General features: G+C 35.1%; 1 protein-coding gene across 4 annotated transcripts; it reads right to left on the minus strand.

Annotated features, from left to right (window-relative positions):
- Positions 1 to 592: 592 nt before the first annotated feature.
- On the minus strand, positions 593 to 113,094 carry LOC145693446 (uncharacterized). Of its 4 annotated transcripts, none has more exons than XR_014132776.1 (2): positions 112,205 to 113,094; positions 593 to 3,598 (listed from the first exon to the last, which is right to left on the minus strand). XR_014132776.1 is itself a non-coding variant. In XM_081769447.1 (2 exons), the coding sequence occupies exon 2, from the start codon at positions 29,551 to 29,553 to the stop codon at positions 26,890 to 26,892; it is 2,664 nt and encodes an 887-aa protein (XP_081625573.1). In that variant the 5' UTR covers positions 29,554 to 29,569; positions 112,205 to 113,028; the 3' UTR covers positions 23,085 to 26,889. The 4 variants fall into 4 exon arrangements, 3 of the variants coding, with proteins under 3 accessions (XP_081625573.1, XP_081625574.1, XP_081625572.1); XM_081769447.1 differs by lacking the exon at positions 593 to 3,598 and adding an exon at positions 23,085 to 29,569 and having other exon boundaries at positions 112,205 to 113,028; XM_081769448.1 differs by lacking the exon at positions 593 to 3,598 and adding an exon at positions 23,085 to 29,569 and having other exon boundaries at positions 112,201 to 113,028.
- Between the last annotated feature and the right edge of the window lie 31,085 nt (positions 113,095 to 144,179).

Genomic DNA, 144,179 nt, shown 5'->3' on the forward strand with positions numbered 1-144,179 from the left:
GCTATCTTAATTAGTATTTACACAGCAGAGGATTAAGAAAGTGGCACACAGTGTACGTCACATTTCCAACCCTGTCTCAAAAGGGTTAAGATATACAGGGACGAAATGATAAATTTAATGTGCGCATATCCTTTTGCAGATAGACTGCGAAGAGGAAGCAAAGACAGAATTCTGGGAGCAGTTGGACTACGAACTTCACAGCATCCCGATAGGGTGGTGACTTGAATGAGGATGTCAGTAGAAACAGGGAAGGGATTGAGAGAATATGTATTTGCTGAAGCTTGGAAGAAAGGAATGATGAGGAATGTGGTAGACTTTGGGACGGCTTTCAATTGGCGATTTGCCTTTTTTTTTTTCTTCAGAAAAGGAAACAGCCCCTTTTGACTTGCAAGAGTAGTGGAAAAGAAAGTCAAGTCGATTACATTTTGTGTCAAAGACATATTTCATGGAACTGCAAGATAAATGGTAAAGACGTGACCCGTAGCACAGAATGGTGAGCGTAGACTGAAGTTCGCAACTGAATACAATGAGAGGCTGCGAAATGGAGAACCGAAAATTAATATAGTGGAGACTGAAAGAGTAGAAATTAAGATGATCGTTTATAGGAAGAGTTATGGAAGAAGTAAACCTGCAAAAAGAGAATGTGCAAAAATGGTAGTAAAGAGTAGGATCATACTGATGGCCATAGTGATTAAATAACAAAATAATAGAAAACTAGCTTTATTATAAATTGAATACTTACCACATGACTTAGATATCCTCTCTGCACCGCCTGTGTTTTTCTAAGCCATTTTATATGAAAATTATGTAAAAATACACATGTATTCACACACAAACACACGCAAAATATAAATGTACAACACGCATTATATGGAACACAGGATATAGGCCTATATACACAAATGTTCATTTTAACGTCAGAACTATTTACACATCCTTATCGTCCTCCTCGAAGAAGATGTCCTCTTCATCATCTTTTACATTTGCGTACACATTTGAACATTCCTTGTATCATTGCTTGCGAAGGAGAAAACATTGTAGCCAGTAGGTTGTACACACTGAGCAGCCAAAGGAATCCCGTTTATCGTGTCGGTAACCAGTCTGTTTCTACATTTGGTTTTTATCATGTTAATTTTCGAAAACCTCTCACATGCGACACTAGAATGAGGAAAGACGAGAGCATCTAGAAAATAATCTTCCAATTTTTTGTATTCTTGTTCTCCCAATAAGTCTCTAGAATATCTAATGGACAGCCAGAATTTACCTATCTCTAAATCTGACCATTCACGAGGAAAATTGGTCTCGGGCAACTTCCTCCACAAATCTTCCAGAACTTAGATTTCCCTGGTGTCATTTTCAACGCGCGGTAAATGAGCAGCCAAGTCTGCTATTGATGCTGGTCTCTTATATGTATTTTGAATGGTTATTCGAGGAGTCAACCAAGATAATTTTGGAATGATTGCATCTTCAAAATTGTATCGCTTCTTGATTTCCACACATGCACTTACCAAAAATTCTCTACAAGTGAATTTGAACTTGTAAACTTCCTCCCTATCCCGTATTCATGTTCCTAAGGCATTGTTCACCTCCACACTTAAATAAATACTTTCTATGGAAGAAAATAATTGTTTGTTGGTAGGATCAATATCCTAAAGATTGAGCCTTCTCAAACTTACATTGTCCATATATGCACCTAACAATGCCCAGTACAGGTCCCTCATCTTTCTATTTTCAAATGCTTTCATTGTGAAGTAGCAAGTAAGTAGCTCCCATTGCGCAATAATGCGATCAACAACCTGCAATAAAGATAGCCATCGGGTCTGAGATGGCCTCAAGATTTTGTGAGGGTCAGTATTACAAAACTCTTGATACTCCCGTAATTGTGCTTGTCGCTTATTGCTGTGTTTGAAGTAAGAATAGATGTTACGGGCAAGCTCCTCACATTCTTCAGGCAATTTCTTACATGCTTCGCTAGCACAGAGATGAAGGGAATGGCAAATGCATTTATTGGTAACGATGCCTGGTAACTCGGTTTTCATACAGGCTGCGACTGAATTTTTGGACCCGAACATGACGTTACAGCCATCGCTAGTGAAATCCACAATATTTTCAAATGGTACTTTTGCATTCCGGAAAGTATGCATCATAGCGTCGTAAAGACGCTCCGCCGTTGCACCCTGTAACGCAGCTTCGGGTTCGTTGCTACTGAAATTGCACCAGTTTCCAGAACCGTGTTACAATACTGTTGCAAGTTTTATCCAAAAACCTTACGCAAATGGCAGATGTTTTTATAGACCCAATATCCGCGGATTCGTCTATAACAACACTAAATTTCGTGTTCCTAAGTTGTTGAGCAATGTCTTCCCTATTAGTTTTTTTATTATTTCTGTTGCTTTAGTTCTGCCCAGAGTCACGGATTGTGCAATTTGTGAATCACTATAAGCTTTGGCAGCCACTTCTACTATATGTCTTCCTACCGTCATGGGGATATTGTGCTCCACTAAACATGAGCCCAAAGAATTTCTGTGCGTTTCACGCGATCTGTATCTTGCAATGGTTTAACTTCGCATTCAAACAACGTACGCTGAGCGCTTGAACCACGAATATTATTTTTGTGCTTATTTCTTTACCCTCCCACTCCGATTTGTACTTTTGTTGATATATTGTTTAACACTGGATTCACCGCGAATCTTTTTCTTCTTCTCGGGTGTTGCACAACGCGATCTCTTCATTGTGAAGAGAATCCCCACAAAACCGAAGTTGAAATACGATAACGTAAAATACGTAAAGCGCAAGAATGCGAGAGTAGAATTCAATACTTCACGCACCAAAGCTTTAACTCAACTAAACTAGTGCAGTCGATGCTAGACTCACAGCTTGGAATTATTCTGAATTATCTTTAATTTCAAGAGCAGGGAAACTTTGCTTCTGAGATGAATAAAGAAAGAAAAATATGTTGTATAAATGAATGTAAAGTGTTTGTTTACACATGTTGAAAGACAATGACCTCGCAGACAAAGGATTAGAAAACCCTGAGTGGAGCTTTAAAAAAAAAAAGCAATATGCATCTCTGGGGTAGACTGGATCAAACACATGGCGAAAGACCTTTGAGTCATCTGCATTTGTGTACTATATGTTTCATCTTAACGTCAAGAAGCTACCGTCTCCAATAAAACTCAGAAACTCATTTTCAGAAACACTAAATTGTTTTTACTCCCACACCCCTTCTCTAAAGGCGTCGGTAAAGAGATGACCTTCCACCGTTTCAAACTTGCTTCGAACAATAAGACTTGCCTGTATGGTTTACCGACTACATTTCTGACGTTCTTTTTCTTCCCACGACCAACTTCGTTCTCATCTCCAGGTTTTTCGGCTTTTCGATAAACTTGCTGAAATATGCTAGATCTGGCAACGCTGCTTCAGAAAGTACTTGATGCAGCTCTGCTCCACAGGCCGCCAGCTTCACAATACCAAGGCTGTTGCTATCGTCCATCGCCGATCTCTGAGACTCGATCTCTTCAACTGCCTGTTGCAGAAAAGTATCAGGACTACCCTAGCACAGGATGGGACACGGACGCCAAGCTGCGCACAGCAACACCTGAAAAAGAAAAATTCCTGTTATAAATTGAAATACCTCGTATATGAAGTGAAGAGGCTATACAGTTTAGCAAAAATTAGACACAAGGCAACAAAGGATATTACTCATACTAGGCAAATGTAGATGACCAAGGATTTGTGCTTAACCGATGAAGACAGAATCAGAGAGAGATGGACCAGTTCTTTCGAGAAGCTTTTAAATGAAAATTCGAGGAAAGTTTTCAGTTGTGGAACTCTAAATGTTAGAGCAACTTCAAGAATAAGGCGGGAAGAAATAGGAAAAGCGTTAAATAAAAGGACAGGAAAATAATATGTCCTGGTGGCATATAAGTAGAAGCATGGAAGAGTTTGGTGCCAGAAAGTGTAGATATCGTGGGAGCTGATTCAGAAAGTATATGAACAAGAAAACCTGACAGGTCAATGGAGGGATAGTGTTATTGTACACATTGTATTGAGATGGGAGATATAGATGGGTTTGAAAAGTACAGAGGAATAAAGCTAACGTCACATACGATAAGATTTGAGTGAAGATTGTGGATAGGCGATTACAGGAAGAAACATCAAAGAAGGACACAATTTGGATTTATGCCAAAAACAGTACAACACGCAATTTCTATAGTAAGACAAATTATGGAGAAGTATCAGGAAAAGCAAAAAGGATTGCACACGGTCTTTATTTATTCATTCGAGAAAGGCCTACGACAAAGTACCACGTCAGGAATATGGAGAAATCTGTGAAAGAAGGGAATGTCAGATAAATACATAAGGATAATCCGAGATGTGTATACAAGAGCTACGACCCAAGTAAAAAGTAGTGTGGGATTAATTCGCCAAATTCCTGTTCAGGTTGGATGACACTATGGCTCTTGAACATTGTCATGGATGCTATGACTCAAGATGTGGGTGATGAAGCTCCCTGATATATGTTATTGTTGATCAGATTTTACTGTGCAATACAAACGTTGAAGGAATTGAAAGGAAAATAGAAATTGTGGAGAAAGTCTTTGGAAGAGAGGCCTAAAAATTAGTAGAAAGAAAATCAATATCTCAAGTTCAACGGAAAAGCAAATGGAGAATAAGACTACAAGAAGAAAGAGTGAATGAAGTGGAAATTTTTAAATATTCAGGCTCCTATGTGGCTAAAAGCGATGATTCGGACGTGGAATTAACATAGAGAATGCAAGAGGAATGGCGAAATTGGAAGAAAGTATATGTCGTTTTGTGGAACCATATATTGACGGCAAAGATTAAAGGGATTATTTACAAGACAGGTGTTAGGTCAGCAGATATTTAGGAAGCAGAGACATTTCCAATCAACAAAGCACATGAAAAAAGATTGAATGTTACCGAAATTAGAATGCGACGCTGGAGGTATGGGATAAGAAGAGGCAGGGTGAGGAATTAGAAAGTAAGAGGAACAGCCAAAGTTGTAGAGAGAGATTTTAAAAAATCCAAGAAAGAAGACTACAGTGGGTGTGACTGTCTAATGAGAACAACGAACTACTATATTGGCAAAAGAGTAGATGGGAAGAGAGGTAGAGGGAGACAAAGAAGGAAATGGATGGACATGGTTAAAAATGATTTAAGGGAGAAAAGTCTAACAACGGAAGAATTCCGAAATAGAGCTTTATGGGGCAGACTCATCAGAAACGTCGAATGCACATAAGTGGAAAAACAAGGAGAGAAACGGCGACGTTTTCTACGGGCGAAAGATTTTCCTATCAAGGAAATGCTACTTACCGTACGCATCTTTGGTAGAGTTCAATTCCTGATCGAGGTCTTATTTAGCCTGATTACTAGAAGAGACGCTAAACTAAGAAACAAGCCAATACAACATTTCTGTTTGAAATCTTAATTCTTTTTTTCTTTGTTAGTCGCGTCGTGCACAACTGAGTCGAGAGATTCATCACGGGACGTGTAAAATGTAGATCTGGGCGCCAGATGGAAATTTCGACAGAAGAAATACTGCGATGAGGGCAAGCGTTTATCAGTTGTCCATATTGTATCTGAAGTTGGGTGTTCATATGAATTAGCTTACAGCATGGTGCACAAAGAGTTGAATTTCGAAAAAGTGATCTGCGCGATATCTAGACATTTGATTGACATAATACAAAACCATTTGAACGCATCTATTCTTGCTTGGAACATCTCTTCAGTAGCCAAGGAAGAAGACACCAGGATCGCTACAGGCAATGAAACATGGGAGCATTATCAGCCTAAAACCAAGCGCACATTAATTCAGTGGATACGTCCACTTTCACAACCATTTAAAAAAAAATTAAAAAGTTTTAGGATCCACAAGATGTGTTGCTTGTCCAGTCTTTGCCGTGGAGAGACTGACTGCTGCATCGTACTGTAATGTTTTGTTCCAGCTTCGGGCTGCCATTCACCGAAATGTCCGATACTGCTAAAATAAGTTAGAATCCCATTTACAGTCCCTGGCCTTATGTGACCCCAGCAGTCCAGTTTGCGGAATTCGGATGAAACAATCACCACCGTGCAGCACAAACTCACCTTCAAGTGATCCCTCAAACCTACTTTAGCGGCAACTTTTCGTGTATGGTGAAGTGAGCAGAAAGTTCGCAGATGGCTGTGACAATTATCCATTCTTATACAGTAAATAGTGGAGCGCTGATACATCTATGGATAAGTCTTAATATAGATAGAGCTTATGTGTAAAGGTAATTACCATATAAGTACTTACTGTTTTTTTTTAAACTATTTGTAACTTCCATTCTATATTTAATATGACCACTTATGTTAGTGATAACCTTTGCAATTCTCCAACCATGAAAATAAATTTGAAGTTACAGAGAAAAGCAGCTAACTACTTAAAAATGTTACGAAACTGGGCTGCTAGGAAACAGAACTTTTTAAATTTTTCTTGAAAATTTAGGAAGACTAATAAAAAATGGGCTGACAGCTTCGAGCTCATCAATAGTCTGAGGCTGTGGATAAGACAAGTAGGTTTACCCAAGTGGTTTCCAAACTTTTTTTTTTTTTTTTTTTTTTTGACTCGACACACTTCATTGAGCGCCCACATTGATTTAATGTAACTATAATTTCCTATGACTGTGCAAGACTGAACATTGGTGCTGCCGCTAGAGGCGTTGACTGTCTCAAAATTGATTTTCAACAAATTATTAAATGCTTCATGATTTTTAAATTCTAAACTTTCCCGACGGATCGGTTGGGAACCACTGGTTTACTTGACTTATTCGTTCTCTTACTTTAGTTTTCAGCACGTAGTTACAGTTTGGACCCATGTCAATTGTTCTGTTGTAGTCCTATTTATATATTGTGTTTCATGTCCATTGTGATTTCGTATCTCTTTCAAAGTTCTAACATAGTTACATTCAACATAATACGTAAGGCATATAGCTATGTTGCTATACTTAAGAATTTTACTTAATGTGTATTCCTTTGCTTTTTTTGTTTTGTTTTGTTTGTCCGTCCGTATTCCATGGTTATCGAGTTGGCTTCGTAATTAATTGTTTTATGGGATGAGGTTGTCAGCTTCCAATCCCCAATCTTCGAACCGGGCGATTTTCTTTCCTTAGCCTTTGTAGATCCCTATACCAATTGCAAGAGAGCATTGTTAGTTTTGGTCCACCCTGGACTTGTCCAGTACCCACTTTGGTGCGAACGGTCCTGGGTTCGATTCCTGATGGGAACACTCGGTCAAGCTTTACCTGAAAAACTGTACAAGCTTTTTCAGGTCAGCCGTCCTGAGTGGAGTTTTCTTCACACATACAAGGTAAATGCCGGAATGGTACCTAACATAAAGGTTCCCGGCCGCTTCCTTCCTCGAATAGTGTGATCGCCGAGGGACGTCATCCCTCATACGTAACAGGCAAACATGGTCATAGATGCAGCAAAGTCAGAAATCTATTTGCTAACCCTAATCCAATACCCACCAAATCCGATGACGTTCTCCTATCCGCAGTCTGGAGGTATCTGGTGCAAAGTAAGCAACTGTCCATGACTGGGATGGATTGGTAGGTAAAATACAGGAAAGACAAGAAATAATAAAAATCTATACACACAGCGGCAGAAAAGAAAATTGACCGTATCTTGTTTGTACAGTAACCATGTAAGCCTCTTTGTACTATTACATGTATTGTAGGAACATGATTTCTGCTTGTAGCAACTCTCGTTTATCTTTAACCCTTTCCGGCCCAGTGGTTTCAGTGTGAAACCACAGTTTTAATTTTTTTTCTCCGTGCAGCCTAGGGGATTTAGAAGGAAACTATCTTTTAATATGAACTTTGCAAGCCATCTAAGGACAGGAGTTTAAACTATTTCCAGGATTTTCATTCGCGTTTAAACTGTATAGCCAATTGGCATTGAAAGTTTGTTGTTTTCTTTCTCTTCATAAATTCATTCTTTGGGAAACAAAGGGTAACAAAGCCAACTTTCTGAAAACACTTCTAATACTAAAGATTAAGTTCAACGGTATATTGACCAGAGGACAAGACAAACAAAGCCTCATACCGCATATTCACTTGAGCACGTACTGGACAAAGGCCTCTCCGAATCCTCTCCTCCTTCCCTTTGTCTCAGCTTGGCTGGTCAACCTCTGGTCAATATGCGACCGACCTTAGATTGGCAGTTGTCTTGCTTACTTCATCCCTTGCTAGGTGTTTGCATTCATATTTTTTTCTGAATTGCTTATTACTTCGTGTGAAATAAGGTCAAGTAGGTAAAATAAATGGTGGTACCTACTTACACCAACAATACAAAGACCTATCTTTAAATAGTTCAAGAAAATTTGTTCAGAAGAATTAAGGAGACAACTTATCACATTTTCCTATAAGCACCCTATATATTTTTCACATAGTTGAAAAAAATCATTGAAAGATTAACATATTAAAATTAAAAATTAAGGTAAAGAAAATAATTGACGAAATTGAATTAACTTCAAAATAAATCAGTTAAAATTAAATATGACAGTTTTTACTAGTATACAATGAGAGTTGTCTTCAGTTGCAAAGTTAATGTACAATTTAATCGATAATAGTAGGTGTATGGGGAAATTAATTGACTGTTGCGAAAAGTTTCTCATATGCAACAAATGACCTCCTAATAATGGCGCATGATGATGGTGATTGTGAAAAGTTACTGTTTTCTAATAACTGATAATTAGTAAAAAAATAAGAAGTCAAAAATTGAGAAAAATAATGAAAATTATGTAATATTATTTTTTGTGCATCTGTTTTAGGAGAATCAGAATTTTAGAATACATGCAGAATATTCATCTCACATAGTTTTAAAAAAACTATTAATCTTTTACTCGTTACGAATTTGTTTCACGATTCACAATTAAAAATTTACTCCTCCAAAATTTGATTAAATGAAAAATTTCTGATTAACTGATTAATTTAACGATAATTTTTAACAGATTAATTACAAGTCAGGCTTTTTGATCACTGTTTGGTGTTATAACTTCCTTTTTCTACGTTTCCAGTCTCCACATTCGCTGAGCAATGTTAGTCGCATATTTTTGATGAATGTTAAAAATGTTCGCGCAATTGCATTCTTTGACACATTGTTCTGAACCAGTCTCATTTTCAATTGCCCAATATACAAGAGCAATTCGGGAAAATTAAAAAAAAAAAAAAAAAAAAAACGTTCGTGCATATGTGAGAAATGGTCGGGAAGAACAGCGTCAGTCCTGTGGTGCTGTGTCATATTACAGTAGACAGTGAGCAATAGAAGGAGAAGGTTGTGTTCCCATTCACTCGTCCGCTATAACAATAATAATAATAAAAAAGTGAAGTGAGTGCATAATACGATTTCTGAGTGCAAAAAAATCTTCCAGCAGCTGCGATTAATCGCGAACTATGTGCTGATTACGGACCGAACATGATGAGTGAAGCTGTCGCATGTTTAAAAATGGACGAATTGACGTGTATGATGCGGTAAGGAGTGGGTGCCCATCTATAACACTGTTCAACAAATTTCGATCGAAAGTATGTAAATTCTTTGAAATTGCGATTTTTACATTCATTTAAGCATAATATGAAAGGAAATGATAATAGAAGAATTTTCTTAGCTCAGATTGTGAAAAAAAACGCCCTTGTACAACAGTAGCTGTATATATACAAATGTATTAATATTTATAAAACATTTAAGCAAAATCCTTGTAAAAACCTACATTTCACTTTTTTTATCTATTTCACTGTGATATGATAAGCTGGGTAGTTAAGAAGTACCCTAACCTATAGCTTTCTATACCCTTGTACTTCCTTTTTCAAAATTGCGCCAATACCAGTTTCACAGCAATACAGAAAATAAAGTAACCGTGGTCAAGTTAAACATTAACAATTCAGTATTAACATCAAAACATGAAAAATATGTACAAATACCTTTTTGTGCAAGAACTACACTGCAATGTAGACAAAAGTTTCAAGTGATATATTGTACAGGATTATGTTTATTTTATTTTGAGCGTCTTCGCTTGGCTTGCCTTTTGTAGGTTACATCTGGAGCATCCCTTGCAATAGTCCAACAGTAGTCGGCCAATATGTTAGAACTCCACTTTCCCTCATATCTCTTCTCCATGGCTGCAATATCTTGATGGAAACGCTCACCATGTTCGTTACTTACTGCTCCACAATCTTCGGGAAAGAAGTCTAGATGTGAATGAAGAAAGTGGAGTTCCAGAGACATATTGCAACCAAGATTTTCGTAGCACAATAACAACTTTGCTACCAGTTGTTTGTAATTTGTTGCTCGGTGTCTTCCCAAGAACTGTGAACAAACACTCTTCAAGCTTTCCCACGCAGCTTTCTCCTCACCTTGGAGAATTTCGTCGAACTTGTGATCTTTGAATAGTTGCCTAATCTGTGGCCCTATGAAAACACCCTCTTTAACTTTGGCATCACTTAATCGAGAGAATTGTCCTCTTAGGTACTTATAGGCCTCATCCTCTTGGTTCATGCTCTTAACAACACTTTTCATAAGACCTAATTTAATATGTAGAGGGGGAAGCAAAATTCGGTTACGATCTACCAGTGGTTCATGCTGCACATTTTTCACTCCCGGCTGAAGAGTTTCTCTGGTACTCCAATCACTTTTGCGGTAATGAGATCCACGATCTCTTCTGTTCCATTCACATATAAAGCAACAATACTTCGTATACCCTAACTGCATACCTAGCAACAGTGCTATCACTTTAAGGTCACCATAAATGAGCCACTGAAAATCGTAATATTTAATGGCTTGAAGTAAACGTTTCAAGTTTTCATGAGATTCCTTCATATGAACTGCGTAACCTACAGGAATTGAAGGAAGTTCATTTCCAATATGTAAAAGCACTGCCTTTGAACTCACCTTGGACGAATCTATAAAGAGCCTCCACTCCGTAGGTTCGTAATTAATTTTTAAGTGCCCTCATGAGACCATTTACATCTGTACATGCCACAAGTGTGTCTTCCATAGTAAAAAAATGAAGTGAACATCTTCTCCCTATTCCGATACACTGAAATATTTACTTTTTCCTGCAATAAATTCCATTGCTTTAAGCGTGACGCTAAAATTTCGGCTTTGCTTTTCGAGAGGTCCAAGTCTGATTAGATCACTTAGTTCCTCTTGAGTAAGTCTATGTGGTTCACATGGAGGTTCTTGTACAACAAACGTAGGATCCTTCGAAGTACTTGATTCAGGAGCTTCAACTTCTCAAACATCATCAGAAAAAATATCGTATTCTTTAGGTGGGACAGGAACAGGTAGTCCTTCTCCATGTGGAACAGGGCGCATTGCAGAAGGAATGTTAGGATAGATCAAGGCCCGCTTCTTCTTCGTGGAAATTCCCTTCTTGACGGAAAGAACTATACAAAAATAACAGTCTCTGATGTGGTCGCTTGGCTCCCTCCAAATCATGGGCACTGCAAAAGACATTGAGCGCCCCTTCCCATTAATCCAATTTCTTAGATTGCTGGCACAAGTGTTACACACAATGTGGGGTGCCCAAGATTTATCTTGGTCTCCAATTTTACAACCAAAGTAATATTGATAGGCTTTTCTTATTAGTGGTGTTATAATCTGCTTTTGTGAGGAAAATGTCACTTCCCCACACACGTATCCGCACTGTTTACACAATTTCGCGGCATTTTTGATTATTGAAATCCTCAAAATGTCACTTGAAATAGTTCCGACAACTATTTAAAAATATACATTCGAAATACCAGTATTTTTGCGTACTTGAAGTTGTATTTTTGTCCTGCACTACACAAACGTCACACCCGAAACGCTGATAACTGCACTAAACCTGTCTTTTCTAACAATAGCAGAACACTACTGAGATAAGGAACACAATGAAACCAAGCGTTCATATAGTTTCTCGAGTGTTGCCGGATCAGTCTAACATTTTACCCCAAACGAAGCGAATATATTTATTTTTAAAGCGTTATTATTAGAGATGCCTGTAAAACGAAAAGTAGAGCTAATATTCAAATATAACTTTCAAATTCGTGATCAGCACCACAAAATCAATAAGAATTAGCTGATTTTGTTCAATTTACATTTTCGTTGTTGAACAGTGATAATCAGCAATGAATTACTGTAGGAAATTGACAAAAGTGTCAGTGTGGTGCCATCACTACTGTCTCTTCAGGCACGTGAAACAGTGGCTTGCGTCGTACCGCTTCAACGATGACATTGGGCTTCACAATACTCTTAGCGTTTGGCTTCATTCCTAGGCGAGATTTTTTTTTTTTTTTTTTTCAGAAGGAATTTCAAAGCTTGTAAAACGTTATGATAAGTGCCTCAGTTTGAATGGTGAATATGTTGCAAAGTAATGTAATATACTTTTCCAATGTGTATAATAAAAGTTCTGTATCTGCGAATGTATCTCATTGATACCAAACGGCGGTTTTCTCGAATTACTGTCGAATATGACGTCGAAGTATGCCTTAGACTGGGGGCAGTAGCAAAGAGAAACAAGCGAAACAAAGGAGGGAAGGGCGAGACGGAAGCAAGTAGAAATTGAATTCGCAAGTGGTATACTGCAAAATCTCCGACTTGCCACCGATGATGTTTGTTTGTAATCAATTTCTTCATCAACGTCAGGTTTCTCTTCTGTTTCTCTATTTGGCAGAGTGGGATAAGTAAATATAGTACAGGTAATAGGGTTGGAAATTACTCTTCGTAACCATTTGCTGATCATCCCTATATTCTTGAATGAGGTCAATAGCTCCCCGTCTTCAAAAATTTAAAGCAATATAATCTAACATGAATATATATGAATAAAAGTATTGACAGTCTTTACTATTGTAGTTTTTTGAAGAAATTGGCTTTACTGTGCTCACGGAAGTCAGGAAGATAAAACCAGAGTTGTTACTATATGAGTTTCATGTAGAAGTCACGGGTGTGCAAGTATACATATGATTTTTATACAGCAAACGTTAAGTGATCTTTTGTATAATCGTGCAAAAATAAGAAGAAAAGAATATAAAGACAGGATTTGAAAAATGTAAGATATGAATTAATAACATATAAAGTAAATTATGAAGAATGAAAATAATAGTGAAATAATGAGAGATATTAAAAATAACGTGTATAGAAAAGGTAACAATATAAACCGATAAAAATAGATAAATGGGGAAAAAAGTGAATGTAATAAAATAAGTTGTGTATTCTGTTAACACGGAGTATTTGCGGATAGGATGATATGTTTTCCCATCTTGTTGAGATGTTGAAGTCTGGAGAAAGTATTGAGGGTACTTACACGTAAGATGTAATCGGATGTCGTGTTTTGTGTTCTGGGATAACTAATTTGAGTGCTTCAGGAGTATCGGCGATCCCTGAAAGTAATACTGTCGCAGTGGCTTCACTAAATTAATCTCCGCTTGACTCAAGTACTAACTTCAACTTCATGTATTCTCCAGTCATATCTCACAAGTAAACCTTACGTTTGGGTGAATCGAGTTGCTGACTGAGACACATATGAGAAAGTAGTACTAAATGTGGTCAGTATTTCAGTGAAGTTGTAGGAGCGAAGCTCCAGGGGTTTAAGAAATACAGCTACCAGAACATCACATGGAAGTACAGAATAGTCTTCATACAGTTGGAGGTAAAATCTCTGTAAGACCTCTTGTAACAACAAAAGGTGAATAACAAATATATGGGTACATATTAGGACTACGGGGAAGTCACATAGTAAGGGTATACCTGACGGCGGCCATCTTGAAATCCGCCATTTTGAATTAAGGTTAAGTTTTTAAAATAGGAATAGGGTCATGTGATACATGATTTAAGGCGCAAATTTAATCAGAAGAACAATGGTGACGTTAATTTTGATTTACGCGCAATTGGTAAAAAGTTACAGGGAAATTAAATATTGTTGCAGCATATGTATTAGTCCTTTATCCCACCTTGTAAATTTTGTGTTAATGATAATAATTAAATAAAAAGCAGTTGGATAAATATTAGGTCTATGGTAAGAGTTGCCTTGATGGCGGCCATGTTCAAATCCGCCATTTTCAATCAGACAAATCAACAAAACGGATAACATTGACACCTTATTAATAGCAAATTTTACCATAAATCCAACGGTATAACCATTTTTGCTTTATCATTAACCAGCATTTGTTATCGCATAAACAAGTTGCTAATTTAAGGACAAATCACCAAAGTGGGATTGAGTCATAATTGAACTTGAGTCTTTCTTCCAGAATAGTCCTCAATTAGTACAATCAATATGTAGTTCAGAAAAGAGCGCATGACTTGCACAAATGCTCTGCTCAAAGTGAGCACACCTGACAAAGGCAATCGAGTTACACTTCACACATTTGTCATTAACAATTCCGTCAAAGCAGTAGTCGTAAGGAGCGATCCATTTAATTTTGTGCTGGTTAATAATAAAGCAAAAATGGTTATACCGTTGGATTTATGGTAAAATTTGCTATTGATAAGGTGTCAATGTTATCCGTTTTGTTTAAAACTTTTGTCTGATTCAAAATGGCGGATTTGAACATGGCCGCCATCAAGGCAACTCTTACTATAGACCTAATATTTATCCAACTGCCTTTTATTTAATTATTATCGTTAACACAAAATTTACAAGGTGGGGTAAAGGACTAATACATATGCTGCAACAATATTTAATTTGCATGTAACTTTTTACCAATTGCGCGTAAATCAAAATTAACGTCACCATTGTTCTTCTGATTAAATTTGCGCCTTAAATCATGTATCACATGACCCTATTCCTATTTTAAAAACTTAACCTTAATTCAAAATGGCGGATTTCAAGATGGCCGCTGTCAGGTATACCCTTACTATGTGACTTCCCCGTAGTCCTAATATGTACCCATATATTTGTTATTCACCTTTTGTTGTTACAAGAGGTCTTACAGAGCTTTTACCTCCAACTGTATGAAGACTATTCTGTACTTCCATGTGATGTTCTGGTAGCTGTATCTCCTAAACCCCTGGAGCTTCGCACCTACAACTTCGCTGAAACACTGACCACATTTAGTACTACTTTCTCATATGTGTCTCAGTCAGCAACTCGATTCACCCAAACGTAAGGTTTACTTGTCAGACACAAAGCGCATTCTATGTATATTCGCTTCAACTCCCACTACAATACTATTCTGGTTTGTATAGATATCACTTTATCATCACATATAACAAAACTCCATTCAGTTCTAACCGTAGAATTCTTGAGGAATTGCTACTCATGTTCTGAGCCTCGAAAGTCCAACACAGAGTTCCAAACCCTACTACCTCAATTCATCTTCAACCACGATAACTTCAACTTTAAAAAAATCTAGAAAATTATTAGGTTTAACAAAAAGAAAAGTCCAAAGGTGAACCATACCAATCAATAGACCTCATCGAGGTGAATCAAGTGGTATGAGTAGGTATAAAACATCATACGTAGTTTTAGAGAAAATCGAAAAATAATAATAATAATAATAATAATTCTTAAAAAAAGTGATGTACAACAACCGCATCATCAACACGGCAACAGTGCATCAACTTTGTCACATTTTCACCAATGAATAAATGTTGATGCATAATGCACATATACGTAGGAAAACAGTTTTCTGCAACTGAATATTGATTTTCTTCATTTCGTACATTCTTTTATTTTACACTTTCTGTACTTTCTTTCGTTACTACACAAAAACGTTACAAATTCCAACATTGATCATGATCTTAAAAATATCTATATAGAACACACTTACATTTGTTTCAAGTCAAATATAGCGTTCTTGGTTCTAAAGATATACGCAATCAAACTTCAGGTTGCACAACTGTACGGACACACTGTATTATCAAGCTCTTCATGACGACGCAAGCAAGACGACATACACACCATGATTAATGAGATATATCCCAAAACTACGATGAACTCTTAAAACTTTTAATTTCTGTTTAATTATAATACTATCTGAAGGTAACACACATATCAATCGATATATCATGACGATCTGAACGAAATCACATGCATGAGGATAAATTCGCATGTGTACTTTTCGAGAAAAACGAATTTTTATTGTGCTAAGAAAAAGCCGTTTTTTTTTTAATTAATAATTGACAGTTTTTATTCTACTGGAGCAAATTATACAAAATTATTGTTGTCTTCTCTACTACTTGTAATTATTGTTTTCAAATCAATGGCTGTACCGTAGGCATACTCATCATCTTACCTGAGTCAGAAAAGTTTTACCCTCTTTTCCAGCCCAAAATCATGTACCGAAAAGCTCCACTCTTCCTCACCTTCTTATTGCAGGATTGGACCTTGAAGCGCTCTACACCTTCGTGAAAAAAGTACCAGAAGGTTGTCTTATATTTCAACCTTCCGATAGTTCTGCATTTACATCTTTAAATTATCAGCCCACTTCACAGATTTCTATGTCGAAGAAACTATTAACTCATTTCTCGGTCCATATCAGTAATCTCTAGCACTCCTGCAATACTTAAATTTTCCACTCACCTATCCAAAAATTACATAACTTGTCGTCGCAGCACATTCCATGTAAGAACGCTCAAAAACTTTATCTCTGATTCTTCCACATTCCACAGAAAAAAAAAGTAAAATATTTTTTTTTAAATACTTCCATTACCATGCTTCGTATTTTGTGTTATAATGTCACTCTTTCAATACATTTACCCCTTTTCTTAACACCTGTTTTTATCATTTTAAAACTATTTTACTATTCCTGTTTTTCTGTTCCTTTTTGTCTTCTATTATTTTACGTAATTCAGCTGGCTTGGTATAGGGTTGCTAGATTTTGTAAACGAAAAACCGGGACACCAATCTCAAGCCATATATAAGTTCAGGGTTCCTACTCATTTGGTCAGAATTAGTTAATTACCTGTCTTTTCCAGGTTACTACTCACAATTTTCCAGTTTATTTTATACACAGTTAACACAAATGAAGCACCACAGAGGATGTATAAAGAATGTGAAAAGGTAACATAAGAAGAGCTCCCTGGCCCCCCTTATTCTGCAATCCAATTTTTTGCGTTTAACAGGTCCTAAATGTTGCGCCAATTACAACACACCCTGCCATTTATGATTGAAGATACACTTCTTTCTTTGTTGCGTCATAACCTGGGTCAGAATCTTAAAAAATACTTTAGCATTTGCCAAGAAAAAATACATTTACGCTAAATTCAGAACGATAAACAAAACGTAAATCTCTTGAAAGACTTACACAATCTCTCCAAAAGTTTCGCAGAAAAAATCCAGTGCCAAAATTAAACAAGACACATACTTTTATGTGGTGAACTGCCACTTCTTGTGCTAGAGTAAGTTGTTACGGAATTAACATGAAAATTACTGCAAATTTTATCAGATAAAGGAAAAATATTAATCCAAAATTATTGAATACGTGCACAGCATTTAAAAAAATATTTATCCACTCATTTATCCAGTATATTAAAGACAACTCAGTTCTGTAATCGTTGAAGTAAGATTTTAAATTAAATTTATATGTAAGACTACAGGTCTAAATGCGACAGATACTCAGTGAATTATTCGAAAAATGAAGCAAATTCTTCACATCAAATATATAAAACACGTAAAAGATCTTACGGACTTTTAGATTAATTTGCAAAAGTAATATGGCAAGCAAAAGCTCAAAATACCCATTTGCAAAAACACAGTTGTTCTTCTGTCCATTGCACATTAATTTGATTGACCCTTTCCACGTTAGCATTATGCCCAGGAACACTGAAGATAAATTCACACAGTCATATAATTCCGAGTACTGCTCCAAACACTCGCACTGTCCAAATAAATAGGTCCACTTCTCCTGACATTATTTACTACTCCAAATGTCCTTCTCCTTCACAAGTATTATTTGTATTTGTTCTTTTAAGTATGAGAACTGATAAAACAATATAGAATCGTCAATTGATTGACCCTTATTTTGTAGAAACGTAACCATTTGTACTTAAATCCACGCTGGTGTAGAGCAGCATCCATTTAAAGATAGAAAAGTCCTTGACTGACGTTATCTTCATCTTTAAATAAGAACATAGAACTCTTTCACTGAAAATGAAATGATTTTTTTCAGTTTTAGTCCCACGATTATGCCGCCTAGGCTAAAGGAGACGGCGGTGATGAGAAATGAAGGAAATGGTGGAGTGAAGAAAGTGGGAGAAAACGGGAGAACCCACAGAAAACCCACGAACACGGTGTTTGTCCATCACAAAGCCTACTTGGCGCGAGCTGGGATCCTACTCTCTACCACTGAGCTACCGTGCCCCCAACTCTTCTAATTCAACATAAAATTTTTATCTGTGTGAAGCTGTTCAAGTCAATAAGCCAAAGATTTCATTTCCTGAGGTAGAATTCTTTCTTCTTTTTTTTTTTTTTTCTTTTTGGTTTACCAATGTAAGTGTGTCCTCTAAAATTACAACTTTTATTACAAATATATATGCCTCTTCTATTTTAAGTATTTGTCTCTTGAATACACTCATCGGGCTCTGTACAAACTAGTGGTGGGCACAAAACCGGTTTTTCACCGAATCCGGTTTCGGTTTCCTTCAAAACTGGTTCGGTTTTCTCCGAAACCGGTTCGGTTTTTCGCATGATTCGGTTTCAGTTTTCTTCAAAACCGATTCCGTTTTTTTTCGAAATTTGTTCTATTTCTGACCAGAATGGTGTTTCGTTGTTCTCCGGAAACCGAATCCATTTCCACAGAAATAGTTTTGTGTGTTTTCGAAAATTTTCACCGAAACCAGTTTCGGTGAAAACCGAACCGGTTTCGGAGAAAACCGAAATGTCGGGTTTCGGTTTTATAGAAACCGGTTTTTATAAAAACCAGTTTTGCCCATCTTTAGTACAAACTAAAGAATTGGTTCGCTTCGAGGATTTTCAAAGCATGGGTGTCATTTAGGGGTGGCAGGAGGGGTATCCCCCAAGGGTTTGAGGAATACATATACTTTAATAGATTGTCTACTAATATAGTAGTACAAAATGTGAAAGTCTTATGTCCGTGGTGTTCTTGCCCCCCTCAAGCGAAGTCTGAAATGACGCCCCTGTTTCAAAGAGCGTTCTTAAAAATTTTGGTTCTTTTTCTTCTGAGAGGAAAAAGGTTGCAGGTTGATTTTTTTCAATCTAAAGAGCAAAAACCGGGACAAACAGGGGTCCCGAAAGCCTTTCTCGGGACAGGTAAGTCTGTCATTGAAAAACGGAACGTCTGGCAACCCTAGCTTGGTAGAATGCTTACCTTTGCTTCAAGGGGATGTGATTTGACCCCAGAGTATGAGATTTTATGATGGACATTTCTGTGGATCTTCTCAGGGTTCATCAGTTTCCTCCCACATTCTCATCATTCCCCAATTATGGCAATCATTCACTTGCATGAATCATCCATCTCGTTTGTCGTAAATGACGTAACTGGAATGTTCAAGATTCGTTTCTCTCCCCCTATACTTTTTAGCAACCAATCCACCTCACACTCTCCACTTTATCTGGCAATAACTAGTTTGCCTTCCAATATGGTACCTAACTGGATTATTGTATAGTTTTTCTTTTCTTCCTACTTCTCCTATCTGATAAAGCAGGTAACGAAAGTGCTGATGGTATTCTGTAGCAACACTTGTAGTTTATTGTATTTCATATTTACCTGGTAGTAATTTTATGTTTATCATTTTTGTATACATATACTCGCATATTCGAATTATGAACTCATTACATGTAATTTGTCAAATAGCATTCTGAAGTTATGACTTACACTAACTTTCTAATTTTGATCGTTCAGAGTTGATTTTTCCGATCATTCTCCCATTAAGCGTCAGAGGAGAATTTTTAGTGTATTCAGCGGCAGACTGCTGAAACTGTAAAATATGCTATGTGGTTAAAGGTTTGGGATTTCAGTGTTTGGACTTGCCAGCTATACATAATACATATACTTTGAAGTAGAATAAATATTCAGAAACTCGAAAAGTTCTCGTGGAGACGAAAGATATAAGAATCACCTATTTGTATTTATGCATGATAGTGCACTTCAGTATAAATGCGAAAAATGACAATGTTTTGGAAGAAAGAATAATGGAACATTCCTTAATAGTTTGCGTCAAGGCAATGCAAAATCTGCATTTCAGTTTGTGATAGTTGGCACAGAGTGTAAAAAATCATGATCTTTTTTTTATTATTTTTATTTATTTATTTAAATAAAATCTTTCTCCTCGTATAATACAAGTTTCGAACTGAAGAAAACATTAGGAATTAGTATTAGAAAGGTTCTAGAACACAGATCCTCCCATATAGATTAGTAGCTTCCTTTCTGTCTCAAAGCTTAATATTTAATTCACATAGTATTGCCAAGCGAGCGTTAGCGAGTGAAGGCAGGTTAGAGCCCCGCAGAGCATATTTTCTGTCTTTATTACAGCTCAATGGGAAAGGAGCCTGCGTTCTAGAACCTTGCCATTCCTATTAAATGTTAATTATGCCATTTAAGTAAAAGTATTGGGATTGAATTTTGAATTAATCCCCGATCGTTAACCTATTTCAATCTCAAACAATGTATCTTAAGCATTAAGGAAAAACTACAGCAACGTTTATCAACATGACAATTTTTTTCACAGTTACTGTTTTTTGGCAGGGGCATATTTTTAAAAAATCGGAACTAGCGTGCGGCACGAAATACATATAGAATACATAAATTTCGCATGTTATAAAATCTTTTTTAAAAAAGTTTCGGAGAGAAGATCGCGGACCCCTTTAAATACGCCCCTATTATCTGGAAACAAACAGACGCATACACACAAATATTTTCGTTTTAGATGTCCATGGTGATTTCCTCATTGGAATAGTTAACGATTTTAAAAACCCTATGTTACGAAGAGAAAAAAGCAGGATTCCCCCGTTACCCGTTCAAAACGGGATTTTCCCTAATCACTCGTTTTCATACTGTGCTGTACATACATTTGAGTCTCATTATATTACGATTATTATTTTCCATAATCGAAATAACAGAACAGAAACAAGATTTTACTTATTTTTACTTTAAATTAATTTATTTCGGATTTTTTTATTTTAAGAAAATCAAGTGATTTAAATCAATCCACCCTGAATCGGCATAAGTTATAATTGATTTTTGTACGCTTTGCCTTGCGTTACGCTTCGCAATATTTGCGAAGGCTTATATGGAATGAGGCTCCAGGTCCTGGACATAAATCCAGTGGAAAATCATTGATCAATCATGATTGGAAAAATATGAAAAAGGAACACAATAGAGAAATTGCAAGACATGCGTCATAATAATAATAATTTCTAGATAAAGTTATTAAGTCTATGCCTCGTCAATCAAAAAGAAGGAAATACATCGCCAAGTTAGAGCAAAAGCAACGTGTTATAAGAACTTGTATCATATTCAGAAGGCATCTAAACTTCTTCATAAGAAATGGACCACTGTAATTGCAGTTCATAATTTAAGTTCGGTCCGATGTTCAGGAACAGCTGTAGGGTCCAGAAGTTAATAAGTAGATTTTGAAATGTGCAGAAACGGACCGTATATTATATATACACCAAATTCATTCTGTACAGAATGTTACTATTCTATGTGAATACAGGATGTTCTGATCTAAAGCATCAGAAAAGAAACAGGTAACAGAATAGCCATAAACATTGTGGTATTCACAAGAATCATAGAATAAATCCACTTTTTAAAAAATCTAATTGTTTCGATTATTTTCGAACTGTTATCTCTTGTGAAATTAAATGAATTAAGTGGGATTGTTGTGCAGCCCGTTCAGTCATGTAACACTACCACCAGTCGTTGGCTACTGATTACTTCATATCGTTGAAAGCACTGGGCTGTTGTCATGTCTAGTAAACAAAGCCACACGCACATTTTCCCAACTGTTCAACTTCTGTTTGTACTGGTACAAACTAAAATAACTGTATTAGTACATCATACTAGTATTTAAGAATAAAAAGAAAGAAAAAAAAAAAACTAATTTGCTTTCAAATTCAAAGTTAACTGTAAAGGACACACATTAGTTTACCTGCAACGTCATAATTTTGTAAAGAAAAATAAAATCCACCCTCCCAATAAAATCCAAATAACCATAGCATTGCGGATTAGTGTTTAATAGAGAAAGAAAAAACAGCAACTGAACGAAAAATTAAAGAATCCTATTACATTCATAAAGAGAAACCTACACTCAATTTAGCTAAAGGTGAAATAAGTTGTGATTTGGAGCAGCCTTTTTGCTACATATTTTCAGTCTGGAAGATAGGAAAAAAACAGTGAACAATGACGAGTGAGTGACCATATGCGTGTGTGTTTCTGACAGGAGACTTGTGTTGAACTTTTTTTTTCCTATCCACATTCCCCTCCATGTTTTGAATCATCTTCGAATTGGATTTAAGCTAAAGATGGAAGAAGGATCTTCCGAAAGCGCTACTTAATCTTAGAAGATATCTTGTTTTTTATGGTGAGTACTAGCCTTTTGCTTGCATTTCTTTCTGAAATCCACTCTCCTCCTGCATGTGTAAAATTCTTTCGGCAGTGATACAAGTACTAAACGAATTGGTACGAGTCTTGCTGAAGTAGTAATCCTTATTGTGAGTTTTGCCATTTTCTGACTATTCGTTAGACTGCTTCACCCCCCATCATGTCCCAGCTGTATGCCGTTTGGTGCATACGGATAAAGAAACCAATTAAAATCCTGAAAATTAAAATGAAAATAGGTTTGTAAAGAAAGAAGATTTTTACTTATTGTAAAATTAATTTATTGAACTGTATAAGATTTCAGAAATACAGTAATCTAATTAAAGTGAATTCCCTAATTGCCCCCCCCCCCTTTCAAAATCCACTGCTATATTTTTCCCCTGAGAAGCACTTGTGTATCAAAATAACATTTTCATTTAAAAATCATACAATACATACATTATTGTATAGAAGAAAATTTCGTTCAACTAGAATATCGGTAACTAATTCTTTTTCTACCTGAGATTTTTTGCTTGGAAAAGATCACTAGTGTCTCACTCTCTGAATAAATAATAATTGTCATAAGATATAAAATTTTATTATATATATGTATATACATATATAAATCTTGTGAAATGTACAATGACCACACACGCAATTTCAAACTATAATTAGACAAAAATCACAATGTACAATAAATATAATTTGATCTAAACTCAATAATGCGTGAACGAATATGCAGTAATGTTTATAAAAAGAAAAAAATTAACATTATTGGTAGGCTATGGTTTGAGAATTTCTCGTAGATCCTAGAAAAAGTTTCACACAAAACTCTCACGGCCTCATGCAGAGTTGTTCTGACGCGTGATTAGTATCATACTAAAGAGTTCGATTAACATACGTTTCCTGCAGTAGTCAGGCCTTTAGTATGACGCTAATCATACGTCAAAACTATTCTGCATAAGGCGGTCAGTGTCTTTCAACACAGTCTTCTTTGGATCAACAATATGGAAATGAAATTAAATAATAAATCAACTCTCCAAGTACTGACCTAGAAGAGCATAATACTTCGTATAACAATGTCACTATACATCACTTCTTACAATTTTGAAGAACTAAAGAGGCAAGAATAATGAAAAAGTAATAATATTCTTTTAAAAAATTAACAGTTATACCCTTAATTTAAATTTAGCACAGTTTCATGTCTAACCAAAGATCATTGAATATTTCTATACGAGGATGGAAAACATGTCATTTTTTGCCATTTTCTGATTTTTCTCTCTGGTGGTTGGTCACACTTGAGATCTATGTGCTGGAAAAAGTGGATAATTGCTTAATTATAAATTCCATGTTTAGCAATATATATTTCATGTTCACCAGATAACTGAAAGTATTTTAAATTAAATTAATAAGGTTATCATTTGCTTGTTTGCACAAATGCACTGTACGTATCATGTTCAGCCATCCTAGTATAGATTTGTACTTTGATTTAATTTGATATGAAAAAGAAAGAAAGAAAAGATGAGTGAGATTTTTTTTTTAAATATGAAACTTTTTTTCGGAGATAGTTACACATTAAATCACACGCATATTGAATCTCTGCTTTCATAAAGACAAATTCCATGAAGTTTTATATCTGTCTGCCAATACGAAGTAGCATATCAAATTGAAATTTAAAAAAAAAAAAAAAAAATCACATACCCATGTACATCACAAGTTATTTGACTAGGGAATGTAAATCTTACAAAACGATATTAGGAATAAAAACTTTTACCCTTTCTAAGGTATCATACAATCAAAAATATATATATTTATAATATATATACAAATATACGAATTAATTAGACCTAATAGCATTCAATTAAAAGTAATTGTCGAATCGAACACATCATATTTCAGCCTTTAAAAATGGATATAAATAATTCCTGAACACGTGATAATAGATAATTAATAATGATAGTTTCCTTACAATTGTGGCAATTTGCTACAAGTTTCCTAACCTGATCTTCCATATGACTAACTTAAGCAAAGCATACAAGAAACATCTTTGGAATTGATATTTTTAAATATTTCTCAAGATCAAATGTAGCAATTTAAACATAGTAAGACATTTATAACGTCAAACTTTAGCAGTAAATGGCGATAGTTTTAAAATTAATTAATAAATAACTAAATATATTGCACAAATACGACGTATTCCAAAAGTCACAAGCTGGTGTTTCGAAAAATGAAATGCCGAAACAACGTGCTTTGAAAAATGTAATTCAGCAACATCATGCGATAAAAAAAAGAAAAAAAAAAGAAAAAAAAAAAAGAAACTCTTTGGGTGAATATTAATTAAACATATTTTGGAACATTAAGAAAGTAAATATCATCAGTTAATGACACTAGTTAACAACGAACCAAAGTTTAATAACTTTTTACCGAAGTGAAAAAGAGTACAGTTTTGTAATTGATGGTAACATTTCTCAATAGTACTGAACAGACTGCACGGTCACCCATACAGTAAGAAAATGAAACATTAGTAAATATATCATAAAATGTAAAGAGAGAAGAGTTGGTGAAAATAGGTAGTTTTTAATTAAAAATTGTGCATTTTTTCAGTCGCACTATCGTCTCGGCTTCACATTGCTAGTTCAGCAGACTGCCTATTGGTTCCTTATCATACCAACAATATAGCATTGTTGAGAAACGGATTGGAAATGTTCTAGGTTTCCTCAGGTATAATGTGTCAGTTTTGCGTACCCATGTGTTCTGTTCGAATAACTTGCTGAACTAAAACGTTGCTTTTTCATTTAACATTTGGACACTGTACCAATGGAGTCCAAACGACTGGTGCAACTGGAAAGAATCCACCATTTTCGATTGAAAATAACCTATTTCTAACAACAACTTTTGCATCTTTACTCATAACGAAGTTGGCCTTAACAACATTGTTGCTGTCAGATGTCATTAATAAATTATTTTTATTTCTGGATATCTAGTTATGGTATATTATTTTACTCAAGATGAAACAACTCCCATACATCTGACATTGCACCTTTCTATTATGTTCTTAGAAACTTTGTGCAGTTAAAGCATTGATATTTCGAAGTTTCCACCAAAATTCATCATCTAAACTGTACTTGATATTCAGGATTGTCAGATTTAAGTTATTTTTCCTGAAATAATCCTCCACTTTATCCTTTTTGTTTATATATTTACTTAGGTTGCCAGAGATGAAATTCACTTCCTAGTGATACTGTGCTTCATATTATTGAAAAACATTGATGTTCGGAGTGCATGATTTCTACTCCTATTGAAAAAACATTGATGTTCGGAGTGCATGATTTCTACTCCTATATAATTTTGCTAGGACTTTAAATTATACTTGTTTTTATTATTCTGTGGCTGATAAATAGGCTGTTCAGCAGTATTGACAAATATTGCTATGAGTTATGCATGATCTGGTAATTTTCATACTCACTTTAAAAAAAAAAAAAATCCAACTCTGGCAACTTATTTTAAAAAATTGTCATTAAATTACTAATGATATTTAACTTAGTTTTTAATGTTACAGAATTGAAAGTTTAATTACCACATACACTATTTCTCTTCTCGATTCATGTTGTTTCTGAGTTAAATACTTCAAAACGCCAGATTGTGTAAGTTTTTGGACACTGTACTTTCATAATGACGGTAACTACTTGAATGAAGTGTATAAAATCTCTAAACTAAAAGAAAAATTGCACTTTGAAAATAAAAAGAAAAGAAAACTACATAACATTTGCAAAGACAAAGAAGTATAGGAACTAGTGTTCTATAATAATAATAATAATAAAAATACAATAAAAAATGAACTATTTATAAATGTGACTAGTTTCAGGATATTTTACATTATATAATTTTTTTCAAAATCGTATGTACCAAAAGGCACTACAACAATTACTATCAGAGTTACTTTCCTCTCTTTACTTATTATCTACATGAAATGGTTTCAGTTATGTCGTAATAACATCTTTGTTTGCAAGTATTATACACAGTCTTATAAATTTTCACAAGTAGAGTCTTACTTATGTCCTTTAAGTTCACAATTAATTTACTTTAATCCAGTTAATTCGAAGTCAATAACAATTAATTTATTTTTACCTGACCATTTAAATAAATTAATATTAATGAAAAACTTGGCCTCTCAACTAATAAGTATGTGAAAACGAAAATATCACAGAAAAATGAGTGTTTGAGATCTGAAATATATGTGAAAATAGTTTATTTTCATCTTCTTTCCAAACTACTTCAAGAGACATTTTATCCAAACTGTATCACGTTAAAATTAATGCTTAAGACAAACTACTCTACTTGCGAATGTGTAGAATGCTTTGAATCACCCGAAAGAGGCATTTATCCTTTACCGATGCGAAGATCTAGCAATGTGCAGAAAGAACGATACTTTGTCTGTTGTCTCCTGACCACACATGTTACATTTAAAAGGATCTTTGAAACCATGGTAACCCATATGCATTGTGTACATTACAATATCTCTGAATGCGATATCGCAATAATCACAGTGATAAGCATCACACCAACTGTCAGATCCTTGTTCTTGTTTCTGTTCTATAGGTGACGTAGTAGATCTTTCACTGCTATTCTTTGGTGACTTCATAGCAGTTTGTTTGGACGGAGGACTATCATCCATTTCAGCTTCATCACTGTTCTCAAAACTATCCGAGTTAGGTTGTTCGTTTGGCTGGCGCTCTTGAAGTTTGAGAGCTATGCGCTCTAATTTGAACGCTTTTCCCTTTCGCCGGTTCTTTGTTGCTAATTCTGAATTGTCAGGATCTTGGTAGATAGAACCTTCTTTAGTCAAGTCCAGTGGTAATCCGTTTTTGTCTTCAGCTTTCTGCGGAGATTCAGTATCTGACGTTGTCGAATTCTTATGGTTATTTTCAGTGCTTCGTGAAGGAGACGTAGCATTTGGTGAATATTCTGATTGGTCTTTCGACTGTGATGAACCAGTGTATCCACGAGATCCGAACAAAAGAGATGTTGAGAGCATTCGAGCAAGGTATTCCTTGATTTCATCTGATGCAGGAAATTGTAAATTTCCTATAGATGGAAATTCTGGTAGACAAGTATTTCCTTGGATGTTAGATAACTCTTTTTGAGCTTGGTGATTTGTGTTGTTGGAATCATTTGTATTATTATTGTTGTTGTTGTTATGAGAATAATTCTGGATTGCTTGTAGTGGACGGTGCGTTTCCTGAGAATGTGGACGTTCTTGCGGTCTATTTTCTTCAGAGTCAGTTTTTGGTTTTGTTGAGTTAGACACATTTGAGGTATTTGAGCATGCATGTGTCATCATATGATGACTGAAGTGTTCACGGTTAAATGTAAAAAAGTCACATAAGTTGCACTTGATTGCATTGGAGTGATGAAACTGTGGTTCGTGAGGTGATTGGGGTTGAATATTACTAGGTGATTTTGTTGCCCTCTCTCTTTCGTGATTCTCTATAGATTTCACGTTAGGTTCCATCGAGTTTTCATCTTCATTCAATGGTATCTTTTCTTTGTTTACGAATTGGTTATTTTGATTGTAAGAGTTGTAGTACGGAACACTGTACGGGAGAGGAAGGTTTGTTGGCATGTGAGGTGAAGCATGATGAATTGGTGATATTCCATACGAATTGTTGTGTACAGGCATTGAAGGATTGAATTTAGGAAGTCCATTGTTATCCTTTTTCAATTTGGGTCCTCTTCGAGTACCGTATACATCAATAATTGGAAATGGGTTGGGTGAACCGTCTGGATTAAGGACCATGGCGGGCTTATGCTCGTATTTTCGAAGATGAAGTTTCAAGCTGTGACAGTATTTCGTAGCATACGTACAATCTGCACAACGATATTGGTATACATTTGAGTGAGATTTCATATGGGAATTGAGCATGGATTTATTGACACAAGAATATGAACACTTGTTGCATTTAAATGGTTTTGACCCAAAGTGATTTCTTAGGTGATACTCAAGATGATGTTTGTACTCTGTTACAAAAGGACATTTTGGACAAGTTAACAGTTTTTCAGCCTTAATATGTGAGCGAGTGTGTTCCCAGAAGTCTAATTTCGTCAGTGCCACAAACTGACACTGTTTGCATTTAAAAGTTTTGACTTTGCCCTGGGAATTTACTCGAGGCACGCGAATTGCAGTCTCATCCTGATCATCAATGCACATACTATGGACATCTCGAAGGTGATCACGTAAATGTTCTTCACTTTTACCAGTAAATTCGCACATAGTGCACTTCTGTTCATAATGATCATTTAAATGACATTCAAAACTGTGTCTTGAAGCAGCTGTGAAAGAGCACAGTGGACACTGATATGTTTTAACTCCATGTTTATCTGTATTCTCAATTGTGAAATCTCCTTCTTCGCAGTGATTGTAAACACTCGCAAACATTCCATTTTGTTCCAAAGCATATTCCATACGCCGCAAAGAATTATCATCATCATTGTCCTCACTAACACCACTACGATTTGTATTTTCGTTTTCAGGTATTTTGCTTCCACTATATCCATTATGCTCAATTGGTGATCGGGATTCACAATACTCACCCACAGAATCAGCAACAGATGAATCATCCTGCAGTTCATCTTCAGGGGATGACTTATCATAAGGCACTCTATCAGCATTCATTTCACTATTTGCTTGGTTTTCAATTTTCACAGGCAGCCTTGCTGCATTAAATTCAAGCGAATTATCTTCGGCCTTACTTTTACTGGTTTTAGAGTTGTGTTCATCTTGACTGGGAGAAACATCTTCAACGGGAACAGAGTCGGCTGATGAAGAATGCCACGCAGGTGATAAAGATGATTCCAGTTCCATAGCTGCTTTCATGGTGGCTTCAAATCCAGCTGTTGGAGTGAGAATTCGAACGTGGCCTTCAAAACTGAGAGACGAAGCAGTCAGTGATACGGGATGAGGAGATGGTGAAGATATAGTTGTGCTGCTTGCAGATACGCACGTTGAATTCATAGTTCCTGTCCACACATCTGATTGACAACTCTGCCTCATTGAGTTCTCAACTATCCTGAAAGAAATAAAATAATAATTTGAGTTATGATAAAGTGAAGAGAAGAAAAATGCAACAATATAAAAATAAATATTTCTTGTATTTTATTTAGACGGTTTCAGCTACACGGAAATAATAAACCTAACTCATTTCAGCTCAATACAGACTTGAGTCAGATTAATGACTCATGTTCAGTTCAACAGGGTTAATGTATGTATTCAGCGCACTGACCTGCAACTTTAATTCTGATTTACTTTATCTTCATATACCCTCACTATACTTGGCCAACAACAAAATTCGTGTGACTTAACTAGAAATCGAATCCCAGTTTACGGGTACTAATCATTCAGTGACACTTTGAAATTACTATTAGATATTTTATTGATAAAATTTACAAAATTCTTGAGAACAAAATAAAACTAGAATTTTCCACATAACTGAAACGTTAACAAGCAGAACTCACATATTTAGTTAATTCTATCTGTGTGCTATTTTGTGTTAAGCTTACACCGAAAATTCGTCAAGAACACAAAGATAAGCATGCTTACTATTTGAGAAATTAAAGACGCGAATAATTTCGCTGTGAATGAAAAAAAAATCAAAAATAGTACAAGATTTAAAAAAAAAAAAGCCAGTTACTTGACTGATTTGAAAATACTAATACAAAACTTTTATGATTATTGTGGAACTGGAAGAAGGATTAAATCATTGATATACTGTCCGCGTATGTAATTATATACAGGATGTTTCAAAACAACGCCGACAACGTTTGGGAGGTGATTCCTGACACCAAGATAAGACAAATAGTATAGACCTACCTGGGTGCACAAATGCTTCCTTTCGAAGTTATAGGCCGCCGAAAATATTTAAAAAAAAAAAAAAAATGAACTTTAAAGGTTCATTGATCCAAAACTATGAGACCTACCGTAATCGGGTCAAGACCACTTAGGAACTAGTATGACCGCTATCCAAAAATGCATCTTTCAGAATGCTAACGTACTCACGCAACAATTTTTATACAGTGAGTTCGGTTACGGGCAGATAATTGCAAGTACTCAGCAACTACCTTTATAAAAATTGTAGCGGAAGTACAGCAGGATTCTGAAACTTGGATATTTGGATAGAACACATACTAGTTGCTAAGTGAAGTCTTCACCCGATTACGGTAGGTCCCATGGTTTTGGTGCTATGGGCCTTTAAAGTTCATTTTTTCATGTTTTTGGCAGCCTGTAACTCCGAAAGGAAGCATTTGTACACCCAGGTTGGTCTATACTTTTTGTCTTATCTTGGTGTCAGAAATCACCTCCCCAATGTTGTCGTTGTTGTTTTGAAACACCCTGTATAATTTTTAAATCACAAATAATGGGTTTAGTAGTAGAACAGTAATCCTGCAAAAAAAATTTCAAAATCAAGATTTTAGAACATTCGGATAAGCTTTGATATCGTTACCAGAAATACGGAAACTCATGGATAAATGCATACCCCAAGAAAAGCATATGAACATTGTTAATACCAGGACAAAATATTTCTCCCAGAAACTTTAGCACATATATTCTACATAATGCACTTCGGCTGCAATATCGCTAAAACTCAAACTAAGTAAAATAGTAATCATAAAATGTTTTAATAAAGACACATAAGTGGTATGCTTTTATTATCCGAAGACACCCAAACTCTTCCTCAATATTTTGAGGTCATATTTGATATATGTCTTTCTTCTAGCTCTGATTTTCAATAAAGCTTTGAAACATTTAACCGCTAATATATAATTATCACAACTTCCAACGCACTTCGGAAGTAGCAAAATTTGAGTTGTAGCAAAATTGCACCCGAGGTGCGATATTGTATATACACTAGTGTTTCGGTTGAACGAAACTTCTATTAAACCGGATTTATTTTAATATACAACTGTATATTTAATATATTTTAATATATTTTAGTGTGAAGATACGTTGTCATGAAGGATAAAAATAAACTCTCTCTGAGGCTCGGTTCACGATAGCCCACCCAGAATATTTTATTTTTTGACGTTTGTGTAAAAGTACAAATTTTTTAAACATTGTAAGTTGACAGCACTAATTGGGCTCTAATTTTTGACATGTTTTAAAATTAATGTAGTTGTGGGTAGAGGCAGGTTCACGTGAAGATAGCCTAACCTACTTTGAATAATGCAGCGATAACTTTGTAAACCATGACAAAAAAAAAAAAAAAAAAAAAGTGTTGCCAATACTACATGGAAAAAAATAGTGCTATTGGTTTCACCATAAAAAATAAGGGGTCAATTGTTTACTTTGATGATGCCACCATTAAAAATTTTCGTATAGCTTTTGGCTTTGTGATAAGAGCACTAATTTTCTTTCTATGCGGCATCCTTAGCACTAATTTAACACTAACTCTGTGTATGAGTTTCATCTCAATCGAGTTAGTGGGTGGATCTAGTGTTTTTGTTATTATTGTTTGTTTCTTGACGTTTGTATAAAAGCGTTAAATTTTGTTAACATTATAGGTCGTCGGCACTAATTTTTGGTATATGTTTTAAGATTAGTGCGGGTATGGGTGGGGCCAGGTTTACGGACGTTCACATCTCTCCAATTACAAAATACTGGATAAAGTAAATGCTTCATTTCCTATTACATAACCATCTAATCGTACCCTCTATTCGATAGCTTCATTATACTCTACCACACAATCAGCGTATAGAATTTAAATACAATTAAAAAGAAGTGGCAGTGTCACATGTATATCACGTAAAGGAGTTTGGTTAGTACGGCGTAAATTTTTTTTCAATATTGAAACTGAAAATTGTAAGAGATTTCTACCACTTAACGATTTTAGTGGTAGAAATATTTTCTTGGGATACTTAATTGCAGAAAACCGCTTCTCGTTATTTATTATCGTTTTTACTCTACAGTAACCAATGTTAAAACCGGAAATGGAGTTATGCAACTTCCAACTGAACAGAGTGTTAAAAGATGGTACTTGTTCTTAAAAAGCTAAATCGATTCCAAACAAATGCTTCACTCTCTTTCTGGTTTTTGCAAATAGTTCTTGGGAGATGATTTGTCTCCCGAACGGACGGACGGACAGACACACGGACAGTGTAAATATGTAAAGGAGATACAATATTGCTAAACAGAATTTGTTAATAAAACTAGAGTTAGAATTTGTCTTTCGTTCTCTGTTGTCCAAATAGTGTTTTGAAAAACCCGCTAGCCTCACTGAGCTTCCTTTCTCTTGTGTCATTTATGTAATGGATAGTGTTTTTAGCTGCCGTTGGAAACCATAGATTGTAACAAATAGTAACAACGCTATTTAAAAGAGGAAAGAAAACAAATCATCTAGGTACGATAGCTCAGTGTAGAGCGCTTACCTCTGGTGCGGAAGTCAGATGCGTCATTTAGGGGGGAGGCAGGAGGGGGCAATGCCCCCCCAAGATTTTGAGGAATACCTATACTTTAATAGATTGCCTACTAATATACTAGTAGAAAACATGAAAGTCTTTTGTCGGTGGTGCTCTTGCCCCCCCCCCTCAAGCGAAGTCTGAAAAGACGCCCCTGGCGGAGGTCCCTGGTTCGAACTCCGGCCAAGTAAGATTGTGATGGACGACATCGTGACCGTGGTTTTTCTCTGGATACTCCCGTATCCTCCCAGATTCTCATTCCATCAATTATTCTACCATCATTCATTTGCTTTCATCATCCGTCTCTTAGCCTAACGGGCATAATCATCAACGTTAAACTTAAGGGTTTCGTTTCATTTTCATTTCAATAAACCATCTAAGGTTACCATGTGAACTTCAATAAGTGTGAGGAAACTATGTACAGGAGATCTGCGCCTATATATTTTTTTTCCTCTACCGTGCCAATGACTGTCATGTTAACGACCGACGGGGGGGGGGGATATGTAAGAATAACAGGCATTTCTAGAAGAAGGTGAAATGAGAGAAAATATTTTATCTTCTCTCCTAATTATTTGGTTAAAAATATCACACAACCATAAGAATGAATTCTACAGAAAACATAAATCGTAGAATAATATTAATAAAAGAATCATTATCTGTTTAATTTATTTTTGGGAAGTTAAAATCCTCCGAAAGTTTGAAGCAACAACTTAAATGTTGACAATTTTCTTTTTACTAATCAACATTTTGTTTTCTGGTATTTTTAATGAATTATAAATTTTCTTTAGGAGATAAATGTCTCCGAAAAAAAAAAATCAAAATTAGCTAATGCAGCAAATATTAACATTTTGCTTTCTTTAAAATTTTGAAACAACTAGTTTAATATTAAATTAGAGGATACTACAGAAAAATAGTTTTTAAATGCTAACAGCTAAATGTCTGATATAACACTTAGTGTTTTACGCTCAATTTCAAAATTCACGAGAAGAGAATTCAGTTTCATATTTTAAAAGTGAAATAAACATTCAAGGTGTTTGGGTCCAATATCGAAAACCGGAAGTTGTGTAGTACTTCTGGTTTGGATAAGGAGATAAAGTACTTGATCTTAGAAGACTGATTTCATTAAAAATAGGTTTCTTCCTACTTCTTACTGTTCTGTGGGGATTCAATATTGAAACCGAAAAGTTTTTAAATCTACCGATTACGATTGGTTTCAATAGAGGGATATGGGCAGATAGGTGATTGTCTATATATTAAACTAAACTGATCAAAGCACTAAATATATTAATACCTTGTCGAAACTCTTACACAGGTATTAATATATTTAGTGCTTTGATCTGCTTTTATATTATTATTATTATTATTATTATTATTATTATTATTATTATTATTATTATTATTATTATTATTATTATTATACATTTTGAATGTATCCAAAGCTGTAATGCATAATATAAGATTCTCTAGATTAAACTTACTATTGTGATGCTGAATCCGCATCGTTTAAATATTTCGTCCTATATATGCATTACTATATTTCTCTTTGGGAATTCAATATTGAGACCAGAAGATACTCAAATCTACCACTTTCAGTTTAAACAAAGAATATGGAATCTATTCTCGGAGTACTTAATTCTATCTAAAACTCATTTTTAGCTATTTCTTACAGATTTTTTCCCTTTGATACCTGTCGACAGGTGTTCACATAATCTTCTGTCTCTCTTCCCATACTCCTCTTTGATATACATTGTCTCTCTCAATAAATGAAATCTAAAATTAGACTTTGAACATTTTATATTAAAAACCTTTTAATTTTACCGCGTATTGCCAGGTCATGTTACAGTTATTTTGAAATTTGTAAAAAAAAATAAATAAATAAATGAAATCTTTGAGTTTTACGTCCCACGGTTATGCCGGTTAGGCTAAAGGAGACGGTGATAGTGAGTAATGAATGAAATGGTGGAATGAAGAAAGTGGGAGGAAATGGGAGAACCCCGAGGAAACCCACGCACACGGTGTTTGTCCTTTGAAATTTGTAATAATTGGGCCAAGTTTACTTAGAAATAAATCTTAATTTTTCATTGTTTTTTTTAAGAAAAAAGATTTTCGAATAGGGTCCTGAAATATTTTACAATATGAAAAGGTTTCGTAAACAATTATTATATTACTACATTTCATAGTTGTAAGTATTCAATGATGATTTTGGCTACTTCTTAACCTGTCATACGGTTCTTTATTCAGTTCTTAATCGAAGTTCAGAAAAAAATACTGGAATGTTTAAAACTGTACAAGCGAATAATGGAAAAAGAAATTTCTAAAGATGCTTCTACGTCAATTGATAAAGATTTCTAGATAATGTTGACAGCTCAGAAATAATCATAACATGATTATGAGTTATGTCTTTTAGGTGTTAACACAGATATCGTCGCTACTGCGTCTAACGCTCGGATGCAGCTTTAAAACGCCTGGATCATAGGCAACCCAAATAACACGGAAGGCTAATACCAGTTACATCATATAAAAAGAAGTGTTTGCGAAGTTGCATGATTTTTTTAAAAGAAATAGATTTCGCTCGAAATATAAGTTCCCAAAAACATTACAGAGCAGCTTTTTTCAAACTGTGATTCACGTACAATTTGTCCTCGAGACATTCCCTTATGATCGCCTCTTACGTTGAATGTTAAAAAAAAATCAGACGAATTGGATATCACGTACTAAAATTGGAAATCTCAAACAGGTATATACTACATAAATTTAATAGTTTATAGCAGGTCACAAAATTTCCGGTCGCCAGCTGCCCACTGGCGACTAGAAATTTCGAGCTGGAGACCAATGTTCAGTTGGAATTCAGTACTCCTTAGGAATTCACTATCTTCACAAAGTTGTAATTTGCCCCTCCTTTCCCACCTTCAATCGAAAACTTCATTGCGAGATTCCCAAATTCGCTTCCAATTGTCACATTTTGTGCAGTTTTACCTGTGAGTACTGGTTCATGTGAGAGGGTTCAGCATTCCCAACAGAGTTAAGACTGCCTACAGGAATTCACTGAAGACCGACACACTGGATGATTTGCTGACAATTTCCATCAATGGCCCTTCACTTAAGGACTTTGATCCGAAAACTGCAATCGACAACTGATACATACTTCAGTGCAGAGAGAGAGCGTTACACAAACGTGAAATCTTAAGGTAAGATATTTTTTAACGTGTACCGACCGGTATATGAATTGTCCAATTCAAACTTGATTATCCTGAATCTAATTGTCTGGTTTTGAAAGTATGCCCTGATATAATCTATTTCTTTGTCAAACCAAAGGCCGTGGGGGAAGGAGCTTTCATAATTTGTAAGTGAGAGATAGTGGCAACCAACATTTTTGGATTGGCTAGTGGGTCTGACTTCGAAATTTTGCCCCTGGTTTATATTATTATTATTATTATTATTATTATTATTATTATTATTATTATTATTATTATTATTATTATTATACTTTCTTGAAAGCCCTCAATTATTTAAAAAAAAAACTAGTTGTATTTTCTTCTATTAATACCAATAGGACCAGATTTAGGAGTACACCGGTGCAAGTGCACCCACCTTCGTTGTAAATATACACTATCTAAAATTAGAAGCTAGCAATAAGAATAACAATACTTTCTGAAACTTTCTGCCATCATGTTTCCGTTCGGGGCTTGAAAGAAAGTTAGGTTTTGCAAAAGCAATAGGTTATATCGATTTTCTGGATGTTGAAGGAAAAAGATCCACCAAGGAAAACAATTCCTCAATCATACCATAGATAAATAAAGGCATTTAAAAATTCAAATTTAATTCAAATGTAGTGGTAACTATTGGTATACTCATCAGAAAATCCTGGATTCGCTCCTGAATACTAATATGGATCTAAGAGAGTTTAAGATTATTATAAATATCCTAAGTATAATGATGTATGCTCAACACATCATAAAAATGCTTTCAAAGGAAACAAGAATAGTGTGGTACATAGAACATTCTGACCAAGAAAAGTGGTCCCCACTTCAAAAAAGTTTGAGAAACACTGCTATAAGATGTAGTAAAAACATAGACAGTAAATACGGTCATAAGTCATTCTATGAGACAATTTATCAGAATCAAGCATGATCTTAATGGATGATCTTAAACTCTACGAATGAATGAAGTAATATCGTGCGGTCTAAGCTAAAGTGCACGGTTCCTAACAAAATTGCTACTGAGCAAAGAAACTATTTGCCTGCGTCAGTGGCGTATACAAAAGGAGTGTTTGAGGTTTAGCCCCGAAAGATGTGGAAAAATAAAACATTTACATGGTATATTAAGAGGTGTAATCAAAACTCACGCTTCTCCTAAAAGTTAATGGAATTGAGTGCTTAAGGACCCCCCTTCCTCCTCCCTTGAAGTTCTGCGTATGCTACTAGTCTGCACACATTTCATGCAGATACGTTGCCTTACCTGACTTATTCATCAGTATATATTCTTTGAAGACCCCCACCCCTCCTTTGGAAGTTTAAGTAAAAATTATCGCTTTCTCTTTCATTATAATGTTTATAGATTATGGCTAAATATTACTATTGTATGTTATATGTTATGCATTCGTCTGAAGCACATCGGAAACAAATGATGCAAGAAATACTGGCAAAAGTGTGTCATACTTGACCCATCCACTGAATTAAATAAATGGATTTCCAGAATTTAGCGAATTACTCAATATGTTCCCTGGTAAGGTTTGTAGTTGTTTGCATTAGGAACTTAAAATTACATGAAACCCTCAATAAAATAAAATAAAATAAAATAATAGGGCTCATTTGCTACTTTGCCATTTGGATATTAATGCAAAACTACATACATATGGACCGCTTAGAAATCATATCTTAGGCAACATAGCAACATTGGTGATGATGAGGCTGGGATAAATCTATTTTTGCATGTCTTAAAACTGAAGATCCTGCATTGATTTCGAACAAACTAATATTGATAGCAGGAAGAGTTCATATATCAATATTGCGTTAGTTTATCAAGTTCCCCTGGGCCGCGGTGGTTCAGTGGTAGAGCATTCACCTCTGGTGCTTGGGATCCTGGGTTCGATCCCAGCCCCCGGTAAGTGAACTTTGTGGTTGACAAACACCGTGTGCGTGGATTTCCTCGGGTTCTCCCGTTTCCTTCCACTTTCTTCATTCCACCATTTCATTCATTTCTCGTTATCACTGTCTCCTTTAGCCTTGCCGGCATAACCGTGGGACGTAAAACAAAGATTTCATTTTCTATCAAGTTTCCTAATCTTATTTGTATGAACAAACTTCCAGGTACTATCGAAAGGCAATTCCACATTGAAACGTTGGCAGCACAAGAGTAAGTTTGGAAGGAAGTCAGTCAAATCCTATAAAATAAAGGTACTATCTCAGCATTCACCTCATGAGACTGAAGAAACTTTCTAGTACTGACCTCGAAAAAGGTTAGTGGAGAAAGCCTAAATCTGAATGACTATAGCCTCGAAATTCGATACTAGGATCCGCGTTGCGAAGCATCAATGCTAATTATTTAAATACACGGACTCGGAAAATCTTGAAACTAAATAATTAATTAACATGTAATTTTTCATTGCCTCATTAATTTATACTTTACTTTTTTATATATATATAGCTATAAAAAGTTTGTTGTGCAATATCATTTTCTTGTTAATGCCAATCTTCTGCCTGAGCCACGACACACTGACCACATATGTCACATGCTTGTTGACTTGGGAAGGAGCTTCCGGTAATCCTTTTTTGATGAACCGCAGCAACATTTTTTTTTCTCTGTCTCCTTCTCACTTCCTTCCTCTCGGAGACAACAAGGAAACAATCGTGAACATAACCTCAACGAGTCAGTCAGCGAGATCATAGCCCAGGAAGAGAAATGCACACGTGCTCCTTCGGTTGACAACTGGAGCTCATTACTTTGAAGCTCGCAGCGATGGACCTAGAGATTTTGCTAGAGAAGGTCAGGGCAGGGGGTTATTCACCCCATCTTTTCCGCTTTCGTCCTAACTTCACTTTTAGAACAAAGATAGAATTTCAGAAGGGCTCACCAGGGCCTTCAGCTAAAAAGGTGCGGGAATGCAGTAGAAAACTACTTGCAGGCGAGAAGAGCAGCACTAAAGCTAACTGACCCTTAACCTACATAACATCGTTTTGCCATAAATAAATGTGACCGCAGAAAGCACTGTTACGGGAAGAATGAAATGAGGATATACTGTATGTTAAAAAAAAGAAAGAAAACTTCGAGGCATGTTTGCAATACATTAGTGGATATATCTTTCTGTTAGACGTTGCAACAGTACAGTAATTATAGATGTTCTAAATTTAAAAGGATTTCTCTAAAAATACTTTTCTTGATAAAATGTCTCGATAAGGTAGTTTTTTTTTTTTTTTTTTCATTCTTTAAAGAGGAAAATTGAATTTCAACGCTTTCGTAATTAAAGACCAAAATAAATATTTTTATAATTTTGTTCCTTTTTTCACGCTTCTCAAAAGGAAATTTACATGACAAATCTACCTTTATAGCACCCATTCTGTATCTCCAGTATCAGATTTGACATTAAAAGATAAAACTGTGATGTAAAAGCTCCCTTGTGGCTATATTGTTAGCATACGCGTGTTCGACGCGGGAAGTCTGGGTTCGATTCCTGATGGGGGGGGGGCTCTTGTGGTTCGAATCTCACGCTGGTTAAGCTGTAAGGTTACGTCTTAGTCTCTGTGTTTGAAAGGAACTTCAAACTAACCAACCAATCAAATCTGATGTAGTACATTGTAAGAAAAATAGTATACAGCAAATTTAAATTTTCATATGAAACTATACTTTGAAAATAGTTCCGTTGTGCAAGTTACCGTAAAAAGTAAGAAAAAATACTATTCTAAGAAAAAAATAGTATTTTCTTTTATTTAGCCAGTTTTAATTGCGAAAACGTTTCGCAGACATGCCTGTCTAATTATCCTGAAATCGTCCTTCTGATACCAAGATCACCCATTGATTTCATGGGACACCCCAGACAAATTTCAATGAAGGAATCAGTCTCAGAAACTTAAAAAGAATCACAACTCAATGAAGGAAACTTTAAAAAGATTTCTCATGAATCCTCAAAGGGTCGGGACCCCCGACATTTATCGCGATTGCTTCGCTTATGGGCAACCCTGCTGATACTTTAACATCGCTGGCTAAGGAAAAGGTTTAAACTTATCGTACTCAGATTTTGGGGAATGAAATCACTGTTTTAAAAAGTAGTTGCTAGTTTTCTCTGTCAACTAACTCTGTGTCCTATGGAACCCGAAGGTTCAACCCCGTTCATAAAAGCTCTCCATTTTCTGCAGTCCTTAGCCAACTGGATCCAGTTTCTACTTTGTATTCCTATTTCTGCGAGACCCATCTTAATATTGTCCTCTCATCTGCTCCTAAGTCTTCCTAATGGTCGTTTTCCGATTGGTCTTCCAGTCAAGGTTTTGAAAGCGTTTCTACTTTCTTCCATTCTAGCTACATGACCTGCCCATCTAAGCCTCCTAGACTTGACGACCCTAATAATGTTGGGTAAACCATATAAATTATGTAGTTCCTCGCTATGAAGTTTCCGCCATTCCCCATTCCCGTTTCTCTTGCGTCCGAATATTCGTCTCAGAATCTTGTTCTCAAATACCTTCAGTCTACGTTCTTCCCTCAGAATAAGCGACCATGTTTCACAACCATACAGAACAATAGGCAGGATTATCGTTTTTATATATTTTAAGCTTCAAATTCCTCGACAGAATTCACGACAACAAAAGATTTTGAGCTGAATAATAACACAAATTCCGTGTTTTGTTTGCTAGTTACTTTAAATTCATCCTGGAACTTTCGGTTGTTCTCCGTTAAATACTTGTTCTAAGAACAATAGATAAAAGAGAAAAAATATAATGAACAAGATTGGGTCTGTTATGGGTATTAAGTTGCTGTGCTATCCTTGTTTCAAGTTCAGTGATTTGTATGGGGGCGTATTCTTTCTTTCTTTCTTTAGTTCTGCTTTGTCAAAAGGAATTTCAGAGATTCAAACGACTTTTAATGGTAAAACAAGTGACTTGTTTCACATCGCGAAACTATGGTAAACTTATAACTATGCGAATTCAATACTGAAATCGAATTTGATTAAGCGTCCCAAGAGTACGTCTCATCTCCATCCTTAACTTTCTACTAAAATCGGAAGTCATAGAAATCCAGTACAAGTTCCGGTCTCAATATTGATCTGCATAGAGGAAAAATGATCGTTCTAAGAATCGGTACCACCTTCCATTACAACCCTCTGTTCAAATTCGAAGTGGCAGACATCAACCGCTTTTGATTTTTTAACATTGATTGATATAGAGCAAAAACGGTATTAGATAGCAACAACGATTTCCTGTAATCAATTACGCGTGTCAAGAACATATTCCATCTCTAATCTCTCTACTAAAATCGGAAGTTGTAGATATTACTACCGCTTCCGGTTTCAATATTAATTGGAAATATATTATGTCATATAAACCAAACTCCTTCACGTGGTGTACACGTAACACTGCTATTTTTTTAATGTTTTACATACATATAATACTACTTTGCATAACATTATGTAACATTTCTAATTTAATATACATTTAAATATGTAATGTATTACCAGATACCAACTTACAAGTTCATCAACAGTATCCAACTTCACGACTTGCATATCCATTGCAACAAATTGTTTCATGTTTGAATATACAGCTTAGTACCTCGATTATTTGTAATTCTATTCCTCACAGTTGGAAATTATCCCCGAATAATCCATAGCGAACAAATCCCAGCATTATTTCTGCTATATCTATCATACGTGTACTAACGAAAATAAAATACGTTTCTAGATTAGTGAATTTTCGTTATCGAAATGTTTCCATGGATTTATTTTTGTATTTATTGTTTATTTACGAATCTTCAGTGTTTATCGTTTATTTACGAATCTTTAAGTCAAAACAGGTACAAGTAAAGAGCACCTCTTCCAAATTCGGGAGATCCCATAGAAGGACCAAGAACTGGATGAAAGTACATAAAGCTCTACCTTTATTATATAGATTTCGGTATGTACACTCATGTCCAAAATGATTGTCGCATATCTATATCTAACTGTCTTCTTATAAGAAAATAATTTGATATTGATTTTGCAAGCTACTTTTAATACTGATATTGTGTGTATAATCGGGAAATGTATATTTGTGGTAAATTTCATAGGAAAAGAATTATAAATACGAAAATTAGAATGAGTAAAACAAACTGTTGCTAAATGAACAAGAAAATTTTATTTTCGTTTTATTGTTCTTATTAACTGCTCTTTTGACATGAAATTTGCCACATGCATGTCTTTGCGGATTATACACATAATAACATTTTAAGAAATACCGGGCAAATTCGTTATCATTATATTCCTACAACAACATATTTATAGACATGCGAAAATAATTTTGGACATGAGTGTACATGTTGTGATGTAGTTGGCCGCCTTTGTTTTCCCACAAGTTTCCCCAAGTAACAATTCTACGAAGACTGGATGAATCTCTAAATAGCGATTAAACGAAAAGAAGTTTCCGATCTCCAGCGAGAATTGAACCCGAGCTGCCCAGTTGAAAGATAAAGTTTAAATTCAACACCAAACCTCATTTATCACACATTTTTCTACTATTATTATTTCCACATAAAACCTTACGTTGTTTTAGTACACCACACGTTAGTAGGCAATGCAACTATTAACAAAATAGTACTAGCGGCTAGATTTGTACAAAAAAATGTGATTTTTGATTTCTAGTTGTAGTATTAATGTAGCAACCAATCCATTCATTACTATATACATTAAAAATGTTATGATTACAACTTAAGAAAAAGAGATCCTGAACAAATATTCATCAAAATTGTAAATAATTGCGTAAAAAGCCATACATACATACGTCAAGTCAAATAGAGAACCTTTTCCAAATGTACTGATATGAATTCCGAAACATAAATCTAATAACTTGGAAGAAAAAAAAAACCTGTAATAATTGTTAACGTTTAACGAAAAAGGAAATTTGCCCAAAGAGAAGACATGTACAAATTGATAAATCTCATTAAGCTGAATAAAATGATTTGAGTGCGTGCAAATTCTTATGCGTAGTTTTCGAGAAAATTGAGAAAAACTAATTTTTATGACGCTAAAAAAGTGTGTCGTTTGTTGCTAATGGTAATAAATAGTCGTCATTCTGCTGCAATATAGTATTTATTTATTTATGAACTGTATATGAAAAATAGACATTGTTAAGAGCGAACTGTGTCTATTGTTATGGAAATGAAATATTTGAGTTTAACGTCCCACGTTTATGTCCTTTAGGCTAAGGAAGACAATGATTAAGGCAAATGAATGATGATGAAAGAATTGGTAGAATGAGAAAGTGGGAGGAAATGGAATTACACCGAGAAAACCCACGGATAGGATGTTGTCCACAGCAAACTTTTTCTTGGCCGGGAGTCGAACCAGGGACCCCACACACCAGAGGGGAGCGCTCTACCATTGAGCCACCGTGCCCTCCCTGTCTATTGTTATGTTTGATGCATATCCTAATAGAAACATACACATTACTTGCAATTTTGAATGTAAGTTTACGCATATGTCCAAGCGCTTTCACTAAGAGTTTACAACAACGTGTTAACTTAAGAGCTTAGAAACTCACTTTTGAGAGTTATTCAGTTTTAGCATTTTAGAATCTTTCTAAACAAAATTTGTTACTCTCGTATCTACTTTATATTAAAAAAAAATGCGTTCTCATTCCCAAATGTAATCCGTACACTTTAGCGTTTGTCTGACACAAACAAAAACAGCATAAACCCCAACTCATTGCCATTATATTTCGCCTAGGTTTAATACAGATACTGCATTGTGATCCAAATATAGCTTTTAAAATATGAAATTCAAACCAATAAACTAGAAAGTTTACCAAATTGATATTATAGAATCTACGGGTACTCTTAAAAAACAAAAAATCGTATAATCTTTGAGAGCAAAGGAAAAAATATCAGGGGTGGATAACTTAACGTAACTGTAACGTAACGAAAATAGCTCTCTGTAACAAAATTATTGGTTATTTAATGTAGGTAGGTACAAGGTATACCACCAATTTTTGTTACGACCCCGTAACGTTATTCGAGCATGTAACGTTATTGTACCGTAACTAATTGAAGGAACAAATCTGTTTCTGGTATGCTTTATAACTCCTCTGGGCAAAAAATCCAGCTTTCGTACCACCAGAATGAGATTCTTTCCTATGCGGGTATCTAATGGAACGAAAATGTGCGGAACAGAAGCTATTTCGTTACAAAGACTATTTGCCACATGAGTAACACAGTTGATCAGATAGGTTTGGTAAAGGTATTGTGTTCATCAGTTACAGATCTTATCAGATCTTTGGAGAGTTCCTTGGCCATGGTTTCAATTGTATTGTTCTTCAGAGGGTCACATTGAACTTCGTTCTTCAGGTGGTGAAGCAGAAAGAAATTTCACTTTCATATGTTGTTATTGCAAGTCTAAAGCAGTAAGGAGAAAAAGGAACTTGATCGATTTCTGTGAATATCACAGGGGAAAGTCAGTCACAAGGCAGGTGGAACCGTGGAAGGGGCAGCAGGGTCAGGGGGAAGCATAGAGTGAGCCAAAAGTGGCAAAGGGGAGGGAAAAATAGACAATGTCTTTCATTCTTCATCTTGCTTTGTTTTCATAGCGCTCTTCGCTGTCCACAAGAGTAGGATTATTTGATGTGAAACCTGCTCCATGAATGGGGGCGCAAGCCTGTGAAAATCATATTATTATTATTATTACTAAAACAAAATTTTACAGTTCTATACAACCCACAAAATAGCTAGAAAATTGTGTGATGCATGGCCACGGGGTATTTCAGCGGAGTTTGCTGATTCTTAATCCCGACAGATCCCCAATTGGTTCACTATATTGAGTAAAGATTTATTATTATGATTATGATTATGATTATTATTATTATTATTATTTCTAACGAGCGTAGGCTAGTGGTTAGCGTTCTTCCTTCGCAAAAGGGAGATCCTAGGTGCAAAGCTTGTGGCTTGCTACCCTGACTAGTTACACCAGTTTTTTCGCGGTTCCACAAGGTGAATGTCGGGATGTTATCTTTAAGCATAAATCCTGCCTGATTTTCTTCTTTCCTTTTTCCACTATTGATGTTAAAATATTCTGTTGTAAATTGGCCTTAGAGGCTGTATTTGAAATATTGTTACATAATTAAATGAATGTTTAGAGCACACCAGGCACGCGTCCAATTATTATTATTATTATTATTATTATTATTATTATTTTCTGGATCCAAAGATTTTTGGAGGGTCTTATACATATATTGTAGTATTTAACCTGTGTTATTCAACATCTGAAAAGACTAAGTAATTGTCAATTAGTGCCTCCTATTTCTCAGAAAAAATGATAGTGCTAGAGATATAAAATACAATTTTTAGGCCATATCATTCATTTCGATATGAAACAAATATACTTGTGTTAAGAAAGTTCACAAACATTCGTCGACCTACGAAGTTTAGTGAGGGCGGGGAATCTGAATTCAGTAGACCTCACGTAGCTCCTGGTTTCAATTCTCAGTAGGAGCTAAAGTGTTACCCAGCATCTTGAGACAATGGGAAAACTTCCTAAGTTAAGACTACGGTAGACTAGCGGAATCTGGTTACGTGCTATGTGTCTTCCTTTCACTTACAGCAATAATGCTATTGTTTAGAGTTAAAATTCATAAAGTATACTGCGGGGGGAAGGGGGAGTAAATTCAATCCCATGTTGCAAGTTTACACATGTACATGGAAAACAATATTTCAATTTAAACTATGTAAAATATTTTTATGACAAAAGTTGGTATATACTATATTTTCTTTATGACATCGTGTATATCTCTCAATTTTAGGTTAAAATCTGCCAAGAATAAAAGTTTAAGTTCACCTTTCTCCATATTTTTTTTAAAAAAATATATGTATGGTCAACGATAATTTTCGTTAGAAAGTATTCGATTTTGGGGTAATTTGGCGTACTTTTATTTGAGGCTTCCCGATTTTTATTCCCTCTGCTCTGAGTTAAAAGCAATAAGAAATAAATTAGTGGGTTTACCTTCCTAGCCCCCGTGCATTTCTTTTAGAGTTCAATGGTAAATTTTCTATAATTCATTCGGTTTTGATACAATATAATGTTTTTTTTCACTCTTTCCATAATCCCCAGTGCTTGGAATTAAAATCACTCAAGAATGAGCGGTGAATTCAACCCTCTTCCCCCTGAACTTAAAAAACATTTTTCTCGATAATTTCCGTTACAACTACAGCGAGAAAAAATGAGTGATACGTAAAATTGTATGTTACATTTGTATTATCCTGTAGTTTTTGGACTTAACGTACAGCAAACGTATAACTGAAAACGCATGTTTTATAATACTTTCTGCATAAGTATTCCAATTCCATCTGTACGTACTTTCCGTATGAAACAATATAGGCTATCAGGATCTCACATGCAAATGGACGTATATAACATATAGTTGACGAAGGTAACATACATATATATTGTATATTATAAGGAAGACTATTAGATATCCCACATCGTGCAACGACATGATGTAACATCTAAGGGCAGGGCCTATGTAGCATACGGATAACGTTTGTTCCCTACTGATTTCTGTAGTAAGCAAGTGGATTCCGTATATTTGTACAATATACCGCTGTCCGGAGAACGAATTTTTCTCAGTGTATGGGTAGTGGATCTGAAAAGGAAGGGGGGCCGCGGTGGCTCAGTGGTAGAGCGTTCACCCCTGGCGCTTGGGGTCCCGGGTTCGATCCCAGCCCCCGCCAAGTGAACCTTGTATTGCACAAACACCGCGTGTGTGGGGTTTCTCGGGATGCTCCCGTTTCCTCCCACTTTCTTCATTCCACCATTTCATTCATTACTCATCATCACCGTCTCCTTTAGCCTAACCGCCATAACCGTGGGACGTAAAACTCAAAGATTTCATTTCATTTTTTTTCTGAAAAGGAAGGGGGGTTGCATGACGTCATGCCGTTCTCCGAGCCTATCTTTGCCCATTTTATTTTTTTTTTTTTAGGAAGTGGGGAATGCCATAGATATTTTTTTGTGTGTGGGGTAAGGCGTTTAGTCGCCTTCCCCGGTTATAACTGTTCGATTTTAGTGTAATATGCCGTATATTTTCCTTAAGGCTTCCTAATCATTCACTCTACATGGAACCGAAATCAGTAAAAAAATAGCTTAGTGGTTTTACCCTCTCCCCGATTATTTATAGTTTCACAATAACTTATATAAATCTCATTCGGTTTGATGCAGTATTATATATATATTTTCTTTCACTTTTTCCGTAATCTGCTGTTCTTGTAATTAAAATCAGTCATAAATGAGTGATGAATCACTCCCTCGCCCCTTTCTTTATATTAAGAAATATGTCCAAGATATATTTCGTAAAAATATTAGATTTTCATGGAATATACTTTTTGAAGCTTTAAATTCATTTCCACTACTTCGATTTAAACTAGGTAGTGAACTTATTTTTTAACTAATAAATAATATAGAAAACCATATCCAATTTACTTGAAACTTAGTGCAAACATAGCAACAATAAATAAGGGATAATGTTTATTTTCCTGTTCTGTGAAAACTAGTATAAAGAGTTAATGGCCCCTCTCGAAATATTTTGCAGCTAAATTTGAAAGTAGTAGAAGAATATGACTAATTCAGTTATAGCTCCGTTCATACATACATTACAATAGTAAAATAATATATTATGAACTTTATCTTTTACATGAAAAGCCCGTTCAAGGGAAATATTTTCGACCCTTCGGAAATATTTTAATGCCAGTGAGAGAAACGCTAGAACACGTCCAGTTACCTTGAATTTGTATATATGTACATACTAACGATAAAATATGAGCACTTTTTTCTTTTCTGCGGAAACCCACGAAAGGGACAACACATCTCTAAACATTTTGCGGCTGACTCCGAAAATGACAAGATATGTCTAGTTCACTTAAAATTACGTGCATTATGCTGATTGTCCTATATCTATGAATATAAAGTCTGGTGACTAGGTGTGTCTGTTTTTTTATATATATTTATTATTTGTTTTGGATATACTATTGGAAAATATAATTTGTTTTGATAAATTGTGTTATATAATGCTTAAAAAGTTATCTTAATTATATATATATATGAATAATATGATGACAAGCCTATCTTCTTTAACATATGTCCGGTGTATGTATGTATGTGTGTGTTTTAAATACTCGATTTGTACTGAGCAGACTATTATAAAATTAATTTATTTTATTGAGGTAGATAGACGTCGTCATTCCAATTTTAGAATTTATTTCGGTTGGAATCAAATTTTAAGAATATAACTTTTAGATTTTGTTGTTTAATACTTAAGAAACAACCTTAATTGTATTTATGTATTTTACACTTTCTTCACTTTTTAAATGAATTTTCTGTAAAATATTTTGTATAATTATTAAACCCTATTTCTATTTTTTTTTAAATAAAACATAAATAATTTGGTCTTATAGAAAATTTTTCTTAGATTAATTAAAATTGAATTCGGTCATAGCGATACTGGTTACTGTGAATTGTCTGTTAGTACCGCTAATTAGGAAGACAGTTATTTACAATCTCCATTATTATTTACTTTTTTAGTTATCGGTTATAATGATACTCAAATATTTCTGCATATTGCTATTATCCCTTTGAAGCAACTATAACTAGTTTCCATCATATTATATATAAACAATGGGAGCGCGGTGGCTCAGTGGTAGAGCGTTCACCTCCGGTGCTTGGGGTCTCTGGTTCAATCCCAGCTCGCGCCGTGGGATCTTATATATGACTTATGTTACGGTACTAACTTATGTTACGTTAAGTAGGTCCCACGGCGATATTTTGCAGCTAAATCCGAAAATAGATCAATATTACTAATTCAGATGTAGCTTCTTTTATATGTACATTACAACGATAAAATAAGATAATATGAAGTTTGTCTTTTAATGACAGTGCGAGAAAAGGTAGAACACGTCCAACTCATTTGAACTTGTATATACGTACACTCATGTCCAAAATGATTGTCGCATATCTATAACTGTCTTCTTGTAAGAATATAATTTGATAAAGATTTTTCAGGGCACTTTTAATATTGATACTATTTGTATGATCGGGAAATGTATATTTGTGGTAAATTTCATAGGGAAAGGATTATAAATACGAAAATTAGAATGAATAAAACAAAATCTTGCTAAATGGAGAAGAAAGTTTTATTTTCGTTTTATTATTATTATTTACTGCTCTTTTGACATGAAATTTGCCACATACATGTCTTTGCCGATTATACACATACAAACATTATAAGAAGTACCGGGCAATTTCGTTATCAAATTATATTCCTAAAACAACATATTTATAGACATGCGACAATAATTTTGGACATGAGTGTACATACTAACGATAAAATATGAACGCTTTTTCCTTTTCTGCGGAAACCCGCGAAAGGAACAACACATCTAAACATTTTGTAGCTAACTCCGTAACTGGCAATATCCCCTTGGAATTATTAAGCAGAGATTGTCGAATATGTCATATCAATATGTATCATTAACTTGCAACTTTGTACAACAGCTGAACAGGAATGAATCCAGAGGTTAGGCTGATGGAAAATAGCCCAGAAGTTCAGAATTCTCTCGGGAAAACCATGAAACAATTTTATATTATTTAGGTTTCAGTTTTAGTATTTTTACACCGAATGAAGCAAAAATGTAAAAAAAATAAAATTTTTGTGTTACTCTATGTACAGTATAGTAGAATCTTAACAGATACGGAGCCAATTTATAGCCACTATTATTATACTAGGGTATCTCCGAGATTTTACTTTATGCCCGTTGTTTCTAGAAAAATGAAATTCTGTATTATTTTCTAAGGTTGCTAAACACATAGATTTATACAGAACACGCACTCCTTGCAATAATATTCTTGGCCTGGACTGGGTTGATATCGTCTCGAATTATAAATTTATCTCTGTCTCGTCTCGACACATCGAATCTCAGTCGCATCTCGAGACAGTATTGTTCGTCTCAGTATAGGTGCCATCTTTGCTTTGAAGAAAGTTGTTTTACGACTCGTGTTTATTAGAAAGTTTCTCCTTTGCTATAATGAAGTACATTGCATACTTGTGTATTTTTCTTCCGCAGGCTGTATATAATCGCTGAGTGTATGGCTACCAACAGTATATAGCTATGAAGATGACAGCGCCGTAACTAGGAAGTTTCCCTGGAAGGGCAAGAACTAATATTTGGGTCCGCAGAATTAAAATCTCAATAAAGATTTGTATTACTTCTAGAAGCGCCAGTTGGTGTTTAGTGGAAGTAGAGCACGAATTACATTTATTTTATACTTCATTTTTTTTAAAGATAATGTTGGTCTAGCAGCAGTATTTTAAATTATTTTCAGTTCTTTTAGAAATGGCATAGTGGTTCCAGATAAGATCATTGAAAATATTCTCTACAAAGTGCTGGAGGCAGAACGAGAATGAATTAGAAAAGTCTTGAGAGGGGGGAGGAAATCCCTGCCCGTGAGCAGCACATCTGTTCGCAAAGATCAAATTGGAGCCGACAACCTTCAATGTTACCAAAAAATGTTCGTTACTCTTGATCTAAAATTAAGTGTAAAATTGAAACAATCGGGTCTAGGAAAATTCGGTGTAAGAAAATTCGGTGTAGGAAAATTCGGTGTAAGAAAACTCGGTGTAGGAAAATTCGGTGTACAGAAAATTCGGTGTACGGAAAACTCGGTGTGGGGAAATTTAGATGTAAGGTAGATTCGGTGTAATACATATTGAATATTACCACTTACGATAATTTACGACACTTCATATTGTGAAAACGAAAACTATAAAATGTAACGAATAAAATGTTATTACCTATTTCTAAAAAAGCATATTATTATTATTATTATTATTATTATTATTATTATTATTATTATTATTATTATTATTATTATTATTATTATTATTATTGCCTTGAGTCCAATACCTCTTACATGTCTTTTGCGGGGTATTACTATAAACTACTTTTCATCACACAATAAAGCTGACACTTTTTGTCAGAAATAAAACAATTACAACTATAAGTTCAGAGAATAGTTATAGAAACAACTAAAAACACCTTTCCTATATAGTACATCACAGAACATATACAAGGTGATTCTTTTAAAACTCACGGATTTCATTTCGGTCTAGAATTTCTAACTGAACTCCGATTTTCATGCGGTTTGTGGCAAATGATCAAGGAACGTTGGGAGATTTATGGAACTATGTTTACTGGTTTAAATTCATTTGGGATAATATCGGCCACGCCTCTAGAAAAGCAGCAAATATTCGCCACTGTACCGAATTGGAATTATATGAGGTTCGGTGTGGAGATTTGAGTTTCTTCGTTAGATGGCAACCTCGCGGCGGTCAATAAGAAACAGGAAACTGGGCCGTTGTATTGAGAATTATGCTATGCTACTGTACCAATATCATCAGGACACAGTTACAATAATGTACTCTTTGGAGCAGCGTGATTTTATCGTTAAAAATATTTTGGAGACCGGGATCTGTTGTTGCTACGCAAAGGGCAACTTTGCCTCACGTTCTGCCCCAGACAGGAACATAATATGGTCGTTAGTGAATAAATTGCAGGAAACAGGATCCTTCTGAGTAAGACAGGGAATCATCGGATTCCGCTGGCGGATGTTGTGGAAGATATCAGTTACCGACTCTTTAAGTCACCCAAGAAATCTCTCTGTCGTTTGTAGCGAGAAACCGGCTATTCAACATGTGATTTATGTGTGTTACCACTAACACTTAATTTGTATTCTCACTAACACTTAATTTGTATTCTTCAATTTCGCTTCAAATATCCAATAGCTCATTCGAACTGTAACGTATAATGGCGAATATTTGCTGTTTTTCTTGCGGCCTGCTCGATATTACCCCGGATGAATTTAAACCAGTAAACATAGTTCCATAAATTTCCCCTCCTCTTTTGATGATTTGCAACAAACCCCATGAAAACCGGACTTCAGTTAGAAATTCTAGAGCCAAATGAAATCCGTGAGTTTTGAAAGAATCACTCTGCATATACATACCTAAGATGCAAATATATATTGATCAAAAAAGTCTTAGTGGAAAGGGAAATATAAAGCAGGATGGTTTTATCAGATAATATTTGTACAAATAGTTGACTTCTCCTCCAATCAGACACTTTAGTTTGTTTGCCTTAAGTTAAGGTAAACAAGCACTGCAACCCTATTGACTCCTTATTGACTTCTCCTCCAATCAGGTGTAGGTACTTTAGTTGAGGCATTTATTTTTACACCTTTGAGTAACATAAATAAACTATGTCGTTTTTGAAGAATTTAGATTTAAATATTTATTTATAAAATAGACATAAATTCGTCAGAATATTTTTGAAAAATCTACAATTTTCAACTTTACCCGTTCTGTAACCTACTTTTTTTTCTTTCTGAAGTAGAAAATTCTAGGAGACATCCTCCAAAACAACATAAAAACTTAAGTTTTAAATTAAATGTCGATTGGTAGCGATGGTCGCTTCGCTAAATCACACGAACGGACATCATAAAACAAATTTCTCGTCATGTAAGCTCCATGAAATGTTAAAATCCGTCGAAATCTAGAATTCAAATTATTTCACGATCACAATTTTTTAAAATTTGGTATAGTAGACAGTAAAAGTACGTTCTACGCAAAGTTTGAACTTAAAACTAATACGCTCATTTATCCTCAGTTGAGTTTTTAATAAATCCTATGCTCTACTACAACGGATCTTTCTTTACACCTAACATTCCCCACACCGAGTTTTCCGTACACCGAATTTTCTGTACACCGAATTTTCCTACACCGAGTTTTCTTACACCGAGTTTTCCGTACACCGAATTTTCTGTACACCGAATTTTCCTACACCGAGTTTTCTTACACCGAATTTTCCTACACCGAAATTTCTTACACCGAATTTTCCTGCTCCCGAAACAATCATCCAACTTCTATTGCTTTTCTGGGGAGCAGGAAAATTCGGTGTAGGAAATTTCGGTGTAGGAAAATTCGGTGTAAGAAAACTCGGTGTAGGAAAATTGGGTGTACAGAAAATTCGGTGTACGGAAAACTCGGTGTGGGGAATGTTCGGCGTAAAGAAAGATTCGTTGTAGTAGACAGTAGTATTTATTAAAAACTTAACTTTGAGCATAAATGAGCGTATTAGTTTTAAGTTCAAACTTTGTGTAGAACGTACTTTTACTGTCTGCTATACCAAATTTTGAAAAATTGTGATCGTGAAATAATTTGAATTCTAGATTTCGACGGATTTTAGCATTTCATGGCCCTTACATGACGAGAAATTTGTTTATTGATGTCCGTTTGTGTGATTTACCGAAGCGATCATCGATACCAATCGACATTTCATTTAAAACTTAAGTTTTTATGCTGTTTTGGAGGATGTCTCCTAGAATTTTATATTTAAAAAAAAAAAATAGTAGGTTACTAGACGGGTAAAGTTGAAAATTGTAGATTTTTCAAAAATGTTCTGACGATTTTATGTATATTTTATAAATAAATATTTAAATTTAAATTCTTCAAAAACGACATATTTTATTTATGTTACTCAAAGGTGTAAAAATAAATGCCTCAACTAAAGTATCTACGCCTGATTGGAGGAGAAGTCAATAAGGAGTCAATAGGGTTTCAGTACTTGTTTACCTTAAGGCAAACAAACTAAAGTGTCTGATTGGAGGAGAATTAAACTATTTGTACAAATATTATATGATAAAACCATCCTGCTTTATATTGCCCTTTTCACTAAGACTTTTTTGATCAATATATTTTTGCATCTTACATATGTATATGCAGAGTGATACTCCCGGATTCATTGGGCTCTAGAATTTCCAACTAAAGTCCGGTTTTCATGCGGTTTGTTGCAAATTATAAAGGGAGAATGGGAGGTTTATGGGACTATGTTTACTGGTTTAAATTCATCCGGGGTAATATCGAGCAGGCCGCAAGAAAAACAGCAAATATTCGTCATTGTACGTTACAGTTCGAATGAGATATTGGATATTTGAAGCGAAATTGAAGAATACAAATTAAGTGTTAGTGAGAATACAAATTAAGTGTTAGTGAAATGAAATGAAATCTTTAAGTTTTATGTCCAACAACATCCGCCAGCGGTGTCCGATGCTTCCCTGCCTTACTCAGAAGAGATCCTGTTTCCTGCAATTTATTCACTAGCGACCATATTATGTTCCTGTTTGGGGCAGAACGTGAGGCAAAGTTGCGTGTAGCTGCCCTTTGCGTAGCAACAACAGATCCTGGCCTCTAAAATCTTTTTAACGATAAAATCACGTTGCTCCAAAGAGTACATTATTGTAACTGCGTCCTGATCATATTGGTACAGTAGCACAGCATAATTCTCAATACGAAGGCCCAGTTTCCTGTTTCTTATTGACCGTCGCGAGGTTACCATCTAACGAAGAAACTCAAATCTCCATACCGCACCTCACCTAATTCCAATTCGGTACAGTGGCGAATATTTGCTGCTTTTCTAGAGGCGCGGCCTATATTACCCCAAATGAATGTAAACCAGTAAGCATAGTTCCATAAATCTTCCAACGTTTCTTGATCATTTGCCACAAACCGCATGAAAATCGGACTTCAGTTAGAAAATCTAGACCCCCAAATGAAATCCGTGAGTTTTATAAGAATCACCTTGTATATGTTCTATGACGTACTATATAGGAAAGGTGTTTTTAGTTGTTCCTATAACTATTCTCTGAACTTATAGTTGTAATTGTTTTATTTCTGACAAAAAGTGTCAGCTTCATTGTGTGATGAAAAGTAGTTTATAGTAATACCCCGCAAAAGACATGCAAGAGGTATTGGACTCAAGGCAGAAAAATAAATTTGCTTTTCTTGAAATAAGTAATAACATTTTATTCGTTACATTATATGCTTTTCGTTTTCACAATATGAAATGTCGTAAATTATTGTAAGTAGTAATATTCAATATGTATTACACCGAATCTACCGTACACCAAAATTTCCCCACACCGAGTTTTCCGTACACCGAATTTTCTGTACACCGAATTTTCCTACACCGAGTTTTCTTACACCGAATTTTCTTACACCGAATTTTCCTACACCGAATTTTCCTAGACCCGCTTTTCTGTGTACATTTGGAGCATTTGTAGTTGTTGAGTACCTTATTTCATTAGATATTCATGAAGTAAAATTTACGTTATCTTAGGAGGACTGAGAAACCAATGGTAAAAGGTATAAGATCCTCGATATTTATTAGCCGAAGCGCCTTCCGTGATGCACTTTCACAATTTTGTTCAATGACAGGGGGTTGCGGTGGCTCAGTGATGGAGCATTTGCCCCTGGTTCGTGTGATCTTCAGTTCAATCCAAGCTCGCTCCAAGTGGGCTTTTGTGGTGAACAAACCTTGCGTGCGTGAATTGTTCTGTTTCTTTCCACTTTCTTGCCGTTGAACGATCCGCAGTGATAATTTCTCATCGACACAGAAAGACCTGATCTATCACCTCCACCATAAAACATTATCATATCAGCACCTTCTGTAGGTGGGTGGTGGTATTGGAAAATATGTTCCTGAAGTGATCACGATCCAACTACTGTCCTGACCGTTTTCGATTGTTGTCTAAAGTCCTGATTGTTTACAATTGCAGATCTATTTTTCACAATCTAATGCAGGAAAACTTCTTGGTTATTCCATACACTCAAAGAATGGCATACGTTTTAACGGCGATATTAGCCGATGTAACTTATGTAGCAATTAATCCAACTTTTTCTACTTGCTGATTGTGTGGAACCTCAAACAATAGTGTCATGATCTGTATCAAATTCGTTTACAATTTTAGGAATACTTTTCCGAAGATCTGCTTTCACAGTCATCCTAAGGAGCTCATCAGAAAATGTTGTTAGTCGGTGGACGCGGGGTTTAGTTTTCAATGTTTTCACTGGCACGAAAGTTTACAAACCAATACCATATAGTGTGTTCATTCACCACTTCTGGAGCAAATGCACTTTGTATTTCGCGGCTAGATATGAAGAATATTTTAACTTGAACTCTTGAACAAAATACCAATCGCATTTATGCGTTCTCCATTATGTATTTTCACACGATCCTGTTCAACGACAAAGGACCGCGTGGCTCAGTGATACAGCATTCACTTTTGGGCGTGGGCGAAGGTAACATGAAGTTATACCAGAATGACAACGCATTTTGGGAGTATTTGGGAACTGCGTCGGACATCTTAGCTCTTGTAGACTGGGCTCCTTTGTTGCTAATCGCCTATTTCAGCGTTCTTTATAACTGGCACACAGTGACACACTAACGGGGTCCAACAGGTCTGGCCCCCTCAAAACATCCTAACTCTATATATATTTGTACACTTTCTCAATAAAACTGTATTTGTTCGACATGGAAATGATTGATATAGCACAAAAATTTGATTTTACACTTCATCTGTACTCTTTCTCTTCTAAGAGGCCGCGGTGGTTCAGTTGCAGAGCGTTCACTTCTAGTGCATGGGGTCTGTGGTTCGATTTTCGCTCACGCCAAGTGAACTTTGTGGTGGAGAAACACCTTGTACGTGGGTCTTCTCGGGGTTCTCCCGTTTCCTCCCACTTCTTCATTCCACCATTTCATTCATTTCTCACCATCATCATCGTCTCCTTTAGCCTAACCAGTATAATCGTGTGAGGTAAAACTGAAAAATGTCATTTCATTTCTTTTTCTTCATCCTCTTTATTATTATTATTATTATTATTATTATTATTATTATTATTATTATTATTATTATTATTATTATTATTATTTGCTTGTTTGTTCGAAAGCAGTGTTCCCAGAGCTACACTGACATCCTTCCGGTGTAGCACTGAGGCTACAGGAGATGCAGACCAACAGTCTAAGGTAGGATCTAAACCATCATAATGCCTTCAACCTTTTCCACCAAAAATCGTCCCGGGACCACGTCCATCAAAGGAGCGGGCTCTAGGTTTTTAGACCAGCAGGAAGAGCATAGGCGTTACTAAAGAGAAACTACTCCCGACTAGCAACTGCTCATTACTCCAAAGAAGAAGAGCTATTATTATTATTATTATTATTATTATTATTATTATTATTATTATTATTATTATTATTATTATTATTAATAATAATAATAATAATAATAATAATAATAATAATAATAATAATAATAATAATGTACAGGTGTCATAAAGGTTAGTGGTAGCCCAAGCCATGAAACCAGTATACGGCACTGTTATATATTAGTTTCCCTAATTCATAATCCTTTGTTCAGACGCGCTACTCCGTTTGACTTAGTCAAGCTTAGACAGTACTGAATGAGCAGAGTGGTAAATAATTTGTGCTCTACTGGTAAATCATTTGTAAAACTAGTTTACGTATGACCTCGAGTTTGACTTATTTCATTTTTTAAAAGAAAATACACGTTAGGGCTACTCAACAAAGTAAAAAAAAAAAGTTCATAAAACAAAGTAGGTTTTTGTAGTGCAATATTTTTATTTTCACAATTAATATTGAAACCCCAAAAGATAGTAGATTTCTACCACTTCCGATTTTAGTAGAGAGATTAGAATACAGACGAAATGTATATTTTTTGGACGCTTAACTGATTGCAGAAAACAGCTTCTTGTTATCTATTATAGATTTATTCTATAACTCTCAACGTTAAAACAAGAAGTTTCTGATTTTCGACCACTTCCGGTTTGAATAGAGGCCTACGACAGAAGATGGCAGCTATTTTTAGAACGCTGAATAGAATGCAGAAAACCGCTTCTTACTGTTACAATTCCTGTTCTATGGATATGACTATTGAAACCGGAAGTGGTTCATTCCTACGACTTCCCGTTTCAATTGAAGATCAATAGAGGACATGAAAGGCATTATTGCAGTTGCGTAGCGAGAAACTCATCAAGGGGGCGTTCACACACAAGCATTTCATATATATATATATATATATATATATATATATATATATATATATATACAGGCATGGGCGCCGATCCTGGGAGACCAAGGTGACCCGGGACGCCCCAAAGCACTGGGCCCCCTTATTGTAATTAAGAAGATATAATATTTGGAATAATTTGAATGCAATTTGTTTTAAAATCCTCATATATGCCTTCTGCATCTATATGAGGCCCCTCCCCCTCATTTTACAGAGAAATCGGCGCCCTTGTATACAGGCGCGGATCCGAGGGAAGGCTATAGGAGCTAGTCCCCCGCCGGATTTAGGGACTGCAAAGGTGCACTTCCCCCGTTTGTTGTAAATATACACTATCTAAAATGAGAAGCGAGCAGTGAAAATAGCAACACATTCCGAAACCTTTTGCCATCATGTTTCTGTTTGGGGCTTAAAAGAAAGCAGAGCTTTGCAAAAGCATGATTTTCTGAAGGTTGAAGGAAAAGAATTCACCAAGCAAAATAATATAACTTTTGTCAAGTAAGTAAGAAAACATAAGGCAAGAGGAGAGAAGGATATTTTTGTCCTGCATTCCACTTGCGTCCCTATTTAAAATATTTCGGCCAGTAGTTACTGAAAAAGAAGATACAACGTACAAGACAAGTAGAGACGAGACTGTCGGCGACCGAGCCCAGACATAATATATAATGATCTTTATTCTTTAAGCGATACTTGGAAACCAAATTTGATTTAAATCTGACCAATAGTTACCGAGAAATAAAGTACCACATACAAACAGAGCCGAACCGAGCCTATCCTTTGCCGAATCGGCCACCAAGTATAGAGATGTTTATTCTTTGGATAATGGGCTATCTCCACACCAAATTTCGATTATATTTGGCCAGTAGTTAAGGAGAAATAAAATAGAACATACAAGGCAAGCCGAGCCGAGCCTATCGCCGACCAAGCTCGGTCATCACATGTAGTGATCTTTATTCCTTAGATGATTGGGTACTTGAGCATCTAATTTGGTTTAAATTTACCTGGTAGTTACCGAGGAATAAAGTACTACATACACACATACTTAATTACATCTGGAGTAAAACTACAAGCCCCCTTATGCTTACTAAGGAAACTAAAAAGAAAAGTTCTAACATTACAAATGGAACATACTTCATGTAAGCAGAATCCACTTTCAACATTACAACACTAATGGGGAGAGCTTGAGGCGGGTGAGCCCCCCTGACTACGCCACTGCACTTTTGAGACACTTGGGAGCTATTCGATTGGAGAATACTGCTTTCATCTATCTTTTACCGCTCTTGCTCTATGTAGACCAATATTTATTGAAACGAAAAATTATAGTTGAATGAACCACTTCCGGTTTTAGTAGAGTTAATAATAGAGATTAAATATATTCTTACGAAACAGAAACCCGGATCTTAATACGTATTACGTTTTTCGCTATATGATGATCAATGATCAAACCGGAAATGGTTTATTTAAAACACTTTCGGTTTGAGAAGACTATTTTAATAACAAACTCACTTCCTAATTCTTGACCCTTTTTATTTTTACCAAATTTGGTAATGATCCATGAAATACTTTATTTATTTATTTATTTATTTACTTTTTGTCACACACGGATACACGCGAATATGGTAAATATATAATGGAGTTTTGATAAACCAAACTCTAGTTATTAAAAAAAAAAAAAAAAAAAAAAAACAACGAAAACTTGATTTTTGCCATCCCTGCACACAATTAATCCGTTCTAACCACAGAAACATTGTACTATGTGTTTTTGTGATAAATATTATAAAATGAAAAGAAATCTATCCTTCCAGAAAACAAAAGAAATAGGCAAATATATAAGAAACATTTAGACTTTTTTTGGTTGTACATTTGTGAGTGGAAGAGATTAAAGCTACTGCTTCGAAGGAGAATCCATCCGTTTCAACCAACAAAAGATGTAGAAAAGCAATTGGAAAGACATTCCGTACTGAGGTTTCAAAGATCATTATCTTTGTTCTACGAACTATTTTGTTGACACGTGAATCATACCAACTTACGCCGAAGAAGCACATTCAGATAGTTGCGTCGTAAAGTTGTGGGAAATCAGTAGGAAGTGGGAGTGGGAAGGGAGACTGCTCAAGGCATAAATGATTATGAAACTGGAGGGGTAGACACGGGTTTCACTTTTCAAATTATCATAGTACATCCCTCCTCAGCATTTGTTCTTCAAAGAATGTCATCCATAGTAATTCATGAGGTTTGCAAGTGGTCTTTTGACTCTTTACCTGCAGTAACTCAATACGGAAGAATGCATTACAATTAATCTAAGTAATTAGGTGCAAAATTGTGACAGCCATCTGAATTGTATTACTCATTGGCAACAAAATTACCAGTTCCTAAATGCAGTATTTTCTAAGATATTTATGAATTAAATTTTACATGTTATCTTATGAAGATTCTGAAGCCTCTGATGATGGGAAGACATCCCCTTAAGCTGTAGGTCATGTCTGACAGTGGCGTAGTCAGGGAGGATCACCCGGCTCAAGCCCCCCCCCCCATTAGTATTGCGATGTTGAAAGTGGATTCCGCTTACATATAGTATGTTCTAATTGTGATCCTGGTGTTAGAACTTTTCTTTTTAGTTCCCGGCGTAAGCTGACCGGATGTTGTACTTTTACTCCAGATGTACTGTAATTATGTGTGTGTGTGTATGTACTACTTTATTCCTCGGTAACTATCAGCTAAATTTAAACCAAACTTGATGCGAAAATACCCAATCATCTAAGAAATAAAGATCACTACATGTGATGGCCGAGCTCGGCCGGCGATAGGCTCGGCTCGGCTTGCCTTATATGTTCTATTTTATTTCTCCGTAACTACTGGCTGAATATAATCGAAATATGGTGCGCAGATAGCCCATTGTCCAAAGAATAAAGATCGCTATATTTTACAAAGCGACAGGGCAAAGGACAGGTTCGCCTTTACAACAACAAAAGAACTACGAATATATTTTGTTTGACGGAAGGTGAAGGGGCTGAAATATAATTTTGGGTGTGAGAATGTGTTCATTTGGCCCTGTACATTGTCAGTTATTCGTTTCAAACGCCATATTTCTTACCTTTTCATGCCGGCATATGTAATGACTTCTATATATTGATTTGCTATATATTACAGGCACGCCACGAAACCTCAAGTCTGAATCCAGCAACAAGATCATATAGTTTTTTTTTTTTTTTTTTTTTTTTTTTTGCAAGATATAATTTATGCAAATGTCTATCGCCAAACTGGAATATTCAGTCATCATTGGCGATCTGGCGATCGAAAATTCCAACCTGGCGACCAATTTCGTACATGGTTTTGTTTTATATTACTTAAGCGCCAGACAAGAGTTGGAAAAATAGTTTTATTTTTTTTAAAAAAAGAACAAAACATGTGTTTAAACATAAAAAAAGATGTTCAAAACGTTTTAAACATGATTTAAAACACAGACGAAAAAAACACATGTTTTAAACATTTTTAACAGTTTAAAACACGATCTTTAACATGTTTCAAAATCATGTAATAACTTATTTCTTAGGACTTTTTGCTCTTTACTAGCAACCGACCTTTTCATTTATTTTATCCTGATTTATAACACTGTGCTGGGTACAGAATATTTCAGTATAGATTAGTAATTCTCAACTTATTTCATATTCCAACCCCTTTTTATTACACCCTCTTGCCAGTGATTCTCATAAGTACTTTCTTGGTTGTAAGTAGCTTTTTAGGTAGATTTTAAAATCTACCTACTGTGGAGATTTCACACAATCTATCAATATGCATGGTGAAACAAAAGTCCTCACCACCTTTGTGCGTTGAGAACGGATTGAGGGAGAAAGGTGAAACTTTTAAGTGGTCTGACACATCAGATAGTGCTATCAAGTATCATGGCTGCCATCTTTGATTGGAATTCAAAATTTCAAATACAAATGGAGTCATGTTACGTGTTTTAAGGCTAGAACTTTACCAGAAATACGCTTGTGCGGTTACTTTAGGCTTAAAACAAGTCTTTCGGAGTTACTGCTTCTGAAAATTTCCTAATTATGCTCTTAGGGGCTAAGATCGCGTTTCATGGAGGCGGGTGTGAATTTTAATTGCAAAAATTTGATTACTATTTCAGAACACTCATGCTAATAAAATTATCTTAAAATAATAAATTTTCGAAAAGTAATGATAGTTTGAAGCACACTTCATGTTGTGCTAACTTTAGAATATTTTCTGCAAGCCTATGTAATTGGTTGTTTTTTAAGTCAATAATTAATTGAAGAAAAGTAATATTTGAGGCGTTCAGAGCACTATGGATCCAAGTCCATTTTCAATAAGGTTCAGGTTTGCTCAGCAAATGAATTTTATTTCCAAACGTAATATTTTCGCAGTCAAGAGTCCGCAATAAGTATAACTGAAACCACGTTAAAGGCCGTGGGATAGTTTCATATGACAGCCGCTAGATAGGGGCGTCAATGGAGCAGGAGGGCATCCGCCCCCACCCCACCCTGAATTTCAGACTTTGGGGGCAGTAAGGCAGTTTTAAAAACCTTTCGATAAGCAAGATCCAACAAAATAAGTTTGAGGTCCTTACACCGAATAAATAAGGAGGAAATACAGATGATCGAAACTGGAAAGTTGTTCCAAATGATGTCGTTTTTTCTTCCCGTAAAACTAATGTTAAGCGATTCCAAGTTGTACGGAGACTGACAAGGTACATTCGCGAAGTGTCCCCTCGGGATTCGTGTAACATTGATTCAAATGCAAAGTTCTCCGTGGCCCAATGTGTATTGTACTAATTTAAGCGGCCCATACCGGTAATTTCCATATTTATGGGCCTTCATATATCCAGAATTCAATCATACACTACTATAACACTCGGACACAAAGTTGATTTTAGTTTCTTTAGATTTCACTGGACATGAATATGGGCATATGCAGAACAAATTGAATCAAGTACTCCTTCTCTGACATATGTTACCCACCTTGGCCGCCATCTTGGATTTAACTTTCGGTTTTTCAAATGGCAATAGGTTCAAATGATACATCAAATTAATGTAAACTTTTCTCGGAATTTCATTGGTGTACTGAGTTTTATCGTAGCTTGTAAATGTTAAGCACTTCATATTGAACCAAATAGAAAGTTGTGCAGGGCCCCGTGTGTATATGCAATCTTTTATGTGTTATCGTTGATGAAATATTCTCTGAACTTATATACATGCAGACACACAGATGTCAATACGGAAATGGTAGGTCTTTACCCAAATTTGGCCGTATCTGGATCTACATTAGGCATTTTGACAGTAATACAATACTTCCTTATTATAGTATAACATGGAAGTAATAACAATCACTCATGGAAATGTAATAAGATTGTTTCAAGGAGTTTACCAATTAGAAATTGTTTTGATTTGTCAACATCAAAAACGTAAGCGTAACTAATATTAACCTGCAATGTCTATTCGCAAAGTGGCTGGAGGGAATGAACATGTAATACCTTCCAAATGGTACAAGCTACGGTAAAATATATTACACCAGTGAATGTAAACGTAAATGTCCGATGTAACACTTGCACCTATTTCCATTTGAAAAACCAAAAGTAAAATCTAATATGGCGGATCTAAGATGGCGGCCGGGATGGGTAACATGTGTCAGAAGCAGTACTTGATCCAATTTGTTTTTCATATGCCCATATTCATGTCCAGTGAGTAACATCTAAAGAAACTAAAATAAATTTTGTGTCCGAGCGTTATGGTAGTGTATGATAGAATTCCGGATATATGAAGGCCCATAAATATGCCAATTACCGGCATGGGCAGCTAAATTTAGTACAATACACATTAGACAGCAGAGAACTTTGTATTTAAATCAATTTTACACGAATCTCGACTCGAGGAGACACTTCACGAATGTACCTGGTGAGAACCAACATGTTGGCTACTATATCAACAAATGCCTGCGATATATTAATTTCAGAACCGCAATTTAGAACCGCAAGAACCCTATGTTTGTTTTCTGAATACAACATGGAAAATTTGTTTCCATGATAATTCTTTTATTTACTTTTTAATATCAGTTCTACAAGTAGTACAACCTTCGACTATGACACTTTCTTGCAAGTTAACTTATAAGCATTTAAACAATACAATGAACATTAAAAATCAAAGAGAGAAAATGAGACAAAATAAACTGTAGATTACCACATTGCCACGAGAAGTCAAAACATTCACATGAGAAGAAAATAGTCTTCTGAATGGGTAGCACTTTTTGACAATTTTCTTTCTCTGGCAGATTTTTTTTTTTTTTTTTTTTTTTTTTTACAAAAATAAGATAAAATAGAAATATGTTTAAAGGTGCAAAGGTGCACGTGCACCCCCTCCCTTGTAAATATACACTACCTAAAGTGAGAAGCTAGAAGTGAAAATAGCAACACTTTCCGAAATTTTCCTCTGTCATGTTTCGATTTGGGCTTAAATCAAAGGGAAGTTTTGCAAAATTGATAGTTTAAGTCAATTTTCTAAACGTTCAACAAAAGGATTCACCGAGAACAGATGCTTAGGATTTCCAGGGCATTTCCTCATTCACACCACAGGTGCTAAAGGCATTTAAAAAAATTCAATTCAATTCAAATGTAGGCCTACTGGTAGTTATTGGTGCACCCCCTCAGAAGATCCTTTCTACCAAATCTTGTGTGTTGGTCCCCCTTGATGAGTTTCTCGCTACGCCACTGATGTCTGATATGTATTTGATTTATAAACTAAATTGCTTGCAAGCAAATGAAATGGCCTTCCTGCTTCCCTGGGGGCCAGTATATGTGTAACTTTGGTGTATGTAGCTCCGGGTTCGATCCTTGTTGGGAAGTGAGCTCGAGCTTCAACCACATTGGTCAGTGCAAGACTGTTGTAAAATAAACATATATGGTGACTACCGGCAGTGAGCTCCTTCATGCCTAAGCGCTTAGCGTACGCGCCTTTCGCCTGGAAGAAACGGGTTCGATTCCCTGCGTGAGCACATATGGTTTCGATTCCATGTTAATCAGTAGGTCCCGTCTCATAAAGCCTCGCTGCCGAAAAGGACGTTAAACTCCAAATCAACTCAACTATCGGCAGTGTCATCACAAGAAGTAAAAATCTTATCAATAAGCTTACATTAAAAACTTCACTCTTTCCTCTTTTTAAACACAGAACAATCAAAGTAATGCTATTCTCAAAGGACATGTGCCTGGGGGGCCTAAGGTGTTTACTGAATCTTAAGTATGAGGAAAAAGAAATCAGACTGAAAAACGTGGAATTTATTTACTACTATAATGGAGATTATTTTAAAGCCAACCTTAGACTCCCTGTCGCCAAGGATGTTTAAACGTTACTCAAGCGTAACTCCAAGACCATCAGAATTGAAGAAGATGAAATACAGGTCCAAAAGGTAACCGATAAAGAAAAGAGAAACATAGAAATGGTACTCATCATAACAAAAATATGTCTACTTACACAAAAATGTTCTGCAGAATTTCAATACGTTTCATATCGCTAAAATCAAGGAACAAAACCCATTGGGTTCGAGAGAGAACTGGTATTCAGTGGAACCAGTTTTATCTTAACAATCTCAAGCAGGTACGACCTACGTGGGTATTTCGAGTAACGCTAATCCCTTGGTGACCGTAACTACAATACCAAAATGCAGAATGTTCCATTGAGTAACGTTACTCAGCGTAACATAATTCAGAGCGTACCATTTTAAAAGTTACACTGGCTAATAACGTTATTAACTAGGTGCAGAAATGGGTTACAAAATAGTAACCGTAACAGATAACAAAATGTAAATATTGCACATTTCGTTAAGTTATCCACCCTTGAAAAATATTTTAATATTTTATAAGGAATTCTGTCCGAGTTGCTGACCTCCCATGATGGACCAGAAAAGAAGGAAATTCGGTGGACAGTTTCCCCCTTTGACCACTCTCCCGCAACAATAGATGCCCCCATATATAGATTTCCCTCCTCCCCCTCAGACTCCCAAAATCTTCCATTTTGAGCTGACCGCCACCCACCACATTCATTGTGCCTTACGAAGCTCCACTAAGGGTCGTTTCATTAGAAGAGGAGCGGGAAGTACATTGCTCACAATTGGAAACGAGAAAAAAGAGGGGGGAATCAGAATTGGAAGAAAGAGAAGAAAAAAAGGATTTAGTTCTACTGTCCAGCAGCAAATGAAGGAGTGATTCAATCAGTGATTTTTTCACACACTGATTTAACCGTTCCGGTTCCAACTACATTGGGTGTAATAGTCATTTTGGTATTCTTTTCTTAAGTAATAGTATATTTTCCTTTGTACTGCCTTTCAATTTATGGCAGTATGTCCATATTTCTTGGTTTGAACTTCGGAATAGTTTGCCATAAATTACTAGCGTGATACCTGTGCTCGATATGACATTGTATTAATGCTTAGCTGTCCTTTGCACACAAAAATAGGCAACTAAACCATAGCACACACGACGTACGTTGTTTCAAAGAATATATTGCTGACGTGTTAACTGTAAGCTGTATACTGCGCATATTTAATTAAATGTTTTAAGTGCTTTCGCTGCAGTTGCTGGTATGATTGACTTACCTAGATTGACTTTTTTTCTATGATGCCTCACATTATATAATTTAGCTTATAAGAAATTAAGCTATACCTAAGTATTTATAGATGAAAATTGCTTTTCTTAATATGTATATTTTTACTACTACAAATTTTGTCTGTTCTACTTTATACGAGAAGCAGAATGAATTTTAGCTTTAAGCGCTTTCTAACGTCCTTGGACGTTTTTATTGAGCTCTCACGTGGGTTCGATTCCCTACAGGAGCTCATATGATTTGGATCCGACGTTAAGCTGTAGGCCACGTCTCATATAGCCTCGCTGCTGAAAGGGGTGCTATACTTAAAATTAAATCGAGTTTTTTTAAAAATTCATAACTCTCTTCTTTTTGCCGTTTCAGTTTCTTAGAGGAAGAAGTTCTTAAAATATCTTCGAAACAAATGCCTCAGAATTAAAAATAACAACTTCGCCAAGTTTCATCTTATTAGGTCAAACAATTATGAGGATATAGTGAGTGATCAGTCAGTCACTGTGTTTTGGCATTTACATGTATTTAATAAATGGATTTACTGAAACTAAAGATTTAATGTCTTCTAAATAATAATTACAACTTGAAATTAAGCTCTCTCTTCCCTATTTGCTTCCAATTTCAATTGAATGTTGGTTTGTTTCATTATTTAAATACATACACGTTTTATGTAAACTATACTGAGTTATGGTAATTCAGAAATAGTTAAATACGCTCCATTTTATAGTTACAATCATATACTAGTAATTTATTTTCATGTTTTGTGGTTTCCACACGTGAAAAACAATGAAAAAAGGATGGGGCGAAACCAAGTCTTTAGTTGCGCCACTGCACAGTACATAGATCTACAAAATGCTACTTGATTGCGTAAACATGACTTAATTATATTGGGAATTTGATAAAAACTTCTTCCAAAATTTCAAAAACCAGTAAGTAAAGTCACTCCAATATTAGCTATACAACTTTAAAAATCTATTCAATATTGTATACAACACTATGTAATATCTATTTTTTCCCTTTGTTGTATTGCCATTGAGAAAAAGAAGCCAAAGTACAAATTCAGTATTGGCTGTTCTGTTCAAAACATTTCCGATTCATAAGTACGATTCTCATTGTCTACCAAATATCGCTTTCTGTATAAAGTTCCATGTCATACCACATATATTAGTGATCGGACAAACTGATTCTGATCAGTGATGAGATGGCACCTTCTAGTCACAATCAGTGACAGCTTCAACCCATCCTACTTGCCTATCACGAAATGACCACTGTCCACTCCAGATGGCTACTTCCTATCTTTTAGGGGGGCGAGCGTGCGATTTAGAATAAGCGAGAGAAATGGATAAGAACAGACTGACACACGACACAGAAGAAAAACTCGACGGAATAAAATTTCCCCGATGCGGAAACCTTCTTCTTCCTCTTTTTATTGTTTTTCTTTATAACGCCCCACCCCCCAAAAAGAATACGACCCAAACAACAACTAACGAATGGACATCGCTACTATTACAACGGCTTTTGCAGCAAAATAAATTTTGGAAATAATGAAGAATTGTAAGTGGGGTGGAACGTTTGCCAATCGCGAAATATATGAGTTAAAACTTGTCATTTACAACGGGAAGGCTATCGAGGAAAGAACCAGCACAAGGCCCCCCGTTTCATTCCTAAAATGACCACTTTCTTTCTTCACGCTGCTAATGACGGTAAAACCAATTCTGACCGCTTGCACCATTGTTCCCCTAAAATCCAATTCATCTAAGGTTTAATTTTCTGAAGTTTCAATATTTCTGGCAGCTGCTGCAAGAAGTGTGCCAATGAAGGAAATAAGACTGAAGAAAAGAATTTGTCGAAATGAAAAACGCATGGGTCTCTTCTCATCCCTTTAGTTTAGAATAGAGCACGTGCCTTGCTGATAACAGGCATATAGTGTGGAAGAAAGAAAAAAAAACTAACGAACTACATACACAGCTTTCACTCAAAGAGTTGAAATACGACACATGATTGTCATAAATCGTGGAAATTAACAGAACATCATTACATGCATATTCTGAGCATCTGTTAAAAGGCATGAATGTTGCTGCAGTCAGCCCTTTAACAAAATGAATTTCAGACTTATTTAAACTTATTTCTGTATCGTTTCAAGTTTAGTACGTATTTAAAAATTACTTTCATTTTGATCATCATCAGTGCTTTTATCTGGCGATACGTAGTACCGGTACCTTTTTTTTCTGAAGTTTTTAAAAACTCTTATTTCTCTATTACAGAATGAAGATATATAGACTAGAGAAGAGAAAATATTGAGCGCAGAAGCTTTCAAAATGTTGAAAGTTAAAGGTGTTGCCAGTTTCCAGAACGTCTCTTGTGCATTTTACACACCTTTCGGGAAATCTTTTTTTCTTGGTTGTCATCTTAATTAGTACATCTGAGAACGAGTAAAATAAGATTTATAAACTCTAAAATAAATACCTGAACCATTAAATGGAATAAATCAGCTGAAATTAAGTATTAACAAAACAAAAACCACGGAAAAAAATACATTCCAGAAAAATGGACAAGAGACTTTTTGGTATTGGGCGACTCAAATGATCAAATAAGGTATCAAATGAAAAGAGTACACATATGACATAACATTTATCAGTGGCGTATTTACGATTTTCTTTCGGGGAGGGCTTTGCTAACTTTCGGGGGGGGGCTTTGCCTGAAAATCTAAAAAATTGTGCAAGGTATTTCATATACTATACTATAGTAAGATTTCGGGGGGGCTTAAGCCCGGAAGCCCCCCCTAAATACGCCACTGACATTTATCATTAATTGATTGATTCGTATTTACGTTCATTATATACAATGCCACAGACCAGACTTACAGTTTAAAATGGGATTTGAAGCTCTGTAATGCGTTTGATAACTCTCCCACCGGGAATCAAACCAAAAGACTTCGCTCACAATAGGCAAGCCCACTAGCCACTCGAATACTGTATTTACTGGTCACTGTAAATGAGTTTTAATTAATTAAAAGTGGAGTATATATTTAAATGTTTAAAATAATTCATTAGTTCAAATACTTTTACACTAATTATTCCAATACCTATGAAGCACCTATCTTAATTAAATAGCTTCTTATTTAAGCTAATTTGACCCAATACAGAATAGTTTTTAGTATTGGGTTAAAATTTTGAATAGAGCGTGATAATAACTTCAGTATTTACAAATCAAGGTAAGAGTAATTTTCTTATCTTGATTTCTCCTAATGTACTTGAATAACGCCTATTAACTCTGTACCCAATATATACATATCCTGGTGTCAATTGAATCACTGATCATGCCCATTTTGGGTGATTATTTCCTTATTTATATATTCCTAAAACTAAAAATACCAGTACGTTGGTGTTTATATCTTGATAAAGGAATTTTAATGCCCGTGTAAGCCTGTATCAAGAGAGGGGAGGAATTTGGGCGAGTATTGAATCACCTTTATAGGTCTAATAAAAGTATAATCTGAAGGATGTATATTTTTTTTTATTTTAATTATTTTTCATGAAATTAGAGTACATACTAGTCCAGTGGTTCTCAACCTAATTCCTATCACGACCTCCATTTTATCATACGCTCTTGCCAGAGACCCCCTTATAATTTCCGGTTTCTAATAAGCTGTATAGGAGTTTTAATATATCTATTGCGAAGATCTCACTATATCCATCTATGATATTAAAATCCATTTCATGTATATAGTGTATACAGTAACTTCCCTAAAAACGGATGGATTAACACCAAATTTGGTCAGTTCATTCATATTATAAATATCAAATCCGATCCGTCATATTGTTTCAAAATTGAGGCCCTTTGAAAATTTTAAAATTTCATAACTCCCTTAATTTTGGGTCATATGATAAAAAAAAATTAAGTGATTGCTAATTTTGGTTTTTAAAAACTTGGACAGTTGATTAAACAAAAGTTATTGAGTATTTTAAATAACTTAATAATTTGTGTCACGAAGATTGAACCGGACATTGCCGCACTAGTGAAATCACAACATGCTCAGGTATCTCATTATAGCTTTCAATTTTAATTCAAAATATGCAGGTTTTGTTGCATTTGGATTTGTTTCTGGTGGAATGAGGAATGAAATTGTGGGAGGAAACAGGAATACCTCGAGAAAATCCACGACCACGATGTTGTCCACCATATGTCCCGCTCTTGTGCTGAAAGTATATTCGAGAGATGCATTTCGCCTATCACATTAACTGCATTCTTCATTAACTTTATATTGCTGTCATCCCTTATAATCCAGAACCAATATTAACAGTAACAAATTAAACAACATTAACTGTTTATTCGAAGTTGACGGACTTTGGTGTTGATCACAACAAAAATTTGAGAAGAATCATCAGTTAAAATAATAATAATAATAATAATAATAATAATAATAATAATAATAATAATAATAATAATAATAATAATAATAATAAAAGACAACAAAATTAGGGGAAGGTGTTCGATAAGATTTTGATTTACAGTTTTGTTTCTGTAAAGCTACTACTGTAACATCAAATAAAATGTATTCTCCAGGTTTTCGAACATCATCTGCGTAGTATAAGAAAAATGAAAGCTAGAATGTTATATGGGATTGAGAATAAAATATTTTCACTTAAAATGGCACAGCTTGCTTTTAAAGTTTTTTTTTTCTTTTTGACTTTTTCTTTACACTATTCGTTTTTATCGTTATTCACAGAACTGAGAAAACTATGGTAACAGTGTACTCATACGTAGAATCCTCTCACGCAACAGAAGATAATAAATCAACAGTATTACCACCATAGCTAACAATCGAAGACATCAATTGAATTGAGAACACTACGCAATGTGCATCTTTCCCATCGGACCACTGCAGAAGTTTTCAGATTGTAGTGTTGACAATAATCAAATAAAAATGAGTAAATGACCTGAACACCCTGCCCTTAGGCCATCACCTTATGCGCCCTTTTCGGCCACAGCATTGTGCTCGAGGGCAAAGATCCAACCCAGAGCTATTGACTTATAAAACCTCATACACGAACTTCTAAAGAAATGATAATTCAAACATTTTTCTGGTGTGACCGCTGGTCGTGGCCTTTTCACCCGTTGCTGAATAAAAATCACATAAAACAGAAGCATTTTGACCAAGGATCACAGTAGAAGGGTCACAGACGCTTTGACGCTAGCACTGACCAGCTGCTCGGCCTTTTGGCCCCTGTGCCCTCTCGATAATTTTGAGTTTTTCTTTCACTACACCTGCTCTGAGCTTGGGGTAACGCTAACAGAACTACCCAACCCAACCCTCGCTACTCTACAAACAGTTCAACTGACCACCGTGAGGTATAAGTTACAAAAAGTCGCTGATTCTTGCGTCACGACCAGCAAATAAAATCATGTACGATTTGTAGGAAATAGTATTTAAGGATACACTAATTACCTTACTTGATTTCTTGAGCATTCTTTGTTCTCAAGAAATCTCTTGTGGTTTTCTGTTTCGCTTTAGAACAATCTTTGCCTCACAAACATAAGAAGTGTCTGAAGAAATGTTTCGTGTGTGTTCGTATGTGTGTGAAGAAAGAAAGAAAAAAATAATCTGGAAATTTTGCTTCTTCTTACACACAAACTCTACTTCAATATTTAAATTTTTATTTACTTAAACAAATAATATCTCAAATCTAGTCGTTAAGTAATTTGACACTGGGTGTACTCACAATGGAAGATTCAAAGAAATGCTTGCAACGAAGACTATTAAAACCCAGCCATTAAATGTATCAATATGGTTTCAACCTTCTAGAGCTAAAGAGAAACCCTGCAAGAAACCCACCAGGAGTAGGGAGGGCGTTCATGAAATTTGGTTTCCAACATAATTGCGAAGTAGGAAGGTTGGCTGTTTGCTCTATTGAAAGGGGGGAAATGGGAACAGTGTTAATTGAACTGATTAACAATAGTATTAGGCAGGCAGCTCTGAAATTATTCTTTCACCAACAAGGAAAAAGTAAGAAAAATATATAAAAGAGCGGAAACAATAATGAGAATTCTTACTCCTTTTTGGTCTCAAGAGACATGGTTTGAGGAAAACTGAACAATAACGCACCTACAAGGAAATAAGAGACATAAGCAGAAGCAATGACGTAGCGTTCACGTCTAATTTTTTTCTTTCTTTCTTTCTTATTTTTGCAAATAGACATTATCTTTACTTAAGGGGTCAGTTGCAGTGAAACAGGATCTTGGCAAAAAGGAGGAACCAAGTTCTTGAGTTTTTCAAAATGGTTTTCAAAGGGTGTCACAAGGCAGCTGAGGCTGAATGGGGAGATTGTATATTTTTAGCAGCAGTCGGAGGTAAGAATGAAACTAAAAAGGAAGGAGGCGATGTAATGGATTAAAGTGCAGAAGTAGAACGAACATAGGTTGAACAGTTAGCCCTTAAGGGATTTTTCCATCGACAATCAAAAGGATTTCATAGAAATCTTAAAATACTGCAACACACAAAAAGAATAAATGTGGTTGGTATTTCTTTGTTTAAAGACTTAAGTACTTTACCATTTTTCTCGGAAGAACGCCTTAAAAGTGGTAACGAAAGAGTCAGGGAGGTCGGTAGCTGGAGGAGGAGCTACATAAGGTTATCGCCCTTCAACATTAAAAGGACCAAACATGTCTTTTCTACAACATTTAACAAAACAACAACGAAATAAGTTGGCAGGTGCTGTCAAACTTATTAAAAAGAAAATAATCAGTGTCAGAAAAAAAAAATATCTTTCTTTGCATTGGAAAATTTTCTTGCACCACCTCCTGTGCTTACTGTCCACGTGCATACACTCACCAATAAATGACACATCCGCTTTTTTTTTTTTTTTTTTTTTCAAAATGGGTGGCAAGAAAACGCGAATTTCTTTTTCTGGAATGTACGAATACACTTAGTAAGGAATTCAAGAAATGGCTTCTCGATTGTATTAGTACTGATGTTCTGTTATGTTTCCGTTATTGTGAGGAGGTTACCATTTTCATTAGCACAACCAAAAAATTCTAAAAATTCATGTCACCGGAACTGTTACTAAATAAGTTATCTAATTATTATAGAGACTAAACAAGAGTGCATTTTCGTAATTGAAATATCAGAAAGTTTAAAATCCGTATTAAAACGATAAAGGTCTATATACACAACAGAGTTTCATTGTGAAATTTCCAAACCGAAGATGTTATACTTTCGGATTCAATGAAGGGATAAGATGGGAGAGGAAACCTATTCTTAGAACGCTGAATTCATATATATATATATATATATATATATATATATATATATTGCTTTTACTGGTTTGCGGTGATATCTGTCAGACATTGCAGTTAAATAAGACTTTCCATAGTTTGAAAATGCAACATATTGGAAAGTGAGTTTGATATGCCTCTTCTAGACGACTATGTCATATATATATATATTGTATTACTAATATTTAGGGAGATATTTGATATTTTAAGTTATGTAAGTTCTTTCATTATAACAAGTAGTAACAGTGCACATCACGTGAAAAAGTTTGGTTTGGTTTTTGGTAAACCAAACTCCTTAGCAATCTAAATTTTATCCATCCTAGGATTAAATATACTAGCATCTTACCTCGAATCAATTTAGTACACTTTGAGATGAATGAACATTATTTATAAATAGAAAACATTTAAGGTTTTAAATTTGTCGAGTGGGAAAAGTCAATTTAGTTTCACTTAAAGCATTGTATTCCACGGACAGATTAGTATTTTATATCCTGAGCCTTATACTATCGCGCTAATCTCAATAGTACTGCGGCTAGTCTATCCAGCAAGGATGATATCCAATAATTATACGCACAGAACCTATTTTTGATTGACCCTATCCTGGCATCAACTGGTTGGATTACCTCTATTGAGGAACTTGATTTCTAACTTTAGACTCTCTACATTCTGGCCAAATTGGATAGTGATCTATCCAGTTTATTATTATTATTATTATTATTATTATTATTATTATTATTATTATTATTATTATTATTATTACTATTATTACTAAGTTGCTTCTTATAATTTTGTCTCTCCCATCACACACGGACAAAAAGAATAAATATATGAATTAGATTTTGGTAAACCCAACTCTTAAAATATAAAAGCGGATTAGGTGATTTGAAGTCTTTAGAATCCTTCTGAACATCTGCTAAAACAAGTTACAATTTTATATAGTCATTCGCATACATAATGGTTATATATCACCATGCATTAACTATACCTATGTTCTTCCCACTTTTTTTTTTTTTTTTTTTTTTTTAATTAATGATGGTTTTAGTGTACCATGATTTTTCGACTGGACCCAAGTCAGAACATAGGCCTATCTAAGACACAATGTATACTATACATTCTGTACATTTTTTAAATTCACGAACAAGTTTTCGTGTAAAGCCTTTCATTTTTGGAGTAAACCCACACTTCCATAATTGTCATCATTGTCTAAGGCTAAATGTCATTTCAGTGAGACGTTCCAGATATTTAATGACTTTTAAATTCTGGCTCCATGCTGTTGTTCAGCCATTTGAAGCAATCGAATAATTTCATCTGCATGACTTAGTAGTTTTCCTAAGTAGCTCTTGCAAGTTGGTCAAGTTCTTCATCGTTTCCCGTTTGCCGCTTAGACAAGTTTGCCACACTATTAAAATGCGGAAGACAGAAAGAAACCTATGTCGGCCTGACATTATTATTATTATTATTATTATTATTATTATTATTATTATTATTATTATTATTATTATTATTATTATTATTATTATTATTGAATACATGAAATGCGATAAGAATATGTAAGGAGAATTTAGGAACTAGAAAAGTTCCTTCTCAAGGAGTTTGAATGAAGAATTGGGAAAATTAGCAGTTCCGAACGCGAAACAAATGAAGTGCTAAGAATAGTAGGAATGGAAAAGAGCAATATTGGACATACAATAAAAAGAGCAAGTGACACTGCTGAAAAAGAGGAAGCGAAACTGGCTGGGATATAGTCCTTAGGAAGCATAATAGTGGACGGCATGTTGAAAAGAAAGGGAAGAAAAGACAAAAAGGAGCTACAATTAATGCACGATTCTCAAACGGATACTTGCTATAAGATAAAGGTGTAAGTTGAGAATAGTAAGACATGGAAGTTTCAGCCAATGATGATGGTGATGAATATTTAACGTAGAAACAAAAGAGTTTGCGAAAAGCAATGGTGCGTAGTCTCTTTATTGGGCTAGCGTCTTTGTTGTGTAGGGTTTCGGGTTCGATTCCCGTTCGGAAAGCTTTGAAAATTGAACGCATTACGGTGGATCGGATTTCACTTTAATTTGTAGGTCCATGTGTTTCATAGCCTCAATGTTGAAAAGGGACTAAACTCCAACCAACTAACAGTGCATGGAAGTGTCCAACTTCTTGCAAGTGAACACTTACCAATAATGTCAAATGCTTATAATGACGTATTCATCTTAAGGGGGCAGACTACTAAATATTTTTCAAAAGCTGACAATTTTTCTTTTGTCAGTTTTTCGTAAGTGAAAACAGATAATGAAATGTAACGTACCTCAGTAATAGATAATGTTATTCTACACCCGAAAATACGATTCGGAAGAATTTTCAGTGTTCCCATCCATAGAAATTACAGTGTGACCAGAATTTGAATTACCCAAAGATCTAGGTTAAGGCAGCGACTAGAAAAATGAACTCAACGGCAATTGATGACTTATCATGCTGTCTGTGTTACTTGTTAATTACCTTTTTTTAACAAGATTTGTATTTTAATTCTACTAATAATTAAAATTTATTTATTTTGTACTCTTTGTTACAAAATAAATACAAATATTATTTAAAAAGTAGTTAACAAAGGAACACAGACAGCATGATATGTCAATTCCCGTTGAGTTCATTTTTCTAGTCGCTGCCATAACCTAGATTTTTGAGTAATTCAAATTCTGGTCACACTGTAATTTCTATGGATGGCAACACTGAAAATTCTTCCGATTCGTATTTTCGGGTGTAGAATAACATTATCTATTACTGAGGTACGTTACATTTCATTATCTCTTTCCACTTACGAAAAACTGACAAAAGAAAAATTGTTAGCTTTTGAAGAATATTTAGTAGTCTGCCCCCTTAAGACCTTTCCTAGAATATAAATGCAACTGCTGTCAGGCTTTTCGATGAGACTACGAACATCAAAATAATCATCATAGGCATTCTGCCATCATAGGTAGAGCATTTGCCGCAACTGACAAGTAAAGGGTCCAAATGGATGAATCGAGTTGCGGGATGAGACATAGTGCGCCTGATATATTAAAATATGTGCATGTGCAAAGTTATAGCGGCTGAGCGCCATAAGAAACGGAGGGGAAGGGAGTCAAAGTTAGTGGGAAAAGGGCTATGCTGTGTTATTGAAATACATCAAATAAACTGTTGAATCGTGAAAATAGTGAAAGATAGACAATGAAAGCTGTGGTAGTATCACATATTGGCAAAAGAACAATAGCCAGAGTAGATCATGAACCTCCGCCGCCATTTTGAAATCTGTGATATTTTTTGAAATGGAAAAGTAGTCATACGATATATCAATTAGAGCCAGCATGTTCTCAAAAGGTCACTTATGAACTTTAGTGATCGTTATCTATACTCATTTGGGAGATTTAGGATCATCTTTAGTTATTTACGAAAATCTAGGAGACTAATACTCGTATATTAAAAGTTTGGATTATCACGAAAAAAACATGTAAGTTAAACATATTTACAAGCCAAAACATATCCAGTTCAACATATCTAACAGTGAAATTTGATATTCAACAATGAAAAGTTATAATAATAATGTAATAATATACAACTTGAATATCAAACATCACGGTTATTTTCTTGGCTTGTAGGTATGTTTAACTTACATGTGTTTTCGAGATAAACCAAACTTGCAACATACGAGTATCAGTCTCCTAGCTTTTCGTAAATAACTATAAAGAAGATCCTAAATCTCACAAATAAGTACAGATAACGATCACTAAAGTTCATAAGTGACTTTTTGAGAACATGCTGGCCCTAGTTGATACATCACATGACTACTTTTCCATTTCAAAAAATATCACAGATTTCAAAATGGCGGCGGAGGTTCGTGATCGCAGTAGGTTGAGAGAGATTAATCACAATGAATGATAAAAAGAATTGACGAAAATGAAGTTTGGAAGGAAATGGGAGAATACTGAGATGATATCTAAAACAATAAAATCACATGGATTGAAATCAATCCTTCGTAACAAAATCTACCACTGAGCCATTTTGCACGCAATGTTGAACTCAAAGTGACACTGAATTGTATACAGTGTTGTTTCGACACATCTCTGACACAACATCCTAGAGAACACGAGAAATAAACGGTTCATATTAAAATAATAGTGATTTACGACGCCACGTAAATGAAAAAGAACGATTTGTGTTATTTCTCATATCAAGAGGCGCGGCGGAGTAGCGGTAGTGTTGCCCACGAGATGAGACGAGACATGAGGTTTCTTCGTCTCGTCTCTATTTTCCAAAAAGTCTTTCTCGCCTCGTCTCGTTTTGTTTCATATACAATATAAAATTTGTTCTGATTTTCTTCTTAATTAATGTAGAAGTTATCAGTATCCTTCCGTGTCACGAAAGGTCCACCGAGAATGTGATATAACAACATTTAAACCATATTTATTATTGCAGTATGTTTTGTAATGACCTATGTTTCTTTAAACGTTAAGAGTCTTCATCCCGGCGAAATTAAAATCCCGCTTATTTTACAGTAATTATGTGATATCTTCAAATAGATAAAAGATAATTGAAATATGGAACAAGAGCGCCCTAGACAATATTATTTTGCCTGAGGTACCGTTATCACAAGTCACCTAGTGGCTTTATGTTTTCAGCTGTTTAGAAACGCGAAAATAAATGCCGATTTTCAAAATGGCTCGAAATCGAAAACAGATAAGTGAGTCGTGATAACGGTTTCTCATGGAAAATGATATTGTCTAGAGCACTCTTGTTCCACATTTCGATTATCTTTTATCTATTTGAAGATATCACAAAATTAATGTAAAATTAGCGGTATTTTAATTTCGCCGGGATAAAGACTCTTAATAAACGCTCTTCATTCTGTTTATACAATCACTATCAATTTATAAACTACGAATCATGTAAAAGTACAACCGTGTTTAAAGATCTAAGACTTAGTTAAACTAGTGTTATCGTTGAGTATCTTGAAATTTTCATGTTTCTCGTCTCGTCTCGAATTAAAAAATATAATCTCGTCTCGTTTTCGAGAGGAGACGAGACATTTCTCGTCTCGTGGGCAGTTACTACTGGTAAGACGTCAATCTACTAAAACGATGGTCTAGGGTAGATCTTCAGTGTGGAAAGCATTGTTTCTAGTTCTAGATCCAAAAACAGATCAGGTTCTGTAAAATGGGTACCTGGGGAAACCTATGGGGAAAAGGGGGCCAAAGTGGGGTGCTATCACCTCCTGTACGCACCGAAGCCCAGTCTTGTCTTCACTTCACTCATAGGCAATGGCGTAACTTGAAGCTTCAGTGTCTCCCGTAACCCTTAGTTATGCGTCTCTACTTTCTATATACAGTGAAACCTGTCTTTAGCGGAATCGTGCGGGACTTGTAAAAATTTCCGTTAAAGTCAGGTTTCCGCTTAGTGGAGGTAGACCTTTCCTTTCTTTCTTTTTTTTCTTAAATACATGCTTATAAAGTGGCATACTTAGAAAATATATTGCTGTATGTACATTGTTCGATTACAGTACTTCTTTCTTCTACGAATAAATACACAAAAAATTAAAATGAATACAAAATATACTATGCACACGTTTTCTTAATTTTTCTAATAGCCAAGCAGGGTTTTCTGTGTACGTTGCTGCTTGGCTGCTTGACTTTCCGCATACACTTTAGCCTGAGAAATTATACTAAGTAAATCAGAATCATTTTTCCGTAAGGCAAAATTTTTGCAGTTCCTTTAAAATTCTGAGAGCATCTTGATATGTATTTATTCTATACTCTTCTTCGAACTCGGTATCGTATTACTTTTCTTCCTCTATCTCGTTTTCTTCTTTCCGACATTCCGTATGATTCTTGATTAAGTTGCGGGGATTAAGAACAATTTGTGGGGGTGAATATGAGTAGTGGTTGGGGAAGGTCAACGCTGTCCAGAAATATTTAACAAAAGAACGAACATCTTATCGCAGACAGTGTAATGTATATGTCTCACAGAATGTCTAAACGCTGTAGTCCGGAACTCAGAATTTTCCGTTAAATGTTTATTTTTCTTTCCGTTGTCCGCGTAACACATTTTCCGCTTAATGAAGGGACTTTTTTACGTTTTGTTCTCCAAAATTCATGGGACCGTAAAATATTTCCGTTTAAGACAGTTTTCCGTTTAATAAAGGGTCCGTTGAAGACAGGTTTTACTGTATTTTGTGCGCCGCGGGGATTGCGGGGATGCTATTTACGCCAATGCTCATAGGCCACCTCGGAATGTGCGTATAAAGATACGGAAGAAGCATCTTTTACCTTTATATTTTTCTTGCATTACGCTGGCATGAATTTTAAAACTATCTTATAGCAACATATATTTAGTTACGCTTTCAGTAGCGGCTCTTGAGGGAAGTCATATTGGTTAATGTTTAAATTTTAAGGTTACAAACTTAAAAAAAAAAAAAAAGTTTTATAAAGCTGTATACAGAATTAATGCATTAGGTAAACTTCCTTCACTTCGCTTCCCTCAAGAGCGACGAGCACTGAACGCTTTGTGACTCTGCTTGAAAATTTTACAAGCTAGAATTAGTTTTCAGAAGTTAGTGATATATTCACCAGCCCTGCAGCCAGAACACTAAAAACAGGGGCAGAGACTATGTTGGGGGCTATTAACTTGAATTATATCAAAAAAGGAATTGAAAGTTTCAAGGAGGCTGAAGGTGGTCGGTCGCAGGGTGGACTCACCTCTTCCTCCCTGGCCACCTCGCTCTCCAATTTTCTTTCTTCGTACACTATGTGTATTTTTTAATGTTCTTTAACACCTTACTTGCACTAGAGATATTCATAACTTGATCGTAGTTTATTCGTAGGTCCTGTATACGTGAGGCATCGTCGAAGCTTTTCAACTGCTTTTGACTTTACCATACGAATATTTCTTATTTTTCAGTGCAACATAATTTCATGTACTTCTCTTGTGCTGTAAACATAAATATGGTTGAAAAATTCGGTGAAAAGATTGACAATATATATGATAGTTTTATTGTATTTTTTTTTTTAGAAAAAAAAGAAAGAATAGAAGAAAGAAAGAAAAGTCCTATTTATAGAAACGGGTAAAAAGGGGTTCTGGTTACTGTACTCAATTCTTTTTGGAATCTGTCCTGTTATTTAATACCTGAAAAATTGTGTCCGTAAAAAAATCCTCTTCCATGGGAGTTATTTTTCGTTGTGCACAGGAAAGGGTTAGTTTTAGAAGCAAACAAAGGAACTGATGAAAAAGCCTGAGAAACAGGATGGGAAAAGAGAAAAATTCTACCATAAAGAAGAGAATAAAAGGTAGAGAAAAACAACCAACAAAAAAAATAGAAGGGGAATAAGCAGAGAAAGTGGGACACTTTTTATTTGAAGACAGCAAAAACCCTTTCTGTCAAGATCGTTTTTGTCAATAGTGATGTTTTCTTACAGCCCTTCCATTCCAAAGGTCATTGCTTAAAGTGCTACAAGCTAACAAAGGAAGGTAGCGTATGCTTGCTTCAATTGATTTGCTGTATGGAAAAGTAACACGAGAAACAAATTTCTATGAAATCAGAGGAAAAATATAACCATTGAAAACATAGAAAACCTTGGGCAATGGCCTCAAAATGAACAAAATAATAAAAAAGAGGGGTTGTAAAATGTATATACCTAAGCATAGTTTCAGTAATATTTTAACCAACTTTATTCAGGATCCGGATTTCGTTGACCTAAAAAAAAAATACAGGAAACTGCGTTTATCATGTCAAAATCGACATGTTTGAAGATCATTATAATGTTACACCAATCGATAGTGCTACGTTGGTGCCATAAGCACAACATTTAGTGCCCCTACGTACGTCAAGAGAGAATCTCCACTTTAATTTGATAACTTTTCGTACCTAGGAGCAGTAACGTTTTACCTGTGGCACTAACGTTTAGCATAATTTTTATTATAATTCTCAGATCTGGTTATTTTGACTTGATAAACGTCAGAAAGCGGATTCATAAACGGGCATTTGAAAAGTTTTAGAATACATCTTGAAATTGCTACAGGATTTTTTTTATTATTACTAAAGTTTCTTTGGTTTCATTAATTATTAAATATGATTTTTAGAAATTACGAAACATTGCAAAAAAAATAGTTTTTAACGGTCATTTGCATATCCACATATAATTAGTCTGAAATCTACACCCCAGCATTTGTATTTAGAGATTCAACTGATCATACATCCCGATTATTCGGACACAAAAAAAGACCCACTTTTCTCAAATAATATCTCGGCACAAATTTTGTGTCACTACAGAATACCGTAATAAAGTTTTATTGAAATATTTTTTTAAAGTGCAATTTCATTCCAATTTGAAGATAGGCGAGGCGCAGAAGGTGACGCATTCTATTGCGCCATGAGTATTTTATTTGTGGTTACATTTGGAGATGGATATCAGGATTTACTTTTATTTATTAATGTGTTTGGTTGGATATAAAACCAGGCTCGTATGTACGGGGGTACGGCCCCCCTAAATTTTTACTGGATCCCTAAAATTTTCACGATAGACTTGCAAATGAACTACAATATGGTGATAAACCATAATATGGTTGGATCGGTCCCCTAATTTTTACTAGGACCCCTACATTATTGGGCTGGCTACGGGCCCGTATATAACTAAGTTCGTTATATAACATACTAGTATATGATGTTTCCAATTACACAATAAACACATTTGTGTTTCAAATTCTCATTGTGTAGAACTCTTTTATTGTGGCATTAATTTATTTCAAAATAAGCTTTTGATGCTTTCTAAGTATTCCACTTTTAACTGTTGAAATTTTCGTTACCCTAACTGTGAGGATGAATCTCACAGAAAAGAATCGTCACAAAGAAAGTGCTTTAATCTGGTTTTGTTGGGTTATTTGGAGTTTAAAGTCTCTTTTCAGCACCGAGGCTATATGAGACGTGGACCTACAATCTAAGGTGAAATTTGAACCCGGAATCCCATACACCAAAGGCACATGTTCGACCCACCTAAACTAGCGGGGAGGGCTCAACCTTTTGTTCTCCATTACAGTAGAGATGCAAGGGTAAAAAGTAAAAAGAAAATATTCTAAGTAAATTTGCATACAACGTGTTGGTCTTTCATCAAGCCTATAATAATGTGAGCTGAAATCGAAGTCACTTTCTTACATGCAAAAAAAAAAAAAAAAAAAAAAAAAAAAAAGTGCTACTAACAGCAACAGACCTGACAGTTTTTAGAGGAAATCCGGTGGACGTTACCAAAGACATTCCATCAATCATTGCAACACGATAGAAATTAGGACAAAAGAGAAAGCATTTGTTTAAATGTGTAAAAACATTTTCTCTGCTAACTATGAAAAAGTTAAAATAATCTAACAAATAAACCTAAAATACAAGAAATAGAAAGTCACATGAAAGCTTAGCCTTTGTACAGTTCTCACCAACACTAGAATATGTAAATAATGGTCTGCTCTTTAAACAAGGAAAATATGCACTATTCCTCTAGCAAGTAGGAAAGATAAAAATTAAATAAACAAAATCTCAAGAGTTATTCTTTGTTTGTAGCTTAATAAACGCTAAAGATAAATACAAATAAATGAGGGTGGAGTAATTAAAATAAGAAAATACAAAGACACGAATGTACACATGTCCAAAATGATTGTCGCATATCTACAACTGTCTTCTTGTAAGAATATAATTTGATAATGATTTTGCAGAGTACTTTTAATATTAATACTATGTGTATAATCAAGAAATGTATATTTGTGGTAAATTTCATAGGAAAAGAATTAAAAATACAAAAATTAGAATGAGTAAAACAAAATGTTGCTAAATGGAAAAGGAAGTTTTATTTTCGTTTTATTGTTCTTATTTACTGTTCTTTTAACATGAAATTTTCCACATACATGTCTTTGCCGATTATACACATACTAACATTATAAGAAATACCGGGCGAATTAGTTATTAAATTATATTCCTACAACAACATATTTATAGACATGCGACAATAATTTTGGACATGAGTGTACCTGCAACAACATGGACTAACACAGATTCGCATATTAGTGGAAGCGGAAAACAACTCTACACACGAGTTATTCCACACAAAAAGAAGTTCAATATAAATAAAATTGTTTAATAAGACTTCTTTCTTTTCTTTTCTTTCTTTCTTTTTTTTTAATTTATCGGACATTCTTCCCCTTTTTTCCTAATGTGCACTACTATGACAACGCGTCAAAACTACTAATCTGAAATTTTGAAACGTACAAATCTCAAATATAAATAAATATGTAAATAACAGGGTAAATTGAGTCTCGGTACGTTGCACCGCCGATCGTTAAAGCTCTGTCATTTAATTATATAAGTGCCAATAACATTAGAATGTGCATATGAAAAATCTGACCTATTAGAATAAGGTCATAATATCTTTATACTACTGTCAATGACAGAACAAACCTAGAAAATATCATTTCTACTAGTAGGCAACGCGAGCCACACTGCTGCTGCAATGAAATGTAAAACGTCAATCGACACTGATGCTATAGAAAGAATGGGGATATTTAAAATATGCCATTATTTGCATTGTGAATTATGCAAATTATGACAATTTGTATACAGGCAAACAGGCAAAAAAAAAAAAAAAAAATCAACAATGCAATCTTGCATAGCCAACCTATGCCATAGCCATACATAGCCATACATAGCCATAGCCATACCTAGCCATACAGACCTACGTATTCCTACCTTGGGTAATATTCGATTTGATTTCCGAAGGGAGTGGAAATTTTTCAGTATTAGCCAATATTGTTATGCAACTCAGGTATTACTCCAATTAAATTCCGGTTTCCAAAGCAGACGTGTACGAACTTCAATCTAAAAATCTAGGACAACTGCGTTGAGAATTGATGTGCTAATCTCGCGTTATCCAATAATAATAATAATAATAATAATAATAATAATAATAATAATAATAATAATAATAATAATAATAATAATAATAATAATCTGTCCGGCTATGGTTTATTCTGTAAGCTGTAATAAAGGGAAGTAAAGGCTACAGAACAGGTAATTGAAAACGTCAAAACATACCAGAGCTCAACAGTAATGTTTGCAAGAATATAGACAGCAATGTCCCATCGTGGTTATATGGTTAGAGTACGCGTCTTGTGGCGCGGGAAACCAGGTTCGATTCCCGAAGCGAGCTAATATGGATTCTACGTTAAGATTTAGATTTACGACTCATATAGCCTCAGAGCCGAAAATACGTAATCTCGAAAAGATCTGATTAAGTTTCCTGTACACAGTTTACGCCCTCTTTTCCGTACGGATTTTTATAGTAATTGGAAGATGTGTAAAGCCTATTAGAGGGCAGGCTGGGCTCCAACTTAGGCAGTGTAAAGCCTATTAGAGGGCAGTCTGGGCTCCAACTTAGGCAGGATCAAAGACCAAAAAATTTTAGTACTGTATTAGTATTATTTCTGAAAGAATATAGATGTAATTTGTGTGAAAAGCAGCATAAATTTATAATTTTTCATGGCATTTAAAGTCTCATTCCTGAATCATTATTTTTTTTACATATTTTTATATATTTTTTTTAAAAAAATAAAAACCTTTTTTTTTTTAAAAAAATGTGTACTCAAATAATCGTTATTATTTGCTTCTTTAGAAGTTTCTTGTCCAATCAGAGATGACATCTGGCCCGCACGTGTGCAAACGGTCTTTTTTTTCGTCCTTGTCGAAGTAGTGATTTAGCAGTAGCAGCTGACCTGAGTTATGACCACGCTGGACAATGCCGTGAGGTCTTCGGTGACGAGGATGGTGTGGGTGGCTGACTGCAGATCAGCTGGAAGACAGAAAACCACACCACCGGAAACAAATCGACAGCTTCCTGGATGGATTTTGTTCGTTAAAAAGAATGTTCGCCACTAAGTTCCAAAAATAAACAACAAATTCTTCAGTTTGGCTATAATGAACAAATGCGACTTCTGTTAGTCATTATTAGAAAATGGGCTAAAACAAGATACCCCATATCAATGGTAGTCAGTACTGGTGACAAAACAGCGGAATCTTTCACTAACGCAGACAATAAAATTATAAGTACTGCTTTCAAATTAATTATAAAAGTAAAGCTAATTTTACCCAAAAGGAAACCATCTTTCTGTTAATTTCATCTCTGTATAAATATACTTTTCACTCTTGAGTTAACAACAAATTCTTTTTAAAAAAATCTCTATTCTTACTTTATTTTCATTTATTTACTTAAAACTAGCTACACTAACTCTATGGCCTATGGAATCTGGAGGTTCAATGTCGCGTTCATAAATGCTCTCCATTGACTTCTCTCCTTAGCCAACTGGATCCATTTTCTTCTCGTACCTTGTATTCCCATTTCTGCGAGATCCAACTTAATATTGTCCTCCTATATGCGCCTGGGTCTTCCTAATAGTCGTTTTCTGATTGCACTTCCAGTTAAAACTTTAAAGGCGTTTCTACTTTTGTTTTTTTTTCATTTTGGTTGCATGACCTGCCTATTTAAGCCCTCTGGACTTGATAACCCTAATAATGTTTGATAAACGGTGTAAATTATGCAGTTCCTAGTTGTGAAGTTTCCGCCATTGCCGTTCAATTTTGGGTTCGAATATTTATTTCAGGATCTTGTTCTTAAATATTTTTAGTCTACGTCCTTCCCTCAGAGTAAGAGACCATGTTTGGTAACCATACATGACAACAGACATAATTATCGATTTATATATTTTAAGCTTTAAATTCCTCGACAAAAGATTTTCAACTGAATAATAACACGAATTCCCTGCTTTTAATCGACATTTAATTTATTATTTTTTTTACATAGTCGAAACCGATGGCACGGTCCGTAATCAGGTATCTTGAAGGCTAGGTTGTGTGATATATACCCGCCAACTACACCCTACACAGTATTCAAGCCTCAGTTGTGGTTCGGGAGTCCATGTTAATAGTGGGTACCGCCCTTCATAATCTGTGTTATATGTTTCAGTTTAAAATGGCCAGGATGTGCCTTTGGTCCATCATATCCTGGGTTAGTTTTCAGAAGGAAATTCTTTAATTATTCAACCCTCCTGCTATGAGTCAGTCTCAAACTGATTAACTCTTGGCTCTATCTGAATCAAACAATTTTTTAAAAAATGAAATATCTCAGTTTAATGACCCGCAATTATGCTTTCAGTTTAAAATGGTCAGGATACGGATGATTAAGGCGAGTTAATAATAATGTAAGAATTGATAAAATGAAATTGAGGGAGGAAACGGAAGTACCTGAGAAAACCCCAGACACGATGTTGTCCACCACAAACTTGCTTGACCGGGGATCGAATCAGGGACACCACACACCGAAAATACGCACTCTACCGCTGAGCCACCATGCCCCCCCCAAAAAAAAATAATGATTGGAATGACAATCTATAAACATTCCATAGTGTCATGATTATGGGGACTTCTAGAATAGAAATGACACATTTTATGACGTCAAGCTGCCAAGTTTTCATTGAAGTGAGGAAAAAATGTACACTTTTAAAGAGATTCCCAGCCTAAGCCATATATCAGTATCGGAAGTCTAGTAGAACAAGTAGAAAAACAAAGGCAAGAGATGGAGAATACTCTTGATATGGATATGTAGTGCCCAAAGAAAATGAAATGAAATGTTTGAGTTTTACGTCCCACGTTTATGCCGGCTAGACTAAGGGAGACGGTTATGATGAGTAATGAATGAAATGGTGAAATGAAGAAAGTGGGAGCACACTGTGTTTGTCCACCACGAAGTTCACTAGGCGGAAGCTGGGATCGAACCCGGGACCCCAAGCACCAGAGGTGAACGCTCTACCACTGAAGTGCCCAAAGAATAGGTGCAATCTTCGCCCTTATCCCTGTATTCAAACCGGAAGTAGTAGAAATCTGTCCTTTTCTGTTTCGACAGTGTTCCCTGTACAACAAAACAAAGCAGTAATAGATAACTAGACGTGGGTTTTCAATGTGGATTTAGCGTCTCAGGAATAAATCCCAGCGCTTATGGATTTGCTAGAACCAGAAGTAAAAATTGCTAACATTCCACGTTTCAGTATTTATATCCACAGAGCAAGAACCGTATTAAAATAAGATACTGGTTTTGGTATTGATTTAACGTGCCAAGAATATATTTAATTGCCGCCCTTAACTTTGAATTTAAACCGTAAGTGGTAGAAATCTACTAGCACTACTTCCTGTTTCAATAGTGATTTCCATAGAACAAAAAACTGTAAGAGATAGACGGAAACTGTTTTTGATACAGATTCAGCGTTCCTGAAAAGTTTCATTTCCGATCTTATTCTACTGAAACCGGAAGTAATACATTGACACTTCCGGCTCCGATTGGATCGTCATTATTTTGAAAGTCTATCGTAGTTTTATAACGTGAAATGAAATTGTGTTATGTGTATGAGTAAATTCTTTTATAAGATATAACATCATATTTTATGATGGCAAGTTGTAGTTTTCATTAAAAAAAACACGAAAAAAAAAATAATAAAGGCTTCAGTATTTGTTAATACCTAGACTTTTTTCTTCCGTTTTTAAATTCATTCCAAGACATTTTAGTATGTATGGTACGTCTAAACAATGCTCAAACAATCTTATTATAATTCCGTATCGTTAAGATATTGCCGCTTTTAAACTCGTGATGTCATTATGATGAAATGTGTTGATAGTTTTATCATATATTTCGAACTAAAAGTAACACAAAATTAAGAAGAAAAATTTAAGACTGCATAAATATAAGCTCGCCAGCAAAGTGTGTTTCGCCAATGAATTGACCAAACAAAAAAAAAAAAAAAAAAATGACCTAATAACAAAAGGGAATTCGTAGTTACATTATTTGACAAGCAGCGGTAGGTGAGTGAGGAAAATAAAAATAACTGTTAAAAATTAAAAACAATACTTTTATATAAAAAACAGAAAAAAAGTTTTTAATTTTTAACAGTTATTTTTATTTTCCTCACTCACCTACCGCTGCTTGTCAAATAATGTAACTACGAATTCCCTTTTGTTATTAGGTCAACATTTTTTTTTTTTTTTTTTTTTTTTGTTTGGTCAATTCATTACACTCTGCTATATTTCCCAAAAACAATAGTTTTTTCCCTTCTTTTTCAGTCATATTCCGAAACACACTTTGCTGGCGAGCTTATATTTATGCAGTCTTAAATTTTTCTTCTTAATTTTGTGTTACTTTTAGTTCGAAATATATTATAAAACTATCAACACATTTCATCATAATGACATCACGAGTTTAAAAGCAGCAATATCTTAACGATACGGAATTATAATAAGATTACTTTTATACTAAACAATACTTTTTAGATTACTTTTATTACGTATACTTTTATACTAAACAATACTTTTATATAAAAAACAGAAAAAAGTTTGATAGGAGTAACATAAGGAAATGAAACTAAGGTTATAAAATGAGTACTGGGTACTGTCAGGGCACGAAATTTAAAGTCTGAATCCAGTACAAAAAATCCATTCATTCAAAGGGAAACAAACTAAAGACCAAATACCCATCGCCAAACTAAAATATTTGGTCGCCAATTTCTACCAGAAATTTTGCCTCCTCTAGATGGTTCCCTATAGTCCAGTATAATCAGTCTCACTTTTTAAGTTATGCTTTTATAGCCCCTTTTTAACCCACCCAAAAATCCTTTTGTGCATTTTTATATATACACACTGCATTTGTATTTCTTACGGTTATTATTCCTTACTTTTTGCTGTAAGATATTTTCGCAAGCAAACAGTTCTTGAAATCCGTCGTACTTTCACAATCCAGAACGTAATTCACGAACATCTCCTGGACGTTATACTATACATGTCAACTCCAGAGCATTTTTGGTTGCGTCACTCCTCGGAGCATTTTTGGTAGCTAGTAAAATAGAGAATTTTTCAGTAAAACAATAAGCTAGAGTGAAATTTATGTGAAAAATACCGTAGTGTCATCGGTTAACATAATTTTATTGTCCTGGTTAGTATGAAAGTGATATAGTTGGAAGATTTCACTCATAGGAAAGTAGCCTAAATAAAATGAATATAATTGAGGTGTTGAGAATTGATACCTCGACCTCCAAGGCTCGCCTGGTCACGTGCATCATATAACCTTCCAGAGATTAAAGTATCACGGATTATTATTATTATTATTATTATTATTATTATTATTATTATTATTATTATTATTATTATTATTATAGGATGTCTACTAAAATTCCAAAATGAAATTTCGTGATTTTTTCGTGATCTTTGCTTTCCCAAACCATAAAATTTAGTAAAATTTTCAAGAGCAAATTTGGGTACGAATTGAGCCGAATTTTCATGCGTGCAATAGACGTATGCTTTGCTTGCGATTGGATAGTCACTACAGCCACCCATAGACATTTTTGGTGGTGAATTTTGACGTTGTATAGAACAAAATTTTCCAGTCTATACTTATATTTGAACAGATGGGAAAAAAATCGTGATCTAAAAGCTAAATATTTCGCGACTTTTTCTTGACTTTCATGACCATTTTCTGATTTCGTGACCGATAGACACCATGTATTATTATTATTATTATTATTATTATTAAACATGGTAGGATTCTAAGAAATCTGATCGATGCAACTCTAGAAAAGTTTATACTGAACCTAAATATGCTTAGGAGTCTTCATCCCGGCGAAATTAAAATACCGCTAATTTTACAGTAATTATGTGATATCGTCAAATAGATAAAAGATAATTGAAATATGGAACAAGAGCGCCCTAGACAATATTATTTTGCATGAGGTACCGTTATCACACGTCACCTAGTGGCTTTCCGTTTTCAGTTGTTTAGAAACGCGAAAATAAATGCCGATTTTCAAAATGGCTCGAAATCGAAAGCAGATAAGTGATTCGTGATAACGGTTTCTCATGTAAAATAATATTGTCTAGGGCGCTCTTGTTCCACATTTCGATTATCTTTTATCTATTTGAAGATATCACATAATTACTGTAAAATTAGCGATATTTTAATTTCGCCGGGATGAAGACTTAAAGAAACACCCATATATTGGATAAAAAATAAATCCAAAATTGGAAGCGGATAACGAAATCTTTAAAGAAATTACAATTATAAAAAAATAAATAACTTTGAGGCTTATTTCCTATTGTAGTAAAACTGAAAGATCTATTCGGATTCGCAGCAAAAGAAATCTTGAAAAACAATACGTTTATTCTATAAATATTATTAACGTGTAACAGTTTCGCGAACTATCCACTTGTATCTGATCATGCTAGGTGGATAGTTCGCGAAACTGTTACACGTTAATAATTTTCATAAAAAAAATGTCATGTTTTGCTCAGCGAGTAGTTGAAATCGGACTTGAAAAACAGGAGAGAGAGAGAGACGAAGAGTCATTTATCCACTGTGTCTACTAATACTTTCTCACGAGCGAAACTTTTTTTTTTTTATATATAATAATAATAAACTAGCTGAACCTGCGCTCTCTACACAGCGCATCATTCACATATGAGCATGAATCTCCTTGTCATTCCTCACAACATCTGTACATGCCCTTTACAGACATAAGTGAAAGACGTCTTGGTAAAAAATCGGCAAGCGGTACCATAAATCGGATATCTTTTCAATTATTTTTTTTCAATATGTCGCACCGCTTGCAATATTTGAGCCTACAGCCGGTTGGAGTTTCTAATTCATGTATTATCAGTGTTTTCTTTCTTCTTGCATGCGGTATGTAATAAGCAAATATATTACACACACAACTATAATGTCAGTGTTATATGGTGTTCATTAGGCAAAACACTCCAAATAATAAAGCGTCATCTTAGCCTGGAGAAAAAGTTATCCTGTTCTTTATTATAATTTGGCCATGAAACAAACGCCTGAGAGATATACAACCCCTGCATACAAATATGTAGTGTTGGAATGTATAACTCGTAGGATGTTTTACGTTTTTAAAATTTCAACACTTCCAGTGTACCTCTAAAAAATGTAATAAAGAAATAACGGCCATATTTATATATATATATATATATATATATATATATATATATATATATATATATATATATATATATATATATATATATTCAATTAGAACTGGACAATCTATGCAAAATCTGGAATCGACCAGTGAAACGGCACATTTCTAGCATTTGTGGTTTTTCGAGATCTCATCATTGTCGAAAGGATTGGAGACAAACATATAAACCTAGCATTTTAATAGATAGATATTTTAACATAATTATGAATATTTAAAATTGAAATATAAAAAAGCAGTTGAAGAATAGGAGTTTGAAAAATTACATATCAAGTAAGATATATACGTTTAGGTTTCTGAAAAGAAGAAAGAGACACTTCGCTACTACTGTGAAGTGTAAGTCTAAACCTAAACATGTTAACAACGGGCACAAGCCACATGTCAAATTATTTAAACAGCGAAGCATCATTCTTCTCTAAACCAGAAAGAAAAAGAAGATATGGTGCATCATCTGATCCCAGATAGTTTTGTGTTCACGTAACGAATTGTAAAATTCACTCATTAGGATTCTCTCTCGTGGCGGAGGAGAGAGAGAGACGACGTAAAAGCTATTATTATTTTGATCCCTCGTTTTATGATTCGTCCAGAGATGAATCGTAGTGGGCGGTTTCTAATCGTGTTGCCGACGAATGGGAGAATCGCATTCATCCACGGTGTTGTTATCCCCTGCTGAATCATCTTTCGCTCCTCGCCTTTCCAAATGGCTTTGGCGAGGGGGGAGCATACAGACACCGCCACTTAAGTTTTTTTTTTTTTCTATTTCGTTCTATTGAAGAGGGGGAGTTCTTTTTCTTTCTCCCTTTTTTTATTATCGCATCGAATTATGGAGTTTTTCTATCATGGCTTCCAAACTAATAGTAACCAACGTATTTCGTTTCAGGCAGAGAGATGACGATGTTTATCTCATAGAGGGATGTTAAATTAAGCGCTGAAGCACGATAAATACTGACACAATTATAAAAAAGATATATCACAGGAAAACTAAACGAAACGCTTTGTGGTATATTTTTTTGGGAGTTCTCCATGATGGATAAAAAGAACTAAAGATTCTGCTCTAAATAAGCAGCCATTTTTATTTAGTTGAGAATGAATCCTAGGTCAGGTCTATTGGCAACTTTTGCAGAAAAAAAGAAATCTGAAATTCATTTAATTTATAAAATCTACTTTCACGAGCAAATCAATGATTCTTTATGGTAAAATTCAACCACAAACACAGTTAAAGTTCAAAAATCTAGAAAATAAACATTAGATATGACAGATAAAGAACTACTTTTACAGTAGCTAAAAACTCATCTATTCTCTCTATCTTTTCATAGTATTTTGCGTTTAATATTCAGAAGTAAATAAAAACAATACTCAACCTATCAGTTGATAATCTATAAATGCATTTTTTTTTCACTTTTGAAAAATTTTAACGTAAGTTTATTATGCGATTTTAATAAAATTTCAGATTTTTTTTTCAACGGAAAATGTCAAATAACTAAGAAATTAATAACTACGTATAAGTTGTTATTTCTTTTTTGCAGAACTGTCCGTAACATATTCACTAAATATGTTGAACAGTTTTTTTTTTTTTTTTTTTTATTGTAGTAAGCATAAATATGATCAATCTTATACAGAATGGCTATATTCGTCCGCCTATCAACAGGTTATCAGAAACAAACGGTAAGAGCTAATGAGAAATGTCTTTTCTTATATGAATTCTGTCCCAAGGTCTTATATTGAAGTGTTCCAAGGATAAGTTTCTCTATCCCCTTAACCATATCCAAACTGAAAATGATAGGATCCTGCCATTTCCGGTTTCAACATTCATCTGCAGAGCAAAACAGAAATCAAATAATGAAATTAGTATTATTTTTCTTTAATATTTATTTTCTTATATGGACTCAGCATTTTGCAACAATAGGTTTAATCTTAGATTTTATCTTTCCACTAAAATCGAAAGTGGTGGAAATCTGTTACAACTTCCACCACAAGCTTACTTGGGGGGATCGAACCAATGACCCCACACACACGAGTGGTAAACCCTCTACCACTGACCCACCGTGTCCCCCAGTCTTAACCGTGTGACCCAGAGATGGCAGAAGCTGAATTCGAAATCGGAACCCTCTCAATTGATAGGCGAGAGTATTTGCCGTTCATCGGTCCTGGTTCACTTTTTTACATAAAAAAAAGTTTCAAACATATTTTTTTAAAAAACTGGGTGAATTGGTTTTTATAAGAACTTCTAACATTTTGCTTTAAGAAATAGCTCACGAAAATACTAATCATGTTATTAAAAAAATACGTACCTAATATTTCTTCAAGATCTCATTTCAAACATTGTTACTGTTGTTTCATGCCAGCAATGTCTTATATGATTAAATGCGAAAGAACAATGTTCCTTACCGGTTTTTTTCTTTTTTCTTGGGGGTGGGGGGGGGTTCAAATTCCTTTTACGCTTCAGAAGAAAATCTAAAAATAAATAATTGCGTTTTTATATGAATTCTGAAATAGAAGCTTGTGTGCTATAAATGCCAGAAAACATTGGTATTCCATTCATGGATAAGATATTTATCTGTTTCCTCATTGGTCACTGTATTATTTTTAGAAGAGAAGTTCCTGATTTTCAAGAGTTAAAAAAGACAAAGATAAAATCTCTTGCCAGTGCAAGTAAAGAATGCATGCATGCATGAAAGGAAAAATGATTCATTGTATTTTATCTTTGCTAAATAAAAGCTTTCTTTATCAAAAGTTCAACATGCCATCGAGCAAACTTTTTTTTTTTTTTTTTTGTTTCACAAGCAAAAATTTTGGGGAATTTTGTACACAACTGTATAAATATAAAGGAAAGAAAAGAAAGTACCTAAAAACAAAGAAAGAATAAAGAGAAAATATTTGCACACGGTACATTTTCAACCATTCTATGACTCCACTTCCTAAACAGTACACGTCCTTTTTTCTTCATTCAGGATAGTGACAGTATATTTTAGATAAAAACTTAGATAATACTAGTCTCGTAGAAGTCAGCAGCAGTTATTTATCAATAGTATATTTTCTGTTGAAATAAGCACGTCTGAATAATTTCAAAATACTTATTTTTCCCACTGCCATTACAGATTTTTCGTTCTTTCCTAAGAGTTTTTTTCGTTTTTTCTTTTTAATTAAAAAAAATAATTTAAGACGAATCAAACTTTATTTTTTAAAAACTAGTGTCTAATAAATTGTCTAATCCGTAAGTAACTAAAAACTTAGCTTACCCGTATCTTAAGCTCACTGCAAATTCTTATCTCAGAATTATCCACCAGGTCGTTCCTGAGAGATTAGAAATTTCTGAACACATCACTCATGCACAGCACAAAAAAGAAAAAAGAAAGAAAAGGAAAAAGTGAAATAAAATTAAATATTTCAGTTTAACACCCATGATTATGCCTTTTGGGCTAAAGGAGATGATGATTAAGGCAAATGAATTATGAAATAATTAGGGGAATGAGAAAGCGAGAGGAAACGGAAGTACCCTGAGAAATCCCGCGGACACAATGTTGTCCACCACAAACTTACTTCGCCGGGGATCAAACCAGGAACTCCACGCATCAGAAGTTAGCGCTCTACAACTCAGTCACCGTGCCTCCCAAATCCCCAGAAAGAAAAAGTATATTCGCAGAAATGTAGGAATAGAGAAGTCTAGAGAAGGTACAACATAAGGCTCGATGAACGGTGGGATCTCAGCATTATAAAGAAATAGCTATAACCAGTAATTAGTTTTGCCCTACAGCTGCAATTCAAAATACAGCTTCTTCGGTTTTTGTCTTATTTTGAAACGATTGAATAGAAACCATATATTTTTTAAACTTGCAATTAAATCGTCACAAGTTTTAAATCAGTAAATTCCTTGCATAATTTAACACCACCAATATATATATATATATATATATATATATATATATATATATATATATATATATATATATATATATATATATATATATATATATATGATTGATCCATTTGAGTTCTGGACAGTAAGAGCAAATTGTTTCCTGAAAGTGACTCTGATTGGTCAAAAAACTGTTCATTTCTTTTGAAACTGAATTTCCTAAAGGAAAGAGGAATAACTTCTATAAGCTATTCATATAGGCACGAGAATTGGCTGCCAAAGAGAAGTTTTCTATAACTTCTTGATCATCTCAAATGTAATTTCCGTTTTTTCAGACGTTTGTTGAGCCGACCATTCACGTTGCTCTTAACTTTTGTTGAGTTAATCCTTACTATCCAAAATGTCTCATATTAATAATTATCTTGCCAATAGGACTCGTTTCATATCCACGTGATCCGGGCTTCAATCCTCAATGAGGGTACATGTGACTCAAATCACACATGAAAAATATGTATTGTCTCACACAATATCGATACTGAAATTTAACTCAAAAAAAAAAAAAAAAAATTAACTTATATGATCATTCTCCAAACAATAAATATTAACTTCAGATACTTGCGTTACAGTGTTTGAAATGATCAAACCCGTGTTTGTAATAAAATACAAGCAACTTCGATTGATAACATTAGAGAAAGATGCTTTAACAATAAGTAAATAAATAAAAATTGCAGATTCAGGATTAAAGAAGAAAGTTCCGAGTGATTTTATTATTATTTTATGAACAAATATTTCACTAATAAAATAACATATTGCATAAAATACTTCTTATGGAAAAATTTACTTTTGGGATGGATTTTCTTCCGGCGAAGTTTTTCGAAAACATTTTTCGTATAATTTTGTACGTATTTCTAAAGAAAAATATTTCATTAATAACTGCAGCACAATATTATTTATTTAAATAAGGAATTGAGTGAGAATGTTTAAATAAGGAATCGAAGTTGCGATGGACCCTGTCTATATTTTTTTAATGCTCTCGGATATTGTAAATTTTGATGCCTATGGTGGCGAAAAAGAGTTGAAAAAGATTACGAATGCACTATATAACTAATCTGCTGAAATCTTATGTAGGGTTAAGAATAAAGCTTATGGGAAGTAAGTTTTTGTTTAAATATGACTATGTAAAGTTTGTTTTTCGTGACAAATTATCTATATAAAAGAGTCGTACCATGTCCATATTAAAAAAAAAAAAAGTTACACATAGAACATACCACATGAAAGCAGAATTCATTTTGGTATCATTATACTAAAGAGGAGAGTACTTGAACCGAATCAATCTCCTGTATGCGCCATTGATACTGATTTGATTAATCATCAACTTTGTTACTCTCATTTACCTTATTGGGTGCACACAGTAGCTATTTTATTAGCCTGGTATATTATTGTAGAACTATCTGAGAATAAACTTATTTTTCAGCGATTTTTTATTTTTATTTATTTATTTTTTTTATTTTTACTATTTTGACTTACGAGCGACAATAGGATAGAAGAAAGTATGACAATTTCGAAAAAAAAAATGAATTCGTGATTTCAATTGGTCCACATACTATTTCATGGCCTGTTAATTTCGAAAAACTATTTTTTTCTATATGTCGGTTCGTTTATGTCCCAATGCAAAATTGTTCACTCGCCTCGTGGTCATACTGTTCAATATATCGAAATCAAATTTAAAACTTTAAGTTTTCGTAAGATTTCCTTCGGGCGTTCTTCTTCTTCTTTTTAATTTTTTGAAAAACGTCAATAACGATTTCATTCTTATTTCATAAACCAACTCCAGCCGTTTTTCTAGGAAGAATCCAGAAGGTTATTCTTGAAAGTGAATTTTCCGGACAATTTTCTCAAAAACAACACAGGCGATTTTGTTCAGATTTCTTAAATAAATAATTCATTTATAATTTAATAATATAGCGTAACTCATTTATTTCACAAAAAAAAGGATAGTTTCTATTGAGACAGGTTTTCCCGGAAAATTTTCTCAAAAACAGCTATAAGGCGATTTTGTACATATTTCACTAACAGAGAAAAAATAATATAGGCAATTTGTTATTGGATGTGTTTTCTTCTATAAAAAAAAAACACTCAGGATTTTGTTCATATGTCGTCATTAATAGTTCTACAAGGTCACCTAAATTTGTCACTATAACTTTTATAAGGATAGGTAGTTTCATTTTTATTCTAAATAATATTTACTATATCCCCAAATACGATACGGTTGATATCTCATAAACAAATGTTTAATAAATAATCCTAATACGTATTGATCTTTTGGTATTAAAAAGTCCACAAACGATAGTTTATTTTTGGGGCTGAGTTTTCTTGGGACGAAGTTAATCGGAAACAATTTCGTTCGTATTCATAAATAAATGTCTCAGTAATAACAGCAGCACAAAATGATTTAGTTTAAGAAATTAGAGTGAGGAAGTTCAGTACGGGACTCCGTACCTTTTTATTTACACCTATAAAGGCTTCCTAATAATTTTTCTATTCCTGTGAACAGTTTATTCGCTATATTCGTACGACTTGTAGTTTCTAATCATGCCCAGTGTCAAAACCCATGTTTTAACTAATATATATGTACTCTATGCATGGTGAGTTATTAATGCTTTCACATTGTGAAACAGAACTTACAGTTCGCTTGCCGTATATGTAAAAGCAGGTATAAAAGTACACATTAAATCTCGTAGTCTCGTTGTATTATTGAATTATTATATTTTATTAACTCTCCCTCAGAATTAAAAAATACATATATCAGTACATTATGGCTACCAACTTCCTAGGGTGCAGTTCATTGTCTCTTAACACAAGTAGCTGCTCAAATGCGATTTGATTGAGAATCAGTAGCTGTAATTGAGTGTCAACACTATGACGGGGCAATATCTTAAAGAAATACGCCCTCCCTTCTAGTCTAATGGGTAATGTTTTTACCCTTGGTGCACGGGATCCCGGGTTCGATTCGTGGTGGGAGAGCACAACACATTACAGTGATTCAGATTCCATGTAGACTCGGTGCTCGGATCTTCAACAAATTATTATTATGGTCACATATTTGCCGCTTGCATAAATGAGTTCTTTAAACATGACTCTGCGAAGGAGTATATTTCATACGTAAAACTTGCATTTCTATACTTGATTATTCTCAATTTGTTCTTCCAAATGGACCACTTGGATACCAAATGGCTTTACAGTTAGTCCAAAGTTAAAATTTTCAAGAAGACGCAATACATATAATGAAAAATTCATATTTTTATTATATTGGCGATCAAAACAATAATTATGTAGTTTATGGTCCAGTAACGATGCCAGCTTTAATTTCTTAGGGGAAGGGGAAAGTAAAGTGGAAAAACTCAGGAAAATTTTTCTTGGAAGGGCAGCTTTTTTTTTTTTTTTTTTTTTTTTTTTTTTGTACACCGAGAACAAGAAGTTTTATGTTGCTTGCCCTACGTTAGAATAACATATCTAGGAGGCATGATAAGGGCGAACAATGCCATCAGGAAACATCCGCCCCTTGTCCCCCTTCTAGCGTCGTCACTGTTATGGTCTAGTAATTTATAGTTTACAAAATTATTTTAAAACAAGTGAATGATAGCATTAGTCTATTTTTCCATTTTAAGACATAGGCCACTTACCATCTAAGTGGCTCAAATATGTCACGATTCCGAATTTAAAAAAAAGAAAAAGAAAGAAAGAAAAAAGAAAAGAAGAGGGATGTCTTCATCCCGATGGCAGAACTTTGTCTTTCTGTGATGAGCTTTTCTAAGTCAAAAATTTTCTGCACGAATTCTGCAGAAAAAAAAACACTTGTGATTCTTAAAAAGACGCTTTACATGATGTAAAAAATAGTTCAAACTATATATATATATATATATATATATATATATATATATATATATATATATATATATATATATATATATATATATATATATATATATATATATATATATAATATATATATGCGAGTAGTTCGTGCATTTAAGGCATCTACACATAGCAGGCATGTTTTTTATACTTTTCTATTGGCTATTTTTTCTCCTCTGCAATTTTTCTGCACAGGCGCGGCAAATTTTCTGCTATCACATCGCAGATCGCGGCATGTTCTGGTATGGGGGTCTTCATCCTGTACTATGTCTACAAAAGTAATATCGCTAATGATTGGGCTAGAAAATAAAATTAATATTTTCTTTTTCTAAAATCAAATTTTTCTTCACTGATATGACCAATTTTATAGCAATCATCATGTATGGAAGAAAAAGGGAAAAAAGAATTTGAAGGATTTATTGGCTTATTTTTCGAACAACTTCTCCAATTGTTACCACTAGTAGGATTACACAAAATAAATCTTTGACTTTTTGGTGGGCCATTTCAGTACAAACAACCACCCTTGCAAAAACATTTCCTTGAACCTATATACGCGTAGACTACATACAAGGAGAATTGAGTGGCAAATGTCTAAAATATGCACCATGGATAATGCAACTATAGGCCAGCTACCAATTAAACAACAAAGGATGTATTTGTAGTTAAAAGTTGGTACCCCTGACATCGACTCTTGGTTATTTTTTCCTTCTTTTCCGTATGGAAAGATAGGGTGGGGTGTGTTAACAGTTTTGTTTATCTGAAAAAGTTGGAAGCAAACCAGGACGGACAGGACAAGGGTTGGATTTAGAGGTGGTGGAAACGATGAGAAAAAGGAAACAAGCATAGAATATTTTGTATGTACCAAGCAGGGGCCAGGGGAAGAAGGGGGGCAAAAAGGACTTCCCTTTTTGTTCAGAGTTGAAAAAAAAGATATATCTGAAAAACAGGATTCTTGATGGTCAAATGTCGTATTTTATTTTTTTCCTATTGGTATCTTTTTGCACTTATACTTTACTTGCTTGGCCAGATTCTATAACGCGCGCACACAACAAAACTGGGACAAAAATACGAATAAAGAGGAATTGGAAGAATAAAGAACAGCGTGGGAGGATTCAGGCGTGTTGTTTTCCAGAGTTGTGTTTTCTTACTCTATGTTCCAAAAAACCGCCTACGCTCCTCAAAGTATGTAACAAAATATGAACTTAAAAAGGCTTAAAAAAAAGAAAAAGAAAGAAAGAAAAAAAAAGGACTCTTAGCATCTGCCGCTTTGTCATACCTGAGCTCAGTGTGTGGTGTTTCGGAGGAATGACTGTGCATCTTCACAAACAGCCTGTCAATAATAAGACATTCCCTTATTTAAAAAAAAAAAAAAAAAAAAAAAGTGTACGGAGAACTTTGATATTACGATACGCTTAAGATACGTTTTCGCACCCTTTTCAATTTATTGAATTATTAAAATGCAAATGTAGCTTTAAAAGGGAATAATTTTCTTTAACAATTATCGATAGTTCAGTTTTAATAATAAACCAGATGTACCGGTATTTCACCTGAGCCTTCAACCCGCTGTACACTATGCGCTAAAATAATGTTTAATTAAAAGCCTTAATTGATTAAAGTTTAACAAATTTACTTTTTTAGTATGTCTACAGACAACCTCAAACTCCGTATCATATTAATCCTTTCGGAGCCAGGTCATTTTTGGCGTTTTCCTACATTTTCAGTTAGTGACTTATTGCTCAAAAACTATTTACTCTATTGATATTGTTAAGGCTTTTTTTTTTTTTTTTTTTTTTTTTTTTTTTTTTTTTTTTTTTTTTTTTTAGAAGAGGGATGTGGCAACTTTTGGTGCAAGTACATTGCAGTGTTGTCAACGGGAGGAAAATTATTGAGGGAAATGTAGGGAATAAAATTTACAAAAAATTCCCTAACCGAATTTTAAGATTATTTTGCAGCTGGCACCACTGTTGCCACATGGGTCCAAGTCACCTAAAAATTCTTTGATGTGTTGACAGGTACAGTGAAAACCTGAAGTCGCTGCCTGCCATACAAAGAAAGAAAAAAATTCTCTGTCGTCATACACATTAAATTTTCACACATTTTACGCCTCAGAAGCAAAAGTCAATAGATCATAGGGGCTACAGCTTCCCTAATTACCCAATTGAAACTTCTTATGGTGCGTTCTGCAGACCAAAGAGGAGGTTTTCAGATAGTGGTATGTTTGTTTCAATGTAGACAGCAAGAAAGAAATAATAGAGGTAAAAGGGAAATTTTTCGAATTTTTCACCTGAAATCGGGAATAAAAATTTTCTGTAGCTAGCAACACTGCTACCAGACATACGCAAACTATCTTAAACTTTGGCACCCTCTAATAGAAGTATCATGGCGATATGCAACTAACCTTGAAATTTAAAAGAAATATCTCATTCTTCCTCAAAAATTTACCATTTTCTTACCACTTACAGAACAAGGTTTACTGTAAACCTCAACTGTACTCCTAATTTTCCAAGTGAAACTTTTTATGATGCTTTGTGTAGGCCAAAAAGAATGCTTTCAGATAGTGGTGAGTTTGTTCAAATGTAGCCAACAAGAGGGAAATAATAGAGACAAAAAGGGAATTTTTCCAGAATTTCTTCCTAAAATCTGGAATTAAAATTATCTGTAGCTCGTAACACTGCTACCAGACAGACATAAACTTAATAAACATTGGTACGCCACTAATATATCCTACAAGTATCATGGCGATGTTTGAGGAACAAAGCTTCTAAATACAAAAAAAAAAAAAAAAAAAAAAAAATGATTACGGTAAACAAAATTAGGGAAAAATTAGAAAATCAAGAGTTAGAACCTAAACACGAATTTTTCGTGCGCCCTCTAATTACCCCATTGTAGAGATCTGTATCCACTTTTGTTCAGTAAGAACCAATGTTCGACTGGCGTAAGTTGATTTATACTCGAACATATGCAGTAAGTACGATTAAAAAAAAAAAATCCCTAATTTCTTGCCGAAATTTAAGAAAATTTTAATTTCTCTAGTTGGCAATGCTCAGCGCAGGCCCGTCCAATTGATGTCAACAATTAGGTATCCATCCGAGGTATCTACCTGACAAAAATCTTAAAGAGATCTCTACAATAAAGGAAGCTACAGGGAAAAAGACAAAAAGAAAATTCGAAAATTCTCTCTTTTTTTTTTTTTTTTTTTTTACTTTGGGCTGAAATTTGATAAGGAAATTCGACATCCAGAAGAAAAAGAAACTAATATGATAAACTATGGTTCAACCATATTTGGCTAAAAAAAAATCCCGATATTTTAATTAGTGTCCACACAGGAGCGGAATTAAAAAAGTGACACCCGTGTGTGCCACTTTGGCCACCTGGGTCCAATAGGGTTAATGCACAATTCTAAATATGCCTTCGGTTCTTGTCCTATTTTGAAATAATTGAATAGAAACAATGTAGTTAAAAAAAAATGCAATTAAATAGTCACAAGTTTTAAACCAGCAAATTCCTTCCACAATTTAACACCTGATAGCGCAGGGTGCGCTCATTATTAGAATTAGTATGAGACGTTAAGTTTAAAATCAAGATCATTTTCTATTGTTTATTTCAATGATTCGGCAATATAAATTATTCAATATAATAATAATAATAATAATAATAATAATAATAATAATAATAATAATAATAATAATAATAATAATAATAATAATACGGTAACAATATAACAACCTTCCTCTTTAATCCACGGAGACTTAACTGAGAGGCTATTACCAACTGTTCTAGCTTGTTTAGGAAGAAACCAATGAGCATGTGTATAATTGCCGAATATTGAGCGCAAAATATTTAAGAACTTAATCAACTGAAAATCTCGCTCACTGAAACAACTAGGCATACTCTATCTGTAAAACATTTTCCTTCAGAGAATATGAATGGTAACTGAATCATAGTTTACATCCTATTAGTTTGAAACTAGTTCCCATTAATTTGAAACTTACGGGAAGACAACGCATTATCCTTGCTATTTCCACCCATATCTGAAAGGATACATTATATTCGATTAAAATCCGACGTTTGTTATTCCTAGTTTACGTTCATTATTTATGACATAATGATACAAGCCATTAATGTGCCTTCCCCATTGGACTTGTGGCTAGCGTGTGATGTATTGGTGCTCAGTCAGGAATTTGATTCCCGATGGGAGAGCCTTGAAAAAATTAAACATATTATGTCAATCCCGATTCCGCCTTTAACTGTAAGGCCCCGTCACATATAGTCTCGGTGCTAAACTTCAATCCAACCAAATCATTAATGGCATCAACTATCCAAGAAGTTGAAACTTATTCCCCCTCTTTAAGTCTGTTATCTTGTATTCTAAGTGAATTGTCAGGTAAAAATCTATAAAACTTCTTCCTGATCCCTGGCGTTAAAACCTACGAAGGTTATTTCAGGCGTAAAGATTTTTAAGTGAAAGTATTAGCTCTTCTCCTTCCCAAACACAGACAAATGGAGTGTCTTATAAAATAAAATCACAGACCCCCCCCCCAAAAAAAAAAAAAAAAATCTGGCATATTTCTGTAAATTTTCTAATATACAAAACTATAGGAAAAAACAACTATCTTTATATATATATATCCATTTATGTATATTTATATATCGATTTTCTGATCAGGTGTAGTAAGTTATATTGATATACTCAATGAGCAATCAAGAAGTTAAAATCACTGGCATAGTTAAAAAAAAAAAAAAAAAAAAAAACTCATTCTTAGTTGAATATTTGGCTTTTTTTTTTTAAGTAAGTCAAACAACCGAAGTTTTATTAGCCCTTTCGAGATAGGGTCACTTTTGGGGTTTTCGGAGACTTTCAGTTAATGAATTATAACTCAAACACTATTTACCGGATTGATATGGTTGACTTTTTTTTTTTTTTTTTTTAAGAAGGATTTAGCAAATTTATGACGTAAAGTTTGATTGCAGTGTTGGCAAGGAAGGGAAATGTAGGGACAAAAATTCACAGAAAGTTCCCTTGCTGAATTTAAAATTTTTTTGGAGCTGGCACCACTATTGTGTCACATAGATCCAAGTCACACCAAAAAAATTCTTTGGTGTGTCGACAACGCTCAGTGAAAGCGTGAAGTCGTTGGCTATCATACAAAGACAGAAAGAAAAAAATTCTCTCATCGTAAACACGAAATTTCGACACTTTTGTCGTTTAAGAAGCAAAATTCAACAGCTATGCAGGTGCTGCAGCTTCCCTAATTACCTTGTTGAAACTTTCTACAGTGCATTGTGTTGACCAAACACGAGGTTTTCAAATACTGGTAACGTTTGTTCCAATGTAGCCAAAAGAGGGAAATTATAGAGGGAAAACGGGACATTTTCCGAATTTTCCCGCTAAAATAGAGAATTAAAATTTTCTATGCCTGGAAACACTGCTACCAGACAGACGCGAACTATCTTATAATAAACTACACCACTAATATACGCTACAAGTATCATATCGATATCTAGGAAATGAAGCTTGTAATTAAAAATAATAGATTATGGTAAACAGAAAAATAATAATAATAAAAAAAGAAATCAAGATTTAGAACCAAAATTCGAATTTTTCGCGCGTTCCTTATTACCCAATGGTAACGATCTGTACTTGCTTTTGTTCAGCAAGGACTGATGTTTGACTGGCGTAAGTTGATTTGCGTTCCTACTTATAGGTACAGATTCATAAACAAATTTAGATTTTTTTTTTACCGAAAAATAGGAAAATTTTAATCTCCCTAGTTGGCAACACTGATTTTGAGCTCAAATTGGTCTAAAAGAAATTAGGTGTCCATATGAGGTATATGCCTGACAAGTCCTAAGTAGATCTCTCTAAAACGATTGAAGTTATAGGTCAACTGAAAAAACTAAAACAGAAAATTCGAAATTTCTCTAATTTTGACTTAGGGCTCAAATTTGAGAGGGAAATTCGACACTCAGGAAAAAAACTACAGTCAGGATAAACCATGGTCCAACATATTTAGCATAGAAAAAAAAAATATCCCTATATCTTAATTAGTGTTCACACAGCAGAGGATTAAGAAAATGACACACCGTGTGCGTCACTTTCCCGATCCTGTCTCGAAAAGGTTAGAGCTGGACCTACAGTTTACGGTAGAATTCGAACCAATGCAACACGTTAAAGACTTTTAATGCTCTCTCACTGGAAATCGAACCCGAGATTACGTGCACCCAAAGGCGCACACCACGTGCTGTTTTAGGTGGGATTTTTTTTTTTTTTTTTTTCAAGACTCGCTATGGAAGCAAATAATTGTCTCACTGTCGAAAATATAGAAAAATAACTAACTCTATAGCCCAAAAGGAACCCATAGGTTCAACGCTGCATTCATAAAAAGTTCTCCATTGACTTCTGACCTTAGCCAACTGGATCCAGTTTCTACTTCGTATATAAAAAAAGTAGATAGAAAATTATCTCCATTATGTTGTGACATCAATATTCTAAATGTACAACCCTCTCAAAAGTAACATTAGATTAGATTTTAACCCACTTTACGAAGAATCATAAATTAAACAAAAGTTTACAATAGAACTCGAGAATTATTTAGTTTAATAAATAAAGTATGTAGTAACTTCATGTGGAGTGCAGGAATGGCTGCTGAAAAATAAAAATTATTTTATTTCCTAGTTCAACTTTGCGAATACCTAAAACCTGAAGGAAGAAAAAAAAAATCACACAAAAACCGACTTTGTTTCTGAGTTACAAGCCTCTTACGCGTAATAGATTGAAAAGTAAGCTTTGAGACAGTGTTAAAAAAAAAAAAAAAAAAAAAAAAGCTTAAACCAATCATTCAAAACTAGAATGCTACAGAGCAACTTCTCATTTTCTCATTTTAGTGTATCTTTGAATTCAGTATACGACCTTGTGCAACACTGAAGTTACTAAGAACAGGGGGCAACAATTGAGTCATCACGACTAAAATTTAAATCTGGCGCAGTTAGCTGATGCACAGACCGTCATGAAAGACCAATCTCCATAGCCTAGGCCATTCCCCACCATATGCCTCGCCTCGAAGACAGTTGGATTGCACTACCACGCCACCGGTCCCGGCATTGGGGGAGATTTTTTACATTCTATGGAAAATTTCTTACACCTTATCTCCGGATCATAAACTGGATACTCATGTATTACCTCCTCTAAAATCATTCGCTTGGCTTAAAGCAACAAATGCTTTGTGCTATGTTGTTTCAAAACTTATTACAATGATTTTTTTTTTTTTTTTTTTTTTTTTTAAGGTTACTTTTCTGGTTGGATGAGACAAATCTTATAAAACGTAAATTTCACGCTCTATAAACTAGAGCTTTGAAATTTTGCACAGATAACCCAATGATAATACAATATTCTCACAATTTTCGGTCTAGCTTATGATTTTACTACAGAACTAATTAGATAATTAAAACAATGCATTTACAGTGTATCCGCAGACATAAGCTAATTAAGCATTACTACAATAGATGAAAATATAGTTGAGTGCTGGTTCGACTCTTATGTGTTTTCCTTAACGGAAATGTTAGGAACCATCTTGAATAAAGACTGTCCCTAATATTTAAAGGTTTTAACCCTCAACATTAGGAAGAGTACCCCAATGCTTTTAGTGTTAGTCCCATTTCTTTACTTTAAGCCACAAAAAATAATTTTTACGTTTTTTTTTTTTTTTTAAAGCAATTATTATTTACTTCTCCCTGAGATTCTGTAAAGTTTCTAAAGTTGATTTCGACATTCCTTCACACAGAATTTGTTTGAAAATGAAATGAAATCTTTCAGTTTAACGTCCCACGATTATGCTCTTTAGGCTAAGGGAAGCGATGTTTAAGGCAAGTGAATGATAATGGAATGTTTAAGGCAAGTGAATGATAATGGAATGTTTAAGGCAAGTGAATGATAATGGAATAATTAGTGAGATGAGAATGTAGGAGGAAACTGTAGAACCTCGAGAAAAAGCAAGGACACGATGTTGTCCCGCCGGGGATCGAACCAGAGACCCTACACACCAGAGGTAAGCGCTCTACCACTGAATCGCCGTGCCCCCTTCCCCCCCGAGTTCATTTGAGCAGCAATCCCCCCGATTTTATCCGAAACACCATAACATGAATTCTGGAAAACTCTATATTATATAACTCTTCCTATCTCATGTTGCATAAATAGTGGAATAGTACTTCGAATCAAAGGATCCTAATAATATCGCACTTGCATGATGCGATCATCAGCAAATATAGCTAAGAATGAAACCTTATACTAGGTTCAGTGCTTGCTTCTGATTAAGTTGAGGTTATTATAAATTATTACTTCGGAAACCAAAGTTATATAGAAAATATCCCAGAAAAATTGAAATTCCAGCCATACCTTGAGCTCCTATGTGGCTAAGCGGTCAGCGTACACGCCTTTGGTGTGGGAGACCCTGGTTCGATTCCCAGCAGGAGCTCATGTGGTTCGGATTTCACGTTAATCAGTAGATCCCATCTCATATACGATCGCTGCTGAAAAGAACCTTAAACTCAAAATGAACAACTTCAGCCATACCTTCCTAGGTATCGAATTATAGTTGCATGAATTGAGAAATTATTGATTGTTCGGGATTTAAAGTCACTGGTTAGGAGTTGGCTCATGCCCCGTCCTGAAGGTGAACCGGAACCTCTCCACAAAAGGCGAGAATAATACTCTTATAATATTAATCACCCAACCACGAAATATTTTTAGAGTTACTATTAAACTTCTATATAGTAAATATACACATACAAAATTAAATAAATAATACTATGAAAACTAACCTCCAAAACAACAACATCAAAGCTTCAAATCTTGACCTACACACGGCAAAAACCGTCTTTGAATGCGCACTGATTTAATTTCTGTTGCACGTGACGTTAAGAGAATTCAAATTGACCGAGATCTTCAATAATTCTTATCAAAAGAACGAAAAGATTTACTTACCAAGAAAGAAGGAAAAAAAAAGTTTGAATATAAATGGCAGTTAAAATGGTAGCATTAAGAGAAATTCTTATCTGTGATCATGAAGAGCATCCCATTGTTGAAAAATTTTAAGATGCTTATCACTTAAAAATCTGTAACGAACTTCCCGCATCATTCATTTAGAAATTAAATTATTTTTTGGAGAATATTATATACTAAAATATATATAAGGCAAGAGTAATACACTCAGTAAGGCATATCTCCTTATGGTCCATGGTGTAACACCTAAATTCTCCTCAAATGTTCCCTATTTACCTGCTTTTGAACTTACATATCATGGTTTTGATCTCCAATGCCCACACACGCCTATGTATCTCTTTGATTAAAACATACTGTTTCTTGTAAACTACTCTATTTCAGTTGCTAATGTCCCAAATATTTTTTCTGGATTTAATTAAATTAAATACTTCGTAGATTAAAATATATGAGTTAATTTAGAAAGTAATACGGAAAAATTAATTCTAAAAAAATCAACAAAATATCAGGAAGTCTATTTGAATGATTATACATTAGTTTATTATTGAAAATTTATTATTATTTATTTATTTATTTAAAGCAGTACTTTTCAGAATAAGTATGACCAAGGATTTCCAATTAAGTAAAACGCTCGTCTACAAAATTAGGTGGAACATTGCGTGGAAAGTTATTAAAAATTGCATATCCAAAGAATGTCTTCCAAATATTAAAATTTTAATAACAGAAAACCGCCGGTCGCCTTAAACCCTGTTGTGGTTCGTGCCGGGGAAATGCTACAGTATCTACTGTACATGAAAAACAAATTTTAAACTCTATAAATAAATAAAAATTTATGAAAATATAGCAACATCATATCCTCTTTCTTAGAAATTATTTAATATGAAATTAGTTTAATTTAATTGGAATCTAGATTCTTGTAAAGAGGAGACTATTTGTCCATGCTACCATTTTTCGCGTCCAAAATATTGGTTTCAAGATTAAAGCTCGAATTCAGCATCGCGACATAAACCTTTAATCTATATGGTTTTATCCTCAAAATTTTGAATACTCGAAAAAAAAATCACCTATTTGAATAAATGTTGATGCAATTAGGTGTACTTCTTGTAAGTGGTAGCAAAGGATAACAATTTTTTTTTTTTTTTTAACACCCTACGATCATGTCATTTAAGTTTAAAGAGACGCGATCCTGGTGGAAATAGTGAGATGAGAAAGTGGAGGAAAAGGAACAACCTCAAGGAAATATATTGACATACTTCCTCTATTTCTTGTTTGTGGGTAATATTGGTAATTCTTAAAAAATACTTTTTAAAAAAAATCAAATATTCTAAAACATCTTTTTTTTCGCATTACAAGAATTCTTCATTTAAAATATTCCTGCAAATACGTACTTAAATGAGTCCAAATTATTTCGTGATAATCGTTAAAAAAAAAAAGTCCAAATTTGGAATATTTTCGCTTCCTGCTCGTAAAAAGTGATTAATAAAAGCAAGTATTCTCAGATACCACTTACTGTTAAAGGAAATTTTTTTCCTGGATTAATCTATGATGTCATTGACTTACGTCACGTAGTTGCAAAACACAAGACATCTTTAGGCACTTATTGAATTAATTAGGTTTTAAAACTAAAGCAGAAACCGTTTCGAATATTACTGATTTTTATTTATTTATTTAAGTTTCCAATAGACTACTGGAACTTACAAATTCTGATATTCTTTTTACAAAATACACCTAACACAATTACATTTTGAGGATGCTTTGAAATGAAGTTCCTTCTTATAAACGTTGCTAATGGACCATATCCCATAAAATATTTGTATTAGTGGAATGGAATCTCGACTTAACATTTTTCTATGTATAGAGACTGTGTCACTGAAATATTAAAGGGGGTGAGATATTTAAAACTATTAAATAACAACTTAAAATTTGCATAATCTGTACAAGTGGTGGTGATTTGGAGTTTAGCGTTCCTTTCAGCAGCGAAGCCATATGAGACGTGGATCTACAGCTTAAACGGGGAATCCAAACCACATGAGCTCCCAATGAGATTCGAACCCGGGACCCTCGCGCCAAAGGCACGTACGCTAACCATATAGGCACGAGCGAGCTCTAATCTATACAGGATTAACATTTTTAATCAAGTAACGGTGGAGGAGAAAATGAAACCAGAACCATCGACAGAGTTTAAAAGCAGATATTTCTCTTCTAGGAGTATACTTATGTTAGAAGAAAATATGGGTGATCAGACTTTGGGAAATAGGAACGACTGCAGTATTGGATACAAGCATAAAATACCTGTAAAATGTATTCAACAGCACAAGTAAAGCATATTATAGTACAAAGATATTCAGACAACAAAATTTATTAATGAAAGAATTTACATCTAAAAGCCTTGCCAGTAATAGCTAATTTTCTTACTCTAGTAGAACAAAACTAAGCGTATATTGCTACCTGAAAATAATCTTTAAAAAAATAGGATCCTATCCATCGGGTGATACGCCTATAATAATAATAATAATAATAATAATAATAATAATAATAATACAATCATTATCATCATGCATGATCTTAAAATCAGACGAATAAAAAGGCAATTTAGAAGGAACGTTTGCTAAACATTAGGAAATATTTAAATAGTCTAAAATACTCAATTTTATTTTTTTTTAAATTTACTAAGCAATATCCAGTGGCGTATTTAGGGGGGCTTCCGGGCTTAAGTCCCCCCCGGAAATCTTACTACAGTAAAGTATATGAAATATCTTGCAGAATTTTCACATTTTCAGGCAAAGTTCCCCCGAAAGTTTGCAATCCTCTCCCTCTCTCCGTAAATACGCCACTGGTAATGTCTATGCTCAAACAAGAAAGAAACATCTTTAAAAAATCAATTTTATAAGCATATAGAAAATGAATTTAAGAATAAATATGGTTTAAGCAATGGGACAGTTATATTTTCTGTTTAAAAAAAAAACTATTAAAAATTCACCTGTATGTTGTATTATACAATAAATCTATTTTATTGCGAAAAGATCGTGTTTTATTACTATTAAACTTGTGAGAGGTCTTTTTCTCCCTACCTTGACCCTGAAAATAAGCCCCCCTTTAATGTTAACAAGTTTATACTTTAATACGTGAACAATTTGTTTTATATAAAAAAACACACAAAAAAAGAAGGGGAGATTACTTTTATAAACTCACACACACATATACATGGAACAAAAAACTCCGGAGGGAAAAAAAGTTGCTGGCATCCCTCCCCTCGCGACTGAAAGAAATGATATCTAGCCCATTCATTTTTTATACACACCTTCCTTTTTAAACAGAAAAAAAGTCTTCCCCACTTTACATGCCTCCTATCAGGTAGCAAAAAACAGACAAGAAAAAAAAAAGGTCAAACGATCACTTACTTACCCTAGCTCCCTCGTGCTATTCGGCAAAAAAATTGACCTCCGGGGTTCGTAGTCGTGTGCGAGGGAATTCTTTCTTCCAATCCAAGTCGCTCACTGCACAACCGCAAGCATATTCTATTCTCTACAGCTGATTCCGCAAAGAAAGAGGAAGAACAATCTTCAAATAACAAGCAAAAAAAACTGAACTGGCAAATGACTGTAAAAATGAGGGGATGAAAAAAAAGTCAAATACTTGATCTTTTTGTAAAGCTGATTTGCTTGCTAAAAACAGCCCCTCGTGTCAAACCGGAAAGAAGAGAGCGTGAGGACACTTTACACTTAGTTTATTGATGAAGACTATCGAACACGTGCACTTCCACATGTCAACTACTTTTCATTATGTTCCAAAAGTTAAAAAACACCATCACAATCTCCGATAGTCATTTGTTTATGCACGGTTTATTTCTTCCTTTTTTTCAATAAAATTGTTATAAATTATCTTTTGTACACAAACACACACAACTTTTTCGTCCAATGTTTATATTTTTTGAAGAAATAAAATAAATGTTTGTCACACACACTCCTGTTTTCTCTCTTTTTGCACAAAAACAAAATACTATCTGACCAGTAGTTGTATTGACGTTATGTGATGAAGAGTCCGATGATTCACTATTATTTGGAATGTCCTCTGTTCTAATGTTACAATCTTTTGGCTATTGCCCCATTGGCTTGCGCGCGCGCACGTTCTTTATACCAACCCCTTATTGGAGTCTTTCTTTCCCTGTAGCCATCTATCTCTCCAGCACACCAAGTACACGGCGTAGTGGTTGATTCGTTTCTGAAGTTAGGGAAGGTCAGGCTAGAATCTTCGGTCAGCCGATGAGATGGGACGGGCAGAGAGAGGAAAAAAGAAAAAAACTGGTAGTGAACCCTAGCTGGAGGCGAACTGACCTCGTGGGTGTATTTTTTTTCTTTTCTTCCTTTTGAAAAATCCATAGCACGTGAGGAAGATGTAAGTATTATAGGATGGTCAGACCGATAGGTTTTCATTGGAAGAAAAGTCTGCTCAATTCGAGGTACTGTCAAGCGTGTGAAAAGATAGATCTAAAAATTCCCTACTATAGTGCCTAGCTTGGATATCTTTTTATTATTATTATTCAATATTTTTTTTCTTTTTATTTAGAATCTCTTTTAAGCACTGGCGCGCATCTAGAATTTTTTGTTGGAGGCGAGGGTCCAATAGGCTACTACAAGCCACTACATCTACATAGTATTGAAATGAAAATGAAATCTTTGAGTTTTACGTCCCACGGTTATGCCGGTTAGGCTAAAGGAGACGGTGATGATGAGTAATGAATGAAATGAAGAAAGTGGGAGGAAACGGGAGAACACCGAAATGAAATGAAATCTTTAAGTTTTACGTCCCACGGTTATGCCGGTTAGGCTAAAGGAGACGGTGATAATGAGAGATGAGTGAAATGGTGGAATGAAGAAAGTGGCAGGAAACGGGAGAACCCCGAGAAAACCCACGAGCACGGTGTTTGTCCACCACAAAGTTCACTTGGCGGGGGCTGGGATCGAACCCGAGACCCCAAGCACCAGAGGTGAACGCTCTACCACTGAGCCACCGCGCCCCCCAGGAGAACACCGATAAAACCCATGCACACGGTGTTTGTCCACCACAAAGTTCACTTGGCGGGAGCTGGGATCGAACCCGGGACATCAAGCACCAGAGATGAACGCTCTACCACTGAGCCACCGCGGCCCCTCTACATAGTATTGAACGGATATTATTCTGCAACCAAAAGGACAATGTAAAATACTTTAACATATACTATTTTCCAAAAAAAAAAGTTTTTTTTGATTGAGTTAAACGTCCCGTTCAGCAGCGAGGCTATATGAGACGTGGAAATACTGATTAACGTGGAATCCGAACCACATGAGCTCCCGCCGAGAATCGAACCCGGGACTCCCACGCCAAAAGAAGAAAAGAAAAAGAACTATAGAACTACATAGTTTTTATAAGAGAAAGAGTACAAATGAAGTGTAAGATCAAATTTTCATGTTATATCAATCATATCCCTGTTAAACAAGCATAATTTTATTGATAAAATATACAAATGTATGTTAAGTTGTGAAGTTTTTTTAAGGGGGCTAGGTCCGGTGGATTCCCCATGGGTGCGGCCCTGTTTGAAGTGAAATACAAACCACTATAATTCGTTCAAATTTCAACAATGTCCCATTAGAGTCAAACATAGGACCTCTGTACCGAAGGCTAGCATCATAACCACTAGACCTTAAGAATATTTTAGAAAAATGTAGGTTATGATGATGATTACTGACTTCTAATTGAAATGTGGTACTATAGATCGTTTATCTCTTCCGCAGGTGGTTCCTGGGCCAACCTCAGGCTGTGTGAGTTTGTGGTAGACAACATCGTATTCCTGTATTTTCTCGGGGTTCTCTCATTTTCTCCCACATTCTAATTTTACCAATTCCTTTCTAACTATTCACTCTCAGTAAACACCTGCCTCCTCTAGACTGCAGGTCATAACTATGAGATAAAACTATATATTTCACTTGTAGTCACTAAATAGAAGTAAACTATAAAGAGGTCGCACTGCTTGCTAGTCAGGGGAGGCTTTAGAGTTTCAATTTTGGGTAGGCTCGCTCCCTCGCCTATGGATACATATACACATTTGATTGGTTAATGACAGTAAGAAATTACTTTTACAGTAGTGGTTTATGATATTTGTTAAATAATTATCTACCATTAATATAGATAGTGGAAAATATATTTACTCTTTATTGTATCTTTTAGCATTTATATATTTTTCAAAATTTTTGGGTAGGCCCGTGTGTACCCGGTCTACACGCTAACGGCGCCACTGTTGCTAGTTGAGTGAACTTTAGTCAGTACAGCGAAGTTATTTTTGTTATTTCTTTTCTTTTCTTTTTTTTTTTTTTTTTACCGGGTTTCACTATTAAATTTAAATAGATCCCTAATTGACACACTAGCCGGATCTGAAGCAAGATCTTGCAATCCAGCTGTCTTAAAGGCGGGGTGTGATGGGGAATAGTCTGCTGTCTTGCGCCCACCAACTTAACCGGTTTCAAGTCCTGGCGTTGTTCAAAGCCCGCTTAAATAGTAGGCAACTAATTCACAACCTCGTCGCTGAATAAGGACGGAATGCAAAAATCAATTAAATATAATTCCTACAAAATGTTGTCAAAATTTGTTGTACTCTCACAGAGTATCGAACGCGAGATCATATGCGGAAATATAACTCTTCAACATACTTCTCTTGAATTACACTAAGTAAAAAAAAAAAAAAAAAATGGAAGCAAGCAGAGCCAAAATCATGGTTTTCTTCTTTGCCATGTGTATATGTTGTAGGCTTCCTGTCTTTAATTCTTTTCCTCTATTCTCCATCTCCTCTCTCTCAGAACATTATCGTATGTATCTTGTCCTTCCATCTCATCTTGGGTCTTCTACTCTTCTTTTTATTTGATACTTCCAGTTCTCCAATTCTCTATCCCACTGAGTCAAAATCATGAAGTCTCAAACTTAATTTTCATACTCAAGTCATTCTAAGTGGAAGTTATCCAAGATTCTTCTTCAGTCTCGTTAAACGAATGATATCTGAATAATAGGTATAAGTATATTCCTAATAGTAGGAAGAAAGCTTTCAGCCAATTGGCGCGTTCTTGGATTTTGGCTTTCTACGCTTGCACTTGAAAACCATGCTTTCATACAATGTGCCTTTCGTTGTACTTGCAAGCGATTATTTGGGCCCTTCGCAGAGCGTCATAGCATCACTGGCCGTTCATTGGCTATTGACTTGACTTGACTTGCAAAACGCTTGCATCAAGCTTGAATGAAACACTGAATGCAAGGTTGTCCCGATATAACTTTGTTAATCCAGCTTGCGGCATGCTGCACGTTTTTCAATCAAGCTGGGTGTAAGCTTGGACGACTTGCAATTCAAGCTTACAACAAGCGGTTTGTAAATTATCTCTGCTGCTGGCGAAATAAATGATGTCTAACTTTCTTCCGAATATCGCAGAAGACCTGAGTTCAGATTCCAATGGGAGCTCATGTGTTTCGGATTCCACGTTAAGCTGTAGGTCCACGTCTCATGTAACCTCGCTGCTGACAGGGATGTTAATTTCAATCAAATTTAATTTGTTTCGATGTTGACTTTCCTTCTACATGGTACTAAAGTGTGTTTTTTTTTTTTAAGTTTCTAATAATGATTAATATTATTATTAGTAACGATTAATATGTTATTGCAAAACCAGGGATTCTCTTTCAGTGTTTTAGAATTTTCTTTAATTAAGATGAAGTTGCTTTGTTCAGAAATTCTACTTTTACATAATTTTTATAAAACCGATTTTTTTCCCCTCCGAAATTAGCAATATCATATTTTGAGAAATAACGAAAAGTTCTTTCATACCAGAAAAAGAAAGGTAATAAAATACCACATATTATATTAAGATATTTTGTAAACTTTTTCCGTGTATATTATGGGATGTTAAACTGAAATACTTTATTTTGCCAGTGTAAAAAGACCCAGTAGGCAGTATAGGCCCTATAAGCAGTATTTGATGTTTTTGTATCTAATTGCTGATTGAATGAAAAGTGTAGCATAGTGAATAAAATTGCAAATATTACTGCTTTTTTTTTTTTTTTTTTTTTTTTTTTTTGAGAAAGCTATGCTATATATATTAAGCAGGCTTTCTTCCAGAAAATTTTGTGCACGGGGAAGGCAATGACAATAGGTGAGGGGGCTGCACTGAGACGCTATTTGCTAAAGAACGTGCCCCGTACACGGATCATGTGTTCAATGTTCTGCCTTGAGAGTCGAACCCGGTACCGCGCGCAGCAAAAGAGGATGGGATAGCCACTAGACTACCGGAGAAAACCTATTTAACAGGTTTGTTCCATGTTCTTGTTCTAAATAGATACTGGTGATTTTCTTTTAAGTTTAAAAGCAAACCGTAATATTGGTTGTCCTGGGTGGGGCACGGTGCTCAGTGGTAGATCGTTTATATCTGGTGTGTGGGGTCCCTGGTTCTATCCCCGGCCAAATAAGCTTGTGGTGGACAACATCGTGTCCGTGAATTTTTCAGAGTACTCCCGTTTCCTCCCACGCCCTCATTTCACCAATTCTTCCATTATCATTCACTTATCTTAACTATTCATCGCCCTTAGCATAAACGTGAGACGTTAAACTGAAAGTTTTATTTTCCTAACCTTGGTGCCCAATAAATTTTTAGCAAAATGTCAGTATTTCACATGCATACTAAGCAAAGCAAGACTTACATTGATGCCAAGTTTAGTCAAGATCGTATAAGTTCAGTTACTTTACGTGCGATATACAGTTTGGCCCAAAAGTAGGTATACGGTACTGTACTGTACTCATTCCATTTTATATAATTTCTTATTGTTATTCATCAGGTAGACTTAGTTTCTTTATTATTTGTTCTTAATGTGTTTTTATTTATATCTTAAGCTCGGAAGAGCCGAAGAAAATAAACCCATAAACTACAATGTTATGCTCGATCAATGCAGGGTTGTATACCTAGTTTTGGGCATGTAAGTACTGTCCAAGTGAAGGACTAACAGTTCAGTGGAGGAGTTGCGTTAGACGGGACCTCACGTGCGTGTTACAATTTGAACAAAAGGTTAGATCCAGACATTTTAAAATGAGTGGGATATGTCTTTTGTATGGCAAATTCTCGCGGGATCTAGTTGAGAAATTTAGTTTGTAAAAGGCCTCTAAAATGAAAAAAAAAAAAAAAAAGCTTAGAATAAGTTGGCAATTTAATATAGGATAAAATAATGACGAAGTAGGGTGCACCACTCTCTCAACTGGATATGGCACGGAATTAGTACCGTTCACGAGACGAGAAATAAGGTTTTCCCGTCTCGATTCTTGAAGAATTCTTCTTCGTCTTGCCTCTATTCTTGAAATAGTAGTTTTAGTCTCGTCTCCAAATTTCCCGCGTCTCGTTGTATAAATTTATGCCCTAATTTGTTTTTCGTCATTTTACACAGAAAAAAAATCAGAGACGAGAATCAGGCCAAGCACAAGACGGGATGAGACAGAATTTTCGTGACGAGAATCGAGACGAGACGAAGCTCTTTCAATAGAAATCAATACATTTTTGAGACGAGATGTCATTTTCAAGATGGTTTCATCTCTACTTATAGTACCGGTGTATCATTCGTATCTTATTTTAAGTAGATATTGATTTAGCTCATTTCTTCATGAAAGTAAAATTAAATCCTTCACTTTGACGTTCCACAATTATGGCTATTACGGTAGACGGCTTGGTGGTGGACGAACTCCATCTCCGTGAGTTTTCTCGGAGTTTTTCCATTTCCTCCCACTTTTTTATTCCACCATTTCATTCATTTCTCATCGTCACCGTCCCCTTTAGCCTACACGGCATAATCGTCTTACATAAAACTGAAAAATTTGATATCATTTCATAAATTATTATATGAAGACATTCAGATATATTCATATTACAATTTGTTGTAATGAAGCTTGTTAGACGTAGGACTAATTGCTCTTTCTTCGTTTGGGAGACATTTTTCATACTATATTTATTATTATTATTATTATTATTATTATTATTATTATTATTATTATTATTATTATTATTATTATTATTATTATTATTATTATTATTATTATTATTTGTAAAACTACAACAATAACAAACGGGAATTTTGCGTGCGTGTTCTAAATGAGTATTCTCAACATCAGTCTGCCATTTCCCTATTCGGCTTATTTTCTTCATCTTTGTTAGGCAAATACAATAATCATAACAACAAAAACTTGATAATTCTTATTATAATTGCTTCCTTTGTCAGACACTTTTCTACATTTTAACAAAATAAAAAATATATAAAGACGATAAAGGTGCTTTTTAAGTATGCTTTTTTTCCCGTCGCGACAGTTATAAAAGAGATACAAGCAGATGATTTTTAAGGAACTTTTCATTGCGGGACCGGACCGTGTGACAGCTCGTCATCGTCACTTGGCATGTAAAGATCACGATGAATATTGAAAGAAATGTTTCTTAAGGAGCTCCCTATCATGTAGAAAATCGCCATAAAAAGCGGAACATAGACTGGAACGAAACCGCACATCTTTTTCCTACCTTACCACCCGCCCCATATTATTCTACAAGAGGATGTCGAGAGAACTTCAAAAATTCATTGCAAGTTACACACATATATATATACATATAAAAAATTGTGTTACACATCCAATAGACGAAAAATAAAAAAAAAGGAACAGAAGGAAAAGGGAGGGGAAAAAACGGAAAAGTAGCAGGAGGCGTGATGAACGAAGCGTGCTTGCGGTTCACTGCCCTTTTTGTTATCTTGTTTATACGAGATTCTGCCTTGTTTCCCGTTCCCTTTTTCTACACTTTCTTCCCTCTCCCCAAATGAGATTTCGTTTTGTCAAAAATGATAACAACTCCAACACAGAGTTGCCAAGAACCAATGATTTTAAAATCATTCCTTGCTAGTGCTTTACCTCTTAAGGACAATCGAAAAATAAAATAAATAATAATGAAATGTTAAAAAAAACGTCCAACTCAATAATAATAATAATAATAATAATAATAATAATAATAATAATAATAATAATAATAATATGTTGATTTTCATCTTTGTAAATTGAGGGGTTCCTGAGACTCTATTTTGCCATAAATCTTGAATCTCCTCAATAACAATGAATAATACAGCTCATTTCAAAGTGAATACTAACTTACCTTCCAAAATTCATTTCAGACGGTTCATCTCTGTGATGATGAGACAGACAGCGTCTTTTCCATTTTATAATAAATATACATATATTTATTTAATTTAATTGAAACATGTAGAATGTTGCAATTTACCAGATTAAATGGAAATCCCTTTTCGCCCTTAGAACAGCTCAGAGGTGACGTTATATGTAGTTATAGAGATCGTGAATAGTTACAGAGAGCAATACTACATCATTCTGCGTACAGTGTATCACTTACAGACGATGGAAGCGGACATATGCGCCGGATTCGTCCAAAACGGACCAGAAATATTCAGTTATGTTCAAGTGTGGGAACCAAAGAAAGTGTTCGACTTCATCCCTATGTTTCTCAAACTATGCCAGAATAACTCCAGCTGTATGAATCGGCACATTATATTGCTGGAATATAATGTCAATATCCGGAAACAACATCTGGATCATCGGATGCATACAGTTCCCTAAAATGGCAATATTATCATGGGCAGTGATGCCTCTGGCAAGCATCATCACAGAACTCGCTAAAAACAAGTAGTATATTGCAGCCCACAACTATTGGGTCGAGACACTGCGGATCATACGATTCTTTGAGCATAGGCCATATATAAACACAGGCTATCGTTTGAAATGTGGTGAACGATGAGTCATCCGATCATATGACAAGTTTCCAGTCATCGGTGGTCCGTGTTGTACGTTCGCGGCGATCTTCTTTAATGATCGGCGAAATCTGTTCCTGAGGGTTTTCTTCCGATCATTATTTCTGTTGGCCACTGTATAGGTCATATAACCTTAGACATTGTTCTTTACGACCCGCTCAACACATTGGCAACTTTCATCATTCTCGCATCACATAACCGAGTGCAAACAATTTGCTTTCTTTAGAAATCAGAAAGTGACCAATTTTACGCTATCATCTTCTGCTCAGTTCACTGCACACTGTCGTTCTACTGCTCCTTACGTAGTGCAGAGTTTGCCCAACTCATCATCACCACTAACGGCCCGGTTCCGCGGTCGCCACCTGATCGTTTCTCATCGAGACATCTGACATGTTTGCAACTCCAAGTGTTTACATTAAATTGATAAATATCTATAGACAAGGTCGGATGCAGGATTTTCTGAAGGGGGTGCACCATAACTACCAAGACAACCAGTCTCATTGAAACTCTTCAAAGTGACGTGTGACAATATTCTTTACACCTAATACATAGAACGGGGGGAGGGGGGATTATTTTAAACAGGATCGCAAGTGATATGCAGGAAAAATTGTTTTCTCTTTCTGGCTTCTGTTTTCTTTCCTAGTTGACAAATGTTATATTGCTTTGCTTGGTGAATCCTTTTCCTTCAACCTTCAGAAAATCGACTTAAACCATTGCTTTTGCAAAACCCTCTTTCTTTTAAGCCGCCAAAACGAAACATGACAGCAGAAAGTTTCGGAAAGTGTTGATATTTTTAGTGCTAGTTTCTCATTTTGGGTAGAGTATATTTGCAACGGAGGGGGCGTGCACGTGCACCGGTGAACCCCCCTAAACCCGGCCCTGTCTATAGATACAGATAGAAGAAAATATATGCTGTACACATTGTTTTTTAAAACTTATTGATGACCATTAAGAATAATAATACATCTATATAAGGCATTAGAATGTGTGTAGTCTATACCTTAATAAATTGTATAATATTTACTCTTTTTAAAAAAAAAAAAATAAAAAATAAACTACAGTACTATATGTGATACAAAATGTACTTAAGTATTATTATTATTATTATTATTTTATCTTTTTTGGAGTAATGTTTAATCGAAGAGAAGCACAGTATGAGAAACGATGTCTCAAGCCATAAGAATTATTATTATTATTATGGTACTATAGCTAATGAAAATACTCAAATATACCATCCTTCAAGGTACTTCAAGACAAAAAAATCTTCGCCATTAACTGAAACGTAGATAAAACATACTATTTTACAGTAAGAATACTAGAGAGCACGGTGGGTCAGTGGTAAAGCGCTCACCTCAGACGGAAAAGGGGTTGCGATGACTCAGTGGTAGAGAGTTCGCTTCTGGTACTTGGTGTTCTTGGTTCGATTCACAGCTCGCACCAAGTAAACTTTGTGGTGAACAAACACCGTGTGCGTGGGTTTTCTCGGGTTTTTCGTTTTCTCCCACTTTCTTCATTCCACCATTTCATTCATTTCTCATCATCACCGTCTCCTTTAGCTTAGCCGGCATAATCGTAGGACATAAAAGTTAAAAAAAAAAAATCATTTCTCAGATGGAATTTCATTTCTCTCCCTAGTTCGATCCAGGGACGTAACTTGTGGGGGCTAGGGGGAGCAAGTGCCCCTCCAGGGAAGCTCCCCGCCGTTCGAGTGGGGCCCATTTTAAGATAAAATTTTCTTACTCCATATATAATACGAACATGAAATTATAAATGAAACATCAAACAGGTTCACTACATTACATAAACAAAACAGCACACAAAAGGTAAATAAAACAAAAATGAGTCCTGGGCAAATTTCAGTAAAAAATAAAAAAAAAATGTCTACTATTAGGAGGCCCTATAAATAATATTATTCGTATGGCTTTGAGATTTGTTAATATTGTCCCCTTAATTAATTTGTCATGTATGGAGCGGGACCAGAGGCGTAATTAACGACCCCGCAGATCTTGCCGTGCGAGAGGGCCCACAGGCTCCGGGAGGCCCATAAAGAGTAAGAGAAAGATGGAAACAGGGAGCCCAAGAAACAGAAAAACAACTTTTCGTAGGAGGCCCAAATACGAGTATTAATGATTGCCCCCCAGAAAAAATCTAAGTTACGGCGCTGGTTCGATCCTAGGCATTTCAGTTGGTGCTGAACTCTCCCGCTTGTATAATGTCTAGCGAATGTGTCTTTGGTGCACGTGGTCCGGAATTTGATTCCAGGTGGGAGATCACAAAAATTTAATTTCAGAATCATTCACTTTCACAAATCATCTGTCTCCTTTAGCCTAAAGGGCATAACCGTGAAATGTTAAACTTCAAAGCCCTAGTGTCTAAGTTACTAAGAATAATAACAATTTTATTAACGCTAATATATATAGCAACACAAGTCACAGCAACAATTCTAACCAATTTATTATGTCTTAGGTGTGACCCAACCATACATATTGATTTCATGATAATTTACTCCATGAGAGAGAACAATTTATGGTACCTGGCAACCCTAGTTAAGTGACTTCCTTTCCACCCTGACCTGCACCAACAACGAGTGTGTTATCTCTGTTCCGGTGCTGGTCTCCGTTGTTTGTGTTTGTTAGCAGCTTCCTTCCTTCTGGGTCAGGGTGCAATCTGTTCTTCACTCAAAAAAATAACTAGGGAGCTTAGGCGTGTTTTTCGTTCGGCAAAACAATACACTGTGGTCCAACTGTTAAAATAGTCATCTCCCTTTTTCATAGGGGATTCCATACAAAAACTATGACCTTTCCCACATTTAACATCTTCCAGTTCTTAGAAAGGTAGATAAATCAGGTTTTAAACGAGAATTACTTTTGTTTTATTCACAAAACATAAAATAAAGACCTTTTTTGATAATTCAGTATAAACTTTAAAAATTATTCGTGATTTAAATATTAATTTCGATAGTAATTCCAGTAAATTGCTCAAACAATTAATTATTAAAATAATAATTGTGTTCAATAACTGGAATTTCAAGAGCCTTATTAAAAACTAAGTCACTATAGATAGAATCACAAAAGAAATAGAAAAATCAAGTAATTTGATCATAGTATTGTTCGGTTCCAATGACAACGAAAGTCAATGTCCCGAAAGTTGCAAATGGCTGCAAGCTCAAAATATAGACTGGTATACAATCTACTCTTACTGCATTTATTTTTCTGTAGTATCTTTCCTTGCCTTCTTCACGTTTGGTTTATTTATTGTTTTAATAGTACTTGTTTCGGAAGTTACACAAAAATTATAATTCTCTTTCCATTATGTTGAAGGTCAACGCGAAACATAAACATTGTCCGCCTTATGCAGAGTCATTTTGTCGTATGCTTAGCGTCATACTAAAGGCTTGACTACTGCAGGAAACATATGTTAGTCGAACTCTTTAGTATGGCACTAATCACGCGTCAGAACAACTCTGCATAAGGCCCCGTGAGTTTGGAAAGCATTGGAAATAAGTAATGCTGGAACTAGTAGAAGTACGATATGCTTGACCCATCCATTGACTATATGGTTTAGCAAATAAAACTATACAGTGTTGTTAATTACCTTACATTTATATTGTTAATTAATTAATTTATTTATTGTAAGTAATGATCGGAAACTTAAGTGAAGATCAAAGGAAGTGGATTTTGATAGGGATGCGCACGAGACGAGTCGAGACAGGATTTTCCTGACAAAATTCGAGTCGAGACACGGCTCTTCCAATAGGAAAATATATATTTTTCGAGTCGAGACATCACTTTTACAGCACATTTTCGAGTCGAGACAGCCACAAATCTTGTCTCGTGCGCATCCCTAGATTTTGAAGCAATAATTAAAAACTGAAAATGCCGAGAGGGCAGTGGCGTATTTACGATTTTGTTTCGGGGAGGGGTTTGCTAACTTTCGGGGAGAAGCTTTGCCTGAAAATGTGAAAATTCTGCAAGATATTTCATATACTTTACTATAATAAGTAAGATTTCGGGAGGGCTTAAGCTCGGAAGCCCCCCCCCCTAAATACGCCACTGCGAGAGGGTATGCACGGTTTGGAATAGAGGCATTTAATTCTCCACCACTGACACGTCTGATCATTTATTGCATCAGAGATTTAGTGGTAAGAGGTTTAATGGCAAATACAATCAATTCTGGATTCCTAAGTCACCTATAGCCTAACATTGAAAAATGAAACGAGAGATGCTATATGACATTTGTTTACAGTCTACACTACATACACCATACTACTCTTGCCAAGAACATCACTGCAACGATTACTGTGTGAGAAGATTTAAAGCAGTTCTGCCCAAGACTGCTACATGGTTTGCTGGAGGACAATGCAGACCGGTGACTGCAATTCTATAAAAATATGCGTATCTAATCTTTGAGAAACGAGACCTACTTGAAAATATTATCTGGTCAGACGAGGCTTGTTTCAAGTTGTCAGCCCACTTGAACAGATATTGTGCTTATTGAACTGACGAAAATCCATATTTGACTATCGAAACACAATTAAACTAGCCAAGTATCACATTATGGGGTGAAATCTACAGTAAAAGTGTTTTAGGGTTAGTTTTTCTTGATAGTACTCTCAGGCACGTAGCCAGGATTTCGTGAAAGGGGGGGGGGGATCCGTGACATGAGATACTTTGGTCATCACACCAGGGGCTAGATCATTCTAAACTATTTTACTGTAACATATATTGGTTCGTTTAGTCAGTATTTCATAACGGGGGGGGGGGGGGGAGGAGGAGGGAGGCGACACATGAAATTCTGAAGGCCCAAGAGCTCGCTCAATCTAAACTACTTTACTATTAACAAATATTGTTAGTTAGTATAATAAATGAGGATATGTTGGTAAGTATTTTAATAACAAACTATGAAGAAATCTCGAGTAAAATAATAAAAAACTTATTGAAAAAGATTTTACAATATTTACGTCCTTCCTCTCTTTATTCAAATATAACAATTTTCCGTTCATTATGACCTCAACTATTATAAAAAGTACATACTCAATAATGTCTTGTAAAATATTTTACAATATCTGCGTTCCTTTCTCTGTTGAATCAATAGTTAACATTTTTCCACATAAATTTTTGTTTTTATTATTCCGCCAACTACTGTCTGTTCCAAATGACAGGTTAAAGGAGCAGTAGAAAATTGTTTTTGAAATAACATGTTTGATACTGCAAGGATGCGATTACGAAAAAATATGATAAAAAATGTCCACGCTGTTACACAACGGCACTATGCTTTCGCAAGCTTGAAATCTTCCTGACTAGTGGCAGCAGAAATTCTGAAAATTCTGTAACTTTTGTAGAAATTTCAAATTCCCTGACTCTTCCAGGTTATCTCGTTCACCTCGCCACCATGTATTGCAAGTAATACAAATCTCCTCAAAAGAAAGAGTAACCAAAAGCTTCCTGTAGTTTTTTTTTTTTTTAACACTGATCCTTCTTTTTCTCATTTCACTTTGTTTAATCCTTCCTTAATTTTTTTTCATTTCTAGTCTCGAAGGGGGGGGTCCGGACCCCCCTTGGCTACGTGCCTGGTACTCTTGACAGTAACGATTACCTATAGATATCGTGCGACGCGGTAGTGATACAACTCAGAACTAGAATTAAATTCAATGAAGTATATTTCCAAGAACATGGTGCAACTTCTCATTATGAATTGGTGTTAAAAAAAAAAAAAAAAAAAAACTTTGACTATGCCTTCCTATCATGGATAGGACTACGAGGCAGCAGTGACTAGCTGCCACACTCACCTGGCCTTCGTCATTTTTTTAAATAGCGTAGTGAAAAGTATTGTTTATGAGAGAAATCGTAAGAGTGGATAAAATGGAGTTCGTAATTGAAGAATTTGTGGACATTGATGAAGACTGACTGCAATTTGTGTCAAAGGCGCATATTGTTGGATGCATATTCTGAGTCGATGGATGACATTTTCAACATTTAAATGATTAAACAGGGTTTAACATGTCGAGTTTAATGTTGAACTACTTAATGTCAATATCTATAATTTTTCACTAATCCATTCTGTACGTATCTGCCTACTGTATACCTACTATATATATAATTTGTGTTTGCAAACTACCATTAAAACCCATTTAAAAACATCTTTTGCGATATGAAGAAGAGACAATGTCGAGCAATCTTAAGAAATGTGTTAGGCTATATAAGGTTATAAGATACGCCAAAGAGCAATATGTATAATATTGTAAAGCGAGAACATTATTATTATTGTTATTACCTTTCATTTTTCATTTTTTTAATTTTTTTTATTTGATATCTAGAGACAGGAAGAACACGAATACAGAAAGACCAAAACCGGACACAAAACTAACGACAATTTCACCTCGGTTATCATTTTAATTTCATGAGACAGCTCAGTTACTACCACCAATTCCGTTTACCTCTCCTTTTAAAGTAATTGATTACCTGAGAAGTGGGGATGTTAATGCTTCTTTTCACTTCCGTAGTTCTATCAGACATGGACCTATGTGAAGGAATCCACCATATAAGTTTGAGTGGGAAATCGAACCAGGGTACCTCACTCGGAAAAAGAAAAGGATTATTATTTAGTTACGTAAGAGCCTTGATCAATTGTGATTTTCAAGGACAGTACTGTTTCTTACAGGTATTTTAATACTTTTTTTTTTTTAGTTGGGTATTTCAAGAGTTTTTTCAACATCAATTTACAGGAAGTACACTATCTTTTCACACAACAAAAACTGTCTTCTGACGCTTACAAAAAAAAAAAAAAAAAAAAAAAATACAGGAATCTTTTTTCACATTTATAGTTGATGTATTTCCACGTTTTTTATATTATTAAAAAAATGCATTCCTACCTCCAAGACAAGATTCTTGGACCTTTTTTTGTTACTCTAATCTCATTGTTAACAATTGTGGGTATTTATTCATGTTCAGGAAAGTCTTCCGAGAAAGAGAGAAACTTGAACAATTTCCTTTCCGAGACAAATTTCTTGTCTGGTACGAAAGAATAGTTTTCTGCTCCCCCTCCCCCTTTTTTTTAAATATAGTTTAGAATCGCAGTTAAGATTTTATTTTTTTAACAAAAATTTATTGCTTGAAAAAAAATGTTAACCTTTTATATTTACGTAGTCATTGGAAAAGATAAGATATATTGCTGTAGATCTTCTGTCGTTAAGGTAACCTGAATGGAACAAATAGGTGGCTTTTCTTTACCCCAATAGTGGTCATTTTACTGATTTTTTTCCCCACTCCCCTTCCTGTCCGACCTATCTAACACACGTTGGATGGTGTAAAGTAGACCTCTTTGCGTTCCATGTCCTTCTGGTGCTAATGAACACAATAGCCAGGAGCTGCCGTCTTTTTTATATATATATAATGTAACTAAGATCTTTCGATAGCCTTCTGCAGCCAAACTGGGACGGACCACGAAAAAAGGAGGGTCTCTCTCTTCTTTTTTAAAAAAGTAATCCTAAAATTTTTAGACCAAAACGAAACTATTTCTACGGCTGTTGCACTACATATGTCAATGTCAAAAAAGAACTAAGCACTAACAGTAGACCTCCAGGATAGCAGTATGTGAAATAACCTAAAAAAGATTTTCCCGCTTCGCGTGTGGAATTTCCAGGCAAATTATTGCAGCTGTTTTTTGTAGAGCAAGTGGTTATATCCCCCCGTTTTCATTCAATGAGAGAAAGAAAAGAAAAGAAACAAGTTTCGAAGCATTCGAAGTATTTGATATTTCTTGATTATTTATACGGAAGTAATTTTTGTGTGTTGTGGTAATATTGGACTTGATGTTAAAAATTGACTTTTTTCTTCTACAACTTTCTCCGAAGTATGCTGCTTACTCCGAATTAAGAGTCTTCATCCCGGCGAAATTCAAATACCTATAATTTTACGGTAATTATGTGATATCTTCAAATAGATAAAAGATAATCGAAATGTGGAACAAGAGCGCCCTAGACAATATTATTTTACATGAGAAACCGTTATCACGACTCACTTATCTGCTTTCGATTTCGAGCCATTTTGAAAATCGGCATTTATTTCCGCGTTTCTAAACAGCTGAAAACGGAAAGCCACTAGGTGACTTGTGATAACGGTACCTCACGCAAAATAATATTGTCTAGGGCGCTCTTGTTCCATATTTCAATTATCTTGTATCTATTTGAAGATATCACATAATTACTGTAAAATTAGCGGTATTTTAACTTCGCCGGGATGAAGACTCTTAAGTAAAATTATTCTTTTCTGTTTTGTTTGGCTACTGTGATGTTAAAAGAAATGAACTAAAGAAAGAAATATTTAAGTTCTACGTCCCACGTTTATAGCGGCTAGGCTAAAGGAGACGATGATGATGATGAGAATCGAAGGAAATGGTGGAATGAAGAAAGTGGGAGGAAACCGGAAAACCCCCGAGAAAACTCACGCGTACGATATTTGCCCATGACAGAGTTCACTTGGTGCGAGCTGGGATCGAACCAGGGACCCCATGCACTGGAGGTGAACGCTCTACCACTGAGCCCCCGCGTCTGCAGTAAATTGACTTGGAACCACTAGTATTGCTCTACGAATCTTTCAAGCAGTTACACCGATTGTTACGCTAAGGAGTGGTGCTAGAATCAACATCCATTGTCTTTAAGAGTCTTCATCCCGGCGAAATTAAAATACCGCTAATTTTACAGTAATTATGTGATATCTTCAAATAAATAAAAGATAATTGAAATATGGAACAAGAGCGCCCTAGACAATATTATTTTGCGTGAGGTACCGTTATCACGAGTCACCTAGTGGCTTTCCGTTTTCAGCTGTTTAGAAACGCGAAAATAAATGCCGATTTTCAAAATGGCTCGAAATCGAAAGCAGATAAGTGAGTCGTGATAACAATTTCTCATGTAAAATAATATTGTCTAGGGCGCTCTTGTTCCACATTTCGATTATCTTTTATCTATTTGAAGATATCACATAATTACTGTAAAATTAGCGGTATTTTAATTTCGCCGGGATGAAGACTCTTAACTGTCACCTGGAAAATCGATGTAACTATTTGATGGATTGGTAAATCTATTCTGAGGTTCTTTATCTGCGATGTTGCCACATAGTGTAATTTGCATCTCCAGACGAGGACTCGAAAGGTGTACAATTATTTATATTTTTCGCTTTATTTAGACTTAAAAAATCTTTCTTTTATTTTAATATCCCATGCTATGCCTTTTAGGCTAAGGGGGACGATGATTAAAGCAAACGAATGATGATGGAAAAATTGGTGGAATGAGAAAGTAGGAGGAAAACGAGAGTACCCCGAAAATACCCACGGACACGATGTCCACCATAAACTTGCTTTTGCCGGAGATCGAACCCGGACTCCAAGCACCAGAGGTAAACGCATAACTACTGAGCCAACATACCGTCTATTTTGACTTCAGAATAATGCTCTGAGGTCGTGGGCTCCATTTTTAGAAAATGTCTTACATTTGCTAAGCAACATAACTCTAAAGTTAGATAAGATGATCAGCATTCAAACTTGACTATTTTACAAAATTTATTTTATAAAAATAAATAAATAAAATTTGAATTCGTGCTTTATTGGGATATATGGCTTGAAAAATGTATAATACTGTTTGTGAATTGTGTGATTGTGAATAACTCTGAAATGGATTAGCAAAAACTTGATATGTTTGATAGTTATAGTTTTTTAATGTTTGATTTAATGTTATCACATTGCAGCCCGATAATGGTTTCATTTTCTTCTTGTGTGTATATGGCTTGAGTTCAGGAACACTGCTGCAAGGCTCACATTTGAAGAAAGGCTGCCGGTCTTGGGGTGACACATGGGAATACGAAATCGTCAGTGAGGTGCAACGACAATGGAGGAATAAATTTGGAACATAACTACCGAGACGTTTAACAACCGCTCGATTTCATAATAAATTTAAAGCCGACAATTTTGTTACAGATTGTGCCCATAAACTGTATTGGCGAACTGTCGTAGTAACAAGTACTACTAAGTCCCGTTCTATTAGACCGGTCGTTGCGGACCGGGATACGGCTGTTTCGTTGTAGGATGTTTCGGTGTAGGACGTTTTGGTGTAGGGCGTTTCGGTGTACGGGTGTCTCGGTGTAAGGATGTTTAGGTGTGAGGCTGGTTCGGTGTAAAAGTTCCAATGTTTACACCGAAACGTCCACTCTTCAAAATGAAAATTATTCGTTAGGGAGAAATAAATTCAGGAAATAGAAAATATAATTTAATAAATAAAATAAAAATTAAATGCTGCTATAATTGGAAGGGGTTACTGCGAGAGGGTTGCAGACCGATTTGAAACCCCTTTCTATACTTATTTTAATGGGATGCTTGATTAAAGTAAGTCTCTACATCCCACTATTCGAGGTGCTTATTTATAGTGAGTCCCCTCGCCTCACTCTATGTCAGAACTTCATATATCCTCAAATGTTATAATTATGAATTGATTGAGAAAATGTTTTACGGTAATGATATTCCGTAAAAAAGCGTGTGATGCATAAACATTGTTTACACCACACACACACTTTATTACGGCAATAACTGTGCACGAATCGCAAAATGCTGCACAATCTTTGAAATGAAATTTTCAAACACAGGTGGATTTTCTTCCAAATAACCGCTTTTATATCATGCATACCCAATAAGATTACAAAACTAGGAGAAGAAAACTGATTATGAATTAGTGATAGGATCTTCACATTCGCGACAAATGCATTGGGTCTGGCTTCTAAATAATTTGGCTATAGATTTGCTTTAATCAAGCGTCCTGTTAAAATAAGTACAGAAAGGGGTTTCATATCAGTCTGCACCTTCTCGCAGTAGCTCCTGCCAATTATAATTGTTCTTGGCTAATTGCAGAGCATTTCAAACCAGAGGACTATTTGTAATTGTAATCATCATATTGGATCCGCCAATTTGAATCTTGTAATTTTAACGTCTGGTTCTGAATCGAATCCGTGCCAGTTGCGGACGTCCCAGTTGCGGACGCTGCTCTTATCTGTTAAAATCATTCCCAGTTGCGGACGCACAGGTGTTGTTTGGAATTTCCATGCCTCGATTACGATGCAACCAGACTTGTTAGTCCCAATTGCGGATGCGTGTAGGAGAAGAGTTAAGATCTATTGATAACAAGCAGCAACGTTGCCACATTTTTCTTTTCATTACATTTACTACCCTGCCTCGATATAAAGAATTCAAATCTGTCAGTATTCGAGCATCTATAATTATAAAGCTATGTAATATTAGAGGTACTGCTAGCCACTAGTTTATCCATTAATTACATATGAAATACATGTATACATCAGAATTCCTGTAATTATTTTGCAGATTTGTGCATTATTTAATTTCATTTATCCCAGCAAATTTTTAGTGAGGGAAATTTTCGTAGATGCTAGCTCAAAATAACACTTCCATTTTTATTTCTCCTGTCGAAAGAGAAGTTATTTAAATTTATTAGTTTTGCATGATAATTTACTTAATTATTTGTTTTGAAAGTACTTAATTCCTTGTTTTAAAAGTCATTAACAAAAGCTTGTAGTTTGCAGAATATTAGTTGATTAAATATTTAATCATAATCGACCGTTTCGCACACGCTCATCGACAAGGAATATTTGGCGTCCGAGGAAAATTTCTTACAAAGATTCATTAAGAAGATCCATTTCTCAACGTAATTGCACGCAAACTCCTAGCCTAAACTTTTGTACGAAACTATATGAGACATAATTATGCATGTTAATGTAGAATCAAAATATTATGATGAATAATAAAATGAGAGTAATAAAATGAAATTTAGTGGAAAGGTTGATTTCCATGAAAAACTGAACAACAACACACAACGTAATAACTTCAACTATAGGCTCATTCTACATGTAAAGTAAAAAAAGAAGAAGAAGAATAAAAATAGTGCCTCCGGAAATGTGACGTTAAAAAAAAATTCCCTAACGCGAATAGGAGAACCTCTGAAATATGTTTCCTTTTGAACAAAACGTAACCCAAAGCGCAGGTTAAAGGATGCAATTTTCATTTCAACCAGTGCCTATGGAGAAAAGTGCAAGAAGTAGGGCTTGTACAAGAATACACAAATGATGATGAGGTTAGGTTGTGCATTAGAATGTGTGCTGCTTTGGCACACTTGCCAATAGATAAAGTCGTTGATGGTTGGCTGTGTATTCAAGACACACCACGCAACAATAAATTGCAGCAATTTTATGATTATTTAGTCGTCCAGTGGTTGGAGAACTCGACTTTTACTACAGAGATTTGGAACTGCCATAACACATGGCACAGGACGAATAACGCACTGGAAGGCTAGCACGACAGACTGCGTTCTATTACAAATAAAGCACACCCAAACGTATCAGAGTTAGTCCGAGTTCTCAAGGATGAAGCTCGGCACAGCAACTTTCTGTACGATCGTTTGGATTTGAAAATTGGCGGGAAAAGAAGAAAGAAATCGGCAATATTATTAGACAAAAGAATGCATAAAATTCTTGCAGAATTTCAGGGTACTGGTAACATCAAGAAGAGTTTGCGATGCATAGCATATGTTCAGAGACTTGAGTAGCTTTGTGTAAATACTGTATATAAGTGGTTTGTGTAAATATTGTATATAATCCACTACCTGACAAAGGAGAACTGCAAGCTCATTCTCATATAGGCATAATATTTGACAGTGGCTATTCTCCTGCAACTTGTAAACACGCCAGTGCCAATAGTTTCAACATTGACACTGCCAGTAGTAAACCTGGTTAAGTGTGAAGGGAAGTTGCATAGAGGGTACGAAATCCTTGTGTGGGTGGGGGGCGGTTCCCATCTTATTTTTTGAAATAAAATTCTTCTCACTAAAAATTTGTGAGAAAAATTTTATTTCGACATTGTAAAAAGGCTAAGGCCCTTGGAAAAGTCATGCCCCTATAAGAACTTACTAGTTACACCCCTGAATGAATCTCTTTTCAGCAAATTGTATTCTTGCAACAAAGAGTCCTTCTCGTTGCTGAGGGCAGGGTAGTAATGTAATGAAATGAAAAATGTGGCAACGTTTCTGCTTGTTATCAATAGATCTTACCTCTTCTCACGCACGCATCCGCAATTGGGACTAACAATTCTAGTTGCTTCGTAATCGAGTTATGGAAATTCCAAGCAACACCTATGCGTCCGCAACTGGGAAAGATTTTAACATATAAGAGCAGCGTCCGCAATTGAGACGTCCGCAACTGGGAAGAACCCTTCTGAATCATCTGTCCTAAAACCCCCTTGGCAATAAGCTGGCCGTATCATTTAATCTTCTAATTTAATGATTATTTTCTGTTTATGCTTGGAAGTCACCCCTAACATTCAAAGGGTGGTTCCTAGCCTTAAACCCGCACCATTGCCGAAATAAAGAAAAAATACGTGTCGATTATTTTTTTGATATTCCACAAGTAGCCTATACAAAGTTCATTCAAATCATTATATTACACTTTTGTAAGTCTCCTTGGTAGTGCTGTTCAAATGGAACAAATAATTGGCGGACATAAAGTTAGAACAAAGAAAAAATACGCCGATGTTACGAAGAGATTGAGCAACGTTTGTGAAAATTACAAATCTGATGTAATTTCATTCTTAAAAGGAATTGCGTACAATTTTAGATTCTGAGTTGAGTGATTCTATGTATCTTTATTTTTTTCAACAAAATTCCTTTGGGGTATTATTCAGTTTGTATATATTATTACTGTATCTCAGGAACTTTGTGCAATATATTTATTTCTATTCAGAAATTACGCTGAATATTTTGCAGTAAATTTGATTTTTGAATTAGATTTTATTATTCTATAAAACTCTCCTATGGATACCTCTGTATGGAAATTATTGTTACGAATGGATTGGTGTTGTATTATCATCCTGTCTCAATAACAATGAGACTTAATAACAATGTTAATCAGTTTAAACTATTGCAGAGTAGCTACACTGTGACACTTCATGACTGTTCATTACAACCATATGATTAATAGAATCAAATATTAGGCTATACACCGAAACGTCCTTTACAGCTAAGCGTCCTTACACCGAAACGCCCGAACACCGTAACATCCGTACACCGAAACATCCTACACCGAAACGCCCTACACCGAAACATCCTACACCGAAACGTCCTACACCGAAACATCCTAGACCCTTGCGGACCGGTTTGTCGAATTTTGAGGGCTGCAAAGTGGAAGGTTTACATTCCAAGATTCCTGGATTCAATGAACCAGGACGAACAAACATGGTGACAGTAAGGACAAAATGTTTGCAGAAATGAGCATGTGGTCTGATGAGGTCACATTCACATTCAATGATAAAGTAAACCGACATAATCTACTGGTCCGCCGTAAATCCGGAAATCCAAGTGGAAAATGCTGTGAATTGAGCGGAGTGGGTTGTCTTATTGTGGTTTTGATTGGGCCATTCTAGTCTGACAGCATGATTACCGATGAGAAGTACCTACAGATACTAGAGACGTCTATTTTGCCTGCCATCTGAGACCTTAATATGGACGAGAGGTTTCATCTCCAACAAGATGGTGCCCTACTCCACTACCATGATCTTGTCAGGCAGTTTCGCAATAAAAATCTTTCCGAACGCTGGATAGGCCAAAGAAGATTCGTCGAGTATCCCTCACTTATCCCAGACCTCACTCCTGAAGACTTTAAGGTATGGGGAACTGTCAAAAACGTTGTTTATAGACAAAAAGCCTCGTGCATTGTATGAGCTACGAGCAGCCTTCGAAAGTCCCTGTGCAGATATCGAACTTCGCACGTTGCAGTCTGTAGTTCGTGCAGCAGTTCGGCGGCTTCGACAGTGTATTGATTCCAAATGGCCAACTTTCAACAGATAAACTGACATCAGTTCTTTATCATGAATTGCAATGTAATACCTCTTTCAAACCCTAGAACATTAAACTTTAGCATTATCAAAAATGAGACATTATCGTCAATCCTCCACAGGAGCGGATCCAGGGGGTGGGGCGATCGGGGCAATTGCCCCCCCAGAAGAGGAAACTTTCTTATTTTATATATAAATAAAACCCATCCCAGAGTTTGGAGTTCTTAAAAGAAGTTCTAAGTAGCAGTATTACAACCACCCTCCTTCAGAAGTCCGTCCTGGATCCGTCCCTGATTCTCTATTTGAGTTATTCACGATTAAGCAATAGTTTACATTTTTCGAGCTATATATAAGAATTGATGTTTCGAAATCAGTCTACTTCGAACAAATTACAGTACAGTACTCTCTCTCATTGTTGATAACAATTGATTTTAATCTGTTTCGGGGTTAGGTAAAGCTCACAAATCTGTGAACTATCTCAAAAGAAGAAGAAGAAAAGGCTTGAGTTTCAACGTAAAATCACTTTATTATCGCGTTCGCTCTAGGAATTATCTCTATTGAAACGAAATGTTAATACCATTATTTGAAATATTATGCTTAATTTAATTGAATGAAAAAAAAAAAAAAAGAGTCATTTAATGTTACGATCTGTAAGTGGCATTCCTTGATTATCAACGTAACTTCAATAAAAATCAAAACAAAGAAATGCAACCTAGCATTAGTAACTTACGTACGATTTAATAGCCTATGAATAAAATAAAAAAAACGTAAAATTTCTCGATTATATAATAATAATAATAATAATAATAATAATAATAATAATAATAATAATAATAATAATAATAATAATAATAATAATAATAATAATAATAATAATGAAGGTTTGAAAATTGAATGCTGCTCAGACGAAAGGACGTAAGACTGACGAGTTGGACTGAAGGAGGGGGGGAGGGAGCGTAAAGTCTGCAGGGTTTATATAGGGGGTACTAGAAAAAAAAACAAGATTGGAAATAAGTGCTCTTGGTAGATGGGTTTTTGCCTTGAGTTTATAGGCCTTTACCACCTTGGACATTGATACCTCGCAACACACCCAACATATTTCCCACTTTTGTCATGCTCACAATCAGCGGCGCAAATCTGTCTTCAACATTAGGGGGAGGGGTAATACTGTTCCCATATATATATATTTTTTTAAGACATGTTCAAAAGCCATTTATGAAGTTGAAAAACAATACTGTGGAGGATCAGGTGTGCAAAGGTGTCTTCAACATTGGGAGGCGGTCAGATTTAAGGCTTATTTTAGGGTGGGCATCAATTTCATCTCACATTCCTTTGTTGGCAATTGGACACAAATACATTTCTCCGTAAAAAAAAAAAGAAAAAGAAAGAAACAAAGAAAAAAGAAAATCGCATAATTGAGGGAACAGTCCGTCCAGTTCCAATATTGGAGGGGATATGTCCCCCCTCATTCCTTCCGAGATTTGCGGCAGTGTTCACAATACATAACCGAGCGCGAATAATTTCTGTCTCTGGAAATCAGAGATATCATCTATTTTACACTTTTTACCATCTGCTCAGTTTACTTGCCACTCTATTGCTTCTCAGAACGAAATTTACCGCAATATACCACCACCATCAACAGTCTGGTTCAGTGGTTGCCGCCTGATAGTTGCCAACTCCATCTAACGCGTTTCCATTAATTTGATAAAGACCTGTATATTGCAATGTGTTGGGTGTACTTGAGGAGACGAGAGTAGATTACATTCCAGCATGGAGACCCCTTAGACGCGATGCCTTATTGGCTTAAGGTCGGTCGTATCTCCGAAAAATTCTGCGGTAAGTCTCTGCAAGCAAATAACCAAACCAACAAATGTATTCTGATATTTTAACTTGAGATGGAAAATTAAAAAGAAAAAGAAAGGTATTTCATATTTTAAAATTAAAAGTTTTATTATTTTTCTTATAAATGTTCAAGTCTATACTAACTTTTCGAAACATAGATATAAATCAGTTAGCGATTTTTAAACTGAAGTCCGCAGAACACTGCGTGCCCCTGTGTGGACAGGCGCGTACACAAGGATTTATTTGGGGCAGGAGGATAATTTATATTAAAATTTGTAAATTAATCCCTAAAATTAGACTAAATTTACGGAAAAGTCGAGATTCCGGAGAGTCCAGACCTGCATAACCCACCCCTTACGTACGTCTCTGTAGCCAGAGGTCCGCAATTCAAATTAAATTCTAACCGTAAACATGAAAATAGTTTCTTACACTCTATTAAAGAAATGGTTAGGGATCCGGCAAAATGCACATCATATTAAACAGTTCTCGAAATCACAAATTTAACGAAGAGTTGGGTAATTATATCGAGCATTTCATCCTAGAAGCTAATATAAGGTATATGTTGAAGGCTATTCCGAGAAATAGATTCGGATTGTGTGTGAGTTTTCTGAGGAATACAAATTCTCAATAGAGAGTTTTTTTAACGTCTTCAAAAATAATTTTGTAATGTAAATTTAATAATTGTATGGTACGGTCTTGTACAGTATTACACTTCATGGTACAGTCAGCAGCAAAAAACCTGCAACATGAGCAAGTAAGTTTATTGTGAAACGACGATGTCTTTTGCTCCAAAATAAGTGTGCAGGGGAAGGACGCCGAGGTTTTTCCTGGCGTGATTCGTGCCACTTAGACGTTATGTTGATTCTTTGCGCTGTTAGGTGTAGTTTTTACAATAAACTTACATGTTCATGTTGCAGGTTTTTTGCTGCGGTTTGTATACAAGGTTAGGACTGATACTTGAAATATTTTCTATTCTCACTCTTTAACGTATATGAACATACACCAAATCAGGTGAAGTTAATTTTTACAATATTCTGGTTCAGGCGCGCATCCAGACATTTTTATTGGGATGTGTCCAAGCTTTGGGTGGAGAAAATACTAGATACAAGCCACTACAACTATGTTATATTGCACCCGAAAAGACAATAAGCAGTTGTAAAATACTCCCACCTAAATTAAAAAAAAAAGATTGCTTTTATAAGAGAAAGATTTACAATTTATATTTCTGAGCTTTTAGTATTTATGGCCATGTTAGCCCGTCACGTATGAGGAATAACGTCCCTCGACGAGCTCACACTATTCGGGGAAAAAGAAGCGGCCTGGGACCTGTGTTAGGTACCAGCCCGGCATTTGCCTGGTGTGAATGAGGAAAACCCAGGAAATCCTCATTCAGGATGTCTGGCCTGAAAAAGCTTCTTACACTTTTTTTGACCGAGTGCCCCCACTGGAAATCGAACCCGGGACCATTCGCACCGAAGGTGAGAACATTAGCGACTACGCTACGCGGGGCCCCTGTAAGAAAAAGAGTACAGACGAAGTGTTAGATAAAATTTTCATGCTACATTTATTGAGAAAGTCTACGAATTTATGTTGAGTTAGACAGTTTTTGGGGGAGGGGAGGTAGACCCGGTCCCGGTGGAACCCCCCGTGAGTGCATCCCTGTTGTAGTTTATTATAAAATAACTGTATTAAATAATATTTACATACATCCAGATCAAAGGGTCTCTGTAGTCTGGTTAAAAAAAGAAAAAAAAACTGAACACTTGTAAGTTCTTGCGGAGGCAATTTTTGTATGTATTGTGTAACATGTGACTTTCTATAACAACACCATGGTAAAAAATAACTTTTAAATTACACATTTTCTACTACAGTGAATGTTTTTTGGTGTGTTTTTTGTAAACGCGAAGACTTTTAGGTATTGTCCCTGCACTTTAATAATAATAAAGTGAACATTTTGATACTTTGTTGAAAAAGTGAGGACTGCATAGGATTTTTTAAAAGCATTCAGAACATCTTAACTAAGGTGAGAAAAAGATAACAAAATAAAAAAAGATAAAATATTCATAGATGTAGATTATCAAGGCGTCAGGTCAAATCTTTCCGTTCCCCCATTCCATGTATTATGTGAGACGAATATTTATAAACGGTTCGTTATGTTTGAACCTGATATCGCGTCTCCATCACTGACGTGATATAAAAGAGCGAGCGGCTGCCAGAAGCGTGGCACTGAATTAGTGTGAGTTTAAGGTTGAAAAAGTATTAAAAGATTCGTGATAAGAGGGAGGCTCCACTACATTTTTTTTTCCTTTCCATGTTTTAGGGGATGAAGGAGGAGAAGTGGGGGGATTTCTGGTTACTATACCATTGGGTTCTTTTGTTCGGCGCATGCGTGCCACACACTTTTGGGTGTGTAAAAAGAGTGTGAATAAAAAAAAGTTGGTAGGTGGGAGGGGTCATGGGGAGAAATATTTGTCATGGGAGGGATTTGATGGTGGTTCAACATGAATTCTATAAACTTTTTTTTTCATTATATAGCAGAAGAAGCATGATGTCCAGCGAATGAGGGATGGGAGACAGAATAAATATTAAAGAAAAAAGGAAAGAAAGAACAGTTAGGAAATTGAAAAAAATGGACCGAGAAGAGAAACTATTGATAGTAAGTGTTGCCAGAGACTTGTTATTTCATTAGGAAACGTTAAAAGAAAAATGTAGAGTATATGTGGTTAAAGTAAAGATTAAATTAAGCGAGAATCAGTCTAACCCAGGGGTTCTCAACCTTTTTGACTGACGACTAGGGCTGCACATGAGACGAGTCGAGACAGGATTTTCCTGACAAAATTCCGAGTCGAGACACGGCTCTTCCAATAGAAAAATTTACATTTTTTTCGAGTCGAGACATCACTTTTACAGCACATTTTCGAGACGAGACAGCCACAAATCTCGTCTCGTGCGCATCCCTACTGACGACACACTTTACTGAACGTCCAGGACATCGCGGGACTCTTAAATATCATATTATTTCATATTATTATTATTATTATTATTATTATTATTATTATTATTATTATTATTATTATTATTATTATTATTATTATTATTAATAATAATAATAAATCTAAACCACATGAGATCTCGCCGGGAATCGAACTCGGGTCTCCATCATACTCTAATCATATAGCTAAGATAAAACTTTCTTTTTAATGGAGAATTTAGAGATTTTCGTCCCCTGTAAGGATGCTCACGAGACAAGATTTGTGTCTGTCTCGTCTCGAAAATGTGCTGTAAAAGTGATGTCTCGACTCGAAAAATGTATATTTCTCTATTGGAAAAGCCGTGTCTCGACTCGTCTCGTGCGCATCCCTAGTCCCCTGTTACGAACCTCTTTGGAGAGATTGAGCTATCTTATTCAAAAATTAAAAAAAAAAAAAAAAAAAGGCCTGTTTTCCCAACGAAATTCCATCTAGGCTCCCTTCTGTGTCCACTCCTGTTTACTCCTCGTAATTCGATCAATAGGAAAGTTTTAAAAATTGTTAAAAATTTCATTTAACATTTAAACAACCTGAACTTTATATACATAAAAGTACGATATGTATCTATAGTACAGTAATCTACATATCTTAGAGCCAGATCGGAAATTACTGCTTTATCACTTAAATAAGAAGCCCATGAGATCATATTACAATTTGAAACAGCATTTCAAATATTTACTTTACCCGTAACTTGGAACTTTTTTTCCCCCTTATACAACCTTGGATGTGATGCATTTCCTACCTCCTGTACTAAAAACATGCAGTGTTTTGAAATGTAAATGATCTACTTTTATAAAATTTGCTATGAACAAATATGTGATGTCATTCTAATGCTAAAAGCATAACGAAATAATTTTCTTGGGGGGAAAAGTTTTCTACAAGCAGCAACAGATCGGAATTACAGCAGAGGCTGGAGTAGTATCTAGTCCATGTTCTTGGAAACGGATTAATCTATATTATTATTATTATTATTATTATTACTATTATTATTATTATTATTATTATTATTATTATTATTATTATTATTATTATTATTATTATTATTATTATTATTATTATTATTATTATTATTATAACTGTTGAGGGAGCTAATTTGAGTTCACCTGTAGTGCCGCAAATTCGCAAACTATTTTTTTGCGAATAATTATTTCTTTTCTTTTTATTTTTTTTAAAACTGCAACAGAATTCGTATTTCATTTACTTCTTTTAAAATACAAATTCGTGTTGAGTGTTCTTTTTTTTTTCTCCTCGCTGGAAACCAGACATCCTGTCTGCCTTCACCGAGTTCCCCCTTTCTGACCTGTAGGTCAACCGCAGTTAAGATAAACATTCTCCCCTTCTGGTTCGATACAGAAGCTTAGTTTTTTTTCTATATTGATGTAGTCTTTTAACAAGTTAGATTATTATTATTAGTGGTAGAATACTGTTAAGAAAACCCATATAGTTTGTGTATCTTTAAAATGTCATTTTTGCTTCTGAAAGAAGATTCTTTTTCGTTCTTCAGAACATTAAATATATATGTGTGTCTTTGGTCGAAAAACAAGTAAGATAAACTGTTGAAGGGTCTTGAGTTCATTATGTATAAAACCTTTCAAGTTTATTACTTGAAATCTTTTATGTTTAGTATATGTTTATAGTTTAAGATACTATTTGTACAATTCTCTGTAATATCTCGATGTAATATCATTCTTCCAGAGAAAGGGGCTCACACACCTAAACTCAAGGACTACACATCACACGCACACGCATGCGCACACACAAAATCTTATCTTTTGCCTGGCTCCGCCCAAGGCACCTTGTACTAGCCAATCTAGATGTTAATGGCATGGCTCGTTCCAATAGTTAGTCGCTCCACCCCTCAGAGTGGAACTCTTCCGAGGTCATCTGCACCCGAAATCGTGTGCAAAGCCAATAATCTTTCTTTTCAGGATACTGGTCCCCCTCGGGCTCCGCCCTAGGTACTTTTTAGATCTCCACGCATGCTCAACCTCTGACCTTACGGTCCTCGTGCAACGTTTGCTCACGTTACTATTTTGCACACAGACCGTAAATTGGTGCCGCTTGCACCTCCGACCGAGGCCCTTAAAAACGCATGTTTTGGCCTCTCTCGTCGGACAACGTCCCTCTCCTGAACCCCTCAGAGACGTGCAGACTACGAGGAGTACGCAATTCGTTAGGTACGTCTCAGTTCAGGAACTTATCACGAAGAAGTCTCTAGTTGTCCATCCCTCTGCCTTCAAACCTCTCTGCCTCTACGGAGGCCTGCCTACTCAATCTCTTGGTTACCTACCTCACTACCTTGGTTTACCCAGTACTTGGCAATCTGTTTCTGAAAGCTCGATGGCTCAGCCAGGGTTCTCCCATAATTGCTGGTCGGCTTAGGAAACTGACGGTCAAAGTACTACCCTACCTAATCCTCACAGTAACTTGGCAATCTGTTTCTGAAAGCAAGACGGTTCAGCCAGGGTTCTCCCATAATTGCTGGTCTGCTTAGGAAACTGACGGCTAAAGTTATCTCCTTCCGAACTTGGCAATCTACTTCCGCAAGTTTCGCTTCAGCCCGGACTCGCTCCAGAAACTGCTGGCAAGCTTAGGAAGTTGACGGCTAAAGTTCTGTCGCACCCCTATTTGATGTGTGTTTTGACAGACTCTAAGTTTATTGCTTAGCTGGCCTAAAACGCACCGGTAATCAAATAGTGACTCCCTGTTTGATGTCTGTTCGCAGACCGGTAGATCAAACGGTAAACCCTTACACCTTCCTTGTTTGATGTCTGTTCGCAGACCGGTAGATCAAACGGTAACCTTAATTCCTTCTGGTAACCAACTTTGTTTGATGTCTGCCTAGCAGACCGGTAGATCAAACGGTAACCTTTACACCTACCCTGTTTGATGTCTGTTCGCAGACCGGTAGATCAAACGGTAACCTGTTCCTAACCTCTGGTAGCCTACCCTATTTGATGTCTGTTCGCAGACCGGTAGATCAAATAGTATACCTCTTACCTACCTACCCACTAGGACTGATTCGTGCCCTCCCAGTCTAGTGCAGTTTTGTTTTATTTGTGAAAAGTGCTACAGTTAGTTTGTTTTATTCAGTGACATTCAGTGAGTTATTTTTACTACCTATTGGAACGTCGCCACGTAAGTTAAACTCTCTTATATATAGACACAGTACTTACACTATCGCCCTGGCTCTGGTTCTTGTAATTTGTTTAGAGCCAATAAACTGCAGGCTTACTGCAAGGAACACATTTCTCGAGTTTTGTTTCAAGAGATATCCCAAAGGATTGTTTGGTTATCAAACCTTAATCAGGATAACGATTCCATTGTTTCCATTAGAAGTTAAGTCTTGGCCACGGCCAACGCTACCGTGTAATACTAAGATTCTTCAGACTGTTTTGTTAGCTGAGTTCCTGTTTCCAGTATAACTTTACCGCTCGAGTTATAGTTGGTGTTTTGCAGAAACTTTGGTTGACTAAATAGAAGTATTTTGGTAAATTACAAAACTCTCTTGTGTGGGTGCCGGTCTACGCAAACGCATACCGCCGGCCCGCCACAAAATTTGGTGGCAGCGGTGGGATATCTTGAACAACCTAGGATATCGTGAACTTTTTGCACAGCCTTAGGATATCAGGAATAATCGTGACATCGTAAACTTTGATACCAGTTTAAGTTATTGAGGTGAACTGTGTTTTGTGCATGTGCATTTTGCATGTGTGGTATTTATTGTGTGCTGAAAGTTTTTCCATCTGTTTAACTTTCATTCCATCCTCCTTGGCGGAAGC

Source organism: Thermobia domestica, chromosome 8, assembly GCF_964235325.1.
Source record: "Thermobia domestica chromosome 8, izTheDome1.hap1.1, whole genome shotgun sequence".
Lineage (NCBI taxonomy): Eukaryota > Metazoa > Arthropoda > Insecta > Zygentoma > Lepismatidae > Thermobia > Thermobia domestica.